The 122,157-nt window shown below is 46.8% G+C and overlaps 3 protein-coding genes and 1 long non-coding RNA gene across 10 annotated transcripts; 3 read left to right on the top strand and 1 right to left on the bottom strand.

Annotated features, from left to right (window-relative positions):
* Nucleotides 49,901-80,195, top strand: MSANTD2 (Myb/SANT DNA binding domain containing 2). Of its 7 annotated transcripts, none has more exons than XR_001917492.1 (5): nt 49,901-50,690; nt 68,774-68,863; nt 72,597-72,852; nt 74,584-74,644; nt 78,659-80,195. XR_001917492.1 is itself a non-coding variant. In XM_005699583.3 (5 exons), the coding sequence occupies exons 3-5, from the start codon at nt 72,777-72,779 to the stop codon at nt 79,509-79,511; spliced, it is 990 nt and encodes a 329-aa protein (XP_005699640.2). In that variant the 5' UTR covers nt 62,232-64,850; nt 68,774-68,863; nt 72,753-72,776; the 3' UTR covers nt 79,512-80,195. The 7 variants fall into 7 exon arrangements, 6 of the variants coding, with proteins under 6 accessions (XP_017898730.1, XP_017898728.1, XP_017898727.1 ...); XM_005699583.3 differs by lacking the exon at nt 49,901-50,690 and adding an exon at nt 62,232-64,850 and having other exon boundaries at nt 72,753-72,852; XM_018043239.1 differs by lacking the exon at nt 68,774-68,863 and having other exon boundaries at nt 49,905-50,690; nt 72,753-72,852.
* Nucleotides 84,895-93,543, top strand: ESAM (endothelial cell adhesion molecule). The gene is made up of 7 exons (XM_005699581.3): nt 84,895-85,123; nt 88,583-88,779; nt 90,059-90,260; nt 90,422-90,577; nt 91,962-92,084; nt 92,374-92,500; nt 92,705-93,543. Exons 1-7 carry the CDS (start codon nt 85,054-85,056, stop codon nt 93,018-93,020), a joined length of 1,191 nt encoding a protein of 396 aa, XP_005699638.2. The 5' UTR covers nt 84,895-85,053; the 3' UTR covers nt 93,021-93,543.
* VSIG2 (V-set and immunoglobulin domain containing 2) lies at nt 94,533-99,765 on the top strand. The gene is made up of 7 exons (XM_005699580.3): nt 94,533-94,697; nt 95,043-95,206; nt 95,988-96,195; nt 96,920-97,078; nt 98,006-98,125; nt 98,469-98,613; nt 99,580-99,765. The coding sequence occupies exons 1-7, from the start codon at nt 94,637-94,639 to the stop codon at nt 99,707-99,709; spliced, it is 987 nt and encodes a 328-aa protein (XP_005699637.2). The 5' UTR covers nt 94,533-94,636; the 3' UTR covers nt 99,710-99,765.
* NRGN lies at nt 99,989-107,458 on the bottom strand. Its single transcript, XR_001917513.1, has 4 exons — nt 107,261-107,458; nt 101,441-101,667; nt 101,209-101,226; nt 99,989-100,819 (listed from the first exon to the last, which is right to left on the bottom strand). It is a non-coding gene; the product is annotated as a neurogranin (long non-coding RNA).

Genomic DNA, 122,157 nt, shown 5'->3' with positions numbered 1-122,157 from the left:
GAAGAGATGGGGTTGATGGACAACTCGCAGGAATCTGTTCAAACTTAATAACGATCCTCCTTGGTAGGAAGGTCACAACAATCCTCACCCACCCCACACACCCGCCCGCTCCCAGCAGGCTTCCGACTTTCCTGGAGTTCTTAATACCTGAAGACCTCCAAGTCATACCTACCTACCTACACACACCACACACACACACACACACACACACACACACACACAGAGTTTCCTAGGCTGTAGGTGGTCTTGGGATATCAGAGGAAGAGAGATCAGAGGCATCCTATTAGTTAATATCTGATATAAGGCCCTGCTTATGGTGGACTTTCGGTTCAGTCAGAGGGCTCTATGATGAGATCAGCTTTGGGGTGGCTGCTTCCAAAGTGGGAGAAGGCAGGGGAACAGGTCAAGATTCTGGGGGAGGAGTGGGGTACCACACAGACGTAGACTCCAGACTAAGGTAAGTCAAGAGTTGAGTATTTCAGGCAGGCAGCTCTCAAGTGAACCAGAGACTTAGTCAAGGGGTGAGGGCTTGTCCCAAAACACCGCCCTCAATCCTCAGGGCAGATGAACGAATGTTTGGGTGTCTTCTTATCGCCACACCTTCCCTCCCTCCCCACCCCAGCTCTGCCCCGGGACGCGACTAGCAAGGCCAGAAGCACAAGGTGCGGAGGTGGGGGATGGGGGAGAGGAGGGGGAAGCAGAGGGAGGCTGTGCCCTGGGAACTGTTCTTTCAGCACCCTGTCTGCCCTTGCTGGACTAGGGATCTGGGGCCCCCCAGATGACTTAAATCTGAGCCGACCTTGAGGTGGGGTAGGTGGGAGAGGCGCTGGTGACACGTTCATTCTAAAGCACTGGATTCTAAGAGGCAAGATCCGGTCCTTGCTCCAGAGCGAAGTTGCATTCAGATAAGAGAAGTGGTAAGGGGTAGATTTTTCCTTCAGAAATCAACCCCTTCAGGAATGACAAACTCAGAAGGCCCAATCTTTGCCTATGAGAAGACTTCACACTCTGGACCTGTCTGCTGGTTGTTCAGGAGAAATCGGACCACTTGCTCTGCTCTGATAATTCAGGAGCCCTCTGCTCCCCCTCCTGCGGACCCACCCGGGTCACCTGGGTTCCATCACACCAGAGGCTGAGCTGGGACAGGAATCCAGCCTCCTGGCTCCAGGGTGAGGAGGGCTGCAGCAGACAGGAATCCGCATCCCACCATGTGGCTCCTGCCCCAACCTAATCCCCTGATTTGCTCCCGGTCGGCCTCTCAGCAAACACAGGGCCTGCCAGCGTCTGGGGGCTTGTCACCCTGTTAGCGGATTTGTTCCTGGAGACAGCACAGTTAATTGGCCCTTTATGTAGGGATCAGGGCTATTTGCTCAGGGTTCCCTGAGCGGAGGCTGCAACTTAGCCCATGGGCAAGGCTGCCTCCTAATGCCTGGCATCCTAGGTGTGGAGGCTGGACAAAGTGGGGCCACTGTCTTCCTTTCCCAGACTCTCCTGGCCCAAATCTCCCAGCCATCTTCCCCACCTCACCTCTTCCCCATACCCTTTTGTTCTTGTTTCTCTCTGCTCTTTTCTTCCTTGTACTTCTTTGTATCTCTAGAATATGCTCCCTTTGAATCAGCTCAGCTGAATACCAAGAGGGTGCAGTACTCAGCTGGGGTGTACTGAAGAATAAATACCTCCCAACTGCAGCCTAAGTCCCAGCCTCTCCAGGCAGGGCCCCTGGAGCCCTGGACTTAGTGGAGGGTGGGGCAGAGGCTGGGCAGAAAAAGCCTAGCCTCCGTTTCTTAAGGTCAGATGGACAGGCTTGACAGTAGCCTTGCACCATTTTTCCCTTCCTTTTCTTTTTTGGCCACCCTTCATGGTACATGGGATCATAGTTCCCTGACCCTCAGATCGAACCTTGGCCCCTGCAGTGGGAGCTCAGAGTCTTAACCACTTGACCACCAGCCAAGTGTCTGCCCTGTGCCTTTTTAAGTCCAGCTGTTCCCACAGGCAGTTCTGGAAGGAGTTTGCCTTCTCTCTATCTCCTCACTGCCTGCGTCCCACCACCTAGCCCGACACACAACCAATATGACTCTGGCTTCTACCTCTTTCTTAGAGAGAGTAGGTAACTCACTGTGTCTGTCTCTGTTTCCTAACCTATAACACATGGGCACTGGGACAGCATCTAAAGCGCTCCAAAAGTTGGCAAAAAGGAGAGTGGCAAGAGGCAGGGAGGGTGGGGAGAGCAGAGACTGTGGAGAGAGAAGGTAAGTTTCCTCTGATGGGTTATGGCATCTGGTGGGAAGAAATGCGTGTCTGGAGCAGGCGTGCATGGGAGTGGCCATGAGTGTCTTTGGAGAGAACAGCTACCCCAGGCCAACTTCCTTGGCCTCATGCCATCGCATGAGGCCAGAGAATGTAGCTGGGGGTTTTCAGCAACGGAGCTGGGGGCTGCATGGGAAGCTTCTTGGAGGTTCAAAGCCTGAATGCCAGCTGGTCGTGGATGAGCTACTGGCATGTAATTGCCTCTCTCACACTGATTACTGCCCCTGCCTCCCTCTCTCCAGTACACACACACACACACATACACGCCCAGTCCATTTACATCCCCCCAGAGCCTGCAGCCCCCCATCACTCTCTCTGCCTGGATCCCTTCCTGGGGCACTGATATACATTGAGCATATGTGTGTGTTTTGGTTGGGGGAGGGGGGACAAGGGTCGAACATCTGTCCCCCACCCCTACCAGGCTATGCCTGTGAATGGCCCAGCAGGCTTGCTGGCTTCAGAGCAGTGATGCCAGGGGGCAGTGACCCAGCCGGCAGGGGCCAGAGGGCCAAACAGGAGGGGGGATCCGAGAGCAAAGAACAGGCCCCCGGCTGGAAAGCAGACAGCAGGAGCCTTCCCCCGGCAGGAGCTAGGGTCTGTTGGCTCAGCCCCTGGAGCTGCTGAGATAATAGGCCAGGGCCTCTGTCCTAGAGCGCCCCCACCCCTACCCCCACCCCCAGGAGGAGCCTGAAGGGAGTTTACTGTGCAACACATACCACCAGGTCTGGAAATCTGAAGGCAACCGGGTAGAAATGTCAACATCCCAGTGCAGGTGAAACAAAGGCTAGGGAGAACAAGAGCTTTCCTTGTTCCTGTTATTAAACTTGGTACAGAGCAAGCACCCCATAAATATTTGTTTAGTGACTAAATCCAATAAACAAATATTTGTTTAGTTAGTCCTCATAACAACTGCCCCTTCAGAGCCCACTAGCCTTCTCTCTCTGCCTCCCATTCATTCTCATTCTCCTTCTCTCCCCTCATCCCTTCTCTCTCTCATTTTCCTAGGGCTGGTATAACAGAAACCACAAACTGGGTGCACTCGTGAAACTAAAAGTCACTTCCAACTATTTGCGACCCCATGGACTGTAGCCCACCAGGATTCTCTGTCCATGGGATTCTCCGTCCATGAGATTCTCCAGGCCAGAATACTGGAGTGGGTAACCATTCCCTTCTCCAGGGGACCTTCCTGACCTAGGGATCAAACCTGGGTCTCCTGCATTGTACAGGCAGATTCTTTATCAGATGTCTGAGCCACCTAGGAAGCCCTAGGTAGACTACAGCAATACAAATTTATTCTCTTTTGCAGGCTGCAAGTCTGAGCTCAAGGGCTGTGCTCTTTCTGAAGGCTCTTAGGGAGATGTTTCTTGTCTCTTCTAGCTCTGATAGTTGCAGGTAGTCGTCGGCATTCTTCAGTTCACTTATGCATCACTCCAACCCCTTCCTTTTTCTTCACGTGGCATTCTTCCCTGCGTGTGTATGTCTCAGGACACCAGTCACTAGATTAGAGCCCAACCCAATCCACTGTGACCTCTTCTTAACCACTGCAAAGTCCTGTTTCCAAGTAAGGTCACATTCTGAAATTTAACCTAGTACACCTTCTTTTTCTGTTTTTCTTCCAATAGTAACCCACTCCAGTATTCTTGCCTGGAGAAACCCCATGGACAGAGGAGTATGGCAGGTTACAGTCCATGGGGTCACAAAGAGTCGGACGCAACTAAGCAACTAACACTTTCACTTTCCCCACTCTATTATTCCTGATACTCTCCCAGGGACCCTATTTTGCTACTTTAATCAGTTGAGTCGCTCAGTTGTGTCCAGCTCTTTGCATCCCCATGGACTGCCACGTGCCAGGCTGCCATGTCCATCACCAACTCCCGGAGCTTGCTCAAACTCATCGCTGTTCATAGAGTCAGTGATGCCATCCAACTATCTTATCCTCTGTCGTCCCCTTCTCCTCTCGCCTTCAATCTTTTCCAGCATCAGGGTCTTTTCAAATGAGTCAGCTCTTCACATCAAGTGGCCAAAGTATTGGAATTTCAGCTTCAGCACCAGTCCTTCCAATGAATATTCAGGACTGATTTCCTTTAGGATTGACTGGTTGGATCTCCTGGCAGTCCAAGGGACTCTCAAGAGTCTTCTCTAACACGATAGTTCAAAAGCATCAATTCTTCGGTGCTCAGCTTTCTTTATAGTCCAACTCTCACATCCATACATGACTACTGGAAAAACCATAGCTTTGACTAGATGGACCTTTGTCGGCAAAGTAATGTCTTTGCTTTTTAATATGCTGTCTAGGTTGGTCATAGCTTTTCTTTCAAGCAGCAAGTGTCTTTTAATTTCATGGCTGCAGTCACCATCTCCAGTGATTTTGGAGCCCCCATAAATAAAGTCTCTCACTGTTTCCATAGTTTCCCCATCTATTTGTCATGAAGTGATGGGACCAGATGCCATGATCTTAGTTTTCTGAATGTTGAGTTTTAAGCCAACTTTTTCACTCTCCTCTTTCATTTTCATCAAGAGGCTCTTTAGTTCTTCTTCACTTTCTGCCATAAGGGTGGTGTCATCTGCATATCTGAGGTTATTGATATTTCTCCCGGCAATCTTCTTTGTGCTTCATCCAGCCCGGCATTTTGCATGATGTACTCTGCATATAAGTTAAATCAGTAGGATGACAATATACAGCCTTGATGTACTACTTTCTCGATTTGGAACCAGTCTGTTGTTCCATGTCCTGTTCTAACTGTTGCTTCTTGACCTGCATACAGATTTCTCAGGAGGCAGGTCAGGTGGTCTGGTATTCCCATCTCTTTAAGAATTTTCCAGTTTGTTGTGGTCCACACAGTCCAAGGTTTTGGCATAGTCAATAAAGCAGAAGTAGATTTTTTTCTGGAACTCTCTTTTTCGATGATCCAACAGATGTTGGCAATTTGATCTCTGGTTCCTCTGGTTTTTCTAAATCCAGCTTGAACATCTGGAAGTTCACAGTTCACATACTGTTGAAGCCTGGCTTGGAGAATTTTGAGCATTACTTTGCTAGCGTGTGAGATGATGAGTGCAATTGTGCAGTAGTTTAAGCATTCTTTGGCATTGCCTTTCTTTGTGACTGGAAAGATAACTGACCTTTTCCAGTCCTGTGGCCACTGCTGAGTTTTCCAAATTTGCTGGCATATTGAGTGCAGCACTTTCATAGGATCATCTTTCAGGATTTGAAACAACTCAACTGGAATTCCATCACCTCCACTAGCTTTGTTCGTAGTGATGTTTCTTAAGGCCCACTTGACTTCACATTCCAGGATGTCTGGCTCTAGGTGTGTGATCACACCATCATGGTTATCTGGGTTACAAAGATCTTTTTTGTATAGTTCTGTGTATTCTTGCCACCTCTTCTTAACATCTTCTGCTTCTGTTAGGTCCATACCGTTTCTGTCCTTTATTGTGCCCATCTTTGCATGAAATGTTGCCTTGGTATCTTTAATTTTCTTGAAGAGATCTCTAGTCTTTCCCATTCTATTGTTTTCCTCTATTTCTTTGCATTGATCACTGAGCACGGCTTTCTTATCTTTCCTTACTATTCTTTGGAACTCTGCATTCAAATGGGTATATGTTTCCTTTTCTCCTTTGCCTTTAACTTCTTTTCTTTTCTGAGCTATTTGTAAGACCTCCTCAAACAACCATTTTGCCTCTTTGCATCTGTTTTTCTTGGGGATGGCCTTGATCACTGCCTCCTGCACAATGTCAGGAATCTCTGTCCATAGTTCTTCAGGCACTCTGTCTATCAGATCTAATCCCTTGAATCTGTTTGTCACTTCCACTGTATAATCATAAGGGATTTGAATATAGTTTAAAATATTGTTTTATTATTGTAAGCTTAATACATGCTCATGGGGCTTCCCAGGTGGTGCAGTGGTAAACAGTCTGCCTGCCAATGCAGGAGATGCAAGAGGTATGAGTTCAACCCTTGGGTCAGGAGGTTCCCCTGGAGTAGAAAATGGCAACCCACTCCAGTATTCTTGTCTGGAGAATCCAATGGATGAAGGAGCCTAGCAGGGTACAGTCCACGGAGCCACAGAGCCGGACACAACTGAGCGACTGAGCACATAGACACCCACACACACACAGTACATGCTCGTGCAAAAATATTCAAGCAGAATAAAAGAGTATAAGGTGAAGAAAGTGCTCACACCATTCTTATCCTTCTTTAGCCTGAGGTAACCACAGATTGCTTCTTGGGTATCCTTCCAGATTTTATTTTACTTTTTAAATATTTATTTCTTTGGCTGTACTGGGTCTTAAATGTGGAACCCTGAATCTCCAATCTTTCCTGCCTCAGGTGGGATCTTTAGCTTCAGCATGCAAACTGTTGTGGCATGTGGGATCTGGTTCCCTGACCAGGGATTGAACCTGGGCCCCTGGGCATTGAGAATGCGGAGTCTTAGTCACTGGACCATCAGGGAAGTCCCCAGATTTTAAAAAGCATATATATGGAACATAAATATGATCATATTATTTGTTCTGTTTTGCAGCTTGTTATTTTTAGCTTACCATGTAGGGTATCCTTTCACATCAGTATATATATAGTCTCCATCTTTTTTACTTTAATAACTGCAAAATATTGGTCATTGCATAAATTTATCATATGCTTGTATTCAGATCCCTATTTATGGAGATTTGGGTTGCTTCTCAATTTTTTGTATAAACAATGCTACAAAGAAACAACATATATATATATTTGCACATATGTGTATCTGTAAGCTAAATTCTTGGAAGTGGAAGTATAGAGGTGAATAATAGCTAACAATAGCTAATGTTTCCTGAGTGGTTCTCTTCATTCATCTGTCCAGCAGATGTTCTTGCATGCATGCTAAGTCTCTTCCGTTGTTTCCGACTCTGTGCGACCCTATGCGCTGCAGCCCGCCAGGCTCCTCTGTCCATGGGATTCTCCAGGCAAGGATACTGGAATGGGTTGCCATGCCCTCCTCCAGGGAATCTTCCCAACCCAAGGATCGGACCCGCGTATCCTGTTTGGCAGGCATTTTCTTTACTGCTGAGTCACCATGGAAGCCCCCTTTCTAACCTGCTTATATCCCCCTCCTTAAGTGCTGATCCTGAGCATGCTTGTCCAGTGAGTCTCTGCGCTATTTCACCAGCTCTGTGCCTCCTGCCCATCTCCACGGCCACTGCCTTAGTCCAGGTTCTCACCATCTTTCACTACTGCAAAGTAACTCTGTGTTCAGTCTCCTACTGGGAGTCCATCACCTACACTGCTGCTTCGGGGAGTTGTCATATATTTGTTCAACCCCCATTTAGTAAGCAACTGCCAAGTGCCAGATACTGAGCTATGTGCTTGTCTCTGATGTTTAAATCTGATCATGTCTGTTGTCTACTTAAAAATTATAATCCCTAGAGGAAGTGGCAACAAGTGTTGCCATAGTTCAGATAATGTCTGCTGTTTCCTGGTCTTCTCTGTTACCCCTCGCCTCACTCCATACCTCTGGCCATCTACATCCCACCACCAAGTAGCCTTTTTCCTTTCACAGGTGGTGCTGTCTCTACTTCTGTGCCTTAGCTCTCGCCATTCTCCATTTCCTCTTCCTGAAATGCCATCTCTGTTCTTCGCTGGCAGGACTCCTTTCATCTGGCAATCCAGCTTCCATCACCTAAAATTAGTAAAGCCCTCCCTGACTCTCCCAGACCACTTGGTTTATTCCCCTACTGTCTAACTGAACATGTGATGTTTTAATTATTTGCTGACATAACTGTCTTCCCCCTGAACTCCAACATCCCCTTAGAGAGCTGGAGCTACATCTTACTCATCCTTGAACCCTCGGTGCCTAACATAATGTGTAGCATGGCATTTATTGTGAACTTACAATTGCCAGGTCTGTTCTAGGTGTTTTATTCATATAATTCTCCTATTAACTCAATAAATAGGTTCTGTCGTTACCCTCATTTTACAGACAGGGAGACGTAGGCACTGATTCAGTTAAGTAACTTGCCCAAAGTTACTTAGGTGGCTACTAAATGGAGGATCCAGATTTTAAACTCAGGCTGTCCCTACACCTGTGTGATTGGTACACCACCTCTCTGTGAAAGACCTGCATCTGAGCATAGTGAAGGAAGACTTCCCTGTTCCCCACCCCCACGTGGTTATGTGTAATTCATAATTCTAGTAACAGAATGACCTCTACAATCATGTTGCAAAGTATAATCCACTAAGACTTCCAGATCTTTTTCTACCGTTCTGTTTTTAGTTCTGAAATCCCTTAGTCCCTGGTATCTATCGGTCTTAAACGTGCTATTCTTTGTGTTTGCACATTTCTATAATTCCTGGAACTTTTGCAGTTTCAGGGAAGTCAGAAATGGACTACGTTCTTTATCATTATCTGTCTTAATTTCCCAGTCTCAACCTTTCTCTGTCTCTCTCTCTGCTTCTCCTTATCCCGCTGTCCCTCTGCGGGTGTGTGTGTGTGTGTGTGTCTACGTGAGCATAAAATGCACAAAGAAAGAGACCAATTAAGATCTTCAGATCCCCTGCCTCCAAGAGAGGGAGTCTCGTTTTTCAATTAAAGAGGACTATTCCCTGGCCTCTAATGATTTACATTCAGAGGGAAATGCTTTTGCGTTAAATACCCGAGAAAGGCTTTCCACTTCACATCACTGGGCCTTTAGTCTCTGTGTTTCTTGGGTTGCTACCTGTGTTCATAGATTTCTTCGTATTCATTGCAAATAACAGACTGATTTCCAGTGTCTTCGGGGGTCCCTCTGCCCTGGACTCCTACCTGCCACTGCTCTCCATTGATTTTTGGCTTCCTACATCAGAAGAGCCTCTGTTTCACCGACATACCCTGAAGCTCAATTTCTTGGGATGAAGATGACTCCAAGATCTTTCTCGGCTTCCACGGTAAAGCCATGGAAAAGCCAGCGTCATTGCGGCCTCATTCCCCATTTACACATGCAGAGAAGTCACCGTTCTGCAAGTCAGAGGACTCTAGTCTTCCTTTCTGTGTCCTCTCCTTTACCATGGCTGCTCTTCCATCTCTCTCTCCTTCCATCTCCCCTACCCCCCATCCTGCTGCCTGTTTATTTTCAAAGCCTTTCCTCCTAGTCCTGATTGCAAGGCTTATAAATATTCAACATTTCCTAGACGCAGTCTCTGAATGATATTTTACTACTCAGTGACGTCAGCCCATCCAATCAGAAATGGAGCTAGACTTTCCTCAGGGTCGCTTCCGTCCACCCCCTTGCGCCTGCACTACCAGCATGGGGGCCTTATTTTCCTCTCCAAGGTCTTCATCATAAAGGGATGACCCGCTGTGACTTTGGAGCCCTTTACGGATTCCAGCCTTGACAGGCGCTGAGACCCCCATCTCTAAATGCGTGAATTTCCAAATATTCCCTCACAAGACGGTTCACTTATTCCAGAGCAATAATCCTGGCATTTTAGGAGGAGAAGGAAAAATAGATCTGGAGTTATAATCCAGGTAGAAAAACTGTAAGCCCTGAGCCTGGTGCACAGAAGACATTCAGTAAATGTTTTAGTTGTGTTGAGTGATTTCTATGCATATGAAAAAAATGGAAAGAAAACTAAACAAAACTATAAACAATGGTTGGTTGGGAATGAGGGAACACATGCAATTTTTGATCTTTGTTTCATTTAAAAATATTTTGAAAAAATATTTTGTTAATAATAGAAAATATGAAATAGTCATTTTAAAGTTATTTTTATATAATTTTATTTATTATTTTTATCTTTGGCTGTGCTGAGTATTCCTCGCTGCACAGGTGTTTCTCTTGTTACAGCAAACAGAAGCTACTCTCTAGCTGTGGTGCTCCAGCCTCTCATCGCGGTGGCTTCTGTAGCTGCAGAGCCTGGGCTATAGTAGCTGCAACATGTGGGCTTGGTAGTTTCGGCTTGCCAGCTTAGTTGCTCCGAGGCATGTGGGATCTTCCCAGATCAGGGATTGAACTCGTGTCTTTTGCATTGGCAAGCAGATTCTTTACCACTGAGCCATCAGGGCAGCCCTGAAATTGTCATTTTTAAAAATCTTTATTTTTTGGTCACACCCACGCAGCGTGTTGGATCTTAGTTCCCTGACTGGGGATTGAACCTGCTGCCCTGCCTTAGGAGTGTGGAGTCTTAGCCACTGGAATCACCAGAGCAGTCCCATAAAATTGTCATTTTAAAGGGTTTAGTGCCCAAACCCAGGCAGCGGCCAATCTCTTCTTACCTGCACTGGTTTGGAGAAAGGCTCAGCAAACCCACAGCTCCTTCTATTGGAGCAAAGAGAGATGTGGGAACAGGAAGCAAGTGCAGGGAGTCAGAGAATGGTAGGTCCCTTTGCAAAGATCCTCCCTAAACCTTTCTGCTCATCCAGGCGTGGCTTGAATCCTTCCAGCAACAGGGAGCTCAAAACCTGATGGGAGGGGTTTCCCGGGTGGGCCAGTGGTTAAGAATCTGCCTTGTAACGCAGGGGACACCCATTCGATTCCTGGCCTGGGAAGATCTCAAATGCTGCAGGGCAACTGAGCCTATGTACCATACCCAATGAGCCTGCGCTCTGAAGCTGCGAGTGTCAACTACTGAGCCCACACTCCACAACTCCTGAGCCGGCACGCACTAGAGCCTGTGGTCCGCTGCAGGAGAAGCGCTGCAGTGAGAAGCCCGTGCACCTCCACTAGAGAAAGCCCCCCGCCAGCAGCAACGAGGACCCAGCACAGCCCGAAATGAGTAAGTGTGATATTAAGAAAACAACACCACCACCTCATGGGATGTCAAGGCCAAGACAGGCGGCTCCAACAGAGAGAAGGGCTCTGACCCCTAGACGCCTGCCTCATCTTTGGGGCTGTGTTCTAGCTCAGGCTCTAACTAAAGAATTGGTTGGGAAGTGGATAGGAAGAGAAGTGAAGTGAGGTGAAAGTCGCTCAGTCGTCTCCGACTCTTTGCAACCTCTTGGAATTCTTCAGGCCAGGATACTGGAGTGGGTAGCCTTTCCCTTCTCCAGGGGATCTTCCTGACCCAAGGATCAAACCTAGGTGTCCTGCACTGCAGGCAGATTCTTTACCAGCTGAGCCACAAGGGCAGCCCAGGGTAAGAAGAGAAGTAGAGCTGAAAAACAGAGATTTAAGGAATTAAGGAAAAGAAAATACCTCGATAAGATGCCCACGCTAGCTGAGTCAAGCTCATCTTTTAACACTGTCTTGAGCTGTCTTTGCCCAGGACCCACACGGGGACTTAGGTTGGCAGAGGTTGGGGATGGGGTGGGCAGCAATGACTCTTGCCAGTGTCCAAAAAAACAGCTTTTCAGCGCAGCTTAGAGGGAGACGGAAGCGGGGAATATTCCATAGGGCTATTTCAGAAGGCCAGGGCAGCTGTCAGAGGAAGCTACAGAAGTGTGTGTGTGGGGGGGGAGGGTCGGTGTGGGGATAGGGCTCATGCGTGTGTGTGTGTGTGTGTGTGTGTGTGTGTGTGAGGGGGAGGGTCGGTGTGGGGACAGGGCTCATGTGTTTGGGGGCTCTATTAACTAACTCCCTCCCATCCATCACAGCCCCCCTCCCAGGCCGCTGCAGCCCTGGCAGCTGGGTTACCCCGGGGAGGCTGGGCTGAGGGTCCCTAAAGGGAGCCAGGCTTCAGGCAGAGCAGCGGAGACACATGTGTGCCTGGTCAGGTTGGGGCTGGCGCCTCATTGAGAAGGGGGCTCTCCAAGCTGGGCTTCATTAGGGCAGTGGCACTAATAGGGGAGGGGGTGCAGGGGGCTGGGCTGACAGCCAATTACTTGCTCGTCTGCATTATGGATTAACCCATCTGGGTCTGGGAGATTGGCTCTGAAAGGGGCACAAAAGGGGGGGCGTGACCACAATCACACACCGAATTATCCAGTCTGAGCGCAATTGTCCACCAACAAACGGGGCCTCAGGATGGGTGACCCCCTTGGGTTCTCTCCGTCCCCCACCCCGAGCCCCACAGGAAGAGCTGGAGATAAACTGCCGGCTGGTTAAAAGGCAGGATCTGGCATGAGGAGGAACAAGGATGCCCTTCCTGAGAAGGAGGGGATTTAGGGGAGACAGGCCGGGTTTGAGGTTAAGCCAGAGAAGTCAGAAGCCAAACAGAAGTTCTCCCAACAGACTTGATAATTTCAGTCCTCTACTTCAGAGACAAAGGATGACGTAAGGAACTTGCCCATCTGAAATACCAGAAAGAATCAGAGAGCTGAGGGCCTTAACCAAGTCTAGGGGAAAAGATAGAGGGACTCTCAGAGTCGGGGGGTCTCAGTCTCACCCATCTTCCTTTCTGAGGCTAATTGATTCCAGACATGAATAAGGGGCTCTCAGATGGGGTCTTGGAGGACCCCTGCCCTGCTCTGGCATCTCTGATGCTCTCCCAGTGGGAGTGCCCTGCACCCTCCCCCATACCTCCTTCTCTAGGAGTAAGCCCACCATGCAGGGTACTGGAGGGAAAGATGGGAGGGGGCAGCAGGCAGGGGGGCTCTCTACTCTGGCTAATCCCCTCATTACCATCTCATAATCAGAACCACGCTTTCAATGTAAATGGGAATGTTAAATATTGGTTTCTCTAGACACAAGCTCCTTTGGAAAAAATTATTGATGCTCCTTCTTTTGCCAGTGCTGGGTGGCTCCCACAGTGAGGGGGGTGGGTGGTGGCAGCGAGTGTTAGGGCTGGGGGCTTCAGAGTCTTGTTGGTGGGGAAGGTGAAGGTGTCTGATGAGCAGGGTTGGAATGATATGGTTTTGGTTGATCTGGGCAGCCTCCATTTTCCTGATTTGGCAGAAGAAACTCACCAGGAGCAAACTGGCTCATTTTGAATTCATCAAGACTTTGTTGGGGCTGATTGGCTTCTGGTCTCCAATCACTCTAGACTGGAGATCAATATGGAGTTGTAGATCCCAAAGTCAGATTACTGGGGGAACAGGGGTGTAGTCATTGGCCAGTTTAGGCACCTTGCCCTTTGCCCATTGCTAGAAACCCCTGGCAAACCCCTGGGCAGTGACCTGGACTCCTCTTCCAGCCATTTCTAGATACAAAGCACAACGCAAAGCGACAATGACCTTTCACATGCAAAGGTCCCTTTACAAGCAGTCCTGTGAAACAGCTATGGCTGTCATCATCCCAACTGGCAGATGAAGCTCGGGGTCATCAAGTGACTCACCGAGGCCCACGGGGCTGCTCAATGGCAGATTCATATTGGAGCATGGTTCTTCCAGGTCCAAACTCAGCCCCATCCCCTTGTGCCATGCTCTAGCCTTTAAAATCAAGACAACTATTCCTGTGCCATTTGTGGGGACACAGAGAGCATTTGGTGTGTCTGCAGTCTGACCATAGCGGTATGAGCATTGAGAGGTGGGTATGGGGGCTCTGGGCTTCCCAGGTGGCTCAGTGATAAAGAATTTGCCTGCCTGTGCAGCAGACGCAGGAGATGGGGGTTCTCTCCTTGGGTGGAGAAGATCCCCTGGAGAAGGAAATGGTAACCCACTCCAGTATTCACCCACCTGGAGAATTCCATGGACAGAGGAGCCTGGTGGGCTCTTTGCAGAGTCTAACACGACTGCGTGACTGAGCATGCACGCACTCACAGGGGCTCCGCCACTGCAGTTAAGACACAAAGCTGCAGACTGCTGGCAAGGCCACACACCCCCTGTTCTCTCTCTCCGGTCGGGCACCCCATCCCTCATGGATTTGTCTCTCCCCTGGGTCCGAAACTAAGTGTGAAAAGAATAATGGCAACAACAGGGGCTGCTTCTCCCATTTGCTTAGCATTTTACAGTTTGCGGATCTTTTCCACATCTTATGTGGTTAGACCCTCACATCCGCCCTCAAACTAGCACCGGTGCTTGATGCTAAGGACCTGGGCTCCGTAATCACATGGTATGTTCACTTCCCAGCAGCACTTAGTAGCTGGGTGGCCTTGGGCAAGTCACCTCAGGTTTCCCGCCCCCATTGTCCTTCTCTATGGAATAAAGATGGTAAGAACGCACCTGCCTCCTAGCGTTTGGGGGAGCAATAAAGATTATCTATGCCATGTGTTTCACCACCTGTTTGACTGAGCTGCTAACTGGTTTCTTCCCACCTAAAGCAGCAGGAATGCGCCTTCAGCTACTTCTTCCTCTTTCACAACCATGTTCCTATTCTACACATTTCTCTTCCCCAAAGTAGCATCTTTCTTCCTTCTTATTGTAAAGCTGTATTGGAAAGAAACAGACCCACAGACATAGAGAACAGACTCGTGCTTGCCAAGGGGGAGGAGACATGGGGGAGGGACAGATTGGGAGTTTGAGATTAGCAGATGCAAACTATTACACATAGGATGGATAAACGAGGTCCTACTGCGTAGCACAGGGAACTATATTCAATATCCTGTGATACACTGTAATGGAAAAGAACGTGAAAAATGACGTACATTTGTATAGCCATACGTCAGCTTTTGCTGTACAGCATAAGCTAACACAACATTTTACATCAAATATACTTGAATAAATTTTTTTAAAATTATATATGCCAGATGCTTACCAGAGTGTGTCTGGTACATAGTATTAATAAGATCTCAGTCAACCTTAGCCATTTTGTGGTTGGGTAAGGAGTATGACTTATTGGAAAAGACTGATGCTGGGAGGGATTGGGGGCAGGAGGAGAAGGGGACGACAGAGGATGAGATAGCTGGATGGCATCACCGACTCGATGGACATGAGTTTGGGTGAACTCCGGGAATTGGTGATGGACAGGGAGGCCTGGCGTGCTGCGATTCATGGGGTCGCAAAGAGTCGGACACGACTGAGTGACTGAACGGAACTGAACTGAAGGAGTATGATCCCATTTTATAGATGCAGAAACAGAGGCTCACCGGACTAAGGAACTTGTCTACTGGTTACTCAGTTGGTAAGGGCGGAGCTGGTTCTTAATTCGGTCCGGAAGGAAACCTGCGTGTGGTCTGGGACTCCCGCCAGACGATGAAAAGGACGGTGTCCTGAGGTCCTTTGTTGGGTTTTAGACAGGAAGGGCAATTTCGCTCTCAGTTTAGCGAGGCTGGGCACACGCGGAGGAAGGAGAAACGAGTTCTCCAGGGCTGCGACCCCTCCTTTTTCCCGGAGGAGCGAGTGGAGCCTGGGGCACCGCGTGGCTCGAGCTGCGCCTCCCCTGAAAAGAGGGGGTGGGAGATGCCTTCGGAAGCCCCCTCCTCCCTAGGGCCTCAGACGGTTTAGCTTTCTTCTCATTAACTCCCCGGCCTCATTAATCAGCCCGGATGAAATGCGCCCCCGGGAACACTGCCCGCCCGCTCCGCCGTTTGGCGCTTTAATTATCCTCCCAGCGGGATGAAGCAGGGTGGGCGACGACTGTGTGGGTACACACACACACACACACACACACACACACACACACCCCCCCACACACCACACCCCCCACCCACCCCCCCCCCCCCCCCCCCCCCCCCCCCCCCCCCCCCCCCCCCCCCCCCCCCCCCCCCCCCCCCCCCCCCCCCCCCCCCCCCCCCCCCCCCCCCCCCCCCCCCCCCCCCCCCCCCCCCCCCCCCCCCCCCCCCCCCCCCCCCCCCCCCCCCCCCCCCCCCCCCCCCCCCCCCCACACACCCCACACACACCCACCCACCCACCCCACACACACCCCCCCCCCCCCCACACACACACACACACACACACACACACACACACACACCCCGTCCTCAAGTCCAGGACTCGCTGCATCAGCCCCAGGCCACCCTAGCCTCTACTTAGCATCTGTCAGTTCACTACCACACAGTGTCATCTGCATCCAGCCCCCTCCTTACAGAAGGGGGAACTTCCTTCTGTCCAAAAAAGTCCACAAAGCTTCATCTCTCTGACCTAATTTCATTCACTAACCAAACTCTTGCTGATCTGCCTACTGTGCGCTCTGCTTTAGTGTTGGAGGTACAGACAGAGCGCCTGTGAGGCCTCAGGAAGTGCCCACATCCTCCAGGTGGCAGACAAGCGGAAGGAAAAACCGACCTAACATCAAAAAGAAAACACAAGAACAAAAAACCCACACAGGGGGCCACCGAAGTGCAGAGCAGGACAGCGAATGGAGTCAGGGCCTGCCCAAAGCAGGTTTCCAAAAAGACCAAAGCTTGAAGGGAGACTTTAAAATAAAAAAAATTTTTTTTAATTTGTATTGGCATATGGTGGCTCAGATGGTGAAGAATCTGCCTGTAATACAGGAGACCCAGGTTTGTTACCTGGGTTGGGAAGATCCCCTGGAGTAGGAAATGGCTACCCCCTCCAGTATTCTTGCCTGGAGAAACCCATGAACAGAGTCTGGCAGGCCCATGGGGAAGCAAAGAGTTGGGACACTGAGCCACTAACACTTTCATAGCTGATTAACAATGTTGTGATAACTTCAGGTGAACAGAGAGCAAAGGGATTCAGCCATACATATGCATATATCCATTCTCCCTCCAAATCCCCTCCCACCCAGGCGGCCACATGACACTGAGCAGAGTTCCCTGTCCTCTACAGTAGGTCCTTGTTGGTTACCCATTTTAAATATAGCAGTGTGTCCATGTCCATCCCAACGTGAAGGGAGACTTTTTAAAAAAAAATGATTTCGTTATCCTTGTTTATTTTTATTTTTTGGTCATGCTGTGGGGCAGGTGGGATCTTATCCACTGAACCTGCACCCCCTGCATTAGAAGCATGGACTCTTAACCACTGAACTGCCAGGGAACTCGCTTGAAGGGAGACAAACTATAAATGAGAGTTAGCTGGGGAAGGAATGGGTGCTTAAAGAAGCAAATAGAAAACTCAGAGGACAAAATATACACTACACTGTGTGTGCAAAGTCCTGTGGGTAATTCCCTCTGGCCAGAGGATGGGGTCGTGACAAGGGAACAGCATGTGGTAAGACACAGCTCATGGGGAGCCTTGCCTGGCGTGCAGAGGAGGCTGGCTTATATCTAACCTGAAGGCAATGAGAAGTTACTGACAGATCTTTAGGCCAGAGAGTGACATGATTAGGTTTATGGTTTGGAACATCCTCTTTTGGATGAGGAGGTCGAATTGGAGGAGACAGGAATGGAGGCAGAAGGCTAATTAGCAGGCTAGGTGACTGACTGGGTGTGGGAGGCAAGGGAGAGAGAGGATTTGGAATAGCAAGTTTCCTCTGCAAAGTGTGTTTTGGGAATTGGGAGGGAGGTTGTCTTGAGGTGTTTCAAGGTCTCTGACTCAGCTCAACTGAAAGGTAATGCAGAGAATTCCCTGGTGGTCCAGTGGTTGAGATTTCACCTTCCATGTAGGGGGTGTGGGTTCAATCCCTGGTCAGGGAGCTAAGATGCCACATGCCTTGTGGCCAAAACGTAAAACAGAAGCACTATTGTTGTTGTTCAGTTGCTAAGTTCTGTCTGACTCTTCTCATCCTCATGAACTGCAGCAGCCAGGCTTCCCTGTCCTTCACTATCTCCCAGATTTTGCTCAAACTCATGTCCATGAGTCACTGGTGCTATCTAACCATCTCATCCTCTGGCGCCCCCTTCTTTTGCCTTCAATCTTTCCCAACATCAGGGCCAGGAGACTTGTCTTCTCCTCCTAGGTAGGTAAATTACTTCACCAGCTCTCTCATCTGAAAGATAAAATACAGATTGAATCTGATTTACAAACCCATACCCGCAGTATCCAGGCAGGTAACAGAAGAGATCTGAGCAGATCAGGAGAAGAACAAGTGGCCACTAAGTCTGGATGGGAGGGGAGTTTGGCAGAGAATGGATACATGCCCTTCAGCCCCAGACTAGCCATGTTGGGAAAGGGCTCAGGATTGCCATATCGTCCTCAGGAGAAGACAGAGCTTGGTATTTTTATTATGGTGTCTCCTAATTTAAAAATACTCATGTAATAAAAAACATACTTGCTGTAAAATCCATCAAATATATTTAAAGTTTTGAATTTATAATGATTTTTTAAATCTTGCTTACCTTAGAGGATGCTAAGGAATTGGCTCATTATTTTGAGAAATAATAGGCAAAGAAAAAGAATCAAGAATTTTTCCTACGTTTTCTATTTGGATGTACCCCAACATAAAGAAATAGTTGATGACATGTTTTCTTTAGAGAAGTATTCCAGCTAATAAATGAAGATGGAATTACAGAATTAGAATGTCACAATTTGGCAACCCCTAATGAAATAGTGGATCCAGGCAATTATCCTTACTGGATGGTGATATATCACAACAACAAACAAAACGAGACAAGCAGACATGACTGCTGTCACAATTACACAATGTTGCCTATGAAGTATTCTAGTGAAAAAACTATCAAGCATTAATTGATCAAGCCTCTATATCTAACAACCAATTTACAGGAAATATAGGGGCATAAGAACATGTTAAATGACACCATGGGGATACATTCAACAAAATTCAGAGTGTGGAAAGATTTTCAGGACAAATAACCCAGTTTTGTCAACAGATAAATTTCAAAGAAAAAAAGAGATAAAGAGGTGAAACATCCAGTTAAAAGAGACATGACACTGTAGAGTCTCATCTGGATCCTAATTTGAACAACAACAATGAATAAACATAAAACAGCTGGGGAAGTTTCAATATTGATTACATATTGGATGATATATTACAGGTGTGCTAATGTTATTATTATGGTATTTAATGAGACCTTGCCTTTCAAGACTACACTGAAATATTTACAGAAGAAATATGATTTCTCATATTTGCTTCAGAATTATGAAGGGAGAGAGATGGGGCCAGATACAGGAAGACTGTCTTCAAATGGACAAGCGCTGAAGCTGGGTAGTGGGTTCATGGAGTCTCATTCTATTTTTCTCTCTAATTTTGTGTGTATTTATTATACAGAATATGCAATTTATCCATAATAGGATGCTGAAGAATACTTAAAGGGTCAACATGTGTCTGTCCTCTCGATTTGGCCCAGCATCTGCCAGACTGTGGCCTCTATATCTAATGAGCTTCAGTCTCCACTCAACCCTGCCTTCACCCCCGAAGCCTAAGTGGTAAGGCCCTTTATCAGCAAACCTGACTGTCCCAACCTTTCTCTGGTCCCTTTCTTTTCAGGTCCTTTCCCAGAGATGCCCATCTCCCAGCGACGGTGACATCGTGGCAAAGAGGAGCATGACACAAAGCCACAAAGAGCCGGGCGGGTTCCCTGAGACGGAAAACACCCAGGATTAGGGAGCTGGGTTGTCAGAGGCCGTCACCACCTAGCGCCCTTCGTTTAGTTCCCAACTCCTCTGTCCAATTCCTTAACCTCTAGGTCAAAGATACACACACACCTGTCCAGATCGCCCACCTTTTCTTTCCTTCAGCATTCCAGAGCCCGGACAAAGGTATCGACCGAGCAGGAAAATAAAAAGAGGGCATCTCTCCCGGAACAGTTCGGATTAGAGAAGAGAGTCGTAATCTGGGGAGATGGAGCTTTGAAGCGCGGGAGGGGAGCGGGTCCCCTGACCCGCAGGCCCGAGTGAGAGACCGCGTTGGAGACAGGCCGGTATATTTTTGTGCAGCCTCAGCTAGGTGCATCCCCTCGCCACCCCTTCCCAGGCCGCCTCCTTGGAAGACCCTTCCCCCGGCGCGCCCCACGGCTCTAGCTGCTCATTTCGAATCCACGAGGCCGGCAGGGAGAAGGCTGTTACTCCGACAGAGCGCGGGGGCCGCGGAGCGGACGCGGACAATGGGCAATCTGCGAACCCGCTGGGCGCGCGCTACCCGGGAACGCCCGTCTCTGCCCAGCCCCGGAGGGCCTGGGGGTTCCCTGGCTCCTCCTCCCGCCAGGCCTTGGGGGCCAAGATTGGCGCAGGCGTCGGGGGTTTGGCTGGGGTCGGAGATCGGCTGTAACTGGACGGGTGTCCACCGTGCAGGCCTCTCCCCTCCACCCTCGCGCGCTCCGTCCGGCCCGGGGCTCTGGCGGCCGGCCCTCCCCCGAACCCCCCTCTTTCCACCCCCGCTCCTCGGCCGATCAGGGTAATGAGCCGCCCTCGGCCTGGCCCCCGCCCCATTGTGTACACTGTGGGGGTGAAGCCGGGTCTCCGCGTGCGATGGAGGGTGACCGCGCGCGCGGCTGCGACCCCCGCTTCACACCTGCTCCCCGCCCCCAGCCCGGGGCCGGCGGGGGTGTGTCTTCTCCCTCCCCGCGGGAGGGGCCTCAGCTGGGGCTGCCCTTGGTAAAGGGGCCGTGGAGAGGCCGGCGGCGCCCGAGGAGGGGCTATAAATTTGAAACAGATGCGACCTGACAGGCCCCCAGCCTGGGGAGGGAGGGGGGGTTGTCCCCCTCCCAGGTCCCATCTTGTCGTCTGCTGCTGAGTTAGACTGCAGATGAGGTAACCCGGGAATTTGGACGTAGGGAGGCCTTCTCCCCCTCCCTACCTAATCCCCCACCTCGTCAGTGTCACCCCTCTTCCGCTCTTTGTGCCCACGTGTGGGGGGGAGGAATGGAAAGCAGGGAGGTGCCTGAATCACCATTGCTTTCCCCTTTAAAAGAGTGATTTCTTCTTAAGAGACTGACAAAGTCTGGCTCTGGCCTGGCACTTTTTGGCAGCAGCTGGAGAAGGCAATGGCACCCCACTCCAGTACTCTTGCCTGGAAAATCCCATGGGCGGAGGAGCCTGGTAGGCTGCAGTCCATGGGGTCGCTAAGAGTCAGCACGACTGAGCAGCTTCACATTCAGTTTTCACTTTCATGCATTGGAGAAGGAAATGGCAACCCACTCCAGTGTTCTTGCCTGGAGAATCCCAGGGACGGGGAAGCCTGGTGGGCTGCCGTCTAACGGGTCGCACAGAGTTGCACACGACTGAAGCAACTTAGCAGCAGCAGAGAAAAATATGGCAGACAGCACAACATGCTTCGCCTGTTCATTCCACACCATTTGAATGCCCGTTTTGGCTTCCCTGGTGGCTCAGCTGGTAAAGAATCCCCCTGCAATGCAGGTGACCTGGGTTCCACCCCTCCGTTGGGAAGATCGCCTGGAGAAGGGAGCCGCTATCCACTCCAGTATTCTGGCCTGGAGAATCCCATGGACACGACTGAGCGACTTTCACTTTTACTTTGTACTAAAAGCAACGTAGGGAGGCACAGGCAGCCGGGGTGCAGGGAGAGTAGGAACCAAGGGCAGGAAAATGCTAAGGAATAATGCCTGCCCTGAGGGCTTCCCAGGTGGCTCAGTGGTAAGGAATCCTCTGGCATTGTCAGGAGATGTGGATTCCATCCCTGAGTGGGGAAGATCCCCTGGGGAAGGAAATGGCAACCGACTCCAGCATTCTTTCTTGGGAAATCCCACGGACAGAGGGGCCTGGCAGGCTTCAGCCCATGGGGTCACAAAAGAGTCAGACAGGACTGAACAGCTAAAGAGCAACAATGCCTGCCCTGCTCTAGGGACTTTAGGTGCTTCGATTGTGTACGTTTAAATAGCATTTCCCTTTGGTGAGAACGGTCCTCCCTGGATATCCTCTGGGGATTGGCTCCAGTACCCCCATATCAAAAATCTGACACTCAAGTCCCTTATATAAAATGTCCTAGTATTTGCATATCACCTATGCACATCCCCTTATATACTTTAAATCATCACTAGACTACAACTAATACAACTCCTGTATGTGTGCCTGCTAAGTCACTTCAGTCGTGTCAGACTCTTTGGACTGTAGCCACTCTCCTCCCCAGGCTCCTCTGTCCATGGGATTCTCCAGGCAAGAATACTGGAGTGGGTTGCCATGCCCTCCTCCAGGGGATCTTCCCGACCCAGGGATCGAACCTGTGTCTCTTCTGTCTCCTGCACTGGCAGGAGGATTCTTTACCAATAGTACCACTCGGGAAGCCCACAACAACCCCTACTACAGGGTAGATGCTATGTAAGTATACAGTTGCTTTCCTGAAGCAAATCAAGGTTTGGTTTCTAGAAATTTCTTTTTCTGAATATTTTTGATCCAGGATTGATGGAATGTGCGACTGTAGAACCAGGCAATCCAGAGGACCCGCTGTAGTATTCTCCCCATGCAACAGAGGAGGGAGCAAGCTGCTGATGCTGCCTGGGGTTTCATGGAGTTAGTTTTCAATCCAGGTATCCCCGCCCCAAGTGAGGGAGGTGAGGGGGGTGCTGCCGGGGGCCTGCTGGTGCACCACACTGCCCAGGAGGTGAGCTGCACCTGTCGAGGATCTGGACGGAAGTGGAGAGAGTTGAAACAGTGTCGGCTGGCACAGCCCTTGCTTATCTTATCAGTCCTGAACACTGCAGCTACTGTTCTGGAGTAGCATGATTCGAAGGCTGAGCCCGCGTCTAAAGATGGTGGTATAGTCACCAATGTGACCTAGGGTAAATTCGGGGGCTAGCGTCTCAGCTTGGTGCCAAGGTGGGCTGGCAAAAGGCCCTGTGGTGCAGTGTCATCTCCCTTTACAGATGTTCTCTGCTTCCTCTCCTCTTGCAGGAACCATCACTTCTTCTCTTCCACCCCACCAGTCTCCCTGGTCCATACCTGCATAGTTTCGTAGACTCATGGTTCTCAAACTTTGGCATGCATCAGAATCACCTGGAGAGCTTGTTAAAAACACGCCAAGGGGGAAAAAAAAAACCCACTCCCAGAGGGACTTCCCTGGTGGTCCAGTGGTTGAGAGTCTACTTGCCAATGCAGGGGACATAGGTTTGATTTCTGGTCTGGAAAGATCCCACATGCCTGAGAACAACTAAGCCAGTGAGCCTCAACTACTGAGCCCCTGCCCTAGAGCCCCGGGGCTGTAACCACTGAGCCTGTGTGCTCTAGAACCCGTGCTCAGCAGCAAGAGAAGTCACTGCAAGAAGAAGCCTGCACACCACATCTAGACAGTAGCCCCGGCTTGCCACAGCCAGAGAAAGCCCCCATAGAGCAATGATACAGGGCAGCTGAAAATAATAAATAAACAGTTTTAAAAACATTGCCAGAGATTATGATGTATTTAGTCTGGGAAGTCACAGGGCCTGGGAATGTGCATTTCTAGAAGTTTCCCAGGTGATGGTGGTGGGGATGCCTGGGGCTACAATCTGAGATCACTGGCCTGGAAGGAAGGAAAAGTGAGGGCTGGTGAAAGAGGAAAGAAGTGATCGTGTGCAGTGCTGGAAGACATTATTGGAAGTTCAAGGTCCCCAGAGTCCTGGGGTATCTTTACTTTCTGTGAGGGATAGATAGACTGAAATCCCCAAGCAATCCTGGGCATATTCCAGAATTAACCTAGGGCATGTGTTTTTTGTCTGGAGATTTAGCACTCCCCCTAATGGACTCAAACAACTCTGCACCCTCCAGTGAAAACCAGAATTACCTATTTTCCCAACCTAACTTGGTCATCTGTTCATCTCTTTGGCACTAAAGGTGCAGGGATGTGATCTTACACATTTTTGTTTGCAAACTGATTTGCATGTTTTTTTTTCATGGGAAGGCATTTTATTTTGATGAGCATGGTTTTACGTGCTCAATGGTGCTCAACTCCATGGATGATGGTGTATGAATGAATGAATGCTTTCTTCTTTAGGAGAATCCTAACACCTACCAGTCCCCTCCTTCTTACCTTTGCTTCTTCTCCCAGCTGTTCTAAAATAATATGAAAGTGATTTAAGATCCAGATATTTGCTGAAAAACTCTGTTCAATATGTCAGCATCATTATCAAATTAGGAGAATTTGGCTGGTGGCTAAGCAAGCAAGCCCAAGTTAGAGGCTGAGAATGGGTTCTGTAAAATATGTGTTGAGTCACCTCAGCTGTGTCTGACTCTGTGACCCCATGAACTAAACAGTCCACAAAATTTTCCAGGCCAGAATACTGGAGTGGGCAGCCTTTCCCCTTTTCCAGGAGATCTTCCCAACCCAGGGATTGAACCCAGGTCTTCTGAACTGCAGACGGATTCTTCATCAGCTGAGCCACAAGGGAAGCCCTTGTAAAATATATGATTGTATATGATTTTTAATACATATGATTTTTTTAAAAAGCAGTATAGCAAGAATTCGATGAGAAAAGCAGGTGAGATTTTGTTTCTTGCCACCAGGTGGCAGACCTTGCCCAATCAATGAGAATTAACCCTGGACTTGGAGCCCGGCCTATATACTCTACATTTTTCCACTCAGAACCAGGACAAAGGGCTGTTTCTCTACTTAAATGACTTGGGAACTGAAGCAGGAAGAGCAGTTACTGGAAAATACCTCTGTAACAGCTGCCGAGGTACTTAAGTGATCCCTTGAGTTTCCTCAAGGGCTCTCTGAGACGTCTTAGTTTTTCCTTCTGGGAAAGAGGTCCACCCTGCTCTAGATGTAAGAAAATGGGTTACTTAACTAAGAAAAATGGAAAGAATGTAACTTCAGACCAGAGGTTTCTACAAAGGAGGCAGCTCTGAACCACTTCAAGGCCCAGGGCTTGGCTTCTTCCTCCCAGGACCCTCTGGCAGTCAACCTCTATTTCCTACCACCCAAGAGTTCTTTTTCTCTTGCTGGTAGTGAATCTTCCTCAAATTATTAAAATGACCACTTTATTTTAACTCTAAAGTCCACTCTAGAATCTTACTAAATTCCAGTTTTCCGTCTAATGGACACAGGATGGTCTCTCTCAGGTGATCATGGCCCTCCCTCAGATGATACTCAACATGTTACAAAACCTAAATCACACAGTAACTTTAGCAAATTACATGCTCATAGCAAGAATATACATTGTTGTTGTTGTTCAGTCACTAAGTTGTGTCTGACTCTTTGAGATCTCAAGGACTATAGCCCACCAGGCTCCTCTGTCCATGGGATTTCCCAGGCAAGAATACTGGCGTGGGTTGCCTTATCTCCTCTAAGGGATCGTCCTGACCCAAGGATCGAACCCCACATCTCCTACATTGACAGGTGGATTCTTTACCACTCAGCCACCAGGGAAGCCCAAGAATATTCATATGTGTGTTAAAATAGATACACAGTGTCTTACAGAAGAGCTCAATGAATGTTTTGGGAGAAGAGCAGGTGAAGATTCTGTTTCATGCACTGTTTTAATCTCAGTTGTATGTGCAACAGATACTGAGAATATAATAGTACCCACCTCAGGGCTGGAGTCAGAGCAGATCTGTACCTACACAGGAGACAGGAAGTTGTGAGATTGGGATTAACACATATATACTATTGATACTATGTATAAAATGGATAGCTGATGAGAACCTACTGTCTAGCACAGGGAACTCTACTTAATGCTCTGTGGTGACCTGAATGGGAAGGAAATTCAAAAGGGAAGGGATGCATGTACATGTATGATTGATTGATCTTGCTGTACAGTAGAAATGAACACAACATCGTACTCCAATAAAAATTAATTTATAAAAGAAAGAAAACAGGAAGTTGCTATACCATTGCCATGTTTTCAAACGCAGGTGGGACATCACCCTCAGCTCATCAGCTTGAGCACTGTTGTTCAATCGCCAAGTCATGTCTGACTCTCTGTGACCTCATGAATTGCAGCACCCCAGGCTTCCCTGTCCTTCACTATCTCCCTGAGCTTGCTCAAGCTCATGTCCATTGGGTCAGTGATGCCACCTGACCATCTCATCCTCTCGTCCCCTTCTCCATTTGCCCTCAGTCTTTCCCAGCATCAGGGTCTTTTCTAATGAGTCAACTCTCCTCATCTTGTGGCCAAAGTATTGGAGCTTCAGCTTCAGCATCAGTCTTTCCAATGAATATTCAGAGTTGATTTCCTTTAGGATTGACTGGTTTGATCTCCTTGAAGTCCAAGGCCTGGGGATGTGTAAATCCCAGCTAATAATGACCACTTTAACTAAACTCATAGCCCAGAAAGCTTCAGTGGGCAGTTCCCTGACTCTGCAGCAGCTACCCTGGTCATTTTAAATGTTTATAGAAATCTTGCACTAAAGACAGAGACTGTGAGGGAAGAAATTAGATAATTGAAATAGTGCACATTTGGGGGTTTTTCTCTGTGGATTGTTAACAGAGTCAGTCAAACCCATGTTTATGGAATACCCACAGGGCACATAGCAGGATACTTCACCTCTCATTGAAAATCCATTAGAACAATTAATAGACCATGCTTAGAAACTTTTTTTCCACAGAGAAATTTGCTTTAGTTGCGGGGGTAGCAGGAACTAATTTGAGATGTAAAACTAACAACCCCACTTTGCACTAGGAAGGCTTTATGTAAACTGTCACATATATGTGAATTTATTTGTACCTGTGTCTGTGTTTATGGACTTAAAAGCTACACACGTAATAGGATATTGATATAAGGGGAAAATAATGTTAAAAGTTAGTGAGTCATCTTCTACTAATGCTCCAAAGTTAAATATTTACCTGGGAGGTTATGCCCTGGTTATAGGCCATTAATGACCATCAATAAATAAAATTGTGTTCACATCTACACTTATGGAATGTCGTATTGTCTTGACTCTCACACAAAAATGAGGCTCAAAGAAAACGCACTTTGGGGCTTCCTTGGTGGTCTGTCTAGTGGTTGAGAATCCACCTCCCAATTCAGAGGGCACAGGTTTGATCCCTGGTCTGGGAAGATCCCATGTGCCTCAGAGCAACTAAGCCCGGGAACCACAACTACTGAGCCCACGTGTTGCGACTACTAAAGCCCACATGCCCTAAAGCCATGGTCCCCAACAGTAGAAGCCACCACAAAGAGAAGCCTGTGCACCGTAAACTAGAGAGTAGCCCCTGCTTGCTACAACTAGAGAAAGTCCGCGCAACAAGGAAAACCCAGCACAGCCAAAAATAAATAAATAAATATTCTTTCAAAAATCCACTTTTACTGAGATACTGTTAATCAATGTGAATGGCTAGACTCATTCAAACCAACATTTTACCTGCCCCCCAAACAAGCGGCAGTGGGCGCAACTGAGGGACTCTGGAGAGGGTCCTCTTTGGCATGTCCCAAAGGCACTATCTGCTGGGCCCCAGTAGCTGTTACCCAAGCTGGTGGGGGTTCTTCTGTCCTTACTCTTCTCTGTGCCAAGGATCAGGCCAATGAAAACTGTGAGCACAGGTCAGGTGAAGTGAACTGAAGTAGCTCAGCGGTGTCCGACTCCTTGCGACCCCGTGGACTGTAGCCTACCAGGCTCCTCCTTAGCAGATTTTCCGGCAGGCTATGAAGGGGATCCCTTGGCACATTTTTCCCACTGCTTTTTCCTCCTGTCCTTTAGCTCTCTTCTGGGACTCGAGCCCAGCCAAAACCCAGGAGGCCTGGCTTCAAGACCTAATGAAGCTCAGGCTCTGACGTCTCATTGCAAAAATTCACTGAGAGACAAAGTGATAAGTAAGAGGTGGATTTGTTAGGATTCACAGAGAAGCACACTCTTCTGGATGTGGGCCATAGCTGAGGGCAAGGGCTTGGGCCAAGGAATGTGGCCTGGCTAGGTTTTGCTCAGTTCAGTTCAGTTCAGTTCAGTCACTCAGTCATGTCCGACTCTTTGCGACCCCATGAATCGCAGCACGCCAGGCCTCCCTGTCCATCACCATCTCCCGGAGTTCACTCAGACTCACGTCCATCTAGTCCGTGATGCCATCCAGCCGTCTCATCCTGGGTCGCCCCCTTCTCCTCCTGCCCCCAATCCCTCCCAGCATCAGAGTCTTTTCCAATGAGTCAACTCTTCCCATGAGGTGTCCAAAGTACTGGAGCTTCAGCTTTAGCATCATTCCTTCCAAAGAAATCCCAGGATTGATCTCCTTCAGAATGAACTGTTTGGATCTCCTTGCAGTCCAAGGGACCGTCAAGAGTCTTCTCCAACACCACAGTTCAAACGCATCAATTCTTCGGCACTCAGCCTTCTTCACAGTCCAACTCTCACATCCATACATGACCACAGGAAAAACCATAGCCTTGACTAGGCGGACCTTAGTCGGCAAAATAATGTCTCTGCTTTTGAATATACTGTCTAGGTTGGTCATAACTTGTCTACCAAGGAGTAAGCGTCTTTTAATTTCATGGCTGCAGTCACCATCTGCAGTGATTTTGGAGCCCCCCCCCAAAAAGCCTGACACTGTTTCCACTGTTTCCCCATTTATTTCCCATGAAGTTATGGGACCAGATGCCATGATCTTCGTTTTCTGAATGTTGAGCTTTAAGCCAACTTTTTCACTCGGGGTGAATTCATATGCTGATGAGGGGAAGATCATCCCAGCCATTGGGGAACCAGTCACTCCTCTGTCTTTTGACATTGCCTTAGAGCTGTCCTGCTACTTCTGGGTGTGTCTTTTGGTTTACAAATTGGAGATTAAGGTTCACTTGAATTTGACTTGATTTTAATCGGTTTACGTTATGCCCCTGGCTCTGCCCGCTTCCCTCCGGTTTCGTGTTCTTTTCCTGAGCCCCATCCAGCCCACAGTGTTGCCTCTACAGTCTTCTGGAGGAACAACCAGAAAACAGGTGGCCCTTGGGAGGGAAATACCGTATAATATCCAACCCCTCTAGATATTCAGCCCTGCATCTTCCATGATTCCTACGACATGTGCAGTACCAGCATCTCCCAGTGAACCCACTAGGGCGGGCACCAGGCACACAATGCCTGCTAGAAGTCCATCTGTTGGCCTCCCTTCAAAGGCAATTGGGCTTCCAGGGATAATGTTTGCCACTTTGGGAGTTAGCCCTGCAGGCCGTTTGGGCCCAAACCCTTACCACACTTCTCCTAAAGTTAGAAACATACCCCTGGATCAAATCTCCACTCCACTTTTATGGAACATTTAGTCTGTTGCCTCTAAACAAATTTGTTCTTAAGCCAATTACTAACTCCTACAATCAGGACCCTGCCCCCTTGTAGGCAATGTTGCTTCACCCAGCCTATTATTAAAATACCTTAATGTCCCTAACAGGGCCGGATAACCCACCCCTTTGTCACTACTTCTGTTATTACCTAAAGTGGGTCTATGACAATGAAGGGCCTTCCTGGTGGTGCAGAGGTTAAAACGTCTGCCTGCAATGTGGGAGACCTGGGTTCGATCCCTGGGTTGGGAAGATCCCCTGGAGAAGGAAATCGCAACCCACTCCAGTATTCTTGCCTGGAGAATCCCATGGACGGAGGAGCTTGGTGGGCTAGAGTCCACAGGTCACAAAGAGTCCGCAAAGAGTCAGACAAGACTGAGCAACTTCACTTTCACTTTTCATGACAATGAAATGCTTACCAGGAGAGACACCCTAACCTGCTCTTAAAGAGGACTAGGGGAGGAAATCAGTGATTTGCAATCCCTTAGAGTAAGAGGACAAGGCTTATGACTGTTTCACTGTTTCCCAGGCTTAGGGCACAGGCTTGGATTGCTTCACATCATGATATCTATTCCCCTCTGCAGTAAACAAACTGGCGATAAGTTAAAATTACAACCCCTTAATCCTACCCAGCACTGGTCACGCTGAAGACCTTGGGGATGCCCAACTCCACTCCGGAGGTCCCAGGAGTCAACCTGCCTTGACCTGTCTAAGGATCTGGTCCTCGAAAGGTTGTCACACCTTAACCTGCTTGGGGATCCGCCAGTCCAGGGGTCCCAGGAGGTCGTCACGCCTCAACCTGCCCAGGGACCCAATTCTCGGGAGGCCATCACGCTTCAACCTGCCAGGGGATTCGATCTCTAGGAGGCTGTCACGCTTCAGCCTGCCTGGGGAGCTGCACCCTGACCCGGGGATGCCTGGCTCTCAGGTTGCAACAGTACTGGGTAGGATAATCTTCAGAAAGACTCGCCCCTAAGGAAGTCCACCCATGAAATTTGAAGGAGGCCAAGGCCCAGAAGAGGGAGAGAAGGAAAGAGACAAGGCATGCCCAGATGCTGGCCGCCCTCCAGGGAAGCCCTTTGGCAAACCCCGAGTCCTTGAAGGACAAGGCACGAGATAAATGCCTAATCTATAGACAGGCGGAGCATTGGGACAAAGAGTGTCCAAACCAAGTCTCCTAAAATGGCTTGCTACAAATGTCATCACCTGGGACATTGGGCGGCACTCTGCCCTCGGGACCCAGGAGCCTCAAGGTCAAGCGCCAAGCCTTCCCTCAGGGGTTCAACAGGACTGAAGCAGCCTGCTCCAGCCAGCCCACCTGTCACAGATAACCATCACGGGGCTGGAGCCAAGGGTGCAAATGGATGTGGCAGGTAGGTCTGAGAATTTCTTGGTTGACACAAGGGCTACCTACTCTGTCTTGATCTCCTACTCTGGAGCCTTCTCCTCCCAAACCTGTACCATTTTTGGGTGCTACAGGAAAAGCAACTACTAAAAGATTCACCGAGGACTTCTTTGTTGCTGGGATGGACAATATTTTCCCAACAGTTTCTGGTGGTCCCTGAGTGTCCTACTCCTTTATTGAGAGGAGATATACTCACTAAACTGGGGACCACCCTTGTGATGGGAAGTTTCTCTGCCCCTAGAGCTCCACAGCTCCTGGTTACTACTGAAGAACTCATTACACCTTCAATAGAACCCCCAGGTGTGGGACCAGGGAATTCCAAATTGAGCCCACCAAGCTGAACCGGTATCATTGTCCTCTGAGATCCCACTCGGCTTCCTAACCGGAAACAATATCCTCTCAAAATAGAAGCTCGGGAGGGACTCCAGCCTTTAATAAATAAATTCCTTGCTTGTGGGCTATTGGTCCCCACCAGTTTGCCATGTAACACCCCAATCCTCTCAGTAAAGAGAAAGGACGGAGCCTGGTGAATGGTTCAAGATCTCCGGATCATAAATGAAGCTGTAGTCCCCCTCCATCCCACAGTGCCCAATCCCTGTGTAATCTTGGGAGAAATCCCACCCAGGGCCAAGTGGTTTACAGTCTTGGATCTCAAAGGTGCATTTTTTTGCATACCACTGGCTAAAGAATCCCAGTATCTTTTTGCCTTTGAGTGGGAGGCCCCAGGAGAAAAACGCCAACAGATGACTTGGACAGTATTACCTCAGGGGTTCAGAGATAGCCCCCACCTGTTTGGACAGGCCCTTAGCCAGGATCTCCTAGATCTGGACCTGGGACCTAATAGGAAAATATTACAATACGTAGATGACCTACTAATTTGCTCTCCAGATGAGAAAAGTGCCCAACAACATGCAATTCAGGTTGTAAACTTCTTGGCAGAAAGGGAATATAAAGTCTCCCGTGCTAAGGCACAGAGGGTCAAGACAAAAGTCACTTACCTGGGATTTCAAATTACACACGGGTCCAGGAGGCTGTCCTCTGATCGGGTACAAGGAATCCTCCAGTCGCCCTCCCCCATGACTCGAAAACAATTGCGAGCTTTCCTGGGGCTAACTGGGTATTGTAGAATTTGGATACCCAACTATGGTCTAATTGCCCAGCCCTTATATGAAAGCTTAAAGGGACGGGATGATTCAATCCCACTGATGTGAGGAACTCCTCAAAAGAAGGCAGAGGCTACGCTAAAACAAGCCTTAACTCAGGCACCTGCCTTGAGGTTGCCAGACCCAGAAAAAGCATTCTAAGTTTATGTCCATGAAAGAGAGGGACTAGCCTTGGGAGTGTTAACTCAAAGGTTGGGATCTGAACCCCAGCCTATAAACTTACTTATCCAAGAGGCTTGATCCAACCGCCCGGAACCCCAGCCTATAAACTTACTTATCCAAGAGGCTTGATCCAACCGCCCGAGGCTGGCCCGCCTGCCTTGGAAATCTTGCAGCTATTGCAATCATGATAGAAGATGCTTTAAAACTCTCCTTTGGGAGAAGGAAATGGCAACCCACTCCAGTATTCTTGCCTGGAGAATCCCATGGACGGAGGAGCTTGGTGGGCTACAGTCCACGGGGCCGCAAAGAGTCGGACACGACTGAGCAACTTCACTTCACTCACTATGGTAACTTTAGCATAAACAAGAAAATAAATTGATTAAAAAAAAAAAAAACTCTCCTTTGGGGGCAAACTAACTATTTTTACCAGCCACCAAGTGAAACAACTCCTAAATGGGAGAGGCCATTTATGGATGTCTGATCAAAGAATCCTCAGATATCAAGTAGTACTGATGGAAAATCCAGGCCTCATTATATCTCCTGGTGAGGTTCTAAACCAGCCACCCTCCTGCCTACCCCCGAGGGCTCTCTCCCCTTTCACTCTTGCCTAGAAACCTTGGACCACTGGACAAAACCCTGAGAGCGGTTGTCGGAAGATCCTCTGACCAATCCTGAGAAAATCTGGTACTCTGACGGAAGCAGCTTTGTCTTGGATGGAAAAGGAAGAGCCGGGTATGCAGTAGTTTCCAATTTTGAGACCATAGAGGCCAAGCCTCTGCCACCAGGTCGACAAGCTACGACATGCAGTGCCATTTCAACAAAGATATAAAACTACAGCCGACCGAGGAAAATATCACTCACCCTTAGGACTATAAGGACTATAAGGACTCTGAGGCCTGAGACTAACAAGACGGGGAGGCCCAATACCCCTCGCCATCCCAGTTCAGCAGGAAGTAGCCAGAAAGACCTCGGCGCCCCTATTCCCAAAGAATTGGGCCTCCCATCTCTTGACGGGGGAATGTTAGGTAGTTAGAATAGGAAACAGGAGTCCAAAATGGCAGTGGCTAAAAGACAAGGAAGGGAAAAGCCCGCGAAAATGGAACACAGGAAGGTCAAAGGAAGGTCGGAGGACTGAGTGAGGACCTCAGGTAGAAAAAACAGCACTCCTGGCTGAGCCCAATTTACACAGGCAGGCCCGGGGGAGGAAAAATCTTATAAAAAGAGGAGCCAAAGGGCCAGGTCTCTCTCTCTCCCGCGCGCTGGCGTGCTCCCCCACTCTCTTCTCTTTGCATTTTTGAGTCGACAGGCCCTCACGCCTCGAGGATGGACTCTCCTGCTATTTTCTAAATAAAATAGGGCTATAACATGGTCTGTTCGAGATCTGAGAGCTAGAACATGGTCTGTCCAAGACCCAGGAGCTGTGACTCGCCGAGGGCTTTAATGTCCGTCATTCCAAATATTTGTTGTGACCAGACCGAACCGAGGAATATACACTCACCTGACAATTTATCTTTGAAATTAATTTAAAACCATAAGGAGATTTCATAAGTTTGTTGCTTTTTCCCACTGCTAACTTTACACAGTTGGTTCTGCCTTTTTTCAATTATTAGTTCAACAAGGAATTTTCATCACATACTTAGGGCACTGAAACAGAACTTGTTGCAGGGAGGAAGCCAATTCTGACTCCACTTGGAACTGTTTCCTTGACTTGCTTTTCATTGCTTTTGTTATTATAATCATACAGAATGGTTTGCCTCAGAAAATCCTGCCCCTCTGCCTGACTGTTAAACTAAAGTGCCTTTGTTCAGAACCTTGTCCAATCTGTGGGTGGCAGGAAGGAAGAAATTAACACATCCCCTGTCTGAGGCTTGCCACTCTAGGAGATGTCTGCTAGATTAATGGTCTTTTTGCTTTGCTTCCTCACCTCCCCCCATCTCTAATCTATAAAAGAACTTGGCATCCAGACCCCATAAGATGGTCATTTTGAGGTGCTACCCTGCCATCTTCTTGGTTTCCCCTATTAAAGTCTCTTCCTTGCCTCAACACCTGTCTCTTGGATTCATTGACCTGTCGTGCAGCGAGCAGAGCAAGCTTGGACTCAGTGACAACCTTACCCCCATATCCTGCAGAGCCCGAGTTATCTAGTAGAGCGCTTCGGTTTGAGGGAGATGTGGGGTCATGTTGATGCTGCCTGGTCATAGTAGGGCCCCTCCATTGCTACTCCTGTCCCATGTTCTAGTCCCAAATCTTCTCTGCAAACAGCATCCGACCCAAGATTCTCTACAGAATCCCCTAGGTTCTTTAGGGCAGAAGGAGAAAGAAAGCAGACTTGGGCAGAGGGCCTTAGAATTTATTTGAAAAACGTATCCACATGTTAGTGTAAGGATATCTGCTGTCTATATTGAAAACATTGTCACGATATAACCCTTTCCATTAAGAGTTGAGTCTCTTTTTTAACATTTTTATTTGTTTATTTTTGGCTGCGCTGGGTCTTCGTTGCTGTGTGGGCTTTTTTCTAGCTGTGGTGAGTGGGGGCTACTGTCTAGTTGTGGTGCTTGGAGTTCTCATCGTGGTGGATTCTGTTATTTCGGAGCACAGGCTCTTGGGCATGCGGGCTTCAACAGCTGTGGCATGTGGGCTCAGTACTTGGGGCTCCCAGGCTCTAGAGCACAGGCCCGGTAGTTGTAGCACACTGAATTAGTTGTTCCTCAGCATGTGGGATCCTCTAGGACCAGGGATCAAACCCATCACTCCTGCACTGGCAGGTGAGATGAGTCTTAAAAGTGAAAAAAATACACTTTCCATCAAGTGGTAGAACTGTGGTGACGGACATACGGAAAAGAATATAGGTTGAGAGCATAAGCTGAGGTCGGACAGTCCCAGAATCAAAGCTGAGATTCATCACTTACGAGTGATCTGGTTTTGGAACAGTAACAACTTCTCTGACTTAAGGCTAAACTTCTCACTTGTAACATAAGGCTTCAATTAGATAAATATGTAAAATGCGTAGTATAGTGTCCACCAGAAGGCATCAGTGAGTGGAAGTTCTTGGCATCCTGCAAAGATCTATGAGAGCTGAAGCCTACTTCACCTCTGACACTTCAAGTGGCTTCTGGTTGATCTTCACCTCTAATCAAGAAACTATTGGGTTGGCCAAGAAGTTTGGCCATAAGATATTATGGAAAACCCAAACGAACTTTTTGGCCAACCCACTGTGCATGCAGCGTATCAGAAAGCTCACTGATCTGCCAGTGAGTCAGCATACCCCATCATAGAACTTTCTATCTGGGGAGAAACTCTGTGTGGGATAGGTGTCATAAGTGAGCAAGATCCTTTCCTTGTTTTGGTAGGGAAATTATTGGTAGGTTAGATTGATCTCCCAGGGATAGATGCTGAGATAAGCATTAGAGTGAAAGCAGTTTATCTGGGGAAGTCACCAGCAGGGAAATGGAGGTGTGTGAAAGAAAGGAAGAAGGCAATAAAGGGTGAGTGTGGACAACTGGGGTTTAATCCCAGTAGGGAGCCCTGGGAGACAGTGTAGGGCACACTTTGGAGCTGCTCCACCAGGAAGAGCAAGGAAGTTTGTTTATTTACTGACTTCTCATCATCAGTTAAGATCTGCTTTCAGGAGCATTAACTGTTGCAGCAGAGCCATGCAGCAGAACCCTGGAGGTCTACACTACAGTTTTCCCAGGGGAGCTTGCAAAAGACTCTACATGGCGTTCAACTACAACTAACACCACTAGCACCAGGGAATCTACTGGTCACAGGGCCAGGCAGCAAGGCCACTTAAACTGCTCTCAGAACCTGCCGAAGGTCTGCTCTCGCTCTGGCCCCCCTGATAATGTGTGGTCTTCAAAGTCACCTAATACCTGGATTGGAGCAGTACTTCCAAATGTGGTACGTGTTGTCTTCAAGATCGGAAGAAGCCTACCATTACTGCACCGCCACGTGGTATAAGGAGCAGGATGCAGGAACTTGTCCTTAAACTTGGAGTGGACCTCTTAGGGATGCCCAAGACAACTGAACCTTAGAAACTTTACTGACAAGGCAGGCCTGCCAATCATTTTAGGGCTTATTTCCTCCCTGCTGGTATTCAAGTGATCCAATTAACACGCTGCTATCAAAATAGGGGAACTTGGGACTTCCCTGCTGGCCCAGTGGTTAAGAACCCACCTGCCAATGCAAGGGACACAGGTTCAATCCCTCGTCTGGGAACTAGGATCCCACATGCCATGGGGCAACTAAGCCTGCAAGCCTAAACTGCTGAAGCCTGTGGACCCTAGAGTGCGTGCTCTGCAACAAGAGAAGCCACTGTAATCAGAAGCCCAATCGCCACAGTCCCTGCTCACCACATCTAGACAAAGCCCTCATGCAGCAGCAAAGATGCAGTGCGGTCAAAAATAAACAATTAAAAAAAACATATAGGGGAATTTGGTGATGTTTCGTGTCATATGTACAACACAATCAAGGTCTTTGGAGTAATAATTTGGAGGTGCTATGGGAAAACATCCTTAGGATTCTCAGAAGCCCTCGATGAGAGGGCATTTATCTTAAATCATTCAGTAGTCTTCACAGAGGTCCTTCCAGCCATACCCTTGATTTGATATTTGGCCTTGGATTACTTCAATGCTGAGAAATATTTACCAGCTGCGAGACCTGGGAATAAAAGTCAGTTCTATCAGCCAAACCAGCCAGTCCTGGTGCTTCTGTCTCCTCCAGATTCTGCTTACAAATTGCACGATGCCTTCTCTCACTCATCCCTCTCTTACTGCATGTTATCAGACTCCGTTAGAAGAGACCAAATGGCACTTTCAACATTCTGTCTGGAAATCTCCTTATCATCTGTTTTAAAGTTTACTAGGTACATTTTCTATCTTCCAAGTTGCCACATGCAACATTTCTCCAATTATTCCGTCACACTTAACACGTGTTGTCCTTCTCCAGCCTCTAATAACTTTTCTCACTGCTCTCTCAGCCTCCAACAACTGTTTGTTCACCATCCCTCCAGGCTTTGCTAACAGCCTCTTTGGTATTTTTCCAGCTTCTAACCACCAACTGGTCCAAGGGCAGAATTCCAAGAGCACTAGAGTGGATGATACAAGCCTCTTGAGGTTAGGCTCTGGAACACTTCTGCTACATTTTATTGCAAGCAAGCCGTGGGGCCATTCCAGATTCAAGGAGTGGGGGAAACAGACTCATCTAGTAATGGAAAGAGTTATAAAATATTGTGACAATGTTTTTCGGTATACAGCAGACATCATTACACTAACATGTGGATACAGCTTTGGGATACATTCCCAAGAGTGAACTTGCTGAGTCAAAGGCAAGTATGCATTTGTGAAATATTGCCTAGCTACCCTTCATAGACGTTATACCAATTTTGAATTTCACCAGCAAACTAGAAGGATGCCAGATAAGGTTTCCTCAGATTTCACAAGACAATGGATTATCCAACTTTTTTTCCCCTGCCATTATAACAGGTAAAAATAACATCTTTGGACTTCCCTGGAGGTAGTACAGTGGATAGTGCCTGCCGATGCAGGGGACACCGGTTCAATCCCTGGCCCAAGAAGATTCCACATGCCGCCGACTAACTAGGCCCATGGGCGTCAACTACTAAAGTCTGGAACCTGTGCTCTACAACAAGAGAAGTCACTGTAATGAGAAACCTGTGAACCACAACAGAGAGTAGTTCCCTCTTGCTGCAACTAGAGAGAGCCCCCACGCAGCAATGAAAGACCCAGTGCCACCAAAAATAAAAATTAAAAATAAATAATTTTAAATGACCTCTTGTAGTTTTAATTTCTATTTGCATATTAATATTGTATAAATTTGCTTAAGAGCCAATTGCATTTCCTCCTTGAAACTGGCTACGTTTGGATTTTCCATTTGGTTTGTAGGCTTGGCTTATCATTGTTCAATGCACTCAAGAATTCACATATGTTAGTAGTAAAATACAATGGAACAGGCTCTCTTGAGTCTCTAAACTGTTTTCTTACATGCCTGGTTTTGGTCTTTCTAAGGGTAACACATTCTCTCCTCCCTGGGAAAAGCTAATAGTATGAGACCGTGATGAGCTCTCGGAGAAGGCAATGGCACCCCACTCCAGTGCTCTTGCCTGGAAAATCCCATGGACGGAGGAGCCTGGTAGGCTGCAGTCCATGGAGTAGCAAAGAGTCAGACACGACTGAGCAACTTCACTTTCACTTTTCACTTTCATGCATTGGATAAGGAAATGGCAACCCACTCCAGTGTTCTTGCCTGGAGAATCCCAGGGACGGGGGAGCCTGGTAGGCTGCCATCTATGGGGTCGCACAGAGTCGGACACAACTGAAGCGACTTAGCAGCAGCATGATGAGCTCTAAGGGAATATGTGGTTCTCTAACTGGAGAAGACCTGGGTTTCTAGATATTCTTCCCCAAATTTCACTGTTCCCAAAAGAGAAAGTCACATAGGTGGAAGAGAATCCTAAGTTTGGAGGGACCTAATTGCCTTCAATTTCCTACTGGAGGCTTAGGGAGAAGTGATCATGAAGATATGTGTGTTTATGTGTTATAATTGACTTCTTGAACACTGTGCTATAATGTACTTCATGTGCGTTATGTGTTATAATGTACTTCATGAACACTGCTATAAAGAGTTCTGCACTGGGCTTGCCAGGTGGCCCTAGTGGTAAAGAACCCACCTGCCAGTGCAGGAGACAGAAGAAATGTGTGTTCTGTCCTTGGATCAGGAAGATTCCTTGGAGGAGGGCAGGGAACTCCAGTATTCTTGCCCGGAGAATCCCATGGGCAGAGGAGCGTGGCGGGCTACAGTCCATAAGGCTGCAAAGAGTCAGACACATCTGAAGCAAAGCATGCAGACTAGTGGATGAAAATAGAAATGCCTTAAAGAGTTCTACATTGAAGTAGAACATGTGTGTTTGAGTCCAGTGACCTTGGACAAGCGTCCCCCCTTCACTTCCGTTTCTTTGCTTGTAAAAGGAGGATGATGTTACCTGTCTAGAAACTCAAAATTGCAATTTGCAAACGTAAATTTTACAAATATATGGTGTTAAGATGTTCACCTAAAGGTACTAGGGACCACTCAGGATCTAATGCGGGCTGTAGAAACTCAGTAGTTCTAAACTATCACTGCCTGAGGGACACCACTATTTCTCACAACCTAAGATACTAGATGTTGTTGCCTGACCTCTTCTAATGCCACCATTACAGCCAACCAAGGTTAAGAGTGCAGACCCCCTGTCTGAGATTTGAGGCACCAACTGCAAGTTCAGAGATTCCTAGGGCCACCCTCACTTCAGACCAGCTGGCTACAAATTAGGAAGCGCCTATGACCACCTTCAGGTTCCATCCTTTGTTAAAATGACTCAGAGAACTCAGGACTCATGGTTATAGTTTTGTTATAATAAAAGGATACAAATTAGAACCAGCCAAGGGAAGAGATACATATGGCCGAATGTAGAATGGAGCGGGTTCCAAATGTGAAGTTGTGTGTCCTCAAGAATGTGTTTCCCTCCTGGCATCAGTGTATGGTAATATGCAGATTATTGCCAACCCAAGAAGCTCATCCGCATGCTTCATATATTCAAGAAACAGCAAGAAGGCCAATGTGACTGTCTAGGGAATGGCAATATGAGATGAGGTCAGAGAGGCAACTGGTTGGGAGCAGAACTTAAGCAGCTCTTCAATCTAGGCAAGAAATAATGGTGACTTGGAACTAATACTACTGAAATATTAATATTCATTGATGTCTGTAGTTTACATTAGCACTGACTTTTTGCGTTGTAGAGTTGTATGGGTTTTGACAAATGTATAACACCATGTATCCTTGTGTGTATGTCAGTATCACAGAGAATAGGTTCAGAGCCCTAAAAATCTGCCATGCTCCACCCATTCATCCCTCCCTCCCTTCCTGCCCCACCTGGCTACCACTGATCCTTTTTTTACTGTCTCCATAGTTTTGACTTTTCCAAAACATCATATAGTTGGAGTCACACTGTATGCAGCTTTTTAGATTGGCTTTCCTCACTTAGCAGTATGCATTCCTCTGTGCCTGTTCATGGCTTGATAATTCATTTCCTTTATTTGTTAAATAATATTCCATCGTGTGGATGTACCAGTTTGTTTTTCCATTAACCTATTGAAGGACATTCTGGTTGCTTCCTGTTTTTGGCAATTGTAAGTAAAGCTGTTACAAACATTCATATCTGAGCGACTAAGCACGCACGCACGCAGGTTTCTGTGTGGACGTAAGCACCATTGTTGGACCAGGCAGCAAAAACATGTTTAGCTTTGTAAGTGGCTAATCAATTTGCATTCCCACAAAAAATGAATCAAAGTGCCTGTTGCTCCATAACCCTGTCAGCATTTGGCACTGTCAGTGTTTTAGATTTCAACTATTTTAGCAGGTGTCTGGAAGTATGTTGTCATTGTTTCAATTTGCAGTTCCTCAAAATATATGACATTAAGGATATTTTAATGTGCATTTCCATTCATATATCTTCTGTAGTGAGGTGTCCATTCAGATCATTTGCCCATTTTTTAATTGGGTTATTTTCTTGTTAAGTTTTAAGTGATCATTGTATATTTTAGATGAATCCTTTATTAAATATTAGATTTATAAATATTTCCTCTCAGCCTTTGGCTTGTCATTTCATTTTCTAAAGCCTATTACTCTTGATTAACAAGATGTACTGTGAACATCTCTCTAAGTTAACTTACTTACTACAGTACTTTTCTTGTCAGGATAGTATTTCATGGAATGATTATAGCAGTGTTCATGTAGCCGGTATCTTACTGCTGGGCTTATACATCCATTCTAACTGTTGGTATTGCACATCAAGTAGTGGCAGACCATCTTGTAACTAAATCTTTGTGTACAATCTTATTTTCTCACTATGCATATCTCGAAGTGGAATAGCTAGCTGGATTAAGGAGTTCTTACTTTTTTCAAGCTTTTGTAATTCATTTATTTATTGGCTGCTCCATGCAGTATGTGGGATCTTGGTTCCCTGATCAGGGACGGAACTCAGGCCCCCCTTGCATTGGAAGCAGGAGTTTTAACCACTGAATCACCAGGAAAGTACATATTTATTACAATTGCCCAACAGAAAATTTCTCCCAGTGTACATGCTTATCAGCAGTACAGAGAAAGCATCTATTTCCCCAGGCTCTTAAGGAGGTATCACAAAATGCTTCAGAATTTGAAATAGCTTTCTTTTTCCTTCTGGATACAAAAATAACTCATACTTATGCTACCATTTAAAACTATTTGAAAATTAAAAAGTTAAAACTAGTATTTTATGCCTTTAATTTGTATTTCTTTGATAATTAAACATTTTGTTAAGCAAAACATCTTTAGTCCCACTTAAATGACATTAATATAATGGGTATGTAATAAATGTGCCATGATAATATTTATAAAGCATCATTTGATTACTTGGTATTCAACATGGTACTTTGCTGGTTATTACTAAACATGTATAGAAGAATGAATCCCTAATCACTGTGGTGCTGGGAAAATTAGACAATTATATGTAAAAGAATGAAATTAGAACATAACCTAACACCATACACAAAAATAAAATAAAAATGGATTAAATACCTGAATGTAAGGCCAAACACTCTAAAACTCTTAGAGGAAAATACAGGTAGAACATTCTTTGACATAAATCACAGGAAGATCCTTTTTTGACCTACCTCCTAGAGTAATGAAAATGAACACAAAAAATAAGCAAATGGGACCTCAGTTCAGTTCAGTTCAGTTGCTCAGTCATGTCCGGCTCTCTGCAACCTCATGAATTGCAGCATGCCAGGCCTCCCTGTCCATCACCAACTCCTGGAGTTTACCCAAACTCATGTCCATCGAGTTGGTGATGCCATCCAGCCATCTCATCCTCTGTCGTCCTTTTCTCCTCCTGCCCCCAATCACTCCCAGCATGAGGGTCTTTTACAGTGAGTCAACTCTTCGCATGAGGTAGCCAAAGTATTGGAGTTTCAGCTTTAGCATCAGTCCTTTCAATGAACATCCAGGACTGATCTCCTTTAGGATGGACTGGTTGGATCTCCTTGCAGTCCAAGGGACTCTCAAGAGTCTTCTCCAACACCACAGTTCAAAAGCATCAATTCTTCGGTGCTCAGCTTTCTTTACAGTCCAACTCTCACATTCATACATGACCACTGGAAAAACCATAGCCTTGGGACCTAATTAAGCTTAAAAACTTTTGAACAGTAAAGGAAACCATAAACAAAATGCAGAATGGGAGAAAATAATTGCAAAGAAAGCAACTAACAAAGGATTAATCTCCAAAACATATAAGCAGCTCATGAAGCTCAATATCAAAAAAGTGAAGAACCCAGTCAAAAAATGGCAGAAGACCTAAATAGATATTTCTCCAAAGAAGACATGCAAATGCCCAAGAAACACATGAGTAGACGCTCAACATCGCTAATTATTAGAGAAATGCAAATCAAAACTATTATGAGTTATCACCTCACACGAGACAGAATGGCCATCATCAAAAATCTACAAACAATAAGTGCCGGAGAGGGTGTGGAGAAACGGGAACCATTATACACTGTTTCTAAGAATGTAAGTTGATAGAGCCATTATGGAGAACAGTACGGCGGGTCCTTAAAAACTAAAAATAGAACTGCCATATGACCCAGCAACCCCACTCCTTGGCATAGATACATGCACTCCAAGGTTCCTGGCAGCTCTGTTTACAACAGCCAGGACATGGAAGCAACCTAGATGTCCATCAACAGTGGAATGGGTAAGGAAGACGTGGTGCATCCACGCAACGGAATATCACTCAGCCGTTAAGAGAAAGGAAACTGAGTTATTCCTAGAGGCATGGATGGACCTAGAGTATCATACAGAGTGAAGTAAGTCAGAAAGAGAAAAGCAAACATCGTATATTAACGCCTGTATGTGGAATCAGAAAAATGGTATAGATGATCCTATTTGCAGAGCAGAAGCAGAGACAGAGACACAGAGAACAAATGTATGGACACTAAGGGGGGAAGGGGGTGGGAAGAACTGGGAGCTTGGGATTGACACCTGTACATTATTGATACTGGGTATAAAATAGATAACCAATGAGAAGATACTGTATAGCACAAGGAACTCCACTTAATTCTCTGTGATGACCTGAATGCTAAGGGAGTCCAAAAGAGAGGGGACATATGTACAAGTATGACTGATTTTTGCTTTGCTGAACAGTAGAAACTAACACCACTCTGTAAAGCAACTCTACTCCAATAAAAATTAATTAAAAAAAAATCCCTAACCACTGAGAAATCACAGTCTGAGAAAACCAACAGTCACTCAGTAAATATCTATCATTTTTCTGGAACTATATTTTCATAACAACTTTACTGAGATATAATCAACATACAATGAACTGTGCACAATTAAGTGAACAATTCGATAATCACTGACATATGCATGCTCCAGTATCCTTGCCTGGAAAATTCCACGGACAGAGGAGCCTGGTGGCTTACAGTCCGTGGGGCTACAAAGAGTCGTATACGACTGAGTGGCTAGGCACACGCACCCAACGAATGCACGTGCCTGTGAAACCATCCCCACAGTCACCTTGTTTGTTTCCCATCTCCCGGGTTCACTGTCATTTGTTTTTTGATGTCTTTTGTCTCGAGAGCCCTTGTTTCATACCTTTTGTCTGGTTTTCTAGTGATTTGAAGGAAGAGGGTGTATCTGGTTCCTGCTGCTCATCTTGGTTGACTATGAAAGCTTGCCTGGACTCTTTTAAGTGCTGGATCCAGTAGGAGGGAACAAAATGGACAAAATCCTTGGTTTCAAACAGCCTACATTCCAGACCAGGGTGACAGTAAATATATGAAAGAAGAGTGAATTTGCATAAATAAATGATTTCAGAAAATGTGTGTTGATAAAATAAGATGGTAATGTGATAGAGACGCAGGAAAGGTTTCTCGGGGGAGGCTACATTTGAGGAGACGACTTATGAGAAACAGGCTGTTACTTGAAGAGCTAAGAGTGTGTTCTACGATAAGGAGATATGACAAGTCCAAACAGAAATAAGCTTGGCTTATTTTATAGGGCAAACACAAGGGCAGTGCGGCTGGAGTGTATTTGAGATGGGAGACAAAGTTGGAGCCGCAGGTAGACTGTTGTTCAGTCGCTCCGTTGTGTCCGACTCTTTGCGATCCCGTGGACTGCAGCACGCCAGGCTTTCCTGTTCTTCACCATTTCCTGGAGCTTGCTTAAAGTCTTGTCTATTGAGTCAGTGATACCATCCAACCATCTCATTCTCTGTCGTCCCCTTCTCCTCCTACTGTCAATCTTTCCCAGCAACAGGGTCTTGAGCTTAGAGGAAAAGAGTCTTGTAGATCAGTGTTCCAGCTACCAACTGCTGCATAACATAGAACAACAACAATCATGAACTTTACTCATGAATCTAGGGGTGCTTGAGGTCAGCTAAGTGACTTTTGCTACAGGTCTCTTGTGTGGTTGCAATCAGGTGATGGGTGGGACTGGAGTCATCTCAAAGATTCCTCATCCCCCTATTTAGAGCCTGGGCTACTTAGACAAATAACTAAAGGATAGAACATTTCTAGTTCCTTGGCTCTCTCTCTCTTTCGACTTAGGGTAGCCCAATTTTTTGCTTGGTGGCTAAAGGTTTTCAGAGCAGAAACTGGCAAAAGCTTCAGGGTATTTCCAAACCTAGCCTTGAAGTCACATAATGTCACTCCCACCACATTTGGTTTGTCAAGGTAGTCACAAAGATTCACCCAAGTCCAAGGGGAAGGAACGAAAATTCAACTTCTTATCGGAAGAACATCAAATAATATCTGGATATGTTTTAAAACTGGGATTCCCAGGTGGTGCTAGTGGCGAAGAACATGCCTGCCAATGCCAGAGACATAAGAGACACAGGTTCAATTCCTGGGTCGGGAAGATCCCCTGGAGGAGGACATGGCAACCCACTCCAGTATTTTTACCTGGAGAATCCCATGGACAGAGGAGCCTGGTGGGCTACGGTTCATAGGGTTGCACAGAGTTGGGACACAACTGAAGCGACTTAGTATGCATGCATGTTTTAAAACCATCATACTCATGGCAAAGATTTTGGGTCAGATTTTTACAACAGGAAGTCATTGGTGGGTTTTAACAAGGGAATGATATGAAATGATTTGCAATTTTAAAAGGTCAGTCTGTCAGGATTACTAAGATGCAAAATCAACAGGCAAGCATCAATTGCGTTATTATATAACAGCAAAACCAATTAGCAAATGAAGTGTTTCAAGTGATACCATTTACAAGAGTGTTTTAAAAATACCAACTACCTAGAAATAAATCCAACAAAAATACATGTAAGACGTTTATGCAGAAAACTACAAACCTCTGTTGAGAGAACCTAGAGACTGAATAAATGGATTTACTATTTTCCAGGATTGTACGACCAATTATTATAAAGATGTCAGTTTTTCTTCAATTGGTCCATAGTTTCTGTGCAATGCCAATCAAAATATCCACAGCTTTTTTCTGTAGAACTTGACAAGCTAATTCTTACAATGTATATGGAAATGTGAAGGATCAATAATAGTAAGCCACTCTTGAAGAAGGAGGAAGAGAAGTGGAAGAGGGATTTTCTATCCTTGATATAAGACTTACCATAAAGCCAGTGTCATCCACTATTAAGGCAGTGTGATATTGACAGATAGAAAAATAAATAGACCAATGTAATAGAACCCAGAAATAGACTCATGCACATATGGACACTTGATTTATGTCAAAGATAGCATTATAAAAGAAGGAAAGGATGGTCTCTCAGTAAATGGAGTTGGAGTAATTATGTATCCACATGGAAAGAAAGAAGGAAAGAAGGGAGGGGGAGGTATATAGTCTGCAGAAATACTTGCGCATATGCACTGGGAGACATGTACAAGAATGTTTGTAGCGGCATTATTCATAATATCCTAATTTAGAGACAACCCAAAGACTCAGCAGTAGGATGGATAAATAAAATGTGATATATTCATAAAACAGAGTATTTTACAGCAACAAAAATGAATAAACTGCAGCCTCATACAGACTAGATGAATCTTAAATTGAAAACATAATATTGAATGAAAGAAGCCAGACACAGAATACATGTGATTTCATTTCCAAAAAATTCAAAACTGGGGAAAACTTTTAGCGATGCATAACCATGGACAGAGGAGCCTGGTGGGCTAAGTCCATGGGTTGCAAAGAGTCAGACACAACTGAGCGACTAACACTTTCATTTTTTTCAATCATTCGATAAAACTGTAAAGAAGGGCAAGCCTGCATAGTGGTTATTTTTATGAGGAAGATAGAGTTTAACATTGGGAAGGGGTTGTAGGATAGGGCTTCTAGAGTGCTGGCTATATTTTATTTTTACTGTCTTGGGTGTGGTCATATCAGTTCAGTTCAGTTGCTCAGTTGTGTCCGACTCTTTGCAACCCCATGAATTGCAGCACGCCAGGCCTCCCTGTCCATCACCAACTCCTGGAGTTCACTCAGACTCATGTCCATTGAGTTGGTGATGCCATCCAGCCATCTCATCCTCTGTCATCCCCTTCTCCTCCTGCCCCCAATCCCTCCCAGCATCAGGCGTATCTGTTTTATAAAAATTCATTTAGTAGTTGTGATGCATGCTTTATGTACATTGTATTTCACAAGAAAAAAGTTTTATAATACCAAGTTCACCCTGGCTACTGTTTAAGCATGCAAGTATGTAAGCAGGAAGTCCAGTTGTCCAGGAATGACAAGAAAGAGGCTTGGATGAGGGTTGAGAAGTAGTCAGATATAGGAAATAGTTTAGAATTAGAGGTAACAGGACTTGATGTGGAATATGAAGGGCAAAAAATACAGCAACAAACACAGTCATAAAACACAGTGAGAGTACGCAACAGAATTAACTAAGCTTCTGAAATAGAAAACGTTAATGTGAAGTGCTAAGCTGTGTGAATGGGTATCAGATGGAGGACTTCTGTCTGACACATCAGGGAAGGCTTCATAGAAAAGCTGGGAAGGAATTTCCCTGGTGGTTCAGTGGCTAAGACTGCGAGCTCCAAAGGTGTTAGCCCGGGTTTCATCCCTGGTCAGGGAACTAGAAGCTGCATGCCACACCCGAGAGTTCACATGCTGCAACTAAGACCCGGCACGGACAAATAATTAAAAATAGATGAAGCAAGTATTTTTTAAAAGCTGGGAAAACAGTTGGCACAGATTATGGAGGAAATGGATGAGGGGTGATACAGTTAAAGGAGATTGGTGGATTGCTTACAGGCAAAAGCTTTGTATTGTCCTGTACTCTTTTGCACATTATTTTATTTTTGAGGCATTTCATGCATTATCTCTCAAATAAGTTTTATCTACTTATGACTACCATCTAGATCCACAAAACGCAGTAGCCATTCCACAAGTCCTGATTGAACCATGAAGTCTTGAACAAGTATATCACACAGCTCCTAGAAGCCAACACCACGGTCACATGATCCTGGTGGCCTAGATGGCAGGGCTTCTACACTATAGAATTGAATACGTATTAATAGCTTTTACATTATTGACTTCATTTTACCTTCAAAATGTTACTGGAAGTTTTATCTTTGATACAAGCTTTTCTCATTGGATAGACTGATGGGTGTGGGAATAAAGGGGGGATATATAGAAATAATGTCTAAAACAGAAGTTAGTGGGAAGGGAGACTTCTCAGTCAACCCACTTTATCTAGGAAGGTTTCCTGCATGAGTCAGAGTGATTTGAGGATCATCCAGAATTAACAATAGAAGGAGGCAACTTTTTTTTTCAGGCTTGTGGAAAAATAAGAGTGGGAGAAGCAATGATTTTATCTCTGTGGCGTTTCTGATTTCATGTATGATTTTAGGCACATCTCTCTCTTTCACAGGGCTTCCTTGGTGGCTCAGCTGGTGAAGAATCTGCCTGCAATGAGGGGGACCTGGGTTTGATCCCTAGGTTGGGAAGATCCCCTGGAGAAGGGAACAGCTACCCACTCCAGAATTCTGGCCTGGAGAATTCCGTGGACTGTATAGTCCATGCGGTCGCAAAGAGTCGGGCATGACTGAGCAACTTTCACTCACTCTCTTTCATACACACTATACACCTTGTCATTAAAAAAAATTACTGTTGGCCTAAATGAGAGTGAGTTTTGCTTTCATAGGTGTCTAAGATTCCACTAGAGCCCGTGAGAGAGTTGGAAATGAGAACACTGAAAACCAGAAGTATAGAGAAAGTGAAGGGGGAAGATTAGATTAACTAGAGTACAAGCAAAGTGATGTGATTGCTAGTGCTCACACATGCTTGTGAGAACCAGGAACCGTTGGAAGAGTTTTATCTATGTTAATGCATTTACTCTCATGACAATGCTGTGAGGTCATCCTCATTTCACAGCTGACGATACCATGACACGGAAAGGTTGGGTAAATAAGTTGGTTGAGCTTACAGAACTGGAATTTAAAGCCAGGCTTTCTGGTGCTAGACTATATATATATATATATGTGTATATATATATATATATATATATATATATATATATATATAAAAGATGTGAAAGATTTATTGCTTTGAATTTTTTAATTGGAGGATAATTGCTTTACATCGTGTTGGTTTCTGTCCTATAACAACAGGAATCAGCCAGAAGTATACATACCTCCCCTCCCTCTTGAGCCTCCCTCTCACCCACCCCAGTTTTGAATTTTTATTGGAAGATAGTTGATTTCAATAGTTTATTGGAAGATAGTTGAAGACAGTTGAAACTAACACAGTGTTGTTAGTTTCAGGTGTAGAGCAAAGGAAATCGGTTATACATCTACTAGACTATAACTTTTTCTTAGAAAAAAAGGAAGAGATAGCATAAATGTTGGAATTTGTGCTTCTTCATTCATATTCCTATCTTATAAAGTATGGCGACATTTTAAAATGGCACAGAGACAACTATCTCCTCTACTTTGTCCCTGGTGCTTATTCCTTTGGCTTTCCAATGACAACCATGTCATTCTCTGGGGTGGCTCTGAGTTTATTCTTGACTGTGCTTGGTCTTCCTTGCTGTACTAGCTTTTCTCTAGTTGCCAGGATCCCAGGAAGTCTAATTGGCCGCGTGTGGCCTTTTCATTCCGGTGGCTTCTCTTGTGGCACACAAGATCTAGAGGCCCTGGCTTCAGTAACAGTGGCATGATGGCCTAGTTGCTCCACAGCATGTGGGATCGTCCCCCATCAGGGATTGAACCCACCTCTCCTGTACTGGCAGGTGGATTCTTTACCATTGAGCCACAAGGGAAGCCCTGATTTTGAGTTTAAAGTGCAGCTGACCTCAGCTTTTTTTTTTTTTTTAAACCTGATATATTTGCCGTTAAAAGAAGAAAAAACATTTCATAGCTTATTTATATTTGAAAAACAACAACAACAAGCAGCTGGGGCCTTCAAGTTTAGCAACCAAGATTAGATGTTTGGCTTTGAAGAATATTGAAATAGCTTACAGCGATGTATTGGACTTGGGGTGTTTAACGTTCATTAAACTGCAGCACTTTATGGAACGATTACCACTAATTACTGGAGGTCACAAGAGCAGTCATAATTGACAGTCTTTTTTTCGTCGCCTTACACTGGAGAGTATGAAAACTGGGAAAAACGATGTAACTTCCCAATTAGGGAGGATGGAGAGCGGTATGGGAAAGTAACTTTTTTGCTGAGGCTGGGAGTTCATACTCATTTACGCTGTAGACAGATCGTGCAAGCGCAATTAAGACGTCTAACTGTTCTACAAACCATCACCCCCGTCCAAACTGGAAAATAGATCAGAACTGGAATAGGACTTGCTCTTCAAATACTGCGCTTGGGAGTCTCGAAAAGCTACATAGCACAAACCAAGCCTGGTTCCCAGATGCTTTTTAAAGTCTTCCCCAGGAATGCTCTCCCTGCATCCTCGGCGCCTTCCTGGCTGGGCCCGGCGCGGGGCTCCCCAGCCACCGCCCGGGACGTCAGCCCCTGTACCCCGAGGCCAGTTCCGAAGAGGGGAGCGGCAGAGCCGAGGGAGGAGCGCGAGCGAGCGAAATGGTCAAGTCCTCCTTAACTCCGGGCCCCCTCGCGGGCCTCACCCCTCCTCCCGGGGGCTGAGATTGGAAAGGAAGTGGGAAGGTTTCAATCTGTTCCTCACACCGGCGCCCTCATGCCCCAACCCTTCTCCTCCGCTCGGGGCTCCGGCGAGCCTCATTCCCGCCCCTCGCCCCGGGAGAGGAGCGCGCGCCGCGGCCGGGTGCGCGGAGAAAGACCGCGGGCTGCGGGCGGCCTCCACGCGGGCGCCGGGACCCGCAGCCGCCTGCCCGCCAGCAAGCCAGGCCCGAGGGCAGCCCCGGAGTCCGGGGCGGCCGGATGTGAGGGCGCGTCACTTCCGGGCGGTGCAGCGGCGGCCGCTTGGAAGATGGCTGCGCCCTGTGGCTCGGAGCTGCCCGCCAACTCGCCGCTAAAAATCCCGAAGATGGAGGTGCTCTCCCCGGCTTCTCCTGGTGGCCTGAGCGACGGAAACCCATCGCTGTCCGACCCTTCTACGCCTCGGGGTGCCTCCCCGCTCGGGCCGGGCAGTGCGGCGGGCTCGGGGGCAGCGGCGTCCGGGGGTCTCGGGCTGGGGCTGGGGGGCCGCAGCGCCGCCTCGTCCTCGGTCTCCTTCTCCCCTGGTGGCGGCGGTGGTGGCGGGGCTGCGGCAGCCGCCGCCGCCGCCTGCCGGGGCATGTCGTGGACGCCGGCAGAGACGAACGCGCTCATCGCAGTGTGGGGCAACGAGCGGCTGGTGGAGGCACGGTACCAGCAGCTGGAGGGAGCCGGCACGGTGTTCGGCAGCAAGGCCCCCGGGCCGGCCATGTACGAGCGCGTGTCCCGGGCCCTGGCCGAGCTGGGCTACGAGCGGACCCCGTCCCAGTGCCGGGAGCGCATCAAGGTAACCGGCCGCCCGGCCTGGGGCAGCAAACCAGAGGCAGAGAGAAGGCGGGGAAGCGGGCCTCGGGGGCGGGGGCCGGTCTGAGCGCAGGGCTCCCCTCCGGGGCCCGGTGGGCCATTCGCATCTCCTCCGCCTTTTTTCTTCTCTCCCTGGGAAGGGGGGGGCTTTTTTTCCAGATGGCCGCCAGCCCGTAGGTTTTCTGAGTTTGAAGTTGGGCGTGCCTGCCGCCGCCCCTCTTTCTTGCCAATCGAGGATGTTCTTGCGCTCTGAAGTTGGTAGTTTCTCATTGTGCTCCCGGCGACGGTCCCGTGCAGCCGGCGCCTCTCGCCCCCACCGCCGGGGCCCCTCGCTTTGTTCCAGGCCTGGGGGCTCCCAGGCAGAGGCTTACAGGCCGGGGCGGGATGGAGCAGGGATAGAAGCGGGGGAGGAGGGGGAGATGCTGAGCTCCACCACCTCACCCCCCAGTTTAGGAATTTTCAAGTGAGTGGCAGGGGCAGAGCCGTACGAAAGGCGCCTTCAGACGATGGCCTTTGTGTCAGTTGTCTTGCTTCTGCCTTGAGCTTGCTTCTAACTCGAAGAGCTATCAAGAGTTGAGATGCTTTGGAGAATTGGGAAGGCTCGGTTGTAGCCAGATACCGTATTGCTTTTGTGGAGTTAGGACACAGTTGAAGTTAGCCTGGCTGATAGTTGGTCCGAAATTTGAGTGTGATGTCTCCAGAGTTAGGTTGGCTTGAGGCCCTGCAGTGTTTCTGACGAAGCTCCTTCTTGAAAGCATGTGTTCCCCTGCTTTAGCTGTTGTGCCGGATGTGGTGACAAGTGAGGCTCTCACTGTGCGTCTGGCCATCCTTGTGTACCTGAAGGTTCAGTACAGAGACTTAATTTGGGCTAGAAATGTTACCTCCAGTCGGGTTACTGTTTTCTGTTCCTGCTGACTTTTAATCTGGGAGTTCAGATTTGTAGTATTGGCAGATACGGAGTTGTTTTTTTAGGTAAGTTGGTTGGTGTCCTTCTCACAGGGTCTGCTAAAAGATTCTGGTAGAAGACTTTCCCCCTAGTTCACGGAACTACTACTTGTTCAGAGTTATAGTATCAGTGTGCTTCGTTTCTGGCAGGGCTAACACTTTTTTGGAACTCCAGGGTGGGGTAAAAATCCAGTAGGAACTGTCATACTCACACTGGAGAAGGATATGGCTCCAAAATTCCAGAGATCTTGTCTCAAGTGTTCATTTGAGGACATTGTGGCTTAGAAAATTTGGTCCAGAAACCAAGATATTTCAAACCTCCTATTTTTAGGAAATCTGACACCCATTTCTCAATTAGAAAATTAGATTGGTTTACTTGATAACATGTTATCTTTGGGTCCCCCTCCCTCTCTGTTTTAAACAAGGATGTCATGAAAGTAAATAGTTTATAGATAGGATAAATAGTAGCGAATAGTAGCCACTGTTCTCTGAATCTCATTCCTTGTTCTATTCAAGGTTGTTAAGGTTAAGTTCTGGGGAGTTTTTGCATTGTGCTGTAAACTTTTTTGAGTTTAGCAGTACCCTTTAGGCTTTTGTAATTGTTTTAGCTTTATCGATTTTTTATTTGTCCATAGAAATTTCCCAATCAGAAGGACAAAGGGTGTTATCCAAAGCTGCTTATGAATCTCACTGATTATAAAATTGTTTCTCAAAAAGCCAGGAAATCTCTAGTTGGGTTGCATCTTTGTCCAGTTATGAGAAGCATAACCTAAAGCAAAGAAAGGAAACTGGGCTTCTCTGAAGAATTTTCAAGAGGATCATTTTCTCTGTCTCCAAGCAGATAAGATCAGATTGACCTCAAGTTCTTAGACTATTTGGAGACTATATGGATGTTGATGTACTCTAATCCACAGTAGCAGTTGATGGGGTGACCAGATCACTGTTTTTTGTTTTCTTTTTTACATAAACAATTCCTTAAGTGTGATTTCAACCAAGGAACCAGACTTCTTCATTAACAGCATTGGTCTTTCCTATTGGGATTATAAGCTCCATAAAGACGAGTTCTGATCTCTTATTCCCAACAGTATTTCCAGTGCCTAGGACATAAGTAGGCACTGGATACATATTTATTAAATTCACCAAGTAAACAAAGCCTTGAAGGAGAATGTTGGAAAGCATAAAAATCTAGAGCAGTGTCCAGATTTTAACCCCAAAACATAGACTTTGAAACCCAATTTGAGAAATACTTCCTTAAAAACTAAACTCTGTCCCTCTTGGAGACTTAAGATGAATGTAATCTTAAATATAGATGCACACGTGGTCACTGAAATCATAGCCTTACACAATTATGAGGTGGATCTCCAAGTACTCCAGATTCTGTTTGTGAAAATCAAAAGGCAACCTTAGGAAATTCCCAGGGAACCATCGCAAACCACTGAAACAAATCTTTCAATCCCAGTTTCAGAAATGCTGATTTAGAACAAGTAATTCAGAAATCTCTTTCACTTGATTCTGTTAATGAGAACTACAAAAAGAAATTCGACAGTCCTTTTTGCTTTGGAATTTGCAAAATAGAAACAAAGTAGTGCAGTGAGGTATGGACATGGAGGTATATCTTATCCAGAATAATGCAGCTCATTTAAGTGTGAACTCATGTCAGAGGCTCCCGGGGAAGGAGCACCGTGTGCATCAGTTACATTTCTAGTCCAATGTATTTATTTAAATATCTATCAAGATTCAGCTATGAAGTAAATAATTTCTTCTAAGTTTGAAAGGAAGGATGATATATAGTAACTTCAGTTTTTCCCTGAAACTTTCCCAGAATCATAGTTTCAATATATTGATGTAACAAACTTGTCATATGATGACTCTTAGATTTTGCTACCAAAGGACTATTTTTAAATACTATCCAAGCGAATATGTGTATTTCTAAGTGCACAGGTTTTTAACTTAAAGTCAGATATAAACATTTTTTTTTTAATTGCTGCAAAGTCTGACATGTCCTGTTACTGGTATTTGTTCAGTTTTTTGGATAAAATGGGTGTGTTTGAGACTGGCTTGCTACACGTGTTTGGTATTGTTTGGTTCTGAAGTTTTGTTGCTTTCTGTTTGTTTGCCAGAAGAAAATAAATCTGCTAACAATTCCAGCCTAATTTTGGAGTCAGATAAATAAATGGGTGATTTACTATCCTTTCCTATAAGCCTTGTTGTCATATCTCCATTTTCTAAATGCTTACGTGTTTACTGTCTGCTTGGTGTTAGGTGAAGAGAAGAACTGTAGTACAGAGTCCAAGAGCTAACTTACAGTGTAGTTAATGTTTGTATACCCACACCTAAGAGTTAAAAAGCTGTACCAGACAACACAGGGGATGGTATGCAGTGCAGTACTTAGTATCGGATGACGAAAGCAGACCATAAGTGTGATGACTGACTTCATGCGAGGAAGAGGGCTCAGCACAGCCCATACTATAGTAGTTGAGAGACCTATCTAGACTTGGAATTCAGAGCCAGATGCCGGATTCACACTTAAGTCAGTTAATCCGATGCCCTGCAGAACTCATTCTCAAGTCCCATATTTTCAGGTGTTCTCCAAAACTTTGGCTCTTGAGAGTTGGCTTTTTGTCTCTTAAACAGATGCTTTACTCTGGCTCTGCCTGAAGATGAAATGCAAGGTGATCATATGACCTAAAGAACTTGTCTTTGCTCTGTCAATGCTGATTGTTTATCAGATAAACTTATAAGTGGTGGGGAGTCTTCTGCCTAACAAGCAAGATGATTGACTTTTTAGGGACATTGTCTTGATCTATATTCTTCAGTAATTCATCATAATCTTTGGAACAAATATGGTACTTTAGCAGACAAATCACAGTGTGGTATATTTGATCTTTCATTGTAACTATCAAGACTTGTCATTATCTGTCCTGTGAGAACAAATAGGACAAAGATAACTCGGAGCCCACAAATACTGTTGTCCCTGTATGAACATTTTAAGACTCTGCCTATCTCGAAGGACTTTTCTGATGTTAGCGCACTAGACTTTCTGCATTATCATTGAAAGATTTTTCAGAAATATGGTCTGCCACTCAAAAGTGTTCATACGAAAGATTTAGTCAGATTTATCTCCTTCCATTTCTTTTGTTCCCAAGCCACTGCTGCCAGAAAACTTATGTGTTCCAGTTTTTTTGTCTGCTTTTGAATCTGATGGAGATTTGATATATATACTGAAAGAGTAGACTCCCAGCCATACACACATATATTTAGGCTTTTGGTTTTGGAGGTAAGGACTAGTAAGCACACCTTAAAACTGTGCGTGAATAGGCACCTGAGTTTATTTCCTGGCATTTTGGGAAGTCTTCTGGAAAGTGGAGTGAAATATTCTGGATCCTTCATTAAGAGGATATGTAAAAAAAAGGAAAAAAACAGAGAGGAAACCCATAGTATAAAGCAGTGCTGTTCAATAAAACTTTCTGTAATGATGGAAGTGTTCTGTATCTGCTGCAGTTCAGGGCAAGAGCCACTAGCCAAAGGCTGTTAGGCTTTTGAATGTGGTTAGTGTGCTTGAGGAACTGAATTTTTAATTATGTTTCATTTTAATTAATTACATTTTAAATTATAAATAGCAACATGTGGCTAGTGGCTACCGTAGTGAACAATATAGGTAAAAAGTTGTTATTCAGAATATTAAAGAAGGCTTTATTTTATGAAAGGACTGTCTTGGCTACACCCTCAGACCTCTGAGGGGGCGGGAGTCGTGTTGGAAGTTCTTTCTTCGTGCCCTCCCTGTTGCTTTACCCCTGAGTAGGAGGAACCTTGACAAGTCAAGAGATATGGTTCGCCATTATAGGGAGAGGAGCTTTTCCTGTAGGGAATAAGGTAGTATACTCTCAGTTGACTGGGGCAAAACATGCCTACACTGTCTAGCAGACTGTGCAGTAGCTGCTGGCCACAGGCAGTAATTGAACACTGGAAAAGTGGCCAGTGTGGCTGTGCCACTGGAGTTTTAATCTCGTTTAATTTATTTATATTACTAATACAACATTGTAAAGCAACTATAAAATTAACTTAAAAAATAAGTTAATTTAGTGGCTATTATATTGACCAGAACAGCTTTGGAATTATAGTGTTCAGACTTTTTTTGCTGTGTACTGCCAAAAGAGTTTTGAAATCCATGCCGCTCTCTTGAATGTTTGAAAGCTGACATTAATATTTTTTCATCATATGTTTTAAAATTTATGGGGCATTAACAGGATATTGTGGGCAGGAGGAGAAGGGGACGACAAAGGATGAGATGGCTGGATGGCATCACTGACTCGATGGATGTGAGTCTGAGTGAACTCCGGGAGTTGGTGATGGACAGGGAGGCTTGGCGTGCTGCGATTCATGGGGTCGCAAAGAGTCGGACACGACTAAGCAACTGAACTGAATTGAACAGGATATAGGACGTATTAAATCTAATATGAGTAAGATGAGATTGATGTAAAACTTACTGAATAATGTGCTCTGAATCTGAAAGAGTCACCCCAAATTCTTATCTATAGGTTTTATCAAATATATCAATGTTGATGATCCCACAATATTCCACTTACACTTAAAATAAACAATATGATTAACCTATATTCCTTTGACTATTCTAAATTCAGTAGCCAAGCTTCGTGCCTAAAAAATATATACAAGACTGTGAATGACAGGGTCTCTAAGGTTTAAGGTGCCTTGATCAGTCATTAAAGAAGCATATAGGCACTACAGTTAAAGACCCCTAATTTAGAACTTTGAGCATCTTTTCTGTTTCTTTCTTGGCTGATATAGAGCTCCCAGGCCCTTGGAATTCCACTGCCTGGAGGAGCCACGAGAGATTGAAACTTAACTCTTGGCTAAAGGCCAGGCATCTGGGGAGGACTTGGAAATCTTACCCATTGCCTTTCATCACACTCATCTGACAGATGCATCACAGGGTTTCTTTAAATACTAAGGTCTGAAATAAGGACTTTTTTTTCCCCATTATTCATCAACAGATACGTGAGGGCTTTCTGTGGGAGGCCCTTGACATACAGCAGTGTATCGTTTACCGTCAGAGTCTCCTTTCCAGGGAAGCAGGAGTCAGGATGCTAGAGCACCACCTCCAGTATTGTGAGCATGGTCTATGGATTGTGTGGACATTAAGCTCCTGGTGCCATAGCCTGTTTAAAAGTCATGCCTTTCAGTTGGAGAACCGTTTGCTGTAGTGCATGAGGGTATGCCCTAGACACCACACGCGACTGGTGGGGCTGTCATCCAGGGTCAGGTCAAAGGGTGGAGTCACTGGTTTTGGGAAAACAGCAGATGTACCAGTTCTAGGACTTTCTGTTTCCATAAGTAACTTTTTCATAGTTTGAATTGCAGTTACATCCATTACATATCTCATTCCTTAATTCATACACTAGAAAGAAGACCAAAGCCATGCATCTTCTTGAACATCCAGGAAGAAATGTATTTTACCCTGTGGCCTGGCACTCGCATGACACACTCATGTGCATAAGTAGATGCCGGTGTATGTGAAGCCAAAGCGGATTTCACAGAGCAGCAGTGCTCACATTGCATTTGCGGTGTGTCATGCGCTGCTCCAAGTGCTTTGCAAACCTAACTTAATTAACTCACATGGTGACGCTACACTTACCTGTGCAACACAGTCTGGTTTGTTCTTTTCTACCTGAACCCAGATCCTCCAGCCCCAGTGTCTCTTGAGTGGCATGGTCTTCAGCGCCTGTCTGCACCTGGCAGGCCTCTTTCTTCAGCCCCCTCCCCACATCTTCCTTCCCCCGCCCCCCACCACAGGGCTTTTCAGCATTGCCGCCCCTTGCCCCCCAGTCCGTCTGTCCCTCATCTTTCCTCTACCCCAGCCACATTCTCGTTTGTCTCCAGAAATTCCCTCACCTAAAAGAGGTGCAAAAAAACACCTGGGAGGATGGGGGTGACCACACCCATTGGTACTGGGTAGCATGCTTACTCCTTGGGGACTGGCAGCTCAGGGTCACATTGGCCCCCACGTGGGCCACACCGCGGAGATGGCAGGGTGGAGGAGCTGGAGGAACTAGGGGAGGGGAGACAGGTTAAAGACATCCAGGGGACCAACAGCTCACAGAACAGAGGAAGGGCCTGGAGTCTTTCTCCTGCAGGTCCCGCAGCCACAGTGATACACTCCAGGAGGGCATGGGGTGGACCAGGGATGTTCTAGGTTTGTTGACATGACCTCAGTGAGGTTCGCCAACACTTGTTGGGGGCAGCAACGCCTCCCCATCACCATGTCCTACTCTGTGCCCAGGGCTCAGCTCGTCCCCCTCCCCCAAACTGGGGGGGTCCTCAAATACCCCTTACCTGCACCGTCCCCTCTAACCTGTAGCGGCCCTCCATCCACCCTTGTCTCCCTAGCCACCCTCTCACCACCCCAGATCCTCTGCACCAGAACAGGTCCTGTTCCCCTGGATGGTTATCCCTTCATCTCCTGTGTGGGGTGTTGAGAAAGCTGCCCACAACTCATTAAAATTGACTACCAACCTGCTAATGGGCTAGAACCTGCAGGTAGATGGAAGAGAATAGAAGAGAATGAGGTGACATTCAGTTTTTTCAGTCATTGTGCTACTTTAGACACAAGGTATCAAAACTCCAGAAACATTCATTTGGGACAGGTCATGTCCCAGATATTCTCATGAAATGTTTTCTCCTGTATAGTTCTAGAGACCTAGAACCTATGGCTTAAGGGGAACATGAAAGGAGGTGGGAAGTGGTAAAAAATCAGACTGGAGACAAACAAGAGGTCAGAGGATGGGCTAAGGAGTTTGGACTTTGTTCTAACTTATTAGAGAGTTTTCAGCTGGAGAGTGGCATGGTTCCTCTTAGGTTCTCGAACTGGCTGTCAGGTGGAAAATGAACTGGCAAGGCTAAGACTGAAAGTACTAAGATCTTTTAGAGGCTCCTTGCAGAAATCTACAGAGGAGATGAAATAGTGGCAGTGAAAAGGGAGAGAACAGAACAGATTTCAGAATAATCAAAAGTAGTGAAGCTGTTTTGGAGAATCTGAAAATTTAGATTTGCTAGATCTTAACCTGGCTACACAACTCACTGTGTACTTCTCTACCAGTGTACACAGAGGATTGTAATTGCAGTCCTTAGAGGTCATCATAGTACTTCATTGCTTAAGTTTTAAGCTTTAAGTTGGTTCTTTTTTCTTTCTTTCTTTTTTTTAAAAGCTGTGCTATGTGGCAGGGGGTCTTAGTTCTCCCTACAGGGGGAGCGCAGAGTCCTAATCACTGGATCACCAAGGAATTCCCTAGGTTTGGTTCTCAAACCCAATGGAAGTGTTAGTCATTCAGTCATATCTGACTCTTTGGTGAGTCAATGGGCTGTAGCCTGCCAGGCTCCTGTCTACAGGATTCTCCAGGCAAGACTGTTGGACTGGGTTGTCATTTCCTTCTTCAGGGGATCTTCCTGACTCAGGGATTGAACTCAGGTCTCCTGCATTGCAGGCAGATTCATTATTGTCTGAGACACTAGGGGAGCCCAGAACCCAGTGAGATCCAGCTAAATAAAACAATGCTTTAGGGCAGTCCTGTCTGTTATACAGACTCCCTTGGGTTCTGATCTGCTCCCCAGGCTTCTTAAGTGATGGTCCTGCTTTCTTTTTTCCTAACATTACCAGAGGGCAAGAACTAAAATCAGATCTAAAATTTCAGTGTAAATTTTCATGCATTCTCTCAGAAGTATGCTCATGTCACTAGGATGAGGTAGAATAGCAGGGCCGCCCCCCCACCCCGACACACACGTACACTTTGGATGGTTGTATCTGTGTGGTGTTTGCAAATTTTTTTTTTTTTTTTTTAAAGGGAGAAAAAACTTCTTGAGTTTCAAAAACGAATACCAGTACCATCTTTTAGATAGTTGATTGTTAGGATTGCCCATTGATTGTTAGGTACTGTGTAACTGTATTCCTGTTGTGGGGTTTATGCAGTGTGTTCTGCCTGGTATTTACCATTGCAGAAAGTTCCTTCAGTGTCGAAAATGCATGCTCAGTGAATCTGCGCCTCCTATGCTGCATATGTTACAGATTATCTGGGGTTTGTAATCTCTGCGGAGTCTTCCCCGCTATTGTTCTGAAGAACTGAAAAATGTCTGCATACTGGAATAAGGTGTATATTTAAATCTGTGTAATTCTTAACCTATTTGTAGTTGAGAGAGTCCTTGAGAGCCAATGGAAATACTTTTTTTCTTGGCACTAATCAAATGAGTGTTACTTTGTCACTTGGTGGGATGTGATGTTATTTCCTGATAGAATACAGACCTGTGTTTATTCTCAGACATTTTAGGAATAACAGCCATCATCTTATTTTTATATGTGTGTTCTTGGCTGTATTCATAAATTACATTTCTTGAGCTACCAAATAATAACTTCATTCATTATAAAGTGATGAAATAGAATGGAAGTTATTTACCTAGATTTGTTTTCTAGTAGCATTTTCTCAGCCTGTGTAAGATGACTCTGTTGTAACAGCCTGAATTTTTGAAACTCACAATGTTGTTTCTCTACTATCTACCTTCAGATTAGTACATTTATCCAAATAAGTCAATTATGTTTGTACTTGATATTAATAAAACCAGAATAAAGTTCATATCTAACAAAACCTGCTCTTATCATTATTATTTAAAATTTACAAATACTTTTCTCTAAATGGATAGAGCTGCTTAATGCTTTAGAAAAAAAGAGTGTGATAGGCCAGAAAGTACCTTGATCTTATAACTCTCAACTGCCACATACAATCTTAAGGAGTTTTCGTCATTCACTCATCCCTTTAGCAAAAATATATTGAGCTGCTTCTGTGTGCCAAATGTTTGATGGAGGTTCTAAGAATATGTCAAAGAATAAAACTGGGAAAAAAACACAAAAACAAATCCGCTTGCCTTTGAAGAGGTTATATTCCAGTAGAAAACAATATGAATATTTTAAATATGTTAATTCAAAACTATTAACACAATCAGAAAATCCTTCAAATAAGAAATTCTTTTATATTAGCCTTATTGACCTTAGAAGGTTTGAGCTCTCAACCTTCCATTATGCATAGGAAATAGAAATTCATTTGCTTTGGCTTTATTAAGAATGATTTACATGATTTTTATATTATGACTTCTTCTTGTGATATGTCCAGTTGTCCCTGAGTTTTGCCCCTCCAAGCAGCAAAGTGCCATGCTGCTGGTATTCATGCTGCCATTAGATAATGAGCACATCTGTGCTGGTCCTGGTGGCACAGCCTTCAGCAGAAATGTATAATGTTCCTTCTGTCTTGTTGTATAAATCAGGAAATATGGTTAATAGTTGGATTTGAGAAGTCAGAGTTTTGCCAGTTTTAGAGCAGTATAAAATAATTTTTGACATAAGTTATATAAACCACATTACAAAACTAAGAGGAAAAAGCAAGGGAAAGTGTTTAACTTCTTCACGATGGCATATCTACAAGTCCGTGAGATGTTATTTTTCAAGAAGTGGTGGTGAAGCTTATTTTAATTCCAGTAAAATTTCCATTGGAGAAGGAAGTGGCAGCCCACTCCAGTATTCTTGCCTGGAAAATCCCATGGACAGAGGAGCCTGGTGGGTTACAGTCCATGGGGTTGCAAAGAGTCGGACACGACTGAGCGCACAGGCAAAATTTCCATGCACCAAGGAAGAAATGAGAAACCTGGATGCTCTTTGCTTTATTGAAGTCCGCGAGAGTGTATATAGGTCATTCATGCCTCTTACTTGATTCGTGCCTGCCTCCTGCTTTTTGCAAACAGGTTGCCCAGTGAGGCTAAGTCCTTACTCCGGGTGGGTAGCAAGGATTCCTTTTTTCTCCCTTGTTTATATGTCACTGTGTTAGTCACCATATTCTTGCTCAGACTATAAACCTTTGAAAATGGCTAAATGATTAGCTTTTAGCCATAGAAGAATGAATATGAGTGAAAAGTTAAAGTTATGATGACACAGCCAGGTGTTGGTGAAACTTGAATAATGTATGGGCAATAACATATTCATTTAACAATGTTACCTAAATATGTAACAAACCTAAATCTAGGTATAAACTCCTTTTATTAATACTTAAAGATTTCACATGTTGTCAAACAAAACTTGATACAAGTGCTAATAAAGAAGTGAGCATTCTTTTATATTGGGTGATGTTTAGCTGAAAGTTACTTGCTTTTCTAAACAAGGTTCTGACACTGATCGCTATAGTAAGGTTCTTCTGAGTTTGTTATTATCATGTGCTTAATGATAAAGCTTCACTGCTATTTTTTCTCTACTTGAACTAACCTTCACATAAGGCACCTTGATTTCCAGGTGGTGTGACTATTCTTATTGTAATAATAACAAATATTTAACATTTACTGAGTACAAGCTACTAAGCAAACACTGTTTTAAATGCTCTACTTGAATTTTTTTTTTATTTAATACAAATCTATGATGGAGGTAATGGCAACACACTCCAGTATTCTTGCCTGGGAATTCCCATGGACAGAGAAGCCTGTCGGGATACAGTCCATGGGGTCACAAAGAGTTGGACACGACTGAACAACTATCACTTTCACTTCATGATGGAGAGACTGTTACCAGCTCCACCTTACAGATAGAGAAATTGAGGTACAGAGCGATTAATTTTTCTAATGTCACAGAGCTAGCAGGTGGTGAAGCTAGACTGTCTGACTCTCCACTTTTAACCACTTGATTATATTGCCCCATTGTGAATTATCAGTCCACCTTTATTAAAATTTAACAGTTGAAACAGTATTTTGGCAACAATGAAATCATAAATTCAGAAATGCCAAAATCACACAGCAACACACAGATGGACCTCATAGGGCTCATATATGTTTCTTGTCATAGAAATGGAAACACAAATTTTAAAAATCCTTGCAGATAATTCATGGTATCCTAAGATTATAAACATAATGAGAAACATTGATTTGAAAGTCCCAAGAATTTAAAACAAAGTGTTGAAACATAAATAAGACTTCCACTGTAGACAGCTCATTCAGTCATTCATTCAGGCCTTTATATGTGTGATGGTATTTATTGGACTACCAACTCTTCTTAAAGAAATTAAGTTTGAGGTTAAAGAAGGAGAAACATTTACAGGGTAGAATGAGCTTTTTGACAGTAAAAGTGGATGAGGATGTGGCTTACTGAAGGAGACCGCAGAGTGAGCACTGCTTTATGCCTGCCCTTGTTCACCTAACGTGTGAATGACTGGGTGCTCTCCTCAGAGGTGAGGAGGGTGGGATGGACTGTTCCGTAATGCGTGATATAAATATACAAAAAGGAGACTACGCAGATGAAGAAAGCTCAAAATAGACTCAAGAAGTGAGAAATCAAGCGAGTGCAGGGAGTATAGCAGTAACCCAGGTAAATGTGGTCACTTCAGCTAAATATGAAAATGAGCTGTGAACTTCCTGACAACTATGGCAAAAAGGTAACTACAGTGATTTTCTGTACTTTTCATTGTCTGCAGAAGGGAAGCACACAAGGTCCTCGTTCTAAAACCTAAGATGAATTTTCATTAAGGACACTCTGATAGCAGCCTTGGATAAGCTCTTACCTTTCTCTTCGTTCTCTTTTCTGTTAAATAGGGCAGCATGACGTGTCTTCTGTGTATAGTAATACACTGCCCGGATCCCTCCCCCGGGGAGTGAGCCGCTGGCGCGTCCCCACCAGCTGCCTGAGTGGTGATGGCTTCAGGAACCCTCCTGAAGGAACCCTCCTGAAGGAACTCTCCCAGGAATGTCTGGTTGCCCATGGCTAGGCTCCCTCTCCACTGGCAGCCTGGACTCAGTGACTGGTCAGTGCTGAAATTCAAAAGCCCAGCCGCCTTGCCTTAAGGGAGCTCTAAAGTATTACTCACATTCCATACTTCACTTTAGGATTAACCAAGACCTCTGCGGCAGCCGTGAGTTACTTCACCTCTCTCTTCCCCGTCCTGTGCTCACAAATGCTGTTCTGAAGAGCTCTCCGCTGTAAACGTCCTGCACAGCCTCCTCAGTGTCTCTTTCCTGGGACCCTCTCTTTTAGCATCATTGTAAAAATTAGAAATAATAAATGTAACCTGCTGACCCCCAACTCTCAGCACATGGTAGGAACTGAGAAAATGTTAGTTATGGTTTCCTTTCATTGCATGGGACATTGAGCCACCTATGGACAATGTCTGATTTTTGTAGAAGGTACAGACATTTTTTTTCATACGGTAATTCCTTTTAGCAGTCCTCATAAAGGTAAGAATAAAATATAAAAATGCTACCAACTGAGCTATAAAGTGTTACAGTAGATTTTCTGAGTTTGCAACAAGTTTCTCAGTAAGTTCAGGTTGCTCAAAGACAGGTGCACAAACTTAAAGCAGGCTTATTTTCAGATTTTTCATAGAAAGTTTATATGTCAAGATATGAAAATATATTATTTTCATGCATTTGGGACCTATAGCTTATACCCTGTAAATGCAGAAAGAAAAAACCCTTTTGAAATAATGTTTACCAGGTTTTAATAGTCAACTGAACCTTAACCTAATGCTTGTACCTAGGTATCTCTGGAGGATTTCTAATGTTACTGTTTAGGTAATTTTATCTCGATGTCCAAATTATTATTTTTTTCACAACCAAATACCTAAAATTTACTAATGGGGAAAAAAAAACTATTGTAAGTTATCTTTGCATCATAGATGGTAGTTTTCAGCAAGAAGATAACTGCAAAACTGAGAATCACATGATCACCCTATGAAACAGATCAAGTGGCCTTTTTCAGAGGGGAGCCTGGTCTGCCTGAACATTGGTCTCATGAATCGAAGAAAGTACCTCTGTGTTTGGGAAGCAGTACGCTGTTGTAAGGATGATGCTTTGAGGATGTTCAGAACATGTGTACACGTGTGCATGTGTCATGCTTAACTTTTAGACACTGTTGATTATGGAGCTGTCAGCGTTTAATGCAGGATGTTTGTATGAGAGAGGACTTTAAAGATGAATGGCTCTCACAGCTATCCTAGAGAGATTTTAGATAATTCTCTTGAATGTGTTTTTTAGTTATCACATACTAATAAAAGCTACCATTTTAACATCATCCAAATACTACTTTTAGGTGGTGCCCTGGGATGTGAAGTACTGAGAAAAGATTCAACAAAGAGATGCTAATGTAGCAACGTCAGCGCTGATATAGGAGGTCAGATGAAAATAACCTCTCCTCCAAGTCAGTGCTTTTTGAAACAACTGATTTTTTTTTTCCCTTTCAAGTGGGGGGTGGGGTGGGGGAAGTTCTAGATACATAGTGTTATCTGACTGGGTTTGATGACTGCCTGCCTGTTGCCTGCATCTGCAATAATTAAGTAGTTCAGTAAACTCTAGTTTGTTTGTTTGTTTGTTTTTTTACTTGTCTTAAATAGAGAAACCCTTGAGGATTCCATATCTAGAAAGACTTTTGTATCCCAAAGACGCCCTTAAAACTGACCATGCAGATAGGTATGGTTTATCTAGTATTGCGGCCAAGATGAGATTTTGTATGAGTATCCGTATGATTTATAGACAGTGTAGAGTTAAAAGCTTTATAGCCATATGAGTTTAGTTTCTTGAGCAATGGAAGATGTTTAATTTTGACAATTAGTATTATCCTCCTTGAGGGATTTTTCTTCTTACTCGGAATGGGTGAGACCCTCAGCTGCTAGCATGGAGGAAGCTAGAAAGCTTAGAATACTCACTGAGAAAGTTTCCTGAATGATTTGTTCTATGTAAGAATTTCTCCCTCATAAAGACACACTGATCAGATATAGACACAAAAGTGAGTCACTGATAGCCAAGTTTGGGATGAAGTGCAGCTGATAGAACTCGATCCTGGACAGTTCTCCACAAAGACTGAGGCACTAGAGAGCTAAGAGCTCTTGCTTTCTGGTGGTCATTCTTGGGTTTGGCCCTGTTAAAATCCAGGAAGCAATCAAGTCTTATTTCCCTTTTGTATCTTTAACTGAACTATTGTCAAAGAATATTCTTCACTGTTTAATTTGTAAGGCATAAGAAATAATAAAATTTGGACAGGGTTTACAGAGCTCTATTTGGCAGGCAATCCATCCTGCCCCACCACCCCACATCCCCCATCAAAGAAAAGTGTAATAGGAATGGTAGATATTTTAAAATAGCCTTGTCCTCGGCAGTTAGTCCTCCTGTATTACAAAGAAATTAATTTGCTCTGCTAATTATGGCAGTATCTGTGTTGTATACTTTTTGCCACTCCTGCTCTTTTCAAAAGGTTTTAGGACTCCTACCTACCTTGGATTTATTGACTTTAATACATTTAATGCATTGTATGTTTATACAGTGAATTTCCGCATTTTCTTTGCTAAGAAGATTTTCACCTTCTTATACTTTAAAATTACCTTAATTTGTTTAATAAACATATATTGAACAATCCTTACATGACAGGCACTATTCTGGGCTCCAGGAAACAGGGAACAAGGCACACAGCCTTTGCCCCTTTGAATTTACAATCTAGTGAAATAGCTTTTTTAGGATACAGTAACATTTTAGAGTGTCATTTGGTAATTTTTACATGCCAGATCCCTTCTGAAGGAACACTTGTCTTGGGGCCTTGGCTCCTCATTTGTTAAATGAGGAAGTTGGACTAGATGATCTTGAGTTCTTTTCCATTCAAAACTTCTGTAAGGTTTTGGAAGTTGGACCTGGTTTCCTCTCAGAGCCTTGGGCAGCCCTACCCTCTCTCTGTCAATCATTATATTACGGGCAATTTTACAAAAGAGGCACTTGGCAAGCATAGTGACAGGGATAGGTAACACATAGTATCAGGCACCGCAAGAAAGTCAGATGAGTTAAGGACAAAGTTTGAGGACCATTGTTCTCAGTAATTAGGAAGGCATTGCTGACCATGATGGTTTCAGTGGAATAACAGATCAACTTTGATCCCATGGAGTTGAGGATTGAGTTCCTGTAGACTTTACCTATTCCTTGGAGTCCCTTTAGGCTGTTAAAGTGGGGAGATGTTAAGGCTTAGCCGTTGTCCTCTAAGGAAGGCAGTCAAGACTTAATGTTTCTATACTTGTTTCTAGGTGTGTGAATTTCCCTGGTCTAAGTGGTTACCTTAGGTGATTTACTTAGAATCTCAATTGATAAGTTAATCAGATAATGAATGATCAAGTACTTTGTGACAGGGCTGGAACAGATAACATAACTTATGAATCATTTATTACTGTTTCATTGCCACCACAGAAAAACATTTCTTTCCCAGTAGGTAGAAAAAAAGTGCTATATTTTTGTAAAGAGTAAGTTGATACCTTTGTATGCTTTTACCTATAGAAATTGTTTCTTTCAAGAAATGGGAATTTTGCTAATTTACCTCTTGAAGAAAATAGTAAGGCTGCTTTATCTAAATGAGTAGGATTCTGAGGAAGCTGGAGAAATTGTATTTGAATTGGCCCCAGTCTTCAGCCTCTCTTGTAAAACATAAAACACAGACCAAGTCTACCTTATTTTAGGATTTCTGACTAATATGTTATATATTCTTTTGTGGAAAAAAAAGACCCACGTGGCATAGAGCAGAGTTTCTTAACCCAGGGTTCTTGTGTGAGCTCTTCAGGGAGTCCATGTGCCCCTTGATATTGTATAGAACAGTTTTGTACAGGTATTCTTCTGAGGAGGGGATCCAGGACCCAAAAAAGCACCTCTGCTGTAGAGAGGAAAAGGGCATCTTGAGAATAAAGATTTCTCACTTGTCAGATCTTCTATAGTGCTAAGAACCGGGCAGTGTGAAACAAGTGCTGTTGTATTTTTTGGTTTTCTTTTGTTGGGTTGTTTGGTTGATTGCTTTGGTTTTAAATGATTTAGTTTGATTTGAAGGATTAGGTGATTGGCAAGTCAATTTGCCAAATTTTAACATACAGAAAATCTAAGAAAATAGGTAGTAAAAATTACACTGACCTTAGATGGGTTTTGCTTTAACTGATTTCCTCGTCATTAGTTACAACACTGTCTATGTATACATACATATATATATATATATAAATTTATGCTATATTCTTAATATTCCTTTTACTGTGTGCAGAAATGTTTTTACAGTTGTCTGCCATTTCAAACTTCCCCCCGCTGCCTTTGTGCTCACAGTAGGAAAATCAAACTAATTTAAGAAATTCTGAGTCTCTCTTAGAAATATTGAAATAAACTCAGTATTGTTCTGTTGCTTCAATTAACTCAGAGCAACTAATTATAACACAGTAAAGCAGCAGCTTTAGTTTAAAAGATGATAGATCTGTTTCTTTTGCTTTACAGTACACATCAGCTTAGGCTGAAGTATTGTTTTTAGCACTTTTTATAAACAATCGCTAGAGATTTGCACCTAGTGTCATTCTGCTATTGCTTGTGGAAATATAGTATGTGATTTTTAAGACTTTGTTTCCAAATAAGTGTATCCTTTATTTAATCATTTGGGTTAAAGAGTCTTAAATTTATCATATTAGTTGGCAGAGGGTTAAGATAAACTGTAAGCCATTTCTAGTATGGCTAATTTGACAACCACATTTGAAAATCTGTTTCACTGCTTGTTTTTTTCTTATAACATTGTTTCCTACTGTTATAACTAAGCTGTCCTCCCTGCAATTTGACTATTTTTTCATCTGACATCTTAGACTGATCATGCCAGTGTTTTCTAAACAAAACATTATATGGCGGTATGCCTTATCTCTATTCCTCCCTGTTATAGACCCTGTTCCAGTTAGAGACAGTTCTGTTAGATCAGTGATTTTGTCATGGTGATGATTTTATGATTGTATGAAATGGGGCACGTTTTGAAAAAATGATGGAGCCAGTAGCAGAATTAGGTGGCGTATGCCCATGTAATTTTTTGAGCTTGCTTCCTGCTCTGCCATACCAGGGAGGAGTTCTATTCTGCCCCCTTCCTGAAAGCCAAAGGGGAGTTGGAGGACACTGAAATAAAAAGAAGCCTTATTTTTTGACCCCCAGAGTAGCTTATATAATGTCAGGAAGGGCTTTGATGAAACCACTGGCCCTACTTAAAGATCTTATTTTCCAAGCCTTTCATTATTTTATTTGCCCTTTTCTGAACTCTGCAATTTCCCTCTCTTGTAGCTGGTTCGATGCCCAGAACTGAATGCTGTGTTCCAGCTGTGGCCTCACCGGTGCTGAATAGAGAGGAAGAGCCACCTCCATAGCTTACATGTGATTCCTCTGCTTATACAACCCAATACTGGATTTACTTACTTTGGCAAGATAGCTGCATCGTGCACTGTATTTAATGTTACGTGTACTGTAACCCTGGGTCTCTCTCTGCATTGCTGCCGTTAAACCCCCAATCCTGCCAATCTTAAAGCTCCTGCCTTTGTTTACCTGCCCTGCTCCCCACCCCCCAGACTCCCCTTACATTCATCCACAATGAATGTCATCTTTTATTCTCTCATTTCCTCTCACTGTAATCTTAAACTTTGGCAAAACCTTCCCTCTGTCTATGAATTGTCAGTTGTCAGCCATCTGATTTTTTCTTCATGCTTTGGTAATGGGACATCTCTTACTTCTCTCTGGTTCTTTTTCTTTTGGAGTCGTTGAACACTTGGCACGGTGGATTTATCATGCATTCACTTGGCAGTTCTTCTGAATCAGATACCTTTGGATTTCTCTGATCTGACCACCTGGTCAAGTTGTTTGAGTTCTTCTATCCAGGTTTTCTTGATTTCTATCCATGTGACTTCACTCAAAATATAGTAGTATAACTCCTGGGGGAGACAATAATAGAGATTTACAATGGACGTTTCTAACTGAATAGAATAGTCTTTAATAATTTTAAGCAAATTCTTTTCTCTCTGAGGTCTTAATTTTTTGAAAAATGCTAGAGCCAAGTGACTCTAAATTTGTAAGATGGGTGAGATAAAGGAAGAAAGGAAGGGAAACAAGGTTTCTGTGTAGAACAGGAAATGGTTCTCAAAGGGAGCTGAATTGAGGTTCTTGTTGGGCTTGGTACAGCTTTCCAAAATGGGAGGCAAGACTTCGTTTTTCCTTGATACCATAGCATTATCTAATCTAAGATGTACAGTAGATGTTCAGTTGGTTTATTGAGGACTGTTGACACAGACATGCAGTCGCTTAATTTTGTGCTTTGGTTAATCATTTAGAGTGTGGAAAGTGTAACCTCTTCTGGTTTATTATGGATGATAAGAATTGGAAGGCCTCCGCATGTCCTTTCTGTCCATTTCTAAAGTCCCTCGAGCTTATCTAAATCCCAGTGTTGTTAGAGTAGCAGTCAAGCTGATGTTTCTTGCTTTGTTTTCTATCTCAGTTGATACATGCTATTCAAACAGCCTCTGCTTGGATCTGTGTTCTTCACTGAACCCAGAAGGTACCTCTTTTGTGTATTTATGTCTCCAGAGAGTTGGAAATCTTTTTAACATTGTTTCAATACATCAAATTCCCATCTTATGGATCTAGATGTCACCAAACATTTTTCATTCAGACGCCTAATAGATATTTTACCTTTCAGCGTGTTACACTACTAAAGTGTATTTCAAAGTTACACTGCAAAGTAAGAGGTGACAGGATCTGTTAGACTTTTTTTGGGGGGATAGAATATAAAATATATCATCGGACTGTTCTTCCATATCTGGAACCCTTAAATACTGCTGGTTTGCTTATTCATACACAGAAGAAGTGAAATGTTAAGCTCTATTTGATGGTTTCAAAGAAAGTAAATCCTCTCTGTAGTTTCCCACCGAATGTAGTGTCAAAGATTGGTCGCTTTACTCACGCCTTGGTCACGTCTAAGTGTGGCACATTCCTTCAGAGGAGTGTTAATTTCACTCCCTGACTTCCGAAATGACCCTCAGTGGCAGATCCATCGGGGTTCTTTGTGTGAGGAGCGCCGTGCTCCGGGCAGCCAGCAAGTAGTGAGCACTGAGTGGTGTGGTTTCCATCTCCATTTATGGCCTTGAAAGGGTGAGAGGGGCAAGGCTGGGACTCTCCATTTACGGTCCTTGAAGGAGCTGAAAAGTGCGGTTGGGGTGTTCCTGGAGGCAGAAAGTAGACATTGTGAGATAAAAATAAATTGGCAGGAGATGTTTGCAATTCAAATTCCAGTCCCGGCAAGGAGGGCAGAGGGTGCCGGGTAATGGGGTACAGAAAGTCACGTGAAGTCAGCTGGAGGCATTTGTCCCCTCCCATTTGAAGAGTTGCCTATGACACATTTCCCAGGTTCATTTCCGATTTGTTCCAGAAAGTTATGTGTTATGTACTTGTGAATATCCTTTACAAAGAGGAAGAAGAAACACTTTTTTTAAAGAGTGTATGATCAGAAACCTCACTTCTTTAAGGCATCCTTTCGAGCACCAAAAGAAATCTCCAGAAAGGGAGAGTGAGGCACGTGCTTTTGCAGGGGGTAGGCTGGCTGGTTTCAGGATGGACGACTCTTAATTGCTGCTCTGTGTCGGAGGAAGATCGTCATGTGTGTTTTGTGTTTATTATTCCCTTTGCCCGTCTGGATTTCTGGCCTCAAGGGAGAGAGCTGCAGTGTTTGACAGAGTGTCTTCCTGTAGTTTGTCAACTGAGATTTAACAGTACTGAACTTTCGAGGAGGCTCCATGAAGATTATTCAGAGTTGTTTGATTTTGGCGAGAGTAGATGAGGTATTGGCTTATGGAAAGTCATCTCACATTCAGGAGAAATTTACAGTCTGGCTGACGTGTGTAAATTAAGTCTAAGGTAAGCTGCTTTGGCACAGTTGAGTTCAAAAGCATTTGGAGAAAAAGAATTTTGTTTGCCGTGAAAATTCTAAAGAGTAAAACCCAGTAAAGTAGAAAGGAGATTAAAAGGAACAAAAGGAGGCAGAGATGGGACAGAGAATGAATATACTTAAACTAAATTTGGAACTGAGGCGAAAGGCCTGGGACTAAATCCTTGATTTATCTTTTGAAATATCATATAAGCTAGCATAAGATATACCATTAAGGAAACTGGGTTAAGTATCAGAAATATGCATTAGAAGACCATGAAGCAGGTTGAAGGGTTGTGCAAGGTAATAAAATTATACAGGTTTTATCTGTGGACTTGCATAAGGATATGTTATTCGCTGTGTACCACAAAGCAGAAAAAGGAGTGAAATAACACCCTTCTACCTCACTTTCTGTGACCCCACCCCAAAGAAACGATGGGCTTCGTTTGTTGGTGTTGGGCTGGCAGTTTGAGTTGGTAGAATAGGCTAGTATTATCATTGGCTAATTGTTAGATGTTGGTATTAGTGTCTTGTTGTTTCTTGATGATTGATGTTTGAGACTGAGCATCTGTAGCGTTATTGATTTGATCTCTTTTAAATTCGATTCTAGCAACTGCCCCAAAGACAGAGTGAGTTAGTAAGGAGTATGGACTATGTAAGTAATTTGTTTCACTAGCTAATTCGTCTAGGCAATTGTTTTTACCCTATATTCCTTCTTAATCAAGAATAAGGAAGGGTACATTCTTTGCTTTGGGAAATTCTTCTTTCTGTCCTCCTTCCCCTCACTTTTTCCAAATTCTGGGCACAACAGCAGCTCTTTCTTTTCTGTGGCAGGTGTGCATCCTATTGGCTGGCTGGTATTTCTTGTTTTCTTTTTTTTTTTTTCCTTATTCTTTTAAAATGGGGGTGGGGGTATAAAAATATGTGTATGGGATACATGCAATAATGTTGTAATGTTTCTTGTTGTTTAATGGATAATTAATTGCAAAATAATTGTTTAAATTATAACATGTTTGAGTAAATGCTAAATTAGTCATTTTTTTTCTAATATAATAATGAATTTAAAATCTAGCATTCCTGTAACAATGTGTCTGTGTTTGTCTGTCCGTGTCTGTCTAATAGTAATTAATATCTGTGGTCCGTACCTGGAAGAGGAAGTTCAGCTTTAAAGGAATAACAAAAGACTTTGTGTCTTAGACCCTTCGCAGGTGTTACAGTCGGGTGAAAGAACATGGTGTTGGGAAAAGAAAGAGCAGTTACACATTTGAACAGTTGGAACAGGTGTTTGGTCAGGGAGGATGGGATGCTCAGCCCTGCCAGCCTGTACTTATTAACAGTAGTGGCTTGTACCAGGAGCTGGAGTCAGATGGCAGCACTATGGAGGAGTATTCACAGGAGGACTGGGGAAACCACAGTCAGGATCTCCACGGCTACCCCACAGATCAGGAATTGGGTAAGAAAGCCAGTGTCTGTGATACTTGCAGTGTGTATGTGTGTGTGTCTGTACATATCTTCACTTGTGCTCAGGTGTTTCATATCTGTATCACCTTTTTTTTTTTACCATTCCCATTGGTAGCACAACACATGGAGCCAGTGTCTGTTTGGGGCAATTTGGGTATCCTTCAGTTAGCCTTAAACTGCCCGCTGGGGCTTGGTGCCTTGAGTTCCACAAAGTCCCTAAAGACACACAAGAATTCTTAATTCTGGGCTGCACAGGGAAGCTCAGTGACAGGCTATGCAGTTAAAAATATCCTGCACCTCTTTGTTCTAAGATGACTGCTAAGAGTATTGACCCCTGACTCAACTCCCGGTATAGATATAACTGTCATTTCCTTCTTTTATCCCCAAAATTTTCCCCCACCCCTGTTTGTAATTTGCCAAAGGTCCCTTTCCAGGCTTCAGTCTAAACCATAAATGAAGGAAAGCCTTGGTTTGAAAGGAGCTGATAATTGAACTTCATCAGGGATCATACTCCTTCCGACTTCATAAAGGCTCCCATCCCAACAATAGCTGGAATGATTTATTCACTATCTTTACATTAAAAATGGAAAATAGAACTCTTGGCCATGAAATGTAAATTTGTATGGACTAATTAAGAGGGTGTGTGCATATATATATATATATATATATATATATATATATATGTAGTTGGGTTGTTTTGTTTTTTGCAATAAATGTTCTGGTTTCAGTTTTCATAATTTGCCAGTACTAATCAAGTGTCTGCTGCAGGCTTTGTACATTCATAGCAAGTTGTGTAATGAGTGCTCACTTGTAAGTGAATGTTCTTACTCTCTAGTGAAGCACTCGGGCAGCCCCCAGGAAGGATAAGTAGAATTGGCTCTATAAATGTGCCTCCCCAGCTTAAGACAAAAGTCCACGGGCACTGTTTTACAGATCCTCCTATGACAAAGAAATGCTAATTCAAAAGAAAAAGGATTAAATACTAATATTGAGTTGGCCAAAACATGCATTTGGATTATTTCATAAAATGGTGTGGAAAACCTGAAAGAACTTTTTGACCAACCCACTATTTCTTTCAAATGCTGTTCCTAAAAAAAAAAAAAAAATCTTAAATATTGAAAGAGAGAAGGAGTAAAGAAAGTGGTTATAAAACTGTAAGACTGACACTATGTAAGAGAATTGATTACTGGAAGGAAAAAAGGGCAGATGCTAAGTGACCACTGCCTCTTAATTTCAAAACAGTTCTAAGGTCTAAATTACTTTGGCATCTTATAACTCTGGTTTTGCTGGAGTTAAGCCACCCAAACCTTTGGGACAAAAATAACATGTAGAGCATATTGATCCTGATATTGGGCTGGGGGAGAATAATTGCTCTATAAAACCTACATAGAAAATCTAAATAAAACAAAATTATTTTCATTCTCATTCCTTTAAAAATCATGTTTGCCATGAAATTAAGCTTTAAGCTCCTAGCTAGAAATCCACTAGTGACCTTGAAGAACTTAATACTCATAGAGCTGGTTTCTGATCTTGTATATAAATGTATGCATCTCATTATATATGAGTTACATCTATAAATCTGGCATTGGACCGTGTTTGACACTAGAATTAAGTTCTCGCATTGGAAAGTATGGAACAAACAGTAAACTTACAGCTACTCATCTACATAAATACATGTCACCACTTAGGAAAATATAATGTTTGCAAAACCTCTGTTTTTCAGATGAAATACCTGTCACAAAGAGAACATTAAAAATAAAACAAGAGTCTTCTGAAGAAGCACAGTAAGTAGATGTTCCCCCTTTCTAAAAAGTGTAAATACCTAAGTTTAATGACAAAAGTCTTGTTGTAATTAGACGTGCTATGGAAGTTAGGGGTTTCTCTGGTGGCTCAGACAGTAAAGAACCTGCCATGCCACTGAGGGAGCATGTCTCGTTGTTATTCATCTTCTTAGCGTAAGTTTTCCAGTGGTTAATCCAAAAATGCTGAGAATTTTGTATATGACAAGAAGAAATAGATACATGAAAATAAGTGTGTCTGTGGTATTTGTGTGGATATGGCATTTGGATGTTTAAATATGATACAGAGATGAAGTGCAGGGCCCAGAGATTGGGGTTAAGTGAAATGATAGGAGGGCCAGAGGAACACTTAAATTATAGCTGTCCCCAACCTTTTTGGCACCAGGGACCAGTCTTGTGGAAGACAATTTTTCCACTGACCAGGATGTATGGGATGGTTTTGGGATGATTCAAGCACATTACATTTATTGTGCACTTTATTTCTACTATTATTACATCAGCTCCACCTCACATCATCAGGCATTAGCTCCCAGAAGTTAGGGATCCCAGGTTATAATATTCCAATTTGGGAATCAAAAAGTAAATTCTTAGGAACTACAGGGTAGGCCAACTAATGTAACTGGAGATGAACTCAAGCTTCACAGAATTGGTGTCACCAGTCTCAGACCCCCCTGAACTTTTCCTAGTTGGAACTTCAGAAATACAGCAGACAGTTCTCAGGAACTGTTTAAATAGCTGGGTCTAGTTCTCGCTGTGTTCCACAGCTGTCAAAAGCTGGTCTGAGGCTTAAGCCCAGGGAACTTCCAGGCTGAGATCAGATCAGTGGGGCAGGAAACTGGCAGACTGCAGAAATGTCCAGCATGGCTGTTTCTCCAAGATTCAGCCCATAGGGTGAGTGGGTCCTAAGAGGCGACTCATTTCCCAGCGTACCAGTTTCCTAAGAACTGTTCCTTATTGCTGACTTAGGGCTGTGACAGTGCCAAATATGACAACTTCATTTGGGCACTGGATTTTTTCACTCTTAAGTTCAGGTGGAATTCACCTGAACTAACTGATACATTCTTTTACACCAGTCAATTATACCATCCTTCACCCATGAAGAAGAGTCACCCCTTATTTATCAAATACCTACTGTATGTCAGGCATTGGGATACGGCAGTGAACAGAACAGACAAAAGTCTCTGGCCTCCATCCCACCTCCTTAGCCCAGTCTTCGTTGAGATCAGGACAATATTTTAAGAGAGAACAAGGAGGAATGGTAGCCTTGAACAGTGATTTCTTTTTTACAGCATCGACCCATGCAGAAACATGGTCCTCTATCTTAGCCTCACAGACACCACATCCTCAACATTAGCAAAGTGACCGAGTGCCTTTGTGCACTCTGAGAAGAGGAACAGTCCCCAGAAATGCAGTGATTTCATCTGCATGGCCACCAAAGTACTTGAGTAGCTTTCTAGACAAACTGAAGTGCAGAGGGTGAGTCCAGGACAGTCACTGGACCAAGAAAACTGATAACAAAACATTCACTCTTTGTCATCTTGGAAAGAAAGTAAAGGAGAGTAAGAGAGAATGGCTATGTGGAAGATCCCCTAGTTTGTTCCAAAAGCTCTTCTAGAAGATTCGAGAGTTTAAGAGGAAAGTGTACAGTCTGTCTTCTACCAAGAAGCTGTTCACAAACCACCATTACCCCCTCTTTTCTTGCCTGCATTTAATTATATGTGAATGTGGTAGTTGAGTATTTTTGTGATTGATGTAGAGTGTGATTATTTGCTGCCAAGTTACCCTTTAACAAACTTCAGTCTTCCGATATCAGAGTTGTGCCCTGAGAAACAAATATCCTCATATCTATTTAAGTCATTATGAGTGTCAGTTGGAATTACTTGAATTAAGCAGCATTTGAAACAAGAATTTCCCTGCACTTTGTCTTATTCTGTTAACTGTCCAAATCAAAATTGAAATAATTTTCATGCTTTTGCTTCCCTTTATAAAAATACATTTTAGGACGATCTCAATTCATTATCTGGAATTTTTCTCTCTTAAAACGGAAGCTTAGTAATGGGGCTTTTCCATCTGAATTTTCAGATCTTAATTCTGTGCTAAACTGTTCTTTTAAATTTGGGAGTAGTAATGTATTTTAGACAAATAGAGGAAAATATCCTTTTCTCATGTTTTTGAATCAGATCAGTTCAGTTGCTCAGTCGTGTCCAACTCTTTGCGACCCCCATGGACTGCAGCACACCAGGCTTCCCTGTCCATCACTAGCTCCCAGAGCTTACTCAAACTCATGTCCATTGCGTCGGTGATGCCATCTAACCATCTCATCCTCTGTCATCCCCTTCTCCTCCTCCCTTCAATCTTTCCCAGCATCAGGGTCTTTTCCGATGAGCTGGTTCTTCACGTCAGGTGGCCAAAGTATTGGAGTTTCACCTTCAGCATCAGTCCTTCCAATGAACACTCAGGACTGATCTCCTTTAGGATGGACTGGTTGGATCTCCTTGCAGTCCAAGGGACTCTCAAGAGTCTTCTCCAACACCACAGTTCAAAAGCATCAATTCTTCAGTGCTTAGCTTTCTTTATAGTCCAACTCTCACATCCATACATGACTGCTGGAAAAACCATAGCTTTGACTAGATGGACCTTTGTTGGTAATGTAATGTCTCTGCTGTTTAATATGCTGTCTAGGTTGGTCATAGCTTTTCTTTCAAGCAGCAAGTGTCTTTTAATTTCATGGCTGCAGTCACCGTCTGCAGTGATTTTGGAGACCAAAAAATAGAGTCTGTCACTGTTTCCATTGTTTCCCCATCTATTTCCCATGAAGTGATGGGACCAGATGCCATGATCTTCGTTTTCTGAATGTTGAGCTTTAAGCCAACTTTTTCACTCTCCTCTTTCACTTTCATCAAGAGGCTCTTTAGTTCTTCTTCACTTTCTGCCATAAGGGTGGTGTCATCTGCATATCTGAGATTATTGGTATTTCTCCCAGAAATCTTAATTCCAGCTTGTGCTTCATCCAGCCTGGCATTTCTCATGATGTACTCTGCATATAAGTTAAATAAGCAGGGTGATAATATGCAGCGTTGACGTACTCCTTTCCCTATTTGGAACCAGTCTGTAGTTCTTTGTCCAGTTCTAACTGTTGCTTCTTGACCTGCATACAGATTTCTCAGGAGGCAGCTCAGGTGGTCTGGTGTTTCCATCCCTTGAAGAATTTTCTACAGTTTGTTGTGACGCACACGGTCAAAGGCTTTGGCATAGTCAATAATGCAAATGTAGATGTTTTTCTGGAACTCTCTTGCTTTTTTGATGATCCAGTGGATGTTGGCAATTTGATCTGTGGTTCCTCTGGCTTTTCTAAATCCAGCTTGAACATCGGAAGTTCATGGTTCACATACTGCTGAAGCCTGGTTTGGAAAATTCAGATCAATAGTCGTAATCAATTTCATGTTTTCCTATGGCCAGCATGTATGGGTCAGACTTCCTTAACTTCCAGAATTTCCGAGTTAGAAATTAATCTGTTCATTCTTTTAAGTGATTCTGTTTACCTTTCTGAATGCAGCATTCTTCACCTACTTTTGATAGGTCCGAAGGCCATCATATGCACTATTATATACACACACACATTATTCTTGAGTTTCTGAAATCCTAGGGTCTTATGTGTCAATAGTTACTAAGTGTAATACAACTAGACTATAGAATAATGGAAAGCAGTTTATCACTGGTTCTAGAAACTTCATCGGGGTAAGCATGTCTCAGATTTTAATACTATGATTATCTGGACCTGCACAGTCCAATATGGTAGCCACTAGCCATCTGTGGCGATTTAAATATAATTTTTAGCTAATTAAGAACTTAATACCTCACTCACAGTAGCCACATTTCCGTGCAGTGGCTAACATATTGGACAGCACAGACATAGAACATTTCCACCATTGCAGAAAGTTCTGTTGGACAGTGCTCATCTAGACACCTGAGGAATCTGACTTTTATCTCTCTTTCTAGGAAAAGAGACATTATGCAGAATATTGTACAAATTTTGGAATCAGTACAGTTGAAATGGGAACTGTTTCAGAGCTGGACAGACTTTTCAAGGCTTCACCTTTCTAATAAACTGGCCATTTTTGGAATCGGTTACAACACCCGTTGGAAAGAGGACATCCGTTACCATTATGCTGAAATCAGCTCCCAGGTGCCCCTTGGCAAGCGACTCCGGGAGTACTTCAATTCTGAGAAGCCCGAGGGCCGGATCATCATGACCCGAGTGCAGAAAATGAACTGGAAGAATGTATACTACAAATTTCTGGAGATCACTATCAGCGAAGCTAGGTGCCTGGAGCTGCACATGGAAATTGACTGGATCCCCATCGCCCACTCCAAACCAACTGGTGGGAATGTGGTTCAGTATTTATTGCCAGGAGGCATTCCCAAAAGCCCGGGTCTCTATGCCATTGGCTACGAGGAGTGTATTGAGAGGCCTCCCTCCCCCCATGTGGAGCGACGTACCCTGGACCCCGGAAAGGAGGGCCGGGTTGACTTGGAAACCCTTTCAGCACAAGCCTCACTGCAGGTGGAGATAGAACCCACTCGAATTATCTATTGCTACCTCGGAATCGCTGAGGTCAGGACTCTGCAGCAGTGCTTGTTTTTACATTTCCAAGCAAATACCAAAACCTTCAGCAAGGATTGGGTTGGTATAAATGGGTTTTTGTCTCAGAACTGTATTGTGGATCCTGGTGTGTCCCCCAAATCCATCTACATCAAATTTGTAGAAGTTGAGAGGGATTTTCTTTCTGCTGGCTCGTTAGTTGAGTGCCTGGAAAAAGCCATCGGGTACCCCTTAAAATATAACAACTGAATGTCATCCTTCATAAGGATCTGGGCTCTTACCTCTCTCTTCTCTACCCCTGTCCCGTGACCCAGACTGTCCCTCATCCAGATGCTGCCATCGACTCTTCATGGAAACTCTTTCCACGATCGGGCCAGTACAACTAAGAAACCATAGTAGACCTTGGGCAGAGAACACAGACCTCACCTGAAAAATGCTCATTTTGAGCAAACAAGCTACACAGCGGACTTGCGTGGTGGGTCAGCTGTTTCTTTTTTAAAAACAACAAAAAAACAATTTTTAAATGAATTTTAGAGCCCTAATGTAAACAAATGTAGGTACATTCCATATTGGACAAAACTTATACTTTGAGTTTCATATGAAATTGAAAAATTGTATTTTTTTCACGATGTTTCATTTTTACACATCTCTATGTCTCTATATAAGTATTATTTACAACCTTGAATAAATAAGCAATAGATAATGGCAAGTAAAATCTTGAGTCACAGTGAATAAGACTGTTTTTCAATATTACCCTTTAGCTACTATTGTATATAATTTAGAGTTTCACTTTTTTTCATCAACCAAGTGTTTTGCTATTCCCAATCAGTGTTGCCTGCAAAGCCTTCTGTTTCTGTGATGTACCAACTTTTGGTTGTGTTACCATTTAAAACTTAAAAAAAAAAAAAAAAATTAAAGGAATTCCTGGCCTCTTGGCGTTGTAGTAGTGGAGCTTTTTGTAGCAGAGTGTGGTCTCACTGGCAGTGGGACTGTTCTCTGACTTTACTGCAAGGGATGAACAAAACAGAGCAGGGTAGTGGCTTCACTTCTTTACTCATCTTCACTCTCTACACCCCACTGGCCAATGTCATTATCCGTTTTCAGAGCCCCAAAGGTCACTGGGACATTTCGTTTTGTGCTACTTTTTAAAAAGCTACAAAAGGATATTCCTTTTGGCCCTCGGTACATAATATTTGCAAGAGACTTTGATTCCTCATCTTTATACTGAGTAATCAGGGGCAGCTGTCTCAAGAGCACGGGTGGAGGACTGACATCGTACTGCCTAGAAAAGGAGAGAAGATCTAAGAGAAATGTCCAAACAAAGATTTTAAGTGGTCCGTAGGATAGGAAATGGTAAAGTGTTGATTCATTAGGAGGGTAGCTAAATGGAGACTTTAAAGTACGTTGCTGATTCTGAGATGTCTGTGTACTTTCAGAGATGTCTGTGCACTCCACATAGAGGTTAGTCCTCAGCTAAGAACTAGCTTACCAGTAGTGTTGTGAAGGGATACTTTAGTCTCTAGGCAGGGATTTGTTAGATTTATTTGCCTTTAATGAGTCCCCCAACATCTCTCAGGTTTTCTACTTTAAGTGGTCTACATGTCCAAGTAGTAGCTATAATTCTCCCCATTTTTCTTGAAGATAAAGTTGCATATTGATTTAAAAAAAAGTTTCTTTCTTGTAGCCTGAGTGGCCTTATATCAGTAATTTTTCTCATTCTGATTGTGAAACTTGCTCAGTCGTGTCCGAGTCTTTGTGACCCCTATTGGCTATACAGACCACGGAATTCTCCTGGCCAGAATACTGGAGTAGGTAGCCGTTCCTTTCTCCAGGGGATCTGCCCAACCCAGGGATCAAACCCAGGTCTCCCACATTGCAGGTGTATTCTTTACCAACTGAGCCACCTGGGAAGCCCTCATTCTGGTTGGTCAGTGCTTATTTATTTGTCTAATGAGAGCTTATGATCAATGAGATGACTCTTATTAATGTCATTTGAGGCTAGCTTTATGGAGTTGACTGTTTCCTGACATGAGATGCTAAAGTGGGTGCTAGTTCAGAGAGTGTATAAATAGTCTGGAATGTTTGACTGCAGCACATCTTGCTGGGCACAGGCTGTAGGAATGGGCCTTAGGAAATTCTCATGAGTTAGCTCTTCTTTGGAACTTGGAATTATTATCCTGAAGACCAAGGCTACATTGACCATTTTGAAGCAATGATCTCATAATATCAGCGCCAAGTGCTGCAGGAAAAAGCGTTATTGCCAGGAGTAGTACATGGCATTCCCCAAACTGCCACTGGTCAACCCTAAAACTAACACATTTTCTCCCCATCCCAATTCTCACTGCTGTTGGTTACTTAGCAGGGGCAGAACATTTGGGAACATTTAGAGAGGATGTTTGAGATCTACCTACTGTTACTGAGAACAGGGCACTGCTAGACAACATGGAGAATATGGCAAAGACTGATCGGTGTTTGTGTTTTCACCATGTGGCTTGGGATGGATGAGGAGTCGGGGCAAGAGGACAAAGCTGAGCATTGGGAAATGGAGACTTGAAAGTACCTTGCTGATTCTGAATATCTATTCTTTTTGGCTGGAACAATCCAGAAAAAGGGATAGCCGGGTGTCACATAACTATGAGTTTTCCTAAAAACAAAAAGTGGACTATTTAGACCTTAATGAAGCCTTATAACTGATTCCAGGGGAATGGAGACACTACATTCAAATATAAAAATCAGCATTAAAAATAAAGTACTGCAGAGACTTTCCAGGTGGTCCAGGGTTTAAGACTTTGTCTTCCAATGCAGGGGATGTGGGTTTGATCCTTGGTGGGGGAGCTAAGGTCTCACATGCCTTGGGGCCAAAAAAAATCAAAATAGAAGCAATACTGTAACAAATTCAATAAAGACAAAATGGTCCACATTAAAAAAAAAATCTTAAAATACTGTAGGGGTAAAAGATGATGTATGACTGGGAGAAACACTGCTGCTGCTACTGCTGCTGCTAAGTCGCTTCGGTCGTGTCCGACTCTGCGACCTCGTAGATGGCAGCCCACCAGGTTCACCCGTCCCTGGGATTCTCCAGGCAAGAATGCGAGAGTGGGTTGCCATTTCCTTCTCCAATGCATGAAAGTGAAAAGTGAAAGTGAAGTTGCTCAGTTGTGTCCAACTCTTCACGACCCCATGGATTGCAGCCTACCAGGCTCCTCCATCCATGGGATTTTCAAGGCAAGAGTACTGGAGTGGAGTGCCATCGCCTTCTCTGGGGAGAAACACTAGTGAACTGCAAATCTCTTTAACATACAAACTTAGCTCATGCAGATAACCTGTTGTGCAAGCAGCTCCCAGATCACTCAGATCATCTAATATTCCCATTTTACACAAAGGTAAAGAGAAATGTTCACCCCAAATTACTGCATCTCAGCAAAAACTTTCAGGAAGTAATAGAACTGCTCTGCTAACTTCTACACTTGACCCCCTCAGGGTCAGCAGGAAAAAAAAAAGTGGCTGGAATAGGAGATAGTTTAGAAAATTCTTCTATTGGGTGAGAACAGTGAAAGAATCCTGAAAGCGCTGTTTCTGTGTCACTTGGAGAGAGTCGCTGCCTACGAATCTTTATTTGTATTTTTACCTCTTTTTTTCCCTTAAACTTTTAATTGAAATAATTTGAGATTTATAAAATACTGTAAAAAGAGTACAAAGTATTCCCCTATATATTCACTTGTTCCCATAATATTAATATTCTTGCCTGCAACAGTGATTACTGTGGTGGTTACCAGACAAGTAATATTTGTGTCTTTACTTCTGATGTAAATTACTTGGGGTGCAAATTCTGAAAAGGTGGCTACGGAGAGTGAATGTTGAGGTTCTAGGTTATGTAGCACTTGATTACAGCCTATAATCAGATGCTTTAGTGCACCTGAGACAACCAAGAGCTCACTGCTCTTAGAAGGGGTAACCTAGCCTGACCTGGAAGCAAAGGAGGGATGCTTATAAAAGGTGCTTTGCAATGAAGACTAAAGTTTAAAAAATGACTGTGATAGACTAGAAAAACCCAACCAACAGCACCCCACCATACACACACATACAACCTGGTCGACAGTTTCAAGCCTGTAGCCCTGCATAAAGGTATGAGACCAGCAGTTACCTATTACTGCTCCCTTTGCAGTCACTAAGCTGCCGAGCACTAGATTCCAGGGATTGCATGAGCAGTCTAGTGTTTGCATGGCCGCTTCTCAACGCCACTGCATGGCAGGTATTTAAAGAGCAGTCACGCAGGTCATACGAGGAAGAAGGAGCTGAGAGGGTCAGTGGGGCACCGTGTATTCAAAACAAAACCTTGGAGAGCGCTGGCTCAAAGACCACACTGAGAACCATGTGGAGTAAATGGAATCCAGGAGACCTGGCATCTTTTCTTCCCAGTCGACTATCACCTGTAGCAGGCAGCGCCAGGGATTCGTTGTTATGGTTTCTGTCCTCGGTGACCTTGACTCGGTGGTTGAGCTGTGCCCGGACGTTTGAAGCATCTTTATTTTGGCTGTCCGACAGAAGCCAGAACAGGTGCGCGCCCTTCTCTAAGAGAACTGCGGCCGCCAGAGGGTGCAGAGGAGCTTTTGACCGACCGGCGTGGGGAAGTGGGGGCGGGGTGGGGTGGGGGAGGGACGGTTAAATTAAATTTCACTAGAACATGATCTAGTCCGGGGAATTAAAAGATCAGAACGCGCCGGGGGCGGGATGGGAGGCAGCGAAGACATGGGCAGAAATAAACCGAGGGACTCAGTCCAGTCTACCTTCCCGCAGCTGCCTCCTCCTCCCCGGTCTGCCTAAGGCTTTTTAGAGTTGAGAGGGGGAACCTGGCTCCTTTCTCCTGTTTCCCGCTCAGAACCTGGGGTTCCTTGCGCCAATCGTTTCCCTGCTTGGGTTTGCGGCACAAGCTCCGAGTGACCCTCGGGTCTGCCTTTTAGGGAGGCTCGGGGAACCTGCGGAGAGGTCCGATCTCCGCCCGCAGGTCCTCGCATCCTGCCCCGCAGCCTAGGGATCCCGCGGCACCTGCAGGGATGGGCACGGGCGGCCGCGGCCGCATCCTTTCGCCGTTCTCCCGGCCGGCTCCCGCGGCCAGCCCGCCGCTGGCCTTGGAAAACTGGTCGTTTCGGGCAGCAGAACCGGGCCCGCGTGGCCGGCGCTCTGGCCCCTTCCTGCCGCCCCGACCCCCACACTGCGAGCCCCAGTGGCCCAGGGGACACGCGGCTGAGGACGCTGTACCCGCAAGCTCCCCCAGTCGGTTGGTGGGGCGGGACCCCCGGACGCTTAGGGTGGCCCCTGGACGTCGGACAATCCCCAAACCTCCCTTCCTTCCTGGCCCTCCTTCCTAGCCCACGCAGCGGACGAGGAAGGGTATGGCGTGGTCTGAGAGGTCAGGACCCTTTCCTCTGCCCTGGACCTCCGCCGGCTGCGAGCGCCCCACGACTCACCCGACCCCACCCTGCGTCCTGACTGGGTGGAGGCCGCGGGATCCGGCCGTCGGAGCGCGAGGATCGCCCCCCTGCTGCGGGTCACCCTGGAGCCCCGCCCGGGAGGACGGCGACCTCTCCGCCCCCTCGAGTGCCCCGCCCCCCAGTCCCCGGCGGTCCCCACCCCGCCACCAGCACACACTTGCAGAGACTCTGGCCAGAGCCGCCCTTGGTATCAGTGGCCCGATTCCCGCGTCCGCTCCAGCTGCCGGGCAGCCTGAACACCTGTCGGTCGGTGTGTCTCCGAGCCGGCGCCCCTCACTCCGTCGGGGCCAGGGAAGGCCATGATTTCCTTGCCCGGGTCTCCTGCGACCAGCTTGCTGCGGGTTTTGTTTCTGGGGCTGACTACTCTCGGTGAGTGAAAGCCTGGACCTGGAGAGGACATGAGATGGGAGATGGGGTGAATCCCACCCTGAGGGGGTGGTTTGGGGCGCTAATGAGGAGCTGGGTGGGACAGGATCCGGACTCTGGCTCTTTCCCTCCCAGCACTTATACTTTCCCCTAGGTTGGGTGTCACTGGTTGGTGCTGATTTCTGTTGCCTGTGTTGGGGAACAGCCACCACTTTGGGTGCAGTATATTTGTGGCAGGAGAGACCGTTTGTTGGAAACATTCCTCACCCTCACTCCCCACCTCCACCCGGCAGAGCCAGATGAGCTGAGCTGCTAGAGGAGACACTGGCTAAAGAGCTTAAGGACTTAACTCCAGCCCCCCTCCCAGCCCCCTGCCCCACGCACAAGCTGATGTGCAAGAGCCCCTGGGGAATTCCCTGGTACCCCAGCTTGACTCATGCACCGACTTCACCTCAATTCCCAAGCCTGGATCCTCCCTCTGGCCCCCTCCTTCTGCTTCCTGCCCTGGGAATCAAGGGAGGTGCCCCCAAAGCTTGACCGTGAGGTCATGTAGGACACAGGAAGTGGAGGAGGGGTTCGAATGCCTAGAGGAGCAGAATTGTGACCCCCCCCCCCCAGAGGTCCATCATCCCTCATTGGTTCCCTGAGCCAAAGGAACAAAGGAAACAGAGAGGAGGGCCTCAGAGAGTCAGAGAGGAAGGCCACCTCCTTGGGGCAAGTGCTTGAGGCCTGTGTGAAGGCCTCCAGGAGCACCCAGAAGCTGGGGTGGCCCAGTCCAACATCTGGGAGAAAAGGACCCACAGGAAAGAAGCTCATTATAAACCATTTCACATGCTGCCTCCCAGGCTTTCTTGCCGTCTTTCAAGGATCCCGAATGAGGGTGAAGGGTGGGTTTGTCCGGCTCAGCTCTAACTCCTCATTTCTCTCAGGCTGGAAGTCTCCAGGGCAAATAAGGCTTGGAAAGAACCGAGGTGATGGAGACTGAGATGGGGACCATCAAAATCTCACCCGGGTGCTCTTTAGCCCAATCTGTGCTGCAAGGGTGTCAGGGCAGGAAGTATTAGGGTCCCCAGACAAAGCGGGGCTCAAGACCAGACTGCCAGCCCCTCTAGGCTTGGTGGCCTGCTGTAGGATCCCTCCACTTCTCAGTACCCCCTTTCCCAACTTCAACTGTCTCTTTTCCTGCATTCTATCCTCAATTTCCCCATCCCCCTTCCTGCTGGGGATCTCTGAAGCAAGGCAGAAAAATTCAAGTCAGTGTCCAGGGCGTCATCTGATCATCTGTGTCTCTCCTGCAACCCATCCTCTTTCTGTCCGAGCTCTGATAACTCTGAGCCTCAGTTTTCACACTGAAGGTCCAGGCTTCAGCATCCCTACCTCTCCCCACCCCCCCACCCCACCCCCGCTGGGGATTGCCAAACTCTGGCTGGCCACTTGAGGGTTAAGTGGTCCTCTGGATGGTCAGCACTTTGGGAGATACCGGCTCCACTGGGCTCTGCCCGACCGGGTTCTACCCAGAGGCCCTTATGCTCCCTCGCGGCTCAGCGATGCTGCCCCTGGGGCGTGAGAAGCCCGCGGGGGGAGTTTCTCAGAGAAAGAGGGAGACTAAAAATAGTAGCCCTGGGGAGCCAGCCCAGAGCCCATTTTCGCCCTCCTTCGCTCTTGCCTGCTCCACAAGTTGGTCTGGAGAGGCCCAGAAGGGTCCCTTCCCTGCCCTGGGTTCCTTCACTCAGATCCGCCTGCCCCTCTTTCCTCTCCCTGTGGCACCTGGGAGCAAAAAGGGCTGAAGAATTGAGGGGTTTCTGGTCCGGGGATCAGAGCAGTGAGGCCTGGGGCCCTCTCCAGCTCCTAGCTGACCTGTGTCCAGGCCCCAGTGTGTCCAACTTACTACTTACTGACTTACCCTGCCCCCTTTCCCTTTGTAAAGTGATATTATAAATGCAGGACCTGAGCGAGGGGCGCCTAGGGCGAGGCGGCTCACTCTTCTCCTGGGACCCCGGCAGGTTTCCGGCGGGAACTGTGTCTGGCCGCTGGGAGTGAGCTGCAGGAAGGCCCGGCTAGGGCCTGCGCCCCCCGTAGGCCTCTCTGGTGTCCCGGCCAGCCAGCCGGTCGGTCCTCAGCGGGCGGCAGGCTCCTTGAGTTGGAGGTTGTTTTCGCCTGCAGCGCCTCCGGTCCAGCGGCGCCCTCCGCATTGTCTCCTGGCTTATCACCGGGCACAAGTTTCCTGCTCAGCCCTCAGGAACCCTGCCAGGAAATGGGGAGGGGGGTGCTAAGAAGGCCAAGGAATTGGGGTGAGGGTTCTGTAAAGACGCGCAACCAGGAAGCGGAGGGGGTGGCGCGCATCCTGGCCGGATCCGCTCCTGGGCCCTCAGAGGCCTTCAGCCGGCCTCTAGGAGGGTGTACAGCCCGGCCTGTGCGCCGCCTCTGTCCACTCGTCGGCCCCCTGACCACCAAGCAGAGATGGCATCTCAGACTCCAGTGCAGACTGTTGAGGCCAAGGACTCAAAAGCTTCAGCAAGAGCCGGTTAAGGTCCAGAGCCACCAGCATCCTCAGGCCTGGCTTCGGACAAGTCCAAGGTTTTTTCCCTAAAGGACTTTTGATTGGGCCTCTCCTCTGCCTCTCCAAAGGGCAGTAAGGAAGTGTCTCTGGACACCATGAGGCAAGCTCTGACTCGACAGTCCCCTCCCTGAAGCCCATACCCCCGGCCACGTCCTGAAGGACAGCCACAGGCAGATGGAAGCTCTGTGCTTGATCAGTTTTGTACCTGATGGTCAGGGGACTTTCCTTCTCCTCCTAGCTCTGCCGAGGTTCCCAGAGACCTCAGAGTATCCCCCCATCTCCCCTGGGCCCCCAAAGGGCCTTTGAGAGGTTTCCTGTGGGGAGCCCACTTGTGGGGACCCAGCAGGAAGTCGTGGAGCCCAGCAGTCACTGGGCCGCACTGGGCCCTGGCCGCTCCAGTCTCTCTGGCTCGGAGTAGTTCTGAAGAAGCCGCGGGGTTAATCGGTAAATGATTAACCTTCCCGCTCCCCTTTGCCCATCTGGTGGAGAACTGCAGGAGATGGGAACGCTCTTGATCCTGACCCTGTCTTTCCTTCTTGGCTCATGCCCTGGGGAAATTGCAGGAGCAAGTGGCTTAAGTAGAGTGTAGATTAAAGGTATTAAATCCGCCCTTCCTCTTGGGTGTCTTCCCCTTCTCGTTGGAAATCTGCCCCCTCCACTTGGTGCTCTGAAATCTGTGCCTCTGAATACAAATAAATGTACAGACACGGTCCTATCCTTGCTACAAGCCAGCGGGGCTGAGGCTGGGGAGAAGATGCAGTGATGGACTCGACCATTGCAGGATCACAGCCCAGCGGGCCCTGGGCAGTCTTGGGACAGACCCCTGAGAGGTTTGTCCTCTGCTGCCACCGCGCTGGGCAGGGTCCCAGGCTCCGCGCTCACCCTCCTTCTCTCCTCCCCAGCGTCCCCCTTGCGGGCCCAGATGGAGGTGCACGTGTCCACCAGCCTCACGAAGCTACAGGCGGTGGAGGGAGCGGAAGTGGTGCTCCCAGCGTGGTACAGCCTGCATGGGGAACTGTCTCCGACCAAGCCCAAGCCTTGGGAGGTGCCCACCGTGATGTGGTTCTTCCTAGAAGGGAAGGATAAGAATATGAGCCAGGTGAGGGAACTTCTGGGCAGGAGGCTAGCTACCTACTAGAGGCGGGTCTGGGGGCTGTGGAGTGGGAGGGGGTTGAGGGAGGGAGGGGAGAGGAGTGGGGGAGTGGATTGGGAAGAGCTGGTGACCATGGGAGGGGTCGCCAGGGATGTCAGGGAAATGCAAGGTCCGTGTCAAGTTTTGTTTTGATCTTGGAGGCTTCCCCCCAACCCACCCATTTCTCCTTTTCCTAGGGTTCCCTAGAAACCCAGTACTTTGCTGGGTGAGGGGGAAAGTGGGGACTGAGGATACAGGAAACAGGAAGTTTCGGGCAGGTGTCACACAACTTTTAAAAGTTGAGTATCTTCCTGCTTTCACATTATCTGTCCTTTGGATGTGGTCATAGGCCACAGGTCCCAGTAAGCCCACTCCCCGGATGATTATCTGCGCCCCCCGCCCCCCGCCCCGCACTCCTTTATAAACTCCTTGCGAGGCAAGGGTGGGTCTCCTCCTACAGTCTCTCACCTGTCCTCCTTTCCTGACATCAGAGGTAGATTTACCCAGAAGCCAGGGAAATGTCATTTTCAGAGCACCTTTTTCACATGGGCTCCCTGCAAGGTCCTAGGAAGAGTGTTGAGGGGGGAGTCATTTGATAAATAGGGGAAGAAAGCATATGAAATATGAAAGCAACTTAGATTGCAGGAGTGGGGCTGGGATTTATACACTGGAGGGGAGGGTCTTCAAGAAAAAGAAAATTTTATAAGATACTTTTTCTTTTTGGCTCTCCCCCTGCAGCCAGTTTCTTTCATATGTCCTCCCCTTGTTTATATGATCCCCTCCTGGTGGCTCAGATGGTAGAGAACCTGCATGCGATGCAGGAGACTCAGGTTCGATCCCTGGGTCGAGAAGATCCCTTGGAGAAGGGAGAATGTTTACCCACTCCAGGATTCTTGTCTGGAGAAGTCCGTGGACAGAGGAGCCTGACAGGCTACAGTCCAGGGGGTCTCAAAGAGTCGGACATGACTGAGCAACTAACACACATCCATTTTTACATCTTTCTAAACACCCAAGTGGGAGATGAAGAAACAGCATCCAGGGAAAGAGGACCTGTTCTGATGCAGAGGATTTGGGGCAGTGAGAGGGTGGCTAGGGAGACAGAGGTGGATGGAGAGCTGATACAGGTTAGAGAGGATGGTGCAGGTAAGGGGTATTTGAGGACCCCCAGTTTGGGGGAGGGGGACGAGCTGAGCCCTGGGCACAGAGCAGGCATGTGGTGATGGGGAGGTGTTGTTGCCCCCACCAGGTGTTGACATACATCGGTCAGGTCACAATGAGTGAGCCTCGAGCATCCCTGGTCCACTCCATGCCCTCCCGGAACGTGTCACTGCGGCTGCGGGACCTGCAGGAGAAAGACTCTGGGTCCTACCTCTGTTTTGTGAACTTGCAAGACAATCAAGGCACTGTTAAAGGTCAAAGCAGCAAACATTTAGAGCTGAATGTGCTGGGTGAGCAAGAGACTCCCATGGGAGGTCGGGCAGGCCTCTCCCCCAAATGACTGAAGGGGAAGGTTGGGGGAGGGACAAACAGAGTGACAGAGGGTCCATGTGTGGGAAGGGGAGCTCTTGGTCCCCTGATAGGAGTTTTTAACCTGTCTCCCCTCTCCCAGTCCCTCCGGCTCCTCCATCCTGCCATCTCCGCGGTGTGGCCCACGTGGGGACCAACGTGACCCTGAGCTGCCAGTCCCCAAGGAGTAAGCCCACTGCCCAGTACCAGTGGGTGCGGTCACCCCCATCCTCCCAGGTTTTTTTTGCACCTGTTTTAGGTGAGGGAATTTCTGAAGACAAATGAGAGTGTGGCTGGGGTAGAGGAATGATGAGGGCCAGACGGACTGGGGGGCAAGGGGCGGCAATCCTGAAAAGCACTGTGGTGGGGGCGGGGGAAGGAGGGTGTGGGGAGGGGGCTGAAGAAAGAGGCCTGCCAGGCGCAGACAGGTGCTGAAGACCATGCCACTCAAGGGACGCTGGGGCTGGAGGCTCCGCCATTCACTGCATGTGTGACTTGGTGGCTGTTTCCTTGTCTGTAAAATGGGAGTATCAATAGCCCTGACTTGAGCACACCAGCTGGCTCAGTGGTAAAGAATCTGCTGGCCAACACAGGAGACAGAGGAGAATGGGGGCTTGCTCCCTGTCTGGAAGATCCTCTGGAGGACCCACTCCAGCAGTCTTGCCCGGAGAATCCCATGGACAGAGGAGCCTGGCAGGCTGCAGTCCATGGGGTCGCAAACAGTCGAGCATGCATGCCTGAATGCCACTATAAAAAACACTTGGACGCCGCTGGAACTTTTTTTTTTCAATTTATTAAGATTATTGATGGAACAATTTTAATATTGTATAACAGATGCTTTGGAAGAATTATTCTTAATTTATCAGCTGTGGTAAAGGTATTGCAGTAATGTGGGACAGTATCCTTATGTTTTGGAGTTTCATGCCGACATGTTCATTTTAAAAGATCTTGAGAAAAAGAAAAAATGGAATAAGTGTAGCAAAATGTTAGCAAGTGTGGGTATATGGGTTTTCATTTTGTTCTTCCTTCTACTTTTTATTTGACCATTTTTATAATAAAACGTTTTAAATTTTTTTTTTTTACGTAGGCTTACATAATAGGTTTGTTGTGAGACTTTTATATAAATTAGTACATGTAAAGAACTTAGTCTTTGGTGAAGAGTAAGCAGCCAATAAACTTTAACTGTTAGAATCATTAGATTATTTCATACATTCCTTTCAACACCATCAGTTAGGTCATATCACCCCATTTTATAGATGAATAAATTGGGGACCAGAAACAGAAAATAACTTTCTTAAAGTCCCATGGCCTGTTCTGAATGCCACGTTTTCTACTTCCTCGCTCAGTGTTTTTTCTCTCTCACTACTCAGAAATAAAAGTAAAAATCGGGTTTTGGCCTTTCTGGGCATCACTTCCTCTTTAGCCTTCTTTCAGATATCGCTTGGGAACACTGAGTGGTGGAAATGGAAAAGGGTATTGAGCTAGCAGTTTGGCAACTGACCATCACACCTTTACCTTTCATCAGGGATTCAGATAGCTAAGGCTCCCAGAGAGTCAAACTAGACGTTCCAGAGGAAGGGCAGGGTGATTTTTTATGGGAAAGGGGATCGATCCTTGGACTGATGGCCAAATTGTGTCCACAGATGCCATCCACGGGTCTTTAAGCCTCAAAAACCTGTCCACTTCCATGTCTGGAGTGTATGTCTGCAAGGCCCACAATGAGGTGGGCAGTGCCCAGTGCAATGTGACCCTGACTGTGAGCACAGGTCAGTGAGGGGTAAGTGTGGTTAAGGAGATCGATCAGTGGTGGGGTGGGTCAGCAAGAGAGGGGAGGAGGGCTGTCTGCGGAGGCCTCTCGTTGTAACAGGACAAGGTGCTTGTCCTGGTTACATGTTTGTGCAGGTGTTTGGTCAGTGGCCACTTCCTGCTCGACAGTCACCTTCCTTTTAACAAAGAGAGAAACTAGGTATGGTGGCAGTGGGGCAGAGGGGCAGTGGGATTGGGAAGGGCCAGGGAATGGCTGAGAGTCCGCCTCTGACAGTAAGGTTTTTCCAGGGCCCAGGGCTACGGTGGTTGCCGGAGCTGTCGTGGGCACCATGGTCGGACTGGGGCTGCTGGCAGGACTGGTGCTCTTGTACCAACACCGAGGCAAGGCCCTAGAGGAGCCGGCCAATGATATCAAGTAAGTGTCCCTCGTCTCTGCCAAGAAGAGGGCTCTCCTTGGGGATTCAGGGAGCTCCCATCTAAGGTAGGAATGGGCAGTGGCTGAGACATCACTTCTGTGGGCAGATTTTAAGGGAGGAGAGGTGAGAATAAGACAAAGCATATGGAAACTCTCCTCTCCTCCTTCCACCTTCTGACCTCTTATCACTTCTCTGGTGACTAGGGAGGACGCCATCGCTCCCCGGACGCTGCCCTGGCCCAAGGGCTCAGACACAATTTCCAAGAATGGGACCCTTTCCTCCGTTACCTCGGCGCGAGCCCTCCGGCCACCCCAGGGCCCTTCCAGGCTTGGTGCATTGACCCCCACACCCAGCCTCTCCAGTCAGGTCCTGCCCTCGCCAAGGCTGCCCAGGACAGAGGGGGCCCACCCTCAGCCAATATCTCCCGGCCCTGGGGGGGTCTCTTCCTCTGCTCTGAGCCGCATGGGTGCTGTCCCCGTGATGGTTCCTGCCCAGAGTCAGGCTGGGTCTCTGGTGTGATGACCCAGCCACTCGCTGGCTAAGCCATTTGGTTTCTCTCCTTCCTGCAAGGTTCAGACACCCCTGGCACAGAGGCCTGAGATTGGGAGGGTGGCCGCCTTCCAGACCGCTGGTCCTCCACCCTCACCTTTCTGAGGCTCAGTTGAAACCCAAGTTTCCAGGAAGTAGGAGAAGAGGAAGTGGACCTGGGATTAAGAAGCGCTCCCACCCCTGGCTGTCTCTAAGTCTGCAGTGGGATGCTGCTGAAATTGTTACCACTGCCTCCCCCCCAACCCCCAGGCCTGGTGGGGACCACCAGTCAACCAGTCCTCCAGGCCTCCTTGGTCTGTACCCCACCCCACCTAACCTCATCCTTCACTCCCCGCTCCAGCTCCTTGCATTAATATAACCTACCCTGCTGGCTTGGTTGGGTTTTGCTGGGGCAGGGGATAAGGAAGATATTTTTTTTTCAACTAACTTGAAATGCATGGTTTTGTTTTTATTTCGCCAACTTCAATAAAGATATATTGTGTTTGTATGGAAAGTGAGAGTCTAGTCGCCTTTTCAACTTGGAATTCCCAGGGAGAAGCTGACTCTCGGGATGATGCTAAGAGGATGGTACCCAGACTGTGGACCCAGCAGGGCTTCTGCACACAGCCGACTTGGCTTACTGGCTCAGGATAGCTTTTCTAGAGTCTTTACAAGGGTCGTGTGCTGTCAGGTGGTGCTGGAGAGGCACAGAGAACCTGGGGAGCGGGGGTGTGGGGGGGTGGGGTGGGGGGAGGTCCTAGCTCACTTTGAGCAGCAAGAGGATAAAATTGGTGACTTTCTGCTGGAGCTCACAGCTTGGGTGCCTGTGCACTTAATCTTCTGAATCTGACCCCTCCTACCCTTTCCCAGACCACTGAATCCTTCCTGTCCATCCAGCAGTGACCGCGGGTACTGAGGCAGAGCCAGACACAGGATGTGGGGCTGGAGTGTCCACACCAATCCTGCCACACCCTTTCCTACACAGGGCGGGGGCTTCTCTAGACCTCAGTTTCTCTGCCCATGTAATGGTTTGGCTCTGGGGTGGGGGCGGGGTTGTAGTTTCCATGGAGACTCCTGTCTCAACAAGGGATGCCAAAAGGGCCAAAGAAGGGGTCTCAGGGGAGGAAAGGATCTCCGAGGGCCTCAGAAGGAACAAGACTCTATGAAGGGAGTGGAAGGGGGTGATGGGGTCTTAGCCTGGGGTTCAGGCTCACAATATGAGACCCTGACATGGTGACATCATCTCAGGTTATCAGGATGCATCTCTTTTCCTCCAGGGTCTCTCTTTCCCTTCAGAGCTCCCATTCTGATCCCTCCCCTTCCCTGGAGTGCCCACCCAATCCCAAACCTGGCACTCCCCACCCCTCACGCCTGACAGCTTCAGAAATTGGGGAAAAGGGGACAACAGAAGGGGGTAGGGTGAGAATGAGTCCCTTATTGGGCCTGGAGGAGGGAGGAGCCCTTCCTTACCTGAGGGCCCGGCCTCTCCCCTTGTTTGCTCTGAGATAGCCAGTCTCGCTCGGCCCAGCACCAGCAGGCTGCTTGGTGGGCACTCCCTTCCTTCTCCCAGACCCAGACACTCAGACAGACCAAGAGTTGGCAGGACGATGGCCTGGCTCCCAGGGTGCTTCCTCTGCAGGTTCCTGCTGGGCTGGGTCGGCTTGAGTGGTGAGGAGGGGGCTGGAGGATGGGGATGAGAGCGGCTGGACCGGGGAGGGGACATGGAAGGCTGCTGGGAGGGTCGAGGACAGAGGCTGGAGGACAAGCTGGGCCTCTTTCGGGAGGGTTTAACCAGCACCCAACTTCTGTTTTTCTTTTCCTAACAAACACACCCTGGGACCTGGCCCAGTCTTGGTCCTTTCACCCACCAACCTGCAGAGATGTGGGCTCCTCCCTCCCGGAAACCTCAGGTTTCAGAAAGGGAGGCATAGAGAGGAGGGAGCTGAGCCCTGGCGGAGGGAGGACAGGCAGAGTCATCTGAGCCCTGCCCCTGCCGGTCTCTGGCACCCCCAGCCCCCGGGTTGGCCGTGGAGGTGAAGGTGCCCTCCGAGCCCCTGAGCGCACCGGTGGGCAAGACTGTGGAGCTGACCTGCAGCTATAGCACCTCGGTGGGAGACAACTTTGCCCTGGAGTGGAGCTTCGTGCAGCCTGGGAAGCCTGTTTCCACGTCCCAACCGGTGAGCTGGGGGCACCTGCGCAAGTGGGGGACCTTCCTGCCTTTGGTGGACTTGATATGGAGAGGCAGGACCACGGGACCCACCTAGGATGAGGGCAGGGGGTCAGAGAGAGTGCATTTGGGGATGAAAATACTTGGAGGAAAAAAAAAATCAGTGGACTGTTTCTAGATCTTATTAGGAACACAGTCTGCATGACCCTGTATCACAAACACAGTCCTGCAGTTTGTAACTTCCTCCCCCATAGTTGGACTTCCCTGGTGGCTCAGTGGTGAAGAATCTGCCCCGCTAAGGCAGGAGACCAGGGTTTGATCCCTGGGCTAGGAAGATCCCCTGTAGGAGGAAATAGTGCCCACTCCAGTATTCTTGCCTGGGAAATCCCATGGACAGAGGAGCCTGGTGGGCTACAATTCATGGGGTCATAAAGAGTCAGACGGGACTTAGCCACTTCCCTATGTGAGTGCAGCTCCAGTGTCAGTTCATAAACTCACAGAGGCTAAGCTGTTGTGATTAAAAGCAAGATAAAATGCTGCCCCTTCCAGGAATATTTGCTCTCCCTCCCCACCCCCACCCCTGGATTGCGTAGCTGAAAGCAATGAATCTAGTTCATTCCGCACCTGGGAAGGGATGATATCTGGGGACAGATAGACCTTCACGGTTCTGCTACAGAGTATCAGCTTCCCTGGCTGCTTTAAGGGAAGGTCCCTTATACCTGCTTTGAAGGACTGTAGAGTTGACACCAGGTGGCAAAAGGCACATACCCATGTCTTCTGCTTCTCCCCAGATCCTGTACTTCACCAATGGCCAGCTCTACCCAACTGGTTCTAAGGCAAAGAGGGCCAGCCTGCTTCAGAACCCCCCCACGGGAGGAGTGGCCACCCTGAAACTGACCGATGTCCGCCCCTCAGACGCTGGAACCTACCTCTGCCATGTTAACAACCCGCCAGATTTCTACACCAATGGGTTGGGGCTAATCAACCTTACCGTGCTGGGTAAGGCAGGCTAGGGACCCTCCAGCCACCCACATTACCTGAAAGATTGCACCGGCCTTGCTGTGTCTCCCCTATCCTGCTTTCTAGCCCAAGCCCCTAACTGCACTAGAGAACTTGAAGAAAAATACCCCTTCCTAAAGTTGTCTAATCTTACCCCTGCTCCACCCTCCTCCTTCAGTCCCTAGTAAATCTCTCCCACAGATGGGGATTTGAGTCATCCCCCAACAGCTCCATCTTTAGGGGAACCTCCCATTTGCAGCTAGATTCTGTTCCTCTAGGTTAGCAGCAGAGAAAAGGTATGGCCAATTAAAGGAAGAAGGCACTCCATCACTAAGCAATAACTTCCTGTTCAGAGCATCCATCTCACCTCAAACTAGAGCCTGACTGGAGATGAGCAAACAGAAGAAACTATTAAAGGGGCTGGGGATGTTGAGATGGAAAAGAGAAGACTTAGGTGGTGGTGTGTAACAGCTGCAATCAAATATCTGAAGAGCTGTCTTACGGAGGAGAGTTTTTTTTTTCTTCTTTTTTCTTTGTGGGCCCAGAGAGCAGGAAATGGGACCAATGGGAGGGTATCATATTAACACAGATTTGGCTTGACACGAGGAAGAATTTTCTAACAATCAGAATTTCCAGTAGTGGAAATTACTTCCTGGAGATGAGGTGGTGTGTGAACAGAGGTGGAGCTAGAAGAAAGCTAAGGTACTTGTTGTGATTTTTGCAGTGCCCCCTAGTAGACCCTCATGCAGTCAGAGTGGTCAGACCTCCGTGGGGGGCTCTGCTGCGCTCAAATGCAGCTCTTCTACGGGAGCCCCCAAGCCTGTGTACAACTGGATCCGCCTTGGAGCTTCTCCTACACCTTCCCCTGGCAGCATGGTGCAAGGTAAGGGTCCAGGCCACCAAGGAAGGTGGGACTCAGAGCCTGGGCAGATCTGGCCTCTAAACTCCACACAGTCACAGTACAAGTTCCATGTCTGCAGCTATGAGACACATGGCTACATCTTTCCCTTACGTCTTCCTTGGCTGCCTTTACTGTTCCCTGCTGTCTTCCTGTACCATCTGCAGCTGTGTGGTCCTGGGAGCATTTCTCAAGCTAAATATATTTCTGATATCCTGGAAGACAGTGGAAGGCAGGGGGTATTCTGTGACTCCCACTTGTCTGTTCTGGGGCTTTGGGTTCCTTGTAGATATATTAATGGTCATGACTCATTTCCAGACTTCCTAGAGAGGAAGCCAAGGCAGAGTAGCAAGGACTGGCTAGACTCTCCTTCAGGGGATCACATAGCTAGCTAAGAGCCTTGGCTTCTCAGCCTCCTCATGCTGGCTCCAGTGCCCTGGCTCCCCTCCCAACCCCAGCAAACCCCTTTACCCATGCACAACGCCCCCAGGTCACCTCCCAATGTGTACTCTTCCTTGTAAAGGGAAGGTAAGCAGCTTAGAAGAGCATTTGGGTCAGCTTAGAGCCCACTCCAGAGGACACAATTTCTAGCAATCAAACCCTTTCCACCAACCAAGAACCTGACATCAGCCAGTAGGTAGCCCACCCCAGTTCATGTGTGCCATTTCCCCTTCCCTGAAAAGGCAGCTGTGTAGAGTGGAAAGAGTACAGAAGTTGCGGTGGTTTTGACACTTCCTCTCTGGGTCACCTTGAACAATTACTTTCCTTCTCTGAGCCAGTTTGCCCACTTATAGAACGAGGTTAGTTCCTTCCTGATGGGATTGTGGTAAGGATGAAGTGAGATATGCTTTTCTCACAGTGCACCTCACTGTGAGTTGAATAAGTGATGGACACTTCTTCCTTACTCTCTAGATGAGGTGTCTGGCCAGCTCATTCTCACCAATCTCTCCCTGGCTTCCTCGGGCACCTACCGCTGTGTGGCCACCAACCAGATGGGCAGTGCGTCCTGTGAGCTGACCCTCTCTGTGACTGGTAGGGGATGCTGGGCAAAGGCCGGGTTGGTCTGCCTGGGTAGGGGGTCAGTGTGAAGCCATCTGGAGCATCAAGGAAGGTCTGCTGCTATGACGATCATGTGTCTCCTTGTATGTGTGCTAAGTCGCTTCAGTCGTGTCTGACTCTTTGCGACCCTATGGACTGTAGCCCCCAGTCTCCTCTGTCCATGGGATTCTCCAGGCAAGAATACTTGAGTAGATTGCCATGCTCTCCTCCAGGGGGGTCTTCCCGACCCAGGGATTGAACCCAGGTCTCCTGCACTGCAGGCAGATTCTTTACCATCTGAGCCACCAGGCATTTATCTCCTTACGTGTCTCCTTAGACCCTTCCAAAGGCCGAGTGGCTGGGACTGTGATTGGGGTACTCCTGGGTGTGCTGTTCCTGTCCGTGGCTGTGTTCTGCCTGATAAGGTTCCAGAAAGAAAGGAGGAAGAGGCCCAAGGAGACATTCGGGGGGAGTGACCTACGGTGAGCAGGAGGGCTGAGGGCTGGTCAGGGTGGGAGGAAAGGGCTTGGGTTGAGTTGGTGACTGCAGCTCTCACACTCTGACACCTTCAGGGGTGTTTCAGGGTGAGGGGCATGGCTCAGCCCCGGGCTTTGGTTGTGCTGTGGGTGCAGTGCTGCGTGTGAGTGAAGTGTGCAGGGTGGAGGGCTTGGTTCATGAGCTACCCTCTCGCTCCTAACACTTAGAAGAATGTTTTGCTTTTCACCTTTAAGGAACTTTTACATCAACAGGCTGCGGAGGCTGGGAGTTGTTTGTCCTGAGCTCTCAGCCGAGTCTAGTTCTTCTGTGTGGGGCAGAGAGAGGTAGTAAGGAAAGGAGAGGCAAAAGCTGCCTGTCATCACGTTCAGCTGTCAGCTGTGGGGTGCAGAATCAGGCATCATTTCTCCAAGTGTGGTCCTCACACTGGGAGAGTGCCTATGTGCTAAGCTGCTTCAGTCCTGTCCAACTCTTTGTGACCCTATGGACTGTAGCCTGCTGGTCTGTCCTCTCCAATCCCTCCTCTGTCCATGGGAATCTCCAGGCAAGAATACTGGAGTGGGTTGCCATGCCCTCCTCCAGGGGATCTTCCCAACCCAGGAATGGAACCTGTGTCTCTATTGTCTCCTGCATTGGCAGGTGGGTTCTTTTACCACTGGCACCTGGGAAGCCCAGTCCTCAGATTACCTGAACTCGGAGCTTATTAAACATTCAGATTCAAGCCACTTCCTGTTCCTCGTGAAGCAGAATCTGTGTGTGTGTGTGTATGTGTGTGTGTGTGTGTGTGTGTGTGTGTGTGTTGAGGGGAGCAATGGGGCCTGGAATCGTCATTTCAGCCAAAATTCCACGAGGATTCCTACGCATAGTAAAAATGAGAAGTCCCTGGGATAGAGGATGGGTGTGCCCTGAGGGATGCACCCAGCTTTCACTGAGAATTGCCTGTATCCCATCAGGGAGGACGCCGTGGCACCTGGGGTTTCTGAGCAACCTTTGGAAAGCGAAGATTCTAGCAATGGGCTCCTGGAGAGACCCTCCTCTGCCAGCACGGTGACGACCAAGTCCAAGCTCCCTATGGTTGTCTGATTTCTCTCCTGATCCCTGAGGGGGAATATCAGAAATTAAAGTTTTTGGGTACCATACTGTCTCTCTCTTCGTTCTGCTGGTTTAGCAAATTCCTCTAGGCGGCCCAAAGAGTATTCCCAGAAGGGATGCTGTAGGCGGGAAGTTTGGTTCCCAAGGTACCTTCTAAGCTTGGTTCCCCTTCACCGTTCCACCTCCACTTTTTGGTTTGGTCAAAGGAGACTTGTTCAGATTTCCAGCGGTGGCCTCATATACCCAAACTCCCTCCCTTCTGGCACCCTCTGAACACTTGGACATTCCTCTTTATTGTTCACATTCCAACCCAGCACAGTCACATGCACACACGGAGATAAAAACCCTCCCGGCCACAGCCCCAGGAGCCCGTAGGGGCGGGGCCAGCAGGAGCAGGGGCGGGGCCGCGGGAGACTCCTCCTACCGAGCCGCCCCCGCGCTCCGCGTTCGCGTAAACAAGCTGAGAGCTGGAGAGGTGGCTCTCGGGGTACGCTGGGGAGAGGGGAGGGCTGAGTACAGGCAGGCGTGGGGTTGGGGCGTGACATGGCAACTTCCCTTCTGATCACCGCCAGGGGCATCCGACATCATAAAAACCCTCCTCCCCTCTCTCCTCGCCCCGAAGTTCTGGACTAGGCTGGGGCGTGAGCGGCGCAGCAGAGACGCACGGGCGCCCCCTTTAGCTGCGCGTGGAACTAAAGGATTTCTTTCTTTTTTTTTTTTTTTTTTTGGAGTGTTCTTGGGCCACGCTTAGGGCGCCCTCCGCAGTGCGCGAAGGGAAGCACGCGGAGGCTGCGGAGAGAGAGCTGCATGCTGGGTGCGGGGAGAGGTGGGCGAGAAGCTAAAGAAGGAAGATTTGGGGGCGCGAGGATGGGGGGGTCAGGGTGGGGAGGAAGGGCGAACGGGGACCATACTAGACTGGAGAGCTAACTAAAAGGGCACGGCCTTAGCGACTGATGGACGGTGTTCCTGGGAGAGGGAGTCTCTGGGGGAAGCAGAGAGGGCTCCTGAAGCTGGCAGGTTGGTGGAAAGGAGAGAATCACAGACACGGCAGGGAAGTCTCGTCACTGCGAAGGGGACGCGGCATCCATCTGTCTCGGGAAACTGAGCAGAAAGAAGGGGTGAGCACCTGCCCGCTCCCAGTACTTTCTTCTCTACCCTCCGTCCTGAATCGGGGCACCCAGGGCGGGGAGCGGGGATCACCCGGGACTGCCCGCTAGGAGTCACTGAGCTGAAATGAGCCCGCGGCCGGTAGGTGTGCGAGCCGCGGGGTGTTTGTGATCCCTGGGCCCGACTTATGCAGTCCAGTGCGGGTGACAGGTGTGTCAGTCCAGGCGCGTCCCGTCGCAGCGTCAGGTGTCACCAAGGGTCAGAAAGCCCGTGGGCTCAGGGGCATTTTCCCTGGCTGGGAGGCGGAGGAGGGAAGGGGTGGGTCTGGGGCTTTTCTGTCACTCAGGGGTCCCACCCCACTGCTTCGGAGTTGCATTCATTACCTTCGAAAATGCTCAGTCCTTCGGTCCAGGGCGAGGCAGAACGGAGGATGGAGATAGAAACAGGTGAGCTCTCGAGCCCGCAGCCTCCTCCCCACCACGCGCCCCCACCCCACATCGCCAATTTCCTTGGCTCCCTCCACACCCTTCTCCATCCCCCAGTGCCCTTAGCCATCCTTGCACCTTCGGAGGAAGGGGCCCAGTGTCGGGAAGGAGAGCCTGCGGCCCGCCTCACCTGGCCTAGTCTCCGCTGGGGCCGCCGCCCGCGCCTCCCCGGGCGCCCCCAGCTCCGCCTGGTCCCCCGGGGCCCGGGCCTTTCCGGCCGCGCTCTCCGCTCTTTATCTTCTTCCTCGCCATGTGGCCCCGGAAACTCGCCTGGATTTTGGCAGCGGCCGCGTTGGCACCCGGATCATCCAGAGGGATGTCTAGAATGTCGTCGTCCGGCTTGGAGCAGGCGCTCTCCTGGGGATGGGGTAGCGGGGAGGGGGTGTTTCTTGTGGGGTGACCCGGCCGAGATCCCCGAGAGGGTGGGGTAGGAGGAGAGACTTGCGGGACTGAGACCAGGACGACGCGGGAGTGGGAAGCGCAGAGAAGGGGCCAAGGCAGGGCCCCGCACTGGGGCAGGGGGAGGGATGGTGTATGTGTGTGCGTGTGTGTCTTGGGCAGCGGCAGACAAAAAGGAACGTTCAGGGTCAGGTGGACACAGTTGTGTTCCCAACTCAAGAAAAAGAAGCGCACAGTAGATGTGCTACAAGACAGCCAGGTAGCCGTGAGTGAGCCACGGCCCAAGCCAGCAGCCCAGTGAGGGGAGCCGTCTAGCTGTCTGGAGGGTGCACGTAATTACTGGAGAAGGGCAAAGTAAACCACGGCGGGACTCCTGGACACGGATGCTTTTCCCCCATCCTCAGAGGGTGCCTCTGGCTCAGAAGGGTCCCTGCTGAGTCCAGGATTCCCTGGGGGAGGGTTTAGAAGAATCAACCCTTCTCTGAGTAAAATCACCCCAGAGCTCAAAGCTGGGATGAAGGTGAAGATGGGGCTTACGCTGCAGTGGGGCAGCCTTCCCCGACTCAGGGCTAGAGGTCAGAGACTGTTTCCCTATTCATGCTCCATTCTGCACTGCCCTAAATACAGGAGAGAGGGGATGGTCTGCAAGAAGCTACAGAGAAAAGGCTTCACTTCAAAAAAGGACAAGGAAAAGATAAGCAGGAGCAAGAAGTTCTTTCCGTGAGGTGCGCAAGGGAAAGAAAAGAATAATGACAATAGTTCCTAAAACCACTGAAGCACTGCCCTTGTTCCAGGCATGGCAACACAAGGTTTTACAGATGTTATTTTATTTAGCCCTGGCAACAACGCTATGACGTACCTTTTATTGTTATCCCAGTTGACCCCTAATCAAACTGAGTTAAGTCTTGAAAACCTACCTGAGGTGGTACAGGTAGTTATCAGGACCAAAGAGTCAAGCCTTTGTATATCAGAGTCCAGAGTCTGTTTTTAACCCCTGCCTGTGTATGTGCTAAGTTGCTTCGGTCGTATCCGACTCTTTGTGACCCAGTGGACCACAAGCTCTTCTGTTCATGGGGACTCTCCAGGCAAGAATACTGGAGTGGATTGCCCTGCCCTCCTCCAGGGGATCTTCCTGACCCAGGGATCGAACCTGTGTCTCACATGTCTCCCGGTTCTTTACCACTAGTGCCACCTGGGAAGCCCGTTTTAACCTCTACTTTGCAGATAAGCAAAGGCAGTCAAGAGAATGAACCATGCTCTACCACTTGCTAATTGAGTGGTCTTGGGCAAGTTTTCTAATCTTTTCCTATCTCCATTCCTTCATCTGAAATCAGGTTCCTCTGGGTCATGGGGAAGAATAAACACTGTGATATGCAGAAAGTTTCTGGCACAATCTAGTTGCTCAATTAATGGTAGCTATTATGATTCTTTTAAATAATGGTAAGTTGGTGCAAGATAGTTGTTTCTGTAGGTTGAAGCAGTCTTGTAAAAACAATTTCATAGGGAGCAACTAAAAGATAAGGAGACCCAACCCAACAGCTATGAGGTGAGGTGGGAAGCTTAAGGTTAACTATGGAGTTAAAAGGGCATTTCTCCTTTGAACTGACTTTTTTTTTTTTTTTTTTTTGGCCTGAGGACTTCCACTACTTTCCCTGTGTTTTTGTTTCTCTGGCAGGAGATGACCAAGGTCTCACATACTAAGAGTAATTCAGTTCCATTCCTTTCTCTTCCCTCCATCACCCATCCAGTTCACGGAATTGAGATGAATGTGAGTGGGGCCTCAGTGACCACTGCCCCAACCAGATCCCACCCCAGGACCTGCAAAGGTTTCAATCCCAGATGCTTAAGTCCAGGTTTACAAATGGCTTCCTCTCATCATGGTCCCCAAGGTTGTCTGCATTTTCTGGGCTTCAGAGATTTTTGGTTTGCACTCAAGATGTCCACAGTTGAGTTAAGTGCAGGTAAAAGGTGTTATCAAGGGCTGGGGTGGCTGTGGAGGGGCCTGACACACTCTTTTTGTCTTTCCTGGGTCTATCCCTCTCTCCCTGACATCTCATTCCCCACTTATAAACAGAAATCACTCTTTTTTTGGATCCTCGATTCTCAGAACTCAAACCTTTCTTGGGGATATTCTTAGGGAATGGTGAAAGTTTCTTCTCCAAAGAGGACAATGATCAAAAACGCATGCCCAACACCCTCCCCTGAGCCAGCAGCTGTAGCGGTTGAGCGGAGGAAGGGGTATCTTCCCCCAGAAATGCTCAGACCCACCTGCTGCCACCACCCACCCCAGCTGCATCCAGAATGGAACAACAGGCAGAGCCACCCCCAACTCACTGCTTCTCCCCAGAGCCCACTCCCTCTCCCTTCAGCTGAGTTCTTAGGGCAGAGCTGGAGGGACAGTAAAAAGACCCAGGAGGTGTGCCTACGTTGGTGCCTTCCAAAACCAAGATCTGATGGTGTGTGCCTGAGAGCTCTGCATGAACTAGGGGGCTTCTGGGAGGGGGAAGTGGACAGTTGTGGGCAAAACACGAGTCATGGCTCTTGGTCCCAAATATCGTTTCAGCTCTGAGGGTCTCAATATCTTCTAGAAGTTGGCCCCAATTAAGGCAGTCTCCTTCAGCTCCCTTGTCCTAAAGGCTTTAAGAATGATCCCTGCCTACTGCTTGTCATATGCTGGGCCCTGTGCTAAGCACTTTGTACCCATTGGTGGTGGTGGTGGTTTAGCTGATCAGTTGTGTCCGACTCTTGCGACCCCATTGAGCCCACCAGGCTTCTCTGTCCATGGGATTTCCCAGGCAAGAATACTGGAGTGGGCTGCTGTTTCTTGCTCCAGGGGATTTTCCTGACTCAGGGATTGAACCCGCATCATCTGCATTGCAGGCAGATTCCTTACTGCTGAGCCAGCAGGGACATCTTCATTTAAGCTCTATTTTACAGGTAAAGAAACATCTGAGACATCTTGCAAATTACCCAAGGTCACAGAGCCGACACATAGAGATGGGATTCAAAAATCTGTGCTGTGAACTACTTCCTCAGGGCAGGTAATTATTTCTATGAGTTGGATCATCAACTAGACTAACTAAGTAAAAAAAAAAAAAAAGTCCAAAACTGTTTCTTTGCCTTTTTATATTAGGTGATTCAGGAAAAGCCTGATATTTGTGACTATGTAAATTGGCAACTGATGCATCTGAATCAACAGCTCTTGCTCTTAAAAAAAAAGCAGGACTTTTTTCTTCCCTTTTCTGACTGAGCCTCTTTACCAAGGAGAAAGAAGGGAATAAGGGAGAACTAGGTATTGCCCAAACACCAGGTTGGACAGTCAGCAGGTAGAGCCCAGGATGGAAGGTGAAGAGGGACTGGTTCCCAGCTTCCCAGATGCGCTCTGTCCACTATGCATGTCCTAGCTTCCTCCCAGCACAGAGCTCAGCCCTCCACAGAATGGAGATGGGTAGGAAGATGCTCAGCCCCAGCCCTGCCCCAAACCCCAGCCCTGTCACCTCTTCTTGGACCCCCTGCACAGGCTGACAGTGGTGCTCTCTCTTGCCCAGCCCTTTAGCCCTGCACACCTAGGACACGGCCTGAAAGGGGGAGGGCGCTTGTGTACAGAATGCACTGGAGGGGGTGACCCAGAATACAGGGCAAGTGGGGCAATTGTGTGTCTGCCTCTGCTGCATTATTTGAGTGAGCAGCTTCTTCTTTTTTAGGGGACACTTATTCCAACCATGCCCACCAGCCCCTCAGTATGGCTTTCTGGGCACTCAGGAACATGGTCCAGGGCAGACCAGAGCCCACAGACAGGCACCTGACATCCTACTCTAATTAGTCCTGCAGGTGCCAGTGGGGACAAGTTGCTGTCCTTCTCATGGCTTTTTGGAGTCTTTGCTCTCGCATTTCTTTCCATTGACCATGATTCCTGACTTATCTTCCCCACCATTCTTACCATCTGGGCAATATTTCCTCTCCTCCACAGGCATACCCAGAACCCACCATCCATTTATTTTCTCTGTTTTGTAAGACACCACTGAGGGGTGAGGAGCCCAGGAACCTCCATTAAGAGCCCAGTTATCCTTTCACAACCAAAAACTGCTTCTAGGAGAACAACAGGGAGGAATGGTTGGAAGAAAATATGTTATTGGGGCTTTCTTTAGGGGTGGGATTGTAGATGCTTGACATGTTTCTTCTGTATACTTTTCTTCAGTTTAAATTTTTTTTTCTGTTATGAGCATATTACCTTTACAATGAGGAAATATTGGAAATGTTTATAGGAGAGGTTAAATTACAGCTGTTGGAATCAGACAGGTCTAGAGTTCCACCTCCACACTTAGAAGCTGTGCTTCCTTGGGCAAATCATTAATCTTTCTAAACCTCACTTTGCACATCTGTAAAATGGAAAAATATCTACCTCACAGGGTTGTCATGATGGTTAAATATAAAGTGTTAGGTACATGGTAAGCATTCACAAATTGACAACAATTATTTGTATTAATAAGAGCTAAACATCATAACAACAGCCACAACCACTTGCCCCTTTTTTTTACCTCTTGGTACTCAGACACAGGGAACCCTCACCTCTTCTAAATTGGGCTATTCCTTCCATCCAAACCTCACTTTCCCCCTTTTTTAAGCCATACGGTGGAGGGTGGGGAGCAGGCAAAGTTATAACTTCTTGTGTCATTAGCTGGGTTGACCAAATGGCTGAGAATACAAGGACTTTGGAGTCGGACTTTCTCCATATGTAAGGACTAAAAATAAATAAAAGTAAATAAATAAACAAATACAAACATATCGTATACACGTATGATCACCACTCCTCGGATGTGCCAGGAGCCTGGTCCTGTGCGAGGCGCTTTCATGCCCGCACCTTAACAGCAACCTGCTTTGGCGTCAGGTCTCCTTGTGGGCGCTGACAAATTGCAGACACTTCCTTCCCTCGCCAGCAGGGCCCTCTCGCCGGTCACTTCACCCAGCCCCCTCCAGAGCTAGAAAGCGTTGGAGGCCAGGCCAATCCCTCCCCAGGACCACACGGACTAGGCTCTTCGCTGCCCATCATCAGTACTAAGGTAACCAACATGAATTGACTATTTCACCGGGCGCTGCACAGGACGCGAGGGTCACCAAGGTCATCCCGTCCGCCCACCGACGGCGGCAGTAGTGGGATGGGGATTGGGGTGGGGGCCGAAAGCCAGGGGAAAGGAGTCGCGGTTGCTTCGCTAGGCGACGGTTTCCAGCGTCTCCCTGGGGAAGTTCCTCTTCTCGTCTACCCTGCAGCTTTCCTGTTGCAGAGCTTTGTCGAGCTCCGGGTCCAACCGAGACGGCTTAGCGGATGGGCACCCAGACGCCCCCGCGAGTTGGGGAGCATTTTTCCTAGGGCTTCCAAGTCAGGCGGGCACCTTTCACCACCCACCATTTGCTTCTCAGGAGGCACCCTTATGGCTCCTAGGTCTTCTGCACCCACTTCCATCCCTCACTCCCCACTCCCCCTCCAGGAGCTTCTTGGTAGCCCTTTCCCCAGACGAAGCTGAGTGCCCGTCCCCCAGGCCCGCTCACTTACGGTGCAGCAGTCCATGTTTGATGTCAGGAGTCCTTGGCTGGGATGGAGGTTGGCGCAGAGGGTCTGCGCGGTGACGGGTGGGGACCCTGGGGCGGTGGCGAGGCAGCCGATCCGCGCCGAACCAGCCGCTCAGCTCTCGGGTCCTCTCTCCCGCGCTCCGCACTGCTGGAGAAAGTATCCTGAGCCCTGCGGAAGAGAAGCCAATCAGGAGAAGCCCTCGGCAGAGTGGGCGGGGGGAATGGAGGCAGGGCCACGCCCCCTCGCGGCTCCCTCCTCCTCGCCCCGCCTCCTGCCCCAACCCCTCTGCCTACACACTTCCATCCATTCCTCCTACACACCCCATCCTCCCAAACTCACCAACATCCCCCCCCCCCCCCCGACCACGTCCGTTGCTGCCGAGGCGGCAGACTGCCAAGCAGATGTATGCCGGCGCACGCAGGAGGACCCCGACATCCCGGGCACAAAAACACTCGCATCTGGGCACAACACTCCTCCCACCCACAGAGAGAAAACCGTGCACCCCTCACCCACACTTCCACAAACTAGCTAGAGTCCCAAATATGGTTCCCTCTACCTTCCCTCCCCCCTCAGGCCGGAAAGAAATAAATGACCCCCTAGGACGTGCGGTTTAAAGGAATCGTCATCAGTCTGCGGTGGAATGGGGAAGGTGTGGGTATGTAACCTGGGGGTGGGCACAGGGGAACACAAAAGCTCACACCAGAGCCCCCCACGCCCATATATGATACTCCCCAGGCTCACTAAAACGTGCACTTCGACACGCAGACCCAGCCTGCAAAACAACTACACAGGCCTTGTACACACGCTGTGCTGATACACGCAGACTCCCTGTTACGTGCACACACCAGCACACGTGTACACGACAATCACCCTACTGGAAATGTCTGCATTACATATCTATCTATCCACCCATCCATCTATACTAACAAGACAATATCATATATGCATGACACCCATTTGGTGTGTGTATATACATATATAGAGAGATAGATAGATACAGATATACACACCCTTCCTTCCCACTCCCCAAACCACACCTCCCCAACCTCTTGTTCCATTGCTTCTGTATAAGACAAATACTGGCTACTCTCACCCTTGCCCCTGGGAGGGGAAGAAAATACTCTCAACCCCAGTGTAAGGAAATATCCGAAGGCATCAGTTCTCTGGGTCCATGGTGGAGGAAGGATGTGGGCTTTGTGAGAGGCTTGAGAAGGGAGATATGGGAGGAGGAGCCTCGTAGGAGAACAGGCTGGTGGGGGAACAGCTTGCCAACCTCCCCCAACCGGTCAGGGTACCAGAGCTAGCAGCGTGGCATGCTAGTGAAGAGATTGGGCCACCTCTGAGAAAACTGGGAGGTCCTTCTCAGCTGAGGTCCCAGAGGAGGGAAGGAAGCAAGGATGCCTGCTCTTCAGGTGTGTGGACTGGAGCTGAGGGGAGGAGGGGGGAAATGCCCCGTGGCTCTGGCTGCGACAGGGGATGCTGAAGCAGCATGCTGAGGTGCCCGTCCTGGCATGGCTGTCACATGCTTTCTTCCTACCTGAACATTTGGGCTTTCCTTGCCAAAGGGAAAATGCGTGGGAGGGAAATTCTGGTGGCCACTCAGGTTGGGGACAGGGTTAGCCAGCTTGTCTCCCAAGCTGAGCTGGATGCCAGCTGGGATTCCAGGCCCTGGGGTGTAGGGGTGTCTCTCTCAGCAGGTTTGGGACCCACCCACCCTTGTAACTGAAAATCTGTTTCCCAGTCTGTCTCTGGCACATCCTTCATCTCCCACCCCCCCACCTCCACCAAATGGCAGAAAGTCCTGGGAACTCAGGCCCTTGCCTACATGAGGGCCTTGGTTTGTGCCAGTTCCCACTAGTTTTCAACTCTGGGTTCCAGAGGAGAGAGGGCAGGAGGACCTGAGGGGCACACTGGATATCAGGCCTGGACTCCGAGCTTATCTCTTCCCAAATTAGAGCTGAGGAATTCGGGATTGAGTGAGTTTGCAGTAAAGTCTCCCAAGTTGCTAGGCAACATCACTCTGCAGGCTGCATTGCCTCTAGGCCCTTCTTCCTGCTGGTCAGAGCTGAAGAGGGGGTATCTTATTAATGCACCCGGCCCCCTTCAGACCCCCGCACAGGCAGCACAGCCGTTTCCTCCGCCTAAAGGACAACTTTGTGTGGAGGTGAGAGTGTCTCTGAACAACCGCAGGCCCAAGGGACAATGGATATGCGACTGTGGTTCTACCTGGAAAACAACGATTTCAGCAACAGCCCACTTGAGGCACCTACGCAGAACTGGCCACAGCACTTGTCAGGGGGATGGGCAGGTGCAGAGGTGAGGAAAAGGTAGACAGACAGGAAGGCAGAGACAGAAATAGGAAGGCAGACACCCACAGACTCAAGTATCCAGAGGGGAGCAGCACCACGGATGTCCCCATGTAATGTCACCTACACACACACACGTCACACATCTTCAGAGACACGTACTGTGGGCTCTTCGCCACACAGTCACATCCAAAGACACGCACAGAAGTGGACCCCTCCACCAGCACGCATCAAGGCCACGCACATCCTCTGGTGAGGGGTTCCTCTTCCGGACTATGTGACTAAGGTTGTCGGCAAGTCTGGCTGGGTGGATCTGTGAGCCTCTGATTCTCAAATCAATGAGAAGGAAAGGAGACAGGAGCAGTGAGAACTGAGGGGTCCCAGGACTTTGAGGAACTGGCGAGACCAGATGACACTCCCCACAGAGAATTGCCTGGCCTGGGGCCAAGGTCAGCCTTTGGAGTGTTACTTGTTAACCTGCTGGGCTTGGGCCCTGCATTTATCGTCCGTGACTCTTCACATTTCAAAACCTCCCGTCTCCCACTGCTATTGAGGGAGAAGGACTGCAGGCCTAGAAAGGAGAGGAACTCTGGAAGGGCCTGGTCTGAGGGTGAGCTGGGGCCCGTGGGTGCAGAGGGGAGGCTGGACTCAGCAGGGAGTAGGGAGGTGGAGGGCACAGCTGGAAGGCAAAGCTGGCAGAGGAGGAGATGGCTCAAGAGAGGATAAAAGATGGATTAGTGGGAAGCTTCTAGGGTCCAGGACAGATTCTTGGGACAGATGGAGGGGGATTTGGAGAGAGCTGGTCCTCATAAGCGGAGACAAACGCCAAGGCACATGGCAAGCTATTTGCCAAGACTTGTGGCTTCCCCACCTTGGAGTAGGCACTTTCTGAACATAACATCCTAGCTCTAACCCACAGCGGGACTCCATGATGAGACGAGGGTGGGACGTGGGAGGCTGCGCCTTTGGTGAAGCCAAGCTGGGGGCTTCTTAGGTCAGGATTTTGAGTGGAAGGGGTAAAGGTAGCAGGAAATTCAGTTTTCTCTGCAAATATTTCAGCTTTTGCTGTGGTAGTATTTTTAGCAACTTGGTTGGCAGAGGAGGAGCCTGGGTACATTTTTAAAGGGGCCTCTACCAGACTGGAGGTCTCCTCCCACCCTCCCCCCACATGTCAGAAAGGGATGGGGGAGAAAGCAAACAGCATTCAAATCTAAAAGTCGGTTTTGCTAGGCGTCAGGCCGCTGTGAAGTCATCTTCGAGGGTAGTCGCTGTCTGTTTTCGTCAACATAATTCTCATAAGCATCCTTATCAAGAGTAAATATTTCTCGAACTTCTGCCGTGTGCAGGGTGCTGCTCCGGGCAGGATGGAAAATAGAAAAAGCTAACCAGGACACACTTGGTGAGACAGAGAAGGGAGCAAACTTCCGAGTGAGTGCTGGGTGCTGTGTGTCGTGCTAGCCACATTGTAAATGTGATTTCTTTTAATTCTGATAACAGCCCTGCAAGTGAGGCCTTATCTTTCCTATTTTACAGATGAGGATGCGAAGACTTTCAGGGGTTGAAGAATTTACCCAAGCTTCCACCGTCATGAAATGCAAGAGCCTGGATTAAAACCTAGAAGAGAATGATAATATTATCCGAAACCTGAATAATGATTTACAAGGTGTTTCCACAATCGTGATTTAATTTGGTGCTTTTGAGAACTGTGTGAGGAGGTATTAGTATTTTTAACGAATTTGGGGAGGAAGTGAGGCTTGGAAAGATTCAGGGACTCGGGTCTTGTTGATACGAGTCTGGTGCCCTGCAGGACTAAGACTGAAAGGCGGGAATTCTATTACAGCTCTGAATTCTGTGAGTGTTCGCCTCTACAACTCCCAGTGCTTACTGGGCTCGAAAGGATGGGATACAGTGGGTAACAAATCGTGAGCTGTCTCTCTTCTCTTGGCTCTTACAGTCTTACAGATAAAAGTACATATGTATGTGTGTGTATATATATCTATGTGCACATATAGCTTATGTATATATAGATGTATATAAACATATGTATCTACATGTACATGTATGAGATATATGTATATTTCCTAAAGTAATAATTGATAGATGCCGAATGAACGATGCAGACAGTAAGTATTATGAGAATTGAGATGGGGGAGAAATAATTGAAAATTTGGATGATCCAGGAAGGCTTCCTGGAGGAGGGTGGTTTGGAGGAAGAATAGGACTCAAAGAAATAAAAGTCAGGGGACTTCCCTGGTGGTCCAATGGTTAAGACTTCACCTTCCAGTGTGGGGAGTGTGGGTTCAATCCCTGGTCTGGGAGCTAAGATTCTACATGCCTCCTGGCCAAAAAACCAAAACAGAAACAATGTTATAACAAATACAGTAAATATTTTTTTTCAAAAAAGAAGTGAATAGGGCTGGAAGGAGGCAGGACACTTCAGGCATGCCCTGCATTTAGTGTTGCTGTTGGCTCAATGCAGTCTCCCCGCCTGGAAAGACTGCGAGCACAGCAATTCCATCGCCTGCCCCTCGCGCAGGGTTTATGTCTAAATCAGTGCCCTGACCACACACTGGGGCACAGCCAGGCCTCGGGGTCACGTCAGCTGTGTGCTCTTGCCTGGTCAGCAGCCCCGCTGCTCCTCAGAGCTCTAACACACACCTGCCCCCTTGCCCCTGTGCTGGGGGCCTGCCTCCTCCCCGTCCATGCCCTGTTACTCTGGGTCTCAGCATAATTCTGAGTCCTGGATGTAGTTTGCTCCTTGTTCCTATATTGCCCCAAACATTTACTTATTCTCTAGCCCTCCATTTCCCTTTCTTCAGTTTGCTTCCCTGCGTTTCCTGATGAATAAAGCCAGTGATGGCCTAGCAACGTGTGTACCTGCTGAGCCTCACATCCCGCCTGCAAACACTGAACCAACAAAGTTATTCTTATAACAAGCAAACAACCATTCTGATAATATTTTAAACTCCCACACAAACCTAAGAACCACTTCAATTTTGGTCCAGATAATGCCTGTTTTAATTGTTTGTTTGTTTTTATAAAAACACTTATATGAGGTATGACTTTTACCTTAGTCTGTTTGAAGACCCTTTCTCCTTTTGTGGTTCAGGTGGACAATGGATAAAGGAGATTCCTAGGGCTTCGGTAATATTCCGGGGTTAGGACTCTGAGCTTCCAAGGCAGGGGGTGAAGGTTCGATCCCTGATCAGGGAACTAAGATCCTGCATGCCTCATGGCATGGCCAAAAACTTAAAAAAAATTTTTTTTTAAGTAAAAGAGATCCCTTGTTCTTTCAGTAATATGTGTCAGGTGAGGTGCAGGACATTCTTCCTGCCATTGTCTACCTTAGGGAAGAAGCGGAAATATCCAGAAGATAGCAACTCTTGAAGTCATATAGAATGGGCATCTCTTGAAACGTATGTGTAGCCAGCATCCCACGTTTAAGTTGCTCCACGCTACACTCTCTGCAGATGGTGATTGCAGCCATGAAATTAAAAGACGCTTACTCCTTGGAAGGAAAGTTATGACCAATCTAGATAGCATATTGAAAAGCAGAGGCATTACTTTGCCAACTAAGGTCTGTCTAGTCAAGGCTATGGTTTTTCCAATGGTCATGTATGGATGTGAGAGTTGGACTGTGAAGAAGGCTGAGTGCCAAAGAATTGATGCTTTTGAACTGTGGTGTTGGAGAAGACTCTTAAGAGTCCCTTGGACTGCAACGAGATCCAACCAGTCCATCCTAAAGGAGATCAGTCCTGAGTGTTCTTTGGAAAGAATGATGCTAAAGCTGAAACTCCAGTACTTTGGCCACCTCATGCGAAGAGTTGACTCATTGTAAAAGACCCTGATGCTGGGAGGGATTGGGGGCAGGAGGAGAAGGGGACGACAGAGGATGAGAAGGCTGGATGGCATCACCGACTCGATGGACGTGAGTTTGAGTGAACTCCGGGAGTTGGTGATGGACAGGGAGGCCTGGCGTGCTGCGATTCATGGGGTCGCAAAGAGTCAGACACGACTGAGCGACTGAACTGAACACTCTCTAGTCTGAGAGCTTGGGTGGAGTGGTGGTTTTCATCTGGATCCAGAGGCCATGGATGTCATCCATTTAACATCTAGCCACTATTGCCTTGTATTAACACTTAAAAAAAATAACCCTTTGTTTTACTTAAAAAAAAAAACACATGCGAAAGTAAACAGAGTTAATACATAAAGGAACTCCAGGTACCCGTCACTCACTTTCAATAAATCTCAGGTCATCACCAAACTTACCGATATTCCTCATGACTCACCCATTATCACTTTATTTATAAATGTTCAAGTATATGGGCTTCCCTGGTGGCTCAGATGGTAAAGAATCCGCCTGCAATGTGGGAAACCTGGGTTCGATCCCTGAGCTGGGAAGATCCCCTGGAGGAGGGCATGGCAACCCACTCCAGTATTCTTGCCTGGAGAATTCCATGGACAGAGGAGCCTGGTGGGCTACAAAGAGTTGGACACGACTGAGCGACTAAGCACACATGTCCCTGAAATATCAATGCAATCAGTTCAGTCGCTCAGTCGTTGTCTGACTCTTTGAGACGCTATGGACTGCAGCACACCAGGCTCCCTTGTCCATCACCAACTCCTGGAGTTTGCTCAAACTCATGTCCATCTCATTCTCTGTCGTCCCCTTCTCCTCTTGCCTTCAGTCTTTCCCAGCTTAGGGTCTTTTCAAATGAGTCAGTTCTTTGCATCAGGTGGCCAAAGTATTGGAGTTTCAGCTTCAGCATCAGTCCTTCCAATGAATATTCAGGACTGATCTCCTTTAGGATGGACTGGCTGGATCTCCTTGTAGTCCAAGAGACTCTCAAGAATCTTCTCCAACACCACAGTTCAAAAGCATCAATTCTTTGGCACTCAGCTTTCTTTATAGTCCAACTCCTACAACCATATATGACTACTGGAAAAACCATAGTTTTGACTAGATGGACCTTTGTTGGTAATGTAATGTCTCTGCTTTTTAATATGTTGTCTAGGTTGGTCATAGCTTTTCTTCCAAGGAGCAAGCGTCTTTTAATTTCATAGCTGCAGTCACCATCTGCAGTGATTTTGGAGTCCAAAAAAAAATAAAGTCTGCCACTGTTTCCATTGTTTCCCCATCTATTTGCCATGAAGTGATGGGACCAGTTGCCATGATCTTAGTTTTTTCAATGTTGAGTTTTAAGCCAGTTTTTTTTCACTCTCTTCTTTCACTTTCATCAAGAGGCTCTTTAGTTCTTCTTCACTTTCTGGCATAAGTGTGGTGTCATCTGCATATCTGAGGTGATTGATATTTCTCCCGGCAATCTTGATTCCAGCTTGTGATTCATCCAGCCCAGCATTTTACATGATGTACTCTGCATATGAGTTAAATAAGCAGGGTGATAATATACAGCCTTGATGTACTCCTTTCCCAGTTTGGAACCAGTCTGTTGTTCCGTGTTCAGTTCTAACTGTTGCTTCTTGACCTGCATACAGATTTCTCAGGAGGCAGGTCAGGTGGTCTGGTATTCCCATCTCTTTAAGAATTTTCCACAGTTTGTTGTGATCCACACTGTCCAAAGCTTTGGCATAGTCAAAGCAGAAGTAGATGGTTTTCTGGAACTCTCTTGCTTTTTTGATGATCCAATTTGATCTCTGGTTCCTCTGCTTTTTCTAAATCCAGCTTGAACATTTGGAAGTTCATGGTTCATGTATTGTTGAAACCTGGCTTGGAGAATTTTGAGCATTACTTTGCTAGCATGTGAGATGAGTGCAATTGTGTGGTAGTCCGAACAGTCTTTGGCATTGCCTTTTTTGGGACTGGAATGAAAACTGACCTTTTCCAGTCCTGTGGCCACTGCTGAGTTTTCCAAATTTGCTGGCATATTGAGTGCAGCACTTTCACAGCATCATCTTTCAGGATTTGAAATAGCTCCACTGGAATTCCATCACCTCCACTAGCTTTGTTCGTAGTGATGCTTCCTAAGGCCCACTTGACTTCACATTCCAGGAAGTCTGGCTCTAAGTGAGTGATCACACCATCGTGGTTATCTACATCATTAAGATCTCTTTTGTATAGTTCATCTTTGTATTCTTGCCACCTCTTCTTAACATCTTCTGCTTCTGTTAGGTCCATACCATTTCTGTCCTTTACTGTGCCCATCTTTGCATGAAATGTTCCCTTGGTATCTCTAATTTCCTTGAAGAGATCTCTAGTCTTTCCCATTCTATTGTTTTCTTCTATTTCTTTGCATTGATCACCAAGGAAGCCTTTCTTATCTTTCCTTGTTGTTCTTTGGAACTCTAAATTTAGATGGGTATATCTTTCCTTTTCTCTTTTGCCTTTAGCTTCTCAGAAAAATAGGGACCCTTTAATCCTTATGTTTAAAGAGTATGTTCTTTAGACTGAAAGCTCCATAAAGAAAGAAAATAGCTTTTTTAACCACTCTAACCTTATCTCGATGTAAGGGACATAGTGGATCCTTCACAAATTCTCTCTTTTGAATGATTGAAAAAGGGGTGAAAGTAATATTATCCACATGAAGTAAGGGGTAAAGGAAAGTGCGTATTTCTGTGGTCAAGCATGATCTAATTTGCAGTGGGCGTAGATTCTGTTGTGTGTAACGTGTGTTACAAACCTGCTCATGTGTAACAAACCTGCCTGCCAATACAGGAGACGCAGGTTCCATCCCTGGGTTGGGAAGATCCCCTGGAGAAAGAAATGGTAACCCACTCTAGTATTCTTGCCTGGGAAATCCCATGGACATAGAAGCCTGGGGGCTATAGTCCATGGAGTCGCAAAGAGTTGGACACGACTGAGAGACTCGGCACACACACACACACACACACACACACACACACACACACACGATCCTGGTGGAGGCCCAGGTATGTCTTCAGCAAGAATGTAGTAGGTGGGCCTTAAATAGGGAGGCGACTCCTCCACTCTCTGAGATTCAGCCTCAGGGCTTCCATTCTGAGGAGCTGAGACAGGAGACGTTTGGATCTGTGTCCCTTGGAAACCCTTGCTGAGATCCCCGCTCTCCACCCCTTCATGGGAGGAGCATGGGAGACAGAACATGACAGGGCCTGAGAGCCTGAGAAGGAGCTTTGTCTACAACGAGTTTATCTACTTTCATGATTCTCTAGCTGTTTTATGGTTTCCTTCCTTTAGCTTGGTCGAGCATTTTGTCTTAACTATGCGAAAGGACATGGAAGGAAGAATGACACAACCCAGGGCTCGAGGTCCAAAGGCCAGCTGGGTGGCAGCATCCGTTAGTAAGAGAGCTTAAGAGGAAATTGGCTGTCAGGGCATCAGAGCCTGACTTTGTGGCCTTGCTGTCCTTTTTTTCTAAAACAAACAAACAAACAAAAACTTTTTGGCCACACCCCTCCACCTGTGGGATCTTAGTTCATTGACCAGGAGTCAAAAACACACCGTCTGCATTGAAAGGCAAAGTTTTAACCATGGGAATGTGAGGGAAGTCTGCTGTCCTTTTTTAATTTGGAGGTTTTCTTTACAGTGATAAGCTTAGAGGGTTTTATTTTCATTTTAAAAAGTGGGATTTTTCTTTCATTTGGTGGTCTGATGCAGTTGATCCCTATTCCCTTAAATAATTTTCTATGCTAATGATTTCTGCCTACCAGGCCAAACCAATGGCCGGTTGGGTAGATGAAGATCAGCCTGCCACTGCCATTTATAGGAAAGCAAGGATCTACCTGGTGGCTTTACCTTGTGGCTCAAACGGTAAAGAATCAGACTGTAATACAGGAGACCTGGGTTCGATTGTTGGGTTGGGACTATCCCTTGGAGAAGGAAAATGGCAACCCATTCCAGCATTCTTGCCTGGAGAATTCCAGGACAGAGCAGGCTGGTGGGCTACAGTCCATGGGGTTGCAAAGAGTCGGACATAACTTAGTGACTAACACTTTCACTTTTCAAGGGCCTACCACGGTCACTTTTGTTGAACCAATACAGATCTGCCATCTGGCTGGAGATGGTGTTAGCAACAATCATCTACTGAATTTTCACACGAACTTGTGCGAGGACAGTTAGTGTTGGTATGGAAAGGTTTCTTACCCAGACTTCACAAGGAAGGGGACATGGACAAATGTGTCCTCACAGACTGCCATCCTATTGGATGGCATATTTGACCCAGACATAGGAGAACAGATATTAGAATTCAGCCATTGTAGGGTCTAGATGGCAGGCCTCCTACGAGAAAAAGCTTCCTCAAGGGCTTCCCTGGTGGCTCAGTGGTAAAGAGATCTCCCGCCAATGCAGGAGACACTGGTTTGATCCCTGGTCTGAGAAGATCCCGTATGCCGTGGAGCAGCTAAGCCTGTGAGCCACAACTATTGAGCCTGTGCTGTAGAGCCGGCGAGCCGCGAATACTGAGCCCATGTGCCGCAACTGCTGAAGCCCATGCACCCTAGAGCTGTGCTCTGCAAGAGGAGCCACCTCATTGAGAAGCGCACCTCAAGTAGAGAGCAGCCCTCTCTCGCCTCAACTAGAGAAAAAAGACCTGTGCAGCAACAAAGACCCAGCACAGCCGAAAATAAATACATTTTTAAAATTAGTAAAAAGAAAAAAAACTTCCTGAAGTGCACCACCCAATATGAAAGGCATGTCACACACCCCTCAGATTAGACCATGACGCAGGAGTTTGATCATTTGGTCAAGCGCCTTTCACTATGTAAAGATGACAGGAGTTCTACCCAGAGTAACCCTGACTCTAACTTTGGTGATGTTTCTTTGGTTTGACTTTTTTCTTTTTCACTCTTTTTGGTCAGACTGAAGCGCTGGAAAGTGAAGGATTATTAACTACAACCTTTTGTTATTCTGCAGTTTGGGTGGAGTGTTTGCATTTAACGAGGCATGAACTCATCGTTATTTGGGTTGATATACTTTTGTTATTTTTGCTTTGCCTGCCGTGGGATTGTGTGTCGGAGTGGTATGAGGGTGGGGAGTGCTGGAACATGAGCTGTTTTGGGGTTGGGTTGTTAGTGGAAATGTTCCTACCGCTTAGCGGAGAAGGCACGTTAGGTAAAACCACTCTGTCCCTTTGACCCTGAAATCTTAAGGTATTTAAATAGCCTTTCCAGAGGTGTTCAGTGTTCACACATGCCTGGGAGACCGAGTCAACAGTCTCTACAGTAGACACAATCCTGTAACAGATGTTCCTCATAAGTGAGACTACAAAGCTTGGTTCTTTAAAAAAAATATTTTATTATAGTTGATTTACAATTTTGCGTTAGCTTCCAGTGTACAGCAAACTGATTTAGTTATATGTATACACACACATGTACATGTATGTATATGCATACATGTATGTATATGTACACACACGTACATGTATATGCGTATACACAACATGCATATACATATATGTATACATATATACGTGTATATACACATTTATTGTTTTTGGGCTTTTTAATGATGGGCTTTCTGACTGGTGTGAGGAGATTACCCTCATGGGATGGTTTTGGACCTGGCATTTCTCTAATAATTTAATGTGCTTAGTCATTCAGTCAGGTCCAACTCTTTGCAACCCCATGGACTGTAACCCGCCAGACTCCTCTGTCCGTGGAATTCTCCAGGCAAGAATACTGGAGTGGGTTGCCATGCCCTTCTCCAGGGAATCTTCCTGACCCAGGGGACAAACTTGGGTCTCCTGCATTGCAGGCAGATTCTTTACCAATGGAGCCACCAGGAAATCTCAGTACTTTAAAGCTTGGTTCTTCGAGAATAGAGAGCACCATCTGTCCTACTGGGAACAGAACGGCAGAATTGAGCTATGTTATGATTTGCTAAACATACGTCAGATCATTACAACAGGAAAGGGACCCTCCCCCCACCCCCTACCCCGCTAGCCCAGTGGCTGGGACTTCATCTTCCAATGCAGAGGGTGCAGGTTTGAACCCTGGTTGGGGAGCTAGTATCCCACATACCTCATGGCCCAAAAACTGAAACATAAAACAGAAGCAATGTTGTAACACATTCCAATAAAGACTTTAAAAATGGTTCACATCAAAAATGTCTTAAGAAAAAAATAACAACAGGAAAGTTCCACATTTGGGATATTATGTGAGGATGTGTAGATCTTAATCAAACCATCATGGCAGAAACTATGGGTTACCTAGCCAACAACCATGCATTTCCCCCTGCTTGCTTCCTAACAGAACAGCAGTTTTGTTGGAGCCTGTCATGGGTCTGGACCTGACAATGCGTCATAATCAGTCTAAGCCTATTTCCACTTTCACAGCTTTTATGACAGCTAAGGCTGATCACACAGCCCAGATATGGCCAATGAGATATGAGCAGATTTCTGCTGAGAAATCTTCTGGGAAAGCTCTTGCTCTCCAGATAGGAGGAGGCAGAGGCAGCTGGCATCACCAGCTCCTCTTCTTCCTGCCTTGAATACAGACCTGAAGTTCAGAGCTGCATCAGCTGTCTTTTGACCATAAAGCAACATGCTAAAATCATGAGGAAACAACTTCTTATATAGTTAAGCCACTATCAATTCAGGCTTTCTATAAGATATATACAAATGACTCTCTAATATGCTATAATAATACAAGAGATGTTTGAGTGCCTCACATTAATGTACCCAGCATTCTGACAGGACAGGGGCAGCAAGGGCGAGTTATTTCCAGGGATTCTTTGATGACAGACCCTGAAGATTCTAAGTCGGAACAGCTAACATTTCAGACATGAGTTTATTCGATCTTGTACAGCTGGGCTTTCTCGTGTGTTGTCCTAGATTGGCTCTGCTTGGTTAAGGAACCATTGTAGGATTCTGGGTGACCATTTATAGTTCCTCTAGTCACGCTCAAAGCCTTTGTCCCCTGGTCTGTCTCAGCACCTCTTTCCCTTGTCCCAAGTCTGTTGTGTGGGCTTGCTATACTTAGACTTACTGGAGAGTCGGGAAAATTCCTTTAAGACAGAGACAAGAACCCAAAGATAGATGAGGACTGGATGGGTTCAGGCATTTTTTCTCTAGTCAGATGGCTGATCTTTATTGGTTTTTAAAAATCGACAGGTCAGAGACCCTTTGCATGCTCAGTCACATCCAATCCTTTGCGACCCCATGTCCTGCAGCATGCCAGGCTTCCTTGTCCTTCACTGCCTTCCAGAGTTTGCTCAGATTCATGTCCGATGAGTTGATTATGCCATCCAATCATCTCATCCTCTGTTGTCGCCTTCCCCTTCTGCCCTCAATCTTTTCCAGGATCAGGGTCTTTGCCAGTGAGTCAGCTCTTCACATCAGGTAGGCAAAGCATTGGAGCTTCAACTTCAGCTTCTGTCCTTTTAATGAATATTCAGTGTTGATTTCCTTTAGGATGGACTGGTTTGATCTCCCTTCTGTCTAAGGGACTCTCAAGACTCTTCTCCAGTGCCACAATTTGAAAGCATCAGTTCTACAGTACTCAGCCTTCTTTATGGCTCAGCTCTCGCATCTGTACATGACTATAGTGCAATGAAGCAAATACAGTTATCCACATTTTACCAGCAAGGAACTTGTGGGGAAAAAGAGAAGTTAGGTAACTTGAATAAATCACACAAGCTGTAGGCAGCAGAACTGGGATTCCACTCAAATGTGTCTCACCGCAAAGCTCTTCCTTATGGTGCCACCTCTCCTGTTTTTGGGGCTTCCCTGGTAGCTCAGCTGGTAAAGAATTCGCTTGCAATGTGGGAGACCTGGGTTTAATCCCTGGGTTGGGATGATCCCTTGGAGAAGGAAACAGCTGGCTACCCACTCCAGTATTCTGGCCTGGAGAATTCTGTGGACTGTATAGGCCATGGGGTCACAAAGAGTCGGACACAACTGAGCGGCTTTCACTCACTCTCCTATCTAGATGAATTTCTCCCTTACCTGTGTATCTTTCAGTCTTGGAGCCACGTGACCAAATTGCTCTATGTTCGCACATTAGGCAATCACCTTCTGCTCCTCTCTAGGAGAAGATCTTGGTTCTGAGGACTCTTGTCAGGCTTCTGTTTCCTTTTGGAGTTACTAGTTTAAACAAAATCAAGAATTTTATTGGACCACTTTCCTGGGTTGGCATGGGTGGGCCCGGGGCTCAGAATGGTGCTATCACGTCTGTTTCCCTTGCCATCGTTCCACAGTGCCTCTCTCAGAGTCTCTCTGTGTTAGACTGACCCTCACATTGGTGAAGAGGCTGCAGACAGGCACCAAACTGCAAAATTAAAAAAAAGAGAGAGAAAGAGAGAGGGAAAGACCATTCTCTGTATGAATCCATATACCAAATTTTGAAAGGGTTCTGTGCAGTCCTTCTTGGGTATTTCTCCACAATACTGACAAGCACTCCAGTAAAACGCAGACTGGACCAAGCCTAGGATGAGATGCTGGCAGCCATAAACACATCCATATCAATGCCTAGCAAGGTGGAATCATAGAGTGGAGAGCTGTGGTCTGTTTCCTCCTCTTCAATATTAATTACACCAGCACTTTATTAGCAGTTATCACTCTGTCTAGAAGCCTCAGGGGGCCCAGGTGGTGCAGTGGTAAAGAATCTGCCTTCCAATGAAAGAGACTCGGGAGACTTGGG

This window comes from Capra hircus, chromosome 29 (genome assembly GCF_001704415.2).
Source record: "Capra hircus breed San Clemente chromosome 29, ASM170441v1, whole genome shotgun sequence".
In the NCBI taxonomy this organism is placed as follows: Eukaryota; Metazoa; Chordata; class Mammalia; order Artiodactyla; family Bovidae; genus Capra; species Capra hircus.
Note: the sequence above shows the minus strand (reverse complement) of the source record. Positions and strands in the feature narration are given on the sequence as shown.

Excerpts from the sequence above, each read along its gene's own strand:
- MSANTD2 (XM_018043238.1), top strand. The coding sequence starts at position 49,926 with ATGCCCCAACCCTTCTCCTCCGCTCGGGGCTCCGGCGAGCCTCATTCC. Across the intron at positions 72,853-74,583 it reads CCCCACAGATCAGGAATTGG|ATGAAATACCTGTCACAAAG; the intron begins GTAAGAAAGCCA and ends TCTGTTTTTCAG. Across the intron at positions 74,645-78,658 it reads GAGTCTTCTGAAGAAGCACA|GAAAAGAGACATTATGCAGA; the intron begins GTAAGTAGATGT and ends CTCTCTTTCTAG.
- ESAM (XM_005699581.3), top strand. The coding sequence starts at position 85,054 with ATGATTTCCTTGCCCGGGTCTCCTGCGACCAGCTTGCTGCGGGTTTTG. Across the intron at positions 90,261-90,421 it reads TTTAGAGCTGAATGTGCTGG|TCCCTCCGGCTCCTCCATCC; the intron begins GTGAGCAAGAGA and ends CCCCTCTCCCAG. Across the intron at positions 92,501-92,704 it reads GAGCCGGCCAATGATATCAA|GGAGGACGCCATCGCTCCCC; the intron begins GTAAGTGTCCCT and ends TCTGGTGACTAG.
- VSIG2 (XM_005699580.3), top strand. The coding sequence starts at position 94,637 with ATGGCCTGGCTCCCAGGGTGCTTCCTCTGCAGGTTCCTGCTGGGCTGG. Across the intron at positions 94,698-95,042 it reads GGGCTGGGTCGGCTTGAGTG|CCCCCGGGTTGGCCGTGGAG; the intron begins GTGAGGAGGGGG and ends TGGCACCCCCAG. Across the intron at positions 97,079-98,005 it reads CCCTGGCAGCATGGTGCAAG|ATGAGGTGTCTGGCCAGCTC; the intron begins GTAAGGGTCCAG and ends CTTACTCTCTAG.